At 44.5% G+C, this 144,179-nt stretch overlaps 1 protein-coding gene across 1 annotated transcript; it reads left to right on the plus strand.

Annotated features, from left to right (window-relative positions):
- Positions 1-27,261: 27,261 nt before the first annotated feature.
- On the plus strand, positions 27,262-91,785 carry LOC126209985 (elastin-like). Its single transcript, XM_049939095.1, has 4 exons — positions 27,262-27,549; positions 30,280-31,460; positions 87,748-87,802; positions 90,184-91,785. Exons 1-4 carry the CDS (start codon positions 27,262-27,264, stop codon positions 91,435-91,437), a joined length of 2,778 nt encoding a protein of 925 aa, XP_049795052.1. The 3' UTR covers positions 91,438-91,785.
- Positions 91,786-144,179: the final 52,394 nt, after the last annotated feature.

Below are 144,179 nucleotides of genomic sequence, written 5' to 3' on the forward strand. Positions count from 1 at the left end.
AGCATTTCCTGTAAAGAACGTCATCTTTGCTTTGTCTTACTTTGTTACGCTAATTATTGCTATTCTGACCTGATGAAGCGCCATCTGTCGGATATTTTTTGAACTTTTGTATTTTTTTTTTGTTCTAAAACCCCATATCATTCCAAGCATGTGTGTCAATTTGTACCTCTCTATCTACATTATTCCGTGATTTATTCAGTTTTCAAGTTTATACTGACTTTCTGGTCACCCGGTATAAGACTGAATCCAAAATGGGCAAAACTCGAAGATGACGGATTGGGATGGATTTAAGGACACATCGAAATGACATTAGAATTAATAAAAAAAAGTTGAAATACACGCTCGTAAGCTAGCGCTACAGTGGAAATTAACAGGGGTGGGTTTGCTTGGTACTACAGGTTTATGTAGCGTCATGGACTTAGCATGCTAACTAAAACCAAAATAGGAGAAAGTATTATCTTTCCATTGCTTTATTATTTAACACTGAAAGAAAATCAGTGTGTAAGTAAGCCAAATAGTGAATATGGACGAAATTCCTCTGATATGTATTTGCTGTGCTAAATTTGTAACTATAAAAACAAGTAGACATGAAAAAAAGCACTAACTGTTGTCCTTTCATGTTGTGCTGACGGTACTAAACGTAATCCAATGATTATTTTGAAGAGCAAAACAATGTCAAAACCGGCAGGTGTCGTTGTTGTTCACGTGCATGACACGAGTTGGACGGACGAGGCTGGTATGAAATTATGGGTTAACAGAGAGGAAAGGTGCTTTAAGAAAGAAGAGTTCTCTTCCTGTGCTAATCAGTTTAGCAATCATTTGAAAAAAATCTGTGAAAGAGAAACTGAGACAGAGAAATTCAGAGCTTTCTTTCATTCCGTGAGGACTTACTTCGCAACTGAAACCTCTTCATGTCTCAGTAAATAAACCATCGAAAGTGTATATCAGAGCGGAATGAAACAAATGGATGAAGCCCAATACGAATTCATACCGAAGGGAGCTTTAAAACGACCTACAATCAAACAAGTATGTCAGCGGATAAAATAGTCGCGATCTAGAGAGAGAAGACATTATTGTTAAATCTTTCAAGAAGTGCCGCATGAGTAACGATCTAAACGGCACTGAAGATCATGTGTATGAAGAGGACAAGATGACGACGACGACGAAGAAGAAGAAGAAGAAGAAGAGAGCCCAGATGACGAATGTCAGGGATTTTAAAGCTCTCGTCGGATTTATAAACTAAGAATTTTTTTCTCAGACTGGCTTCGATGTCTAATAATAAAAATGATAAAAATGTCATTTTTAAAAAATGCTTAAAAATTAAGGTGCGTCTTATAGTCGGTAGCGTCTTGTAATGCGAAAAATGCGGTAAGTAACGGTGTGTTATAGGGCAGGTGTAGCCAACGCTACCTTCCTTCTGCCATTCTCTCATTTCTCCAGTACGAGATAGCTCACTGAGCAGATTGCATATGTGTGACGTCACATACGGTTCACTGGATCGATGGACGTCAGTGTTGGGAAGTCAACCAACAGCGCTCCAAAACGACAGGTGTGCTCTTCTAGGGGAGTGATAAATGTTTTTCTTTTGTAACATTAATTCTCAGTGTATGATCAGTTGCCTTGCTTTTATTGTGAATGTATTCTGTATCAAGTCTCCATTAGGGTGATTTTATGTGCACCTTTCACTTGGTGAAGCCTTGGAGCCGATGTTGTAGTAATGCAAAGGTATTACAGTGTGTAAACGTAGAAAGATTTCGTTGTAACGCATGCTGGAGAAACCTCAGCACATATAAAACGAGAGTTTTACGAGACACGAAGGGACGCGCGTGAAGAGCTTTAGCCAGCTGTCGTTCGATAACTCCAGAGGCATTTGGAAGGTTGCAACAGATGTTTTTCGTCAATATATTTTGAGGGCCGTTGTGCGAAATGGCTCTGTCCCACAGAATATTAAGTTTATTCTGATTACGCGTTTCAGTAGACTACCATCATCACATCAGTAACTTATAGAAGCAATAAAACGTTATACGTCAAATGATGCCGAGTACAAGCGCATATTTGTTTATACTCTATACGATCATATACTAATTGACATTCTACTTTGTTGTGATTCTGTAAGTCATTGATCTGTTGATGGCATGCTGCCGAAACATGTAATCGGGAGAAAACATATAATTTTGGAAGTACATCATTTTCGCTGACCTTTATAAGGAATTTTTGTCATCCGTTGCCAAATAGCATTGTGTTACCATGCGTGAGATACTTCGAACTGGTAACTAATGCATTCTGTGCAGTAAGTAGGAGTACATAAAGCCGGTTGCGAGTAGCCGAGCGGTTCTAGGCGCTTCAGTCCGAAACCGCGCTGCTGCTACGGTCGCAGGTTCGAATCCTGCCTCGAGCATGGATATGTGTGATGTTCTTAGGTTAGTTAGGTTTAAGTAGCTCTAAGTTCTAGGGGACTGATGACCTCAGATGTTAAGTCCCATAGTGCTCAGAGCCATTTGAACCATTTTTGATTACATAAATGTAAATAACGTTTGTGGGGCTCTATAACTATTAAATTATTGATATGAAAATGCTTCAAAGTAGCTAAAACAACTCTAGCAACGTGGCGCTGAGTAGACAAATTCATTAGCCGTATATGCGCCCACATATTCTGTAAGGACACGACAGACTCCGTGTTTTCAAACTTGAAATCGAACTTAACTATTTTCCTGTATTTGTTTTTGAACATTTTTACGTAATCGAATTCTGTGTGAGAGCCGTTAGTGAAATGAAAAATGTGGAAAAGTAATAAGAGCGGCTGTGAGAGGATGGTACAAAATTCACTACCATATTTAAAGTCAGTGAGCGGACCGAAATGTAACTCCGGCGGAATGTGACAACATCATGTTGAAATATTAGTTTTGGCGATCCGAAACCTTTTCTACTGGAGCCTATCTTCACCTGCAATCCTAGAGCCCGATTTGAGGTTATCAGGCCAGAAAACCTTCGTGTTACTATTGCTGTTGTACTGTTTGCCTTTACTCAGATGAACTTTAGTAATGTGTGGCAGAAATTATTGCAGCAAATTTGAAAGATGTGCTAAAACTGAAATCCTAAAAGACTAAAAACTGGGTAATCAAAACGTCAAAACGAGACCTGCACAAGTTAATAATATCGTTATTGAACCACTCGATTATTTTTGTGTGTTTAGTGTTGTTGAAAACTGGGACTGGATGTGGGGAAAGTGAAGGAAACACAGGAATTAAAATACGGTGAAGTGCTTTGCGTAAGCTATGGTAATCCGGATACAACTTCTGTTGCAAAACCATTGAAAAATGGAAGGTTCGTGGCACTGCCACATAATATGTTACAATGCGGCACAGCGTTACAATTGAAATATTCATGTTTATTCTTTTTCACCAACGCATGTTTTTAAATTTATTTGTCATGTGGAGTACGATCAGTTTCACTACTAGGTTGGTTGGTTGGTTTGGGGAAGGAGACCAGACAGCGAGGTCATCGCTCTCATCGGATTAGGGAAGGAAGTCGGCCGTGCCCTTTGAAAGGAACCATCCCGGCATTTGCCTGGAGCGATTTAGGGAAATCACGGGAAACCTAAATCAGGATGGCCGGACGCGGGATTGAACCGTCGTCCTCCCGAATGCTCACTACTAGTTAGACATTGTAAATTAAATACGAGAAATGCGTTTGTTATACATAAAATATTGCCTGGAACAATTTAAGAGTATGGACACCTTGACAAAGTTAGAGACTCTGTTTTGTGTAGAGTCAGTTAAACTGTGTGGTTAAAACGAGATCTCTGAGGTCAGCAGCAGCAGACTGGTGCAGCTGCGAGTGAGTTAGAACGTAAGTGTGCCAGAGATTGTGGCGCAGCGAATGTGTACGCAGCAGTTCCTTGTGGTTGCAAGAGGCTCTGCAAGCTATAAAAAGCCTCAGTACATACGTTACTCACAAGATCGCTTAAAGGGGAATGAAAGGGAAAGTACGTGTACTGTTTACAAAAGGCCAGGCAGTGTTTTGAGTGATTTGGACAATATAACTTTTGTGTGAAATTGAATTATAATTTCACAGTCATCAATAACCGAAGTAATTATTACCTGGAGCAGCATTCATGCAGTATTGTGATATATTCAAAATGACACTGTACGAGTGCTAAATTTAATTACGAGGCGTGTTTTTTTAAATTAAAAAAAGACGTCCTAAGATATCTCAATAATTTTATTTTTACATGAAAGCCTGTACCTTAATCTACTTTTCTACATAATTTCCGTCAATATTGAGGAACTTGTCATAGCGTTGTACCAGTTTTTGAATACTCTCCTCATAGAAGTCTGCCGCCTGACTTGTTAACCACCGCATCACCACTGTTTTGACTTCGTCATCGTCTTGAAGACGCTGAACGTCCAGGTGTTTCTCCAAGTGCAGGAACAGATGGTAGTCACTGGGCGCAAGATAGGGGCTGTACGGAGGATGATATAGAGTTTCCCATCGAAAAGATGTGATGAGATCTTTGATCTGATGCGCCACATGCGGACGGGCATTGTCTTGCAGCAAAACGATACCCTTGCTCAACTTCCATGGACTGTTGCTTTGATTCTGGTGTGACGTAGGCCACCTATGTTCTAACGCCCGTAAGAAATCATCATCGTCGTTGTGGTACCGCTATAGGAAAGTCAATGCACTGCCTAAACATTTGCCGGCCGGAGTGACCGTGCGGTTCTAGGCGCTACAGTCTGGAGCCGAGCGACCGCTACGGTCGCAGGTTCGAATCCTGCCTCGGGCATGGATGTGCGTGATGTCCTTAGGTTAGTTAGGTTTAAGTAGTTCTACGTTCTAGGCGACTGATGACCTCAGAAGTTAAGTCTCATAGTGCTTAGAGCCATTTGAACCATTTTGAACCTAAACGTTTGGTTTTGTACACATCCGTCAACATTTTCGGTACCCAACTTGCGCACAATTTTCGGTAATTCAAGTGCTCGGTCACATTGCCATACAAAACTCTACGAGATTGGGAAAGTCATCCCGCAAGGAGGAAATCGTAAAGCGTCTGTTTTCTCTCACCTTATTGTCCACATCCTGCACCAAACTTTCATTAACGACCGACGGACGCCCACTCCGTTGTTCATCATACACATTTGTGCGGCCATCTTTAAATACTCTCACCCACTTCCTTACCATTTCATCACTCATAATGTTTTCTCCGTAAACTGCACTGATCTCACGATGTATATCGACTGCTTTTAGGCCTTTAGCACTAAGAATTCTTATAACAGCCCGTACTTCACAGCCGGCGGGATTCACGATTATCGGAGGCATCTTAAACACTTAGGACACAACGTAAACAAGGAAGAATCAGACTGTAATGACGTCAGTGCGTAGATTAAGGTACAGGCTTTCATGTAAAAACAAAATTATTGACATATCTTAGCACGTCTTTTTTTAATTTCAAAACGGTACTTACTTGAAAAACACGCCTCTTATATTGAGGACGGGAACCCTCCCAGAACGGAAAACAGAATTTTTCTTGTGTTTGACTGTTCATATTGTTGCTGATTGATTCACTAGTCGAAGACTGAGTAACAAGAATAGAGACTAATTTTTCAAACAAACTTTTAAGTTAACTGAAACCCACTGAGTCTGCAATTATACTTCTTATCCAACCTCATTAATTATTTTTCTATGATTCTGGTAATTTATTGTGTAGATGTCTTGGTTATCGTATTGCAGCTTTGTCACCAACATTCGCTCTTGATTTCAAGTAGGTAACTTGTAAATGAAGTAACAGAGAGAGCAAATTTTGGAGAAGATCGTCTATCAACATTGGCAACACTAAAGATTACAGTGAAGTGAGGCTACGTCATTATTATCGCATCGATAATATTGTACTCAACTTTCATTTTGTTTATCATTACTTTAAACAGTTCTAAAGTTGTGAATATGAGCATTGACTTAGCTAAATTATTTTAATTCCCCGAATACCAGGAGCTACTATCGCGCATCTAATGGCTGATACCATCAATACATGGATAGCTGACTGTTGCTCGCTTTTGGACTAGCGACGAATTATTTCGTTCTATGATAGGAATTACACTAAAATAAAAATTTCAATTACTGAAAAATCGGAAGTGTAATCGAAACGGTGTATCTATCTACAGTATCGTTCATCAGTTGTAGACTTCTGACAAATTACTTTGGAAGCAACGCATTTCCGACAAATTAGGTACGGATAATCACAGTCGATCGTGGCGTATGCCGCAGGACGTGGTAGAGGTACTGGTTGCCCAGCGTGCAATTTATCTATGCAGGGACTTTAAAAATTTGAGTTACTCGATTCGTCCCACGCTATGACCTTTGCACAACAAAAGAGGTGCAGTGTCAGAAGAGAGTACGGTGCCCGTTCAGAAAATTTCGAAACTTTGTCCACAAAATTTTTCCACGGTTATTTTTTATTTGTTGTGCATGGCCTCCTTCGAAATACCCTCCTCCATAATTGATACACCGCTCGCAACGCCGTTTCCACTTCTGGAAGCGCCGTCTGCGAATTTTATTTTATCTCGTTTCCCGTTGGAAATCTTCTACCTTTCAACGGGGTTTTCAACGTCGGAAATAACAAACGTCGCCGCAGGGCCCAGGTCTGAAGAGTATGGAGGATGAGGCAGCACAGTGGTTTCGTTCTTTGTGCAGTAGTCACGCACCAACAGGGATGAATGTGCTGGTGCGTTATCGTCATGGAAGAGCCATGAATTGTCTCGCCACATTTCAGGCCGTTTCATTCCCACATTTTCTCGCAGGCGTCGCAACTCGTCCCAATAGTACCATCGATTAACATAATCATCTTGTGATGTTGCATTTCTTCTTGTTATGTTCGTGCTTGCAACGAAATGGGAAGAGGAATTCCGCCTTATGCAAGACACCTTTTCTTCTGTTTTGTTTCACCCAGACATGTTTCCGCATGTTTTGTGCTGTCTTCAGTGGATTCTTTTTTATTTTTTAACTTACATGATACTACTGGACGTTTATTTTGATATCTATTCTGCTACACAATCTACAACTTTGCGTGGTTATGATATTGTGGTTTGAAAAATCGGAAAAATTGCAGTGTCAAGCGCCCATAGGTCGTGAAATCTGCCTATTCACTTCGCCAGCAACATATGAGAAAGCTGACGTTTCCTAGTGCCAAAAAAGCGGAAATGCTTACAGTTTGTAGTGAGTGTAGGAAGCACTACGTTCGTTCGTGTACCGTCAACGCCGAAACGTATCCCAATAGAAATCAACCTCTTTACAATATTACAGATAAAACGGCGTATTGTTCCTGCCTGCGCTGCAGTTTCCCCTAAAATGCTAGAACGTGTGCAGCACTCTTTGCATGGAATGCGAGCTGATGCTGGGTCTACTGGTTCTTGACGTGTCAGTCCCCACACAGCTACTGCTTTCATCTTTGTTCCTCTTTAAAAAAAATGGTTCAAATGGCTCTGAGCACTATGGGACTTAACTTCTGAGGTCATCAGTCCCCTAGAACTTAGAACTACTTAAACCTAACTAACCTAAGGACATCACACACACCCATGTCCGAGGCAGGATTCGAACCTGCGACCGTAGTGGTCGCGCGGTTGCAGACTGTAGCGCCTAGAACCGCTCGGCCACTCCGGCCGGCTGTTCCTCTTTAGTTTGTCCTAGGAATGTACCATTTATCAACAAGACACCTCTGGAGACTTATTAACATCTATGTAGGGCTGCACGTACGCACCTATGTGAAATTCACATTCGTTTGTGCTACAACATGGAACACACAACTGTCGGTGTTTACAATGTTCAAGTTAGAAGCCGGCCGCTGTGGCCGAGCGGATCTAGGCGCTACAGTCTGGAACCGCGCGACCGCTACGGTCGCAGGTTCGAATCCTGCCTCGGGCATGGATGTGTGTGATGTCCTTAGGTTAGTTAGGTTTAAGTATTTCTAAGTTCTAGGGCACTGATGACTTCAGAAGTTAAGTCCCATAGTGCTCAGAGCCATTTGAACCATTTGAATTCAAGTTCTAATACACTCCTGGAAATGGAAAAAAGAACACATTGACACCGGTGTGTCAGACCCACCATACTTGCTCCGGACACTGCGAGAGGGCTGTACAAGCAATGATCACATGCACGGCACAGCGGACACACCAGGAACCGCGGTGTTGGCCGTCGAATGGCACTAGCTGCGCAGCATTTGTGCACCGCCGCCGTCAGTGTCAGCCAGTTTGCCGTGGCATACGGAGCTCCATCGCAGTCTTTAACACTGGTAGCATGCCGCGACAGCGTGGACGTGAACCGTATGTGCAGTTGACAGACTTTGAGCGAGGGCGTATAGTGGGCATGCGGGAGGCCGGTTGGACGTACCGCCGAATTGCTCAACACGTGGGGCGTGAGGTCTCCACAGTACATCGATGTTGTCGCCAGTGGTCGGCGGAAGGTGCACGTGCCCGTCGACCTGGGACCGGACCGCAGCGACGCACGGATGCACGCCAAGACCGTAGGATCCTACGTAGTGCCGTAGGGGACCGCACCGCCACTTCCCAGCAAATTAGGGACACTGTTGCTCCTGGGGTATCGGCGAGGACCATTCGCAACCGTCTCCATGAAGCTGGGCTACGGTCCCGCACACCGTTAGGCCGTCTTCCGCTCACGCCCCAACATCGTGCAGCCCGCCTCCAGTGGTGTCGCGACAGGCGTGAATGGAGGGACGAATGGAGACGTGTCGTCTTCAGCGATGAGAGTCGCTTCTGCCTTGGTGCCAATGATGGTCGTATGCGTGTTTGGCGCCGTGCAGGTGAGCGCCACAATCAGGACTGCATACGACCGAGGCACACAGGGCCAACACCCGGCATCATGGTGTGGGGAGCGATCTCCTACACTGGCCATACACCACTGGTGATCGTCGAGGGGACACTGAATAGTGCACGGTACATCCAAACCGTCATCGAACCCATCGTTCTACCATTCCTAGACCGGCAAGGGAACTTGCTGTTCCAACAGGACAATGCACGTCCGCATGTATCCCGTGCCACCCAACGTGCTCTAGAAGGTGTAAGTCAACTACCCTGGCCAGCACGATCTCCGGATCTGTTGTCCCCCATTGAGCATGTTTGGGACTGGATGAAGCGTCGTCTCACGCGGTCTGCACGTCCAGCACGAACGCTGGTCCAACTGAGGCGCCAGGTGGAAATGGCATGGCAAGCCGTTCCACAGGACTACATCCAGCATCTCTACGATCGTCTCCATGGGAGAATAGCAGCCTGCATTGCTGCGAAAGGTGGATATACACTGTACTAGTGCCGACATTGTGCATGCTCCGTTGCCTGTGTCTATGTGCCTGTGATTCTGTCAGTGTGATCATGTGATGTATCTGTCCCCAGGAATGTGTCAATAAAGTTTCCTCTTCCTGGGACAATGAATTCACGGTGCTCTTATTTCAATTTCCAGGAGTGTATTTCGTAAAGTAGTTGCACTGGACTTCTCCGACAAACACCACTGAAGTTCTACTTTCGTATACTTTGACTATGGTACAGTCAGTAGGCGTTGTTCCATTGAATTATTTTTACCAATTTTAAATCCGGCGGTTGGAACTTCAGTAGTGGCTACTGTTTCAAAGTTTTACTGACCTTCAAAGTAGTTACCAGCATTGTGTGTAACCCGTTGCCAGCGATTTGGAAGTCGTAGGATACTCTTAGCAGTGCCAGTTGTGTTGACAGTTCGAGCGGCGCGGTCTATTGCCCGACGAATTTGTAGCAGTTCTGAAGCGAACGCCGTGAAGTGATTCCTTCAGTTTAGAAATCGAGTTGAACTCACGAGGGCTTAAATCAAGGGTGTGCAGTAAGAGATATAGCACTAAGCGGCCCCATGAGTCAAACAAATCAGTAACAGCTTGCACTGTACGTCCTTCCGCATTGTTCTGCAAAATGATGGTCAGGTCCGGCAGAAAGTGTCAGCACTTCTGTGTCTATGCTGTTCATTTTTGGAACACAACCTACAACCAGCTTAGAGACTGCTAAGAGTATCCTACGACTTCCTCATCGCTGGCAACGGGTTATACACAATGCTGGTGACTACTCTGAAGGTCAGTAAGACATTGAAACTCGTACACATTTAGTACGAGCGGTAAATAAAAGGCTGCCGCTATTAAAGTTCCAACCCTCGTAGGTACACATTTGGAACTCATAACACTCTGTGTATGGGCTGCGTAGGCTGGCCCCAGCCTTTGATTCCAATCTTTAAAAAAGCCGTATATCAATGGCACTTCCATTATTGAAATATGTGCGATACAAGTTTTAGGTGATTCAACCTGTACATCAAAAACGTGTCACTGCTACATGAAACCTTGTGACTTGCTTTGTTATAATTAACTGTACCTACTGAAATATAATCATGGTAGTGATTCCAACAGGTATGAATTAAGGGGCTAACGTGCAGAAATATTCGTAATAATAATGGCTGAATTTTTCAAAAATTATATTTTTACAATGAAATGACAATCCTTGGCTGCTTACAGGCGTTGACATACGTCATCGGGGACACATGAAAATGTGTACCCCGACCGGGACTCGAACCCGGAACCTCCTCCTTACAAGGCAGACGCCCTATCCGTCTTTTTTTTTTTTTTTTTTTTTTTTTTTTTTTTTTTTTTTTTAGGTCGGGCCTCCTTCCTCCCCTACAGCCCGTCCTTCCGCTCGCCATTTGTGCCTTCTTCGGCTAGCTTCTGTGCTATGTTTGTTCCATAACAGATAGTTGACCAACGAAGTAAATGTGTACAAGTGAAACAAAATCCCTTCTTTTGGAGTTGTGGAAAGAAAATAGGTCCGCTACATTCTTCAATCTTTGTGTGGAAGCGATTTTTATAGGAGAGCCAGACGTACTTCTGCCCGCTGGCGTCTCAGGGTTGCGTCAGCAACCTATTAGTGCCGCTACACGAGGGCAAAGGGTAAACGAAATAGCCACCTTGTTGGCGCAAAAGGAATGAGAAACTTAATAGAGAATTTCATAAAAATAAATAAATAAACATCGTTTAATCGTTCTTCAGCTCTGTCGGTAGGACAAAGTTCGGTTCAAGAAATTTGCGTAATTTTCCTTGTATTTCTTTTGTCGTTTGAGCTTTTGAAGTTCTGTCATCAGGTACATCCAAAAGTCTTCTGCACTCTTCGTCATAGCCGTTGAGATGTAATGGACTGTCAATCCTTTGAGCCAGTTGGCTGACCTTCTTTTAGTGTTAGGATATGGCACGTCATCTGGCAGAAGGACGTGTGTCGGTGTAATGGTGTTAGGTGACGTGCGGAGCACATGTGCTAGTTTTTGCCGGAAGAGATTCCACACGTCTTTCACATCGTCACAGACGAAACGATGTTCTTCGGTGTCGACGACATTGCAGCTGGGACAGTTTGGTGTGTGTGCCAGACGTATCGCGTGCAGTTTAGAGTTGGTGGGGATTTTTCTATTGACTGCGAGGTACCACGTCGATCGCACATTGGATGGTAGATGGGGGTCAGATATGTTTTCCCATATGTTTTTCCAGTTATAATGTCGAAACTTGTTTTCTATTCGATTGCGCAATTTTCCTTCCAGCAAGGTGTTGTATACCTCCTTAACCTGGTATATGTCCTTCTCCGGTATTCTATGGCGTACATAGCTGTATTCCACAAGAAAGTGTTTATAGTGGTACAGCTCGTGGGAGATGTGATGCACATCGATTGGTGGATCTCTGCTGACTGGGGTGATTTCACGTAAGAGATGAGCCACTAAGGTCCGCGGTGATCGTTGCCACTGTTTATAAGTTTTGCTAACATACAGCGCTTGCGCTTTAAGGTAGATGTCTGTGAGATGTAGCCCTCCATTGCGTGTCGGTAGCGTCAAGGTATCATACGAAACCTTAAATATCTGACCTCTGCTGACAAAATAACCAAGAGCTGCTTGCATTTGGTGTCCTATGGTTCGTGGCAGAGGAAGCACTTGAGCAACATAGTTTACTTTGGAGGTTATATAGGTATTGGCTAGTTGCACTTTTTGTATTGCATTTAAATTACGCAAGCTGTGTTGTTTTATGCTTGCTCGTAATGTGGCAAGTAATTTTCTGTAATTGAGAGCGGCTGTGCGGCGGATATTACTTGTATATTCTATTCCAAGGCATTTTAGTTTTTCCACAGTGTTGATACGTCCAGCGGCTCTGATCTCTATGCCCCTACCAAGATTCATAATACCAGATTTATTGCGGTTGAGTTTAGCTCCTGACGCCAGTTCGTAGGTCGCCACAACTTCAAGTACTGTATCCACCTCGCTGTCGTCAGTCACAAGTACCCCTACATCGTCCGCGTAGGCTTGACATATGATCTTCTGTCCGTGTATATGTAGTCCGCGGAGTTGCCGAGTCAGGGATACTAAGAGAGGTTCAAGCGCAATCGCGAAGAGCGTCATGGACATGGGGCAACCTTGTCTTACCGAACTCTGAATATTTATCGGGTGACTGAGTCGTCCGTTGACACTGATTCTGGACGTGCTATTCGTCAGTATGTTTTTTACGGAGGCTATAATTTTCTGTGGGAAGTGCATGGATGTCATACACCGGAACAGGTACGAATGATTAACTTTATCAAAAGCATTTTCAAAGTCAAGCGACATCAGGGCACAGCGAATGTTGCAGGCTTCCGATATCGCTATAATGTCTCTGTAGTCGCATAAGGTCTGAAATATCGTTCTATCCTTTCCCACACTTGTCTGGTAAGCTCCTGTCACTGTACGAATAACTGAATTGAACCTTTGCATCATGATACGGGCGAAGATTTTATAATCACTATTGAGAAGTGTTATGGGTCGAAGATTCTCTACGGTTTTGCCTCTTGGTGTTTTGGGGACTAAGACCACTGTACCTTCACAGAATTCCTTCGGAAGGTCAGTGTCGGCATTTAGTATTTCATTGCAGACGAGTGTCAATTTAGCAATTATCTTTTCGCGAAAAGTTTGATAAAATTCAGCGGGAAGCCCATCTGGTCCAGGTGATTTATTCTTTGGACTCCTCGAGATGGCATCTTCGACGTCTTCATCCGTTATTCTTGCTGCGAGCACATCAGCTTCTTCTGGAGTGAGGCGCTCTGTCATCCTAGCAGTGAGAGTTTGCTGCGCTGTTTCATCTGTCTGTGTATTGGCCAGCAACTCACTAAAGTGTCGATGGATCTCGTCTCGTATTGCAGCTTGATCTGTCAAGAGTCTCCCGTCTGAAGTTTTGAGTTCCGTCAGAATTTTCCGTTTTTGTCTTTTGTTCTCTTGGAGAATGTGGTACATCGATGTTGTTTCTTCTCGTGTACCGTTCTGCAAACGCGTTCGTATTTTACAGCCTTCGAGATGGTGTCTCTGCAGGGTGAGCAATTTTGCTTTTATTCTGTTGATTTGCCCATAGTTTGATGTGATTGTAACATCCCGAACGCACAAGTCTCTCAGACAGCTGAAGTAAAAGTCTAATGTCCGCTTCCGCCAGGCGACTTTTTCACGGGAGTAAGTTTTCATTGTCTTTGTTATTGCGGGCTTCGCGCAGTTTAGCCACCAAGTCAGCGCCGTACCATACAAGTGGAACTTCCTTTCACATTCTGCCCAAGTGGTGTGGAAGGCGGCGTGACATCCAGGATCCGAAAGATGAGCAACGTTTAGCTTCCACTGACCTCTCGCCCTGTAAGTTCCTTGTTTCTCTAAATTTATTGTACATATGTACGCGATATGATCAGAGAAAATAGTGGGCCATAGCTCGGACTGTAAAACGTGTCGCCTTAAATTGGACGTTGCGTAAATCCTGTCGATACGACTGGCAGAAAGGCTGGTGATATAGGTGAAACCGAGCTGATCACCATGTTTTAGTTCCCAAGTATCCAACAGATGGAATTCTCTGACGATGTTCTCCAGCTCCAGAGATTTGTTAAAATTTGGCGTCTGATCTTTGGGACTCAGCACGCAATTAAAGTCACCCGCAAATAGTATTTGTTCAAATCGCGCCGCGAAAAGGGGGGCAATGTCCTCCTTGAAAAATTCCGCCCTGCGGCGCTTGTTTCCGGTTCCTGACGGGGCATAGATGTTGATAAACCTGGTGTTGTTTATCGTGACAGCGAGACCTCTACTGTTCGGCAGTTTCGTCACGTCTGTAAGTAGGATCCCCTCTTTAGTCATAATCGCTGTGCCGAGGCTATTGTCATTGCCAGGATTGATGACGGCGTTGTAGCCAGTGATGTCGTCCAAACGGATAGCCGTTACTTCTTGCAGCATTAAGATGTCAACATCAGCGGCGTACAGAAAATCTTGGAGATTTCTCAGATTGAGGGTGCTGCTAATTTTATTTATATTCAAGGTCGCAATTCTGTACGCCTGCAAGGACGTCATGTCGACTATACCGTGTCAGGTGGGATACTGTTTGCCAGGTGAACTGGATGTTTGCTCCACTTAGAAGAAGTCGGCATCATCATCTGCTGCACGAGCGTCTTTGATGGTGGTTTGTTGCCGGGTGGACACATCTTGTCGACGGCCGGGTGCCGTCCGTCCTGAACGTTGTGGTATGTCAGCCATCTCTGCATCATGGTTTTGCTCTTCCATGTCATCCGCCCAATCTCGCGTGCACGTAACTTCCCGCGTGTCCGTTGTTGGTACAGGTGGAGGGTCCTTCGGACTAGCTGTACCGTCCGGAATGTGGATACCACGGTCGGGTTCAGTGTCCTCATTTCGGGTCTTCTTCTTTGTTGTTAGATCTTCCAGAGGAGTTGCCTGTGTCGCCTCCGCCAGTTCTTGGCCTATCTGTTTCGCCTTTTCACGCAGGATTGGCGCGATTTCTGCTGCTCCCTGTCGGGCTATTCGACGTTTCTTCCGTTTCTTCGGTGAAACAGTTGTAGGCTGCTGGTCATTTTCCTCCGACGTGGCAACCGTGTCCTCTTTGTGTTGCCCAACTTCTTCGAGTGGTTCGCACATGCCTTCTTCTGCCGTCTTAGCCTGGTCTTGTTCTGCACGCCTGTCAGTTTCCTCGTCTTGTGAGTGTGCTGGACCTGTAGCTTCCGTGTTGCTAGTATCCATGGCTACGTTACCATCGGGAACGTCGGCATAAGCAACTGCCGCCCTGTCGAAACACATGTCTGGGGCGACGTCACTGCGAATTGCGGCGGCGTACGTCACGGGTAGCGTGGCCATTTGCCTAGGCGGGTCTCGCTCCCCAGTCGGCAGTTGCATCACACGCCGTTGAACACACTGCGCGCGGACGTGCTGGGTCGAACCACAACCCGAGCAGGTTCTCGGCTGCCCATCGTAAATGATGATCGCTCGGTATCCACCAATCCAGAGATACGATGGGATATGTTTCAGCATGTCAATCTTAACTTGTCTGACGCCATTTAATACTGGATACTTGTGCAAGCTAGACCATTTTTCGGCGACATTGCTGATAATGGTGCCATAGTCTCTCAGTTTGTTGTTAATCTCCTCGGGCGTTATTTCAAAGGGGAGCTCAAAGATGCGAATCGTTCTTATTCCCATTCCGGCACGCGAAACCGTAACCTGCCCTATGTGTCCGTCTGAATGTTTGAATTTTGCCACCCCACCACATGTTTCTACAATTTGGTCGCACTTGTCAGAACTGGATAACTTAAGGAACACAGTCGGACTGGCAATCGACAGGTGAATTCCAATCAATTCATCCACTTTGATCTGAAAAGTTTCGTCGATAAATGCCTCAACTTCGTAAGATTTCGGCCGGGAGTAGTTCGGATCGAAAATCAACTTCAAAGTATCGCGTCGCGTTGTCTGCTCCATTATGTCATTCTAGAAATGTGATCGTGGACTAGAACTAACGCAGAAAGCGCGCACTCACCACACAGCGCCGCCGCTCGCAGCGACGATGTAAACACCGCAACAGCCGCTCCGCACGTCCGCACAGCACGGCCGCCGGCGGCGGAATGCATCCGTCTGAGCCACCAAGGACACATAGGACAGCGCGACTGCAGGGACTTATCTCTGACACGCCTCTCGCGACACCCACATTCTCAACGTATTGTCCCGCACTACATTTCTAGTGCCCCCACCCATTATACTCATTACTCGCGGCGCGTTACCGAGTCCCGTAAGAGTTCGGGCACTGTTTGTGCATTCGCACAGGAGAAGAAGATGGTCAAGTGGCCGGTGAGCCTTAACTATATATTTACTAAGATGGTATATGTTCTTTCGGACATGTCCGAAAGAACAGATACATCTTAGTGTATATATATATATATATATATATATATATATATATATATATATATATATATATATATATATATATATATACACTCCTGGAAATGGAAAAAAGATCACATTGACACCGGTGTGTCAGACCCACCATACTTGCTCCGGACACTGCGAGAGTGCTGTACAAGCAATGATCACACGCACGGCACAGCGGACACACCAGGAACCGCGGTGTTGGCCGTCGAATGGCACTAGCTGCGCAGCATTTGTGCACCGCCGCCGTCAGTGTCAGGTTTGCCGTGGCATACAGAGCTCCATCGCAGTCTTTAACACTGGTAGCATGCCGCGACAGCGTGGACGTGAACCGTATGTGCAGTTGACGGACTGAGCGAGGGCGTATAGTGGGCATGCGGGAGGCCGGGTGGACGTACCGCCGAATTGCTCAACACGTGGGGCGTGAGGTCTCCACAGTACATCGATGTTGTCGCCAGTGGTCGGCGGAAGGTGCACGTGCCCGTCGACCTGGGACCGGACCGCAGCGACGCACGGATGCACGCCAAGACCGTAGGATCCTACTCAGTGCCGTAGGGGACCACACCGCCACTTCCCAGCAGATTAGGGACACTGTTACTCCTGGGGTATCGGCGAGGACCATTCGCAACCGTCTCCATGAAGCTGGGCTACGGTCCCGCACACCGTTAGGCCGTCTTCCGCTCACGCCCCAACATCGTGCAGCCCGCCTCCAGTGGTGTCGCGACAGGCGTGAATGGAGGGACGAATGGAGACGTGTCGTCTTCAGCGATGAGAGTCGCTTCTGCCTTGGTGCCAATGATGGTCGTATGCGTGTTTGGCGCCGTGCAGGTGAGCGCCACAATCAGGACTGCATACGACCGAGGCACACAGGGCCAACACCCGGCATCATGGTGTGGGGAGCGATCTCCTACACTGGCCGTACACCACTGGTGATCGTCGAGGGGGCACTGAATAGTGCACGGTACATCCAAACCGTCATCGAACCCATCGTTCTACCATTCCTAGACCGGCAAGGGAACTTGCTGTTCCAACAGGACAATGCACGTCCGCATGTATCCCGTGCCACCCAACATGCTCTAGAAGGTGTAAGTCAACTACCCTGGCCAGCAAGATCTCCGGATCTGTCCCCCATTGAGCATGTTTGGGACTGGGTGAAGCGTCGTCTCACGCGGTCTGCACGTCCAGCACGAACGCTGGTCCAACTGAGGCGCCAGGTGGAAATGGCATGGCAAGCCGTTCCACAGGACTACATCCAGCATCTCTACGATCGTCTCCATGGGAGAATAGCAGCCTGCATTGCTGCGAAAGGTGGATATACACTGTACTAGTGCCGACATTGTGCATGCTCTGTTGCCTGTGTCTATGTGCCTGTGGTTCGGTCAGTGTGATCATGTGATGTATCTGACCCCAGGAATGTGTCAATAAAGTTTCCCCTTCCTGGGACAATGAATTCACGGTGTTCTTATTTCAATTTCCAGGAGTGTATATATATATATTGTTTCTTCAAAAATGTTCAAGTATGTATGAATTCTTATCGGACCAAACTGCTGAAGTCATCGGTCCCTAGACTTACACACTGCTTAAACTAACATATGCTAAACACAACAGACGCACACCCGTGCCCGAGGGAGGACTCGAACCTCCGGCGGGAGGGGCCGCGCATTCTGTGACATGGCGCGTCAAACCGCACGGTCACTCCGCGCGGCTTTGGATCTTTTATCAAAACTAGACATAATCGTCTCAATGGGAATTCCGCGATCGTTCATTAATAAAATATGGCGTTTCAGTCTTCGATCGCTATACTTTATTTTCAATTACCGGTTTCGGGCTAGTTGCCCATCTTCAGATCTGTTAGACAAAGTTAAAAATGTAATTAATAAAAGAGATACAGTCAGTGATAGAAACATCTTAGTTTACAAAAAGAAATTTTGGAACGTATTAAATGCCAACATACCATATATTGTAGTTACAGAGTAACTTGTCCGTACAGAACACTCGGTTCGCCATTAATATATACGGTGAAATAATAACAGATGCACAATTGTTATAGGTAGAGGGCACTTTTTACTGTTACCAATCAGGTTACTCATAAAAACTGCGATATAAGGTTTTAACAGATTGAAATTTACTTTACTTATGACAGCGAACCGAGTGTTCTGTACGGTCAAGTTACTCTGTAACTACAATATATGGTATGTTGGCATTTAATACGTTCCAAAATTTATTGCCTTTTCAAATATACCGGTCATTTTTGAAACACCCTGTAAGTGCTAGCAGACAAGCATAACTGCAGAATTCGATGAAGGACGTACGACGAACGCATTCGCCAGGACAGTGCAGCGAAATCTTGCGTTAATGTCGTACGGTAGGAGACGACCGTCGCGAGTGCCTTCGCTAACAGCACAAGACCGCCTGCACCGGCTCTCCTGGGCACGTGATCACATCGGTTGGACCCTAGGCGACTGGGAAACGGTGGCCTGGTCAGGTAAATCCCGATTTCAGTTGATAACAGCTGGTGGTAGCGTTCGAGTGTGGTCCCATGGACCCAACTTGTCAGTAAGGCACTGCGCAAGCCGTTGGTGGCTGTATATTGGTACGAGCTGTGTTGACCCGGAATGGACTGAGTCCCCTAGTCCAACTGAAGACATCGTTCACTGGAAATATGTTTGGCTCCCTGGAGATCATTTACAGCCATTCATGGACTTCATGTTCCCAAACAACGATCAAATTTTTATTCATGACAATGCCCCATCTCACCGCACCGCAGTTGGTCGCGATTGGTCTGAAGAATATTCTGGGCAATTTGATCGAATGATCTGGCCACCCAGATCGCCCGGCACGAATCCCATCGAATATTTGTGAGACATAATCGAGAAGTCAGCTCATGCATAATATCCTGCACTGGCAACACTTTCGCAGTTACTTATGGCTATAGAGGCAGCAACGTGTAATGGGGCAGTACATTGCCGGAGGTGTCATCTGCACTCTATAGGGCTGCAGGGGATTTCCATCGACTCGCTGAGTCCATGCCATTTCGAGCTGTTGCAAAAGTAAGTCCGACACGATATTAGGAGGTGTCCCACGACCTGTCACCCTACTGTAAATAACGTGGCTAAGTTAGCTGTAAAAATTCAAAATTTTTATGTTCATTGCTTTCAAAATGTTCAAATGTGTGTGAAATATTATGGGACTTAACTGCTAAGGTCGTCAGTCCCGAAGCTTACACCCTAGTGAACCTAAATTATCCTAAGAACAAACACACACACCCAAGCCCGAGGGAGGACTCGAACCTCCGCCGGGACCAGCCGCAGAGTCCATGACTGCAGCGCCTCATACCGCTCGGCTAATCCCGCTGTAATATCCACGAGATAAATTTTAAATACAGTGCGACGAGAGGAAATTATGCCTCTAACAGTTGTAAACATTATATATCCGACACATAAAAAAAAACAGTGAAATAAATGTTAATTATTTATATAATGATTTATGATGTAATTGGACATATCGATGTGTATCATACAATGACAATGATAATTGTAAATTCCTTTTATGATCTGCGTTTGTCTTCCTTTGTTTTTACCTTTTGTTGGTTGGCTTTTGTAGGTTGCGGACGCAAGACGCATATCAAACTGAGGTCTGTTAAGAAATTGTAATTATTTGTTAATTATTACTTGAGAATATATTTCATTATTATTATAAATATGAGTGAATAATTACTTGTAACTTTAATTCCTCTCTCAATAAGCATTATCTGTGTTAATTATTTCTTTCCGCTGCAAGGAGCGCAGCCATTGATGATAGCGATTTATATTGCGTTTTTATCTGTGTTTTCCTTAGGAAAAAAATCAAAGATTTGCTTGATGAAAATTAGTCTAAATAGTGCACAATATGAAACTAAAGTTTAATAAGCATTTCAAATACTTATCCTATCAGAAAGAAAATTTACTCTAACAATAGAAAGTCTCTAACAAATGTCTGCCGCCATCTTAACAATTATCTCAGCGGCAAATTCAAATTACGCATCTCTGCAGACATAAATGCCGAAGGTAATAAAATTGTGTAAAAATAAATGTCTACCGGTGGTCCCAAACTCATTTTAATGAAAATAATTCGAATCAGATTGGTTCATTAAAAACAGTGCTCATAGCACTATCAATGTAACAAACTTTTCTTGCTGATGTATGGAGCCGAAATTAATTACGCCCGAGTTGCGAAGAATATTTTTTCAGGTAACATACGTCAGTGTTGTGCGCGGCTGATATTCGGTGGTTTTAATGATCATTTTGCTGAAGATAACTGTTTCCATCATAATCAATAGTTGTATAGAATCTGTTCTATAAACTGTGATTTAGTGACACTTACACAGCTTGCAGACAACACTTTAACACAACGTTAACTTGGATTTCTTTAGCAACTTGACCAAATCTTTAGCCGGGAAAAAAATTATTTAGTAATTACTCAATGTAATGAAATAATATTATCATTTTCATTTACTAATTAGTTAAATACCAAACCACTGAATAACACAGCGAACGCCACACCGCGCGGCTATCTTCATTGGTTCCGGAGATAAGGCACATAAATTTGGATAATTTAGCATTGACTGCATAGGCCGTGCAAACTCCCCTTGAAGTCAGCTGCAAAACAAAGTAAAATAATAAAAACGTATTGAAGTTCCAGCGGCGTTACAGTAATATATGCTTAGGAGTCTATTGGTCTAAAATTTCCTGTACAATACTGAATTAGAAAACAAAAACATGAAGACTGTGAAACGTCCCCTTTGAACAATTTATACAAGACTGTGCTTAAACTGATGCACAATATTTTTTTAGCGCAACGCAATCTGACTTTCAAAAATCCCTACAAAAGAATGGCCCTGACTAACATTAACCTATACGTTTCACAAATCACTTACCTCACAAAAATCTTGGTTACTCGAACTACTGCAATACAGCGAGCACCACTACTGCCAGCTAAATAAAAGATTCTAACTACTGAAGGCACTAACTACTGATAGGCATAGATAGCAAATGAAAGATATTAATAGAGAACAAACAATGTATTTACCTTAATAATGTTGAAAACTCATAATATACATATCAGTTCATGACATCCAATTTTAAAAATTTCAAAACTCCGCCATCTCTCTCCCCACATCCACCACTGCTGGCGGCTCACCTCCAACTGCGCAACGCTACGCGCTGTTCACAGCCAGCTGCCTAACACTACAATGGCGAGTATTACAACAATGCAAAGCAGCCACAGACTGCACACAGCACAGCCAGTGATTTTCATACAGGGGTGGCGTTACCAATAAAAAAACCTAAACAGCCTACTTACAACTGCAATAATAAAATGTAACATCTGCAGCCGTCATTGCGATGTTATTTATTATATAGCTAACAGTTTCGGTGTCAGTACGCCATCTTCAGGGCTCATCTGATCCCAAGGGAGTGAACTTGATGTAGTGCAGTGGTTCCAAATCTTTCTGTTACACTAGTACCCCTAAGTAGCCCTCCACCCCCCCCCCCCCTGCAGCACTGCCTAACTATGATAGAATGATAGAATGAAAATATTGTTTTTTGGAAAGATTTGTTTTTCAAATAATAAAAGACAAACGATATTTACTTTGTGTGTGTGTGTTATGTATTTGTGTGCTATAATGAATGTTGAGACGATTCCTGGTGAAGAGGGAGGGCAGTCATGGAAGCTAACTACCCACAGTGAGTGTAGACACTTGTTGCTAAACATGTTTTCTCTGCACTACTCCTCCACCTAGCGGCATACACTTCACCCACACCACGCATCACCTTTTCAAACTCACGTAGTTAAAATTTGTGCACTATAGTTAACTGTATGTAAAACACTTCGCTGCTGGACTCTTTTACTTCTGAAAATGCAGACACTGAAAGATATAAGTCTGCTAACGTATTGTGTCTGACCATTCTGATAACACCAATGATGATGATAATTCTGTGTACAGCACCGTAGTGTTGTGCTGCCAGTTAATTCATATACCTGTTTCAAAGCGAGTAATGAAGCAATTTCTGGTCTGTTGCAGAAACTATCTACAAACTGCAAAAAATATTTTCATGAGATATTTGTGACGTATGTCTTACTTCTTACCTTCATAGATGTACAGTTGAAAGAACAAAGTACGTTTGCAGTCAGTAGTCCATGTGGGGTACCTGTGACCTCCACCACGTGGTGTCATGCGTTAATGCTAGAAATTGAGGAAAAAGTGATTACTGATAACTTATACACTGAAGCGCCGAGGACACTTGTATACGAGGGCAGTTCAATAAGTAATGCAACACATTTTTTTTCTCGGCCAATTTTGGTTGAAAAAACCGGAAATTTCTTGTGGAATATTTTCAAACATTCCCGCTTCGTCTCGTATAGTTTCATTGACTTCCGACAGGTGGCAGCGCTATACGGAGCTGTTAAAATGGCGTCTGTAACGGATGTGCGTTGCAAACAACGGGCAGTGATCGAGTTTCTTTTGGCGGAAAACCAGGGCATCTCAGATATTCATAGGCGCTTGCAGAATGTCTACGGTGATCTGGCAGTGGACAAAAGCACGGTGAGTCGTTGGGCAAAGCGTGTGTCATCATCGCTGCAAGGTCAAGCAAGACTGTCTGATCTCCCGCGTGCGGGCCGGCCGTGCACAGCTGTGACACCTGCAATGTCGGAGCGTGCGAACACACTCGTTCGAGATGATCGACGGATCACCATCAAACAACTCAGTGCTCAACTTGACATCTCTGTTGGTAGTGCTGTCACAATTGTTCACCAGTTGGGATATTCAAAGGTTTGTTCCCGCTGGGCCCCTCGTTGTCTAGCCGAACACCATAAAGAGCAAAGGAGAACCATCTGTGCGGAATTGCTTGCTCGTCGTGTGGCTGAGGGTGACAATTTCTTGTCAAAGATTGTTACAGGCGATGAAACATGGGTTCATCACTTCGAACCTGAAACAAAACGGCAATCAATGGAGTGGCGCCACACCCACTCCCCTACCAAGAAAAAGTTTAAAGCCATACCATCAGCCGGTAAAGTCACGGTTACAGTCTTCTGGGACGCTGAAGGGGTTATTCTGTTCGATGTCCTTCCCCATGGTCAAACGATCAACTCTGAAGTGTATTGTGCTACTCTTCAGAAATTGAAGAAACGACTTCAGCGTGTTCGTAGGCACAAAAATCTGAACGAACTTCTCCTTTTTCATGACAACGCAAGACCTCACACAAGTCTTCGCACCTGAGAGGAGCTCACAAAACTTCAGTGGACTGTTCTTCCTCATGCACCCTACAGCTCCGATCTCGCACCGTCGGATTTCCATATGTTTGGCCCAATGAAGGACGCAATCCGTGGGAGGCACTACGCGGATGATGAAGAAGTTATTGATGCAGTACGACGTTGGCTCCGACATCGACCAGTGGAATGGTACCGTGCAGGCATACAGGCCCTCATTTCAAGGTGGCGTAAGGCCGTAGCATTGAATGGAGATTACGTTGAAAAATAGTGTTGTGTAGCTAAAAGATTGGGGAATAACCTGGTGTATTTCAATGCTGAATAAAACAACCCCTGTTTCAGGAAAAAAATGTGTTGCATTACTTATTGAACTGCCCTCGTAGAAATGCATATTCAAATATGGAGATAAGTAAACAGGCAGATTACGGCGCTGCGGTCGGCAACGCCTACATAAGACAACAAGTGTCTGGCGCAGTTGTTAGATCGGTTACTGCTGCTACAAAGACAGGTTATCAAGAGTTAAGTGAGTTTGAGTCTCGTGTTCTAGTAGGCGCAAGAGCGATGGGACGCAGCATCTCCAAGGTAGGGATGAAGTGTGGATTTTCCCGTACGATCATTTTACGGGGTGAATATCAGGAACCCGTTAAGACATCAAATCCCCGACATCGCTGCGGCCGGAAAAATGTCCTACGAGAATGGGACCAACGATTACTGAAGAGAATCGTTCAATGTGACAGAAGTGCAGCCCTTACGCAAATTGCTGCAGATTTCAATGCTGGACCATGAACAAGTGTGAGAGTGCGAACCGTTCAACGGAACGTCATGAATATGGGATTTCGAAGCCGAAGGCCCACTCGCAAACCCTTGTTGACTGCACAACACAAAGCTTGTCCACCCACGGTAGCTGGGTGATCATGGAGACGCGATTTTTCGCCGCCACTCTAGCTGAGCGTGTTCGGTCAGGGGGTTCAGCTACCCTCTGTAATAAAAAAAAAACTGTGTGAACGGATCAACGAACAGCCTGAACGGATGTCATCGGACGTCCGCCACGAACAAATTCAACGAACAAGATAGAACAAAATGAGATTAAAAAATATAAAAAAGTGGTTAGCGCGATAGAATGTCAGTCGTAAGGGCCTGGGTTCCATTCCCAACTGGATCGGAGATTTTCTCCGCTCAGGGACTGGGTGTTGTGTTGTCATAATCATCATTATTTCAACCCATCGATGCGCAAGTCGCTGAAGTGGCGTCAGATTGAAAGATTTGCACCCGACGAATGGTGTACCAGACGGGAGGCCCTAGTCACACGACATTTTCATTTTAACGCAAAGCTTGACGCCTCGCCTGGGCCCGTCGACACCGACGTTGGACTGTCGATGACTGGAAACATGTTGCCTGGTCGGACCAGTCTCGTTCAAATTGTATCGAGCGGATGGACGTGTACGGGTATGGAGACAATCTCATAAATCCATGGACCCTGCAAGTCAGCAGGGGACTGTTCAAGCAGGTGGAGGCTCCGTAATGGTGTGGGGCGCGTCCAGATTGCGTGATATGGGACCCATGATACATCTAGACACGACTCTGACAGGTGACACGTACGTAAGCATCCTGCCTGATCACGTGTATCCATTTCCACTGCATTCCGACGGACTTGGGCAATTCCAGCAGGGCCATGCGACACCCCACGTGTCCATAATTGCTGCAGAGTGACTCCGGGAACACTCTTCTGAGTTTAAATACTTCCGCTGGCCACCAGACTCCCCAGACATGAACATTATAGAGAATATCTGGGATGCTTTTGGAACGTGCTATTCAGATCTCCACCCCGCCAGCTCCGCAGGCTTCGTGGTGTCACTTCCCTCTAGCACTACTTCAGACATTGTACTGTATGTTAACTGGGGACCTAGAAACGACGGAGAGGCTCCGTCCCCGCCGCAGCCGCAGTGGTCCGCAATCCCACGACGTCTACCGCAGTCCACTTCACTCCTCCACCGCCCCACACCGAACCCAGCGTTATTGTGCGGTTCGGCCCCCGGTGGACCCCCCAGGGAACGTCTCACACCAGACGAGTGTAACCCCTATGTTTGCGTGGTAGAGTAATGGTGGTATAAGCGTACATGGAGTACTTGTTTGCGCAGCAATCGCCGACACAGTGTAACTGAGGCGGAATGAGGGGAACCAGCCAGCATTCGCCGAGGCAGATGGAAAACCGCCTAAAAACCATCCACACACTGGCCGGTTCACCGGACCTCGTCATAAATGCGCCGGGCGGATTCGTGCCGGGGACCAGGCGCTCCTTCCCGCCCGGAAAGCCGTGCGTTAGACTGCACGGCCAACTGGGCGGGCACTTCAGACATTAGTCGAGTCCATGGCACGTCGTGTTGCGGCTTCTGTGTGCTCGCGGGGGACCTATACGATATTAAGCAGGTGTACCAGTGCCTTTCACTCTTCACTGTATAATCTGTATTAAAGTCTTCAGAAAATTGTGATAGTAGTATTGATGCTCAAAATGGTTCAAACGGCTCTGAGGACTATGCGACTTAACTTCTGAGGTCATCAGTCCCCTACACTTAGAACTACTTAAACCTAACTAACCTAAGGACACCACACACATCCATGCCCGAGGCAGGATTCGAACCTGCGACCGTAGCGGTCGCGCGGTTCCAGACTGAAGCGCCTAGAACCACTCGGCCACTGGGACCGGCAGTACTGATGCGTCAAGCGGGGTAGGACGTCAAACGGTCCGACTTGGAGCAGGAGAGGCATCACAGGACATTTTAATTTCCAGTGTCTATACTTTTACAAATAAAGTCACAAAACTTTGTCAGCATCACCAGGAAGGATTCAGAATTCACACTCATTTCAGTGGAAGTTCGAAAATATAACGAAATAATATTTTTTACATGTGAAATTTCATTTTTTCACTTCCTTATGGCCGCATTTGTTGCTATAGGTACACTTTTCCTCATAAGTTGGAGAGATTCTTCGATGAATTTTGCACAGCATACATGCCATACTTACTGGTGTATGAAAACCTAGAATTTATTTAATTTATGAAAAAACGAATGAGCTGTTATATTTTAAATTTCACGTTTAGAAAAAACACAAATTTTATAGTTAATTACCTCAATTTTTACCACAGATTTTAATAGATGTGGAAAATTCTAGAGTTTCATACACCTTTAAGTATGGTTTGTATGTTGTGCAAAATTCATCGAAGAATCTCTCTTACTTATGAAGAAAAGTGTACCTATAGAAACAAATGCTGCCATTAGTAAGTGAAAAAAATGATGAAATTTCGTGATGTTTCCGAACTTCCACTGCTATGAGTGTGTATTCTGAATCCTTCCTGGTCATGCTAACAGAGTTTTATGAATTTATTTGTAAAAGTATAGACAATGGAAATTAAAATGTCCTGTGGTGCCTCTCATGTTCCAAGTCGGCCCGTTTGACGTCCTACCCGCCTTAAAAGTAAATTACTTTCATGATTGAAGCACAATGACGCCCTCTTGGTTTTGTTACCCCTTAAAAAATCTCATTTTACCTCTCAGGAGGTAATTGCCCCAGGGTAAGAACCACTGATATACTGAAACACCAAAAGTGAGAGTTATGTAATAAATATCGGAAGGACGGCTGCAGGTGTTCCATTTTGTTACATAAGTGAACGACCGAACTCTCTCAAAGCTTCAGTTTGGGTGGACGTGCAAAAACGTGACTACTGAAGCTCGAGCGGTCTCCATACGTGCAGAATCATCTTCCGCTGCGATGAAAGGCGAACGGCCCGTGTCGCAATGGAAAGCGGAAGCTGGGCCTGCGCAGCTGGGCGACTGGTCAGCCGGCGACAAGTCGGCGGAGGTTCCACTTCGCTGGCCTAAAGGTCACCCACCACGCCTCGTCCGCGCGGCAAGTGTCCGCGCGTCGCGACCGCTGCGGCCGAGCGAGCGAGAAAGCTCGCCGGCATCGTCTGGAGGGCCCGGCCCAGTGCGCGCTCCGGTCTGCTCCAGTGAAAGTAGTTCGCCGCCTCCTTTAGTGGCCGCTGCAGCTCGCCAGGAGGTAAGGGGGGAAAAAAATGCAGTCCACGCGTGTGTGCGACCTCTTCCCCCGCCAGCGTCCGCCGGTTTCCGATTCCCCACCCCGCGAGAGTCGCGCCGCGCCTCGCTGACGGGTCACCTCGCGGGTGGGGGTTGGTTTTGGCCGGCAAACTCCTCCCTTTCTCCGCGACCATCCGCTGCCCGCGCCCAGTCCAGTGGGTATGTGTGTGTGTATATAAACTGGCGGCGCTCCGGTGGAGGCATCAGTTGAGATCCTCTCGCAGCATCCACAGCATCTAAGCAGGATGAGGATAACTGCGCTGGTAAGTTCTAGTAGCACCACAGGGCTCAGTTCTTGGGCCCATTCCGCAGTTTCACAAACTACATTCAAATGGAGAAAATTAGAATACTTTTCTGGTCAATATCACATCTTTGGTCTGTATGGACTCTCAGTGTACTGCATCCTCATCTAGGAAAAATCTTCTTAACTTTGTAGTGTCTCACGGATAGGCAGCTTCAGAACACTGGATGAGTGCAACAGGTCTGGTAGTTTCTTGCACTACCACAGGGTTCAATTCAGGGACCAAATTTGACGGCTTCCACAGTTTTACAAACCAGTTTCAAAAGTATAAAATAAGAATGCACCTGTCAAATCTTCTCTAAATGGTCTACAGAATCAATAATAGTTCTCATCCGTCAGGCAGTTCTTTTATTTTCTTAATTTTTGTAGTGCATCATCTGGTACACTCGTGCAGCAAGAAGCCTGTTGAAGAATACTGGAGAAATAATGTGGTTAATTCCTTTAGTGTGACTGAGATCATTAGTGTGCAGAATCTGCAGTGTTCTGTCTTTTTCAAACGTAATTCGGATTTATAGCAGCATAAATAATATATAAAATCGGGGGAAGATTACTACACTGGAGTATTGCCTTAGCACTACTCGGTATTGACTTTCGATCATTCATTCTGTAGACTCCTTTGGACTGGACAGGACTGAAGCAGAACTGATTGATTTCTATAGTACCTCAGGGACCAGTTCAGGGACCAAATTTTCAAACATGCATCTTTGGAGATCTGTTTCAAAATCGATTACATCAAAAGAGAGTCCTTTAAATCATATCCTCTGATCATCTTTCTGAACTTTATTCTCTGTACACTCGCTACATCAGGATGCCGAATTTTCTTTTTTCACTCGGTAATCAGTTGGGAAGCTTGTCTGAAAAAGCAGCTAAGATTACACTGTGTCTTAAATTCGATTATTATAACTCCTCTTGTAAATTTCTCTATCGCTGCAGCACAGAAACTTGATGAAAATTAAAATGTGCGAATTATTTTGAGAAGGCAAGTTTGTTACATCTCTGTCGTCTTTCGCTACTAACTAGCCAGTCTTGTATGTTTTCGCAATACCCCACTTTTCTTCCTCAGTTTTCTATAGTTTCTTGAAGTTTCATGCTTTAGTCCCTTCTAAGCCCACTCTTTTCTTGCTCTATTAATATTTTGCAGCATCAGTCATTAGGTATTCTTTTAAAGTAGCTGAACCAACTAAACCACTTTGTTCCAATTTTTTTAATATCACCTCAAGTTCTCATTCTGCCTCTCATTTATTCTTTTACTGTTCAAATCCTTCTTCTTATTACAAATTCGCCCTTCCAGTATTCCATTTTCATTGCTGTTACTTTATTTTCTTCCATGACTGTAATCTGTCACGTTTCTTATATTTTTCAACTATTGTTCTACATATTCATTAGTCCACAGTATTCTTGTTACTTGCTTTATGACTTGCGACAAATATTTTTCAATGTAATTTGTAAAATCCACTATTTTTTTGTTATTTATTTATTCATTGCAGCCTCTTCCTTGATAACAACAGTGACCTGTTACAGAAAGAAATCCATTTCTATAAATTATGAAGACGATTAATTTTTAGAGAGCTGATTATCTACACTTATCTCATGAAGTTTCTCCATTTTATGTTTGTCGACCCAATGGGAAAAAGTGGTTGTTTTAGCCTACAGTCGCATTTTTAAATTTTTGTTTGCACTATTCCCTACCGATTTGGACACACAAAAGCGTCCTCAGTCGTTTTGCTGGCACACGGTCAGCGTTCTCGCATCCCAAAAAATTCCTAAGCCAAACTGAACAAAAAGGGAATTTTGAGCTCTGCAAGATAGAGGAATGTTTGCCCTTATGGCCCTTGTACATTCTAATTACATGTTTGTTTGGCCCAAAAATATTTCATTCATTTTCTGACGCATTTAGGCCGCTCATCAGACAGAGAAGGAAATGAAACAGGCTGATGTGAAGTATATTGCCAATATTGCCAATACAAGTCGTGACATGATATTTTATTTACGATTTGTACAGACCACAGCGCGCAATGTCTTGTAACAAACTATGGCTCTGAGCTCAAATGGCTCTGAGGACTATGGGACTTAACGTCTGAGGTCAGCAGTCCCTTAAAACTACTTAAACCTAACTAACCTAAGAACATCATACACATCCATGCCAAGGCAGGATTCGAACCTGCGACCGTAGCGGTCGCGCGGTTACAGACTGAAGGGCTTAGAACCGCTTGGCCACTGCGACCGGCGACTATGTCACATCCTTTTACGATCAGCAATTGTTGAAATGCCAATAAAAATTTTTCACGCAGACAAACATCTTATTAAAATTCGAATGTGCAACTATGACACCTGTACCTCAGTCTGCGTTCTTGCAGTGTATTTTTAAAGGAGTGTTTGTCTGTTCGACAGGTATGCCTCGCGGCTGTGCTTCTGGCATCGGCCACAGCTGAGGATGCTGCAGGAAAGGGGGCAGAGGCCACCAAGAAGGACAAGCGTGGCATTCTCTACGGAGGGTACGGCCTGGGGGGTGGTCTAGGAGGCGCTAGCCTCGGGAGCTACGGAGGAAGCCTCGGAGGCGGCTACGGAGGCGGCTACGGAGGCGGCTACGGAGGCGGCTACGGAGGCGGCTATGGAGGCGGCTACGGAGGCGGCTACGGCGGCGGCTATGGATATGGTGGAGGCTACGGATACGGTGGAGGCATCGGCCTGGGCTCCAGCGGAATTGGTCTGGGCAGTGGCTTAGGCGGTGGCCTCGGAGGAGGTCTCGGCGGTGGTCTCGGCGGTGGTCTCGGAGGTGGTTTCGGAGGAGGTGCCGGCATCGGCCTCGGCGGAGGCGTCGGGGCTGTAGCCATCGCTCCGACCAGGACCGTCGTCCAGACGGTGACCGTCCCGGAACCTCAGCCCGTCCCTGTCCCGGTGGAGCGCCCCGTCCCGGTTCCTCAGCCCATCCCCGTCCCCGTCAGTCGCCCCGTGCCTGTCCCGGCGCCTTACCCAGTCCGTGTGCCCCACCCTGTGCCTGTTCCAGTCCCAAGACCTGTTCCAGTTCCAGTGAGTCGCCCTGTCCCCGTGCCCGTTTCCCGTCCAGTCCCCGTTCCAGTCCCACAGCCGTACCCCGTGCGAGTACCCCACCCCGTCCCGGTGGCCGTCCCCCAGCCTTACCCCGTAACTGTGCCTGAACCCCGCCCCGTAGCTGTGCCCGTCCCGGTCTCCAGCGGAATCTCCTCCGTCGGCATCGGCAGTGGAATCGGTGCCGGTGGTATCGGCAGAGGTGCCGCATTCATCAGCTCCGGCATCGGTTCCGGCATCGGTTCCGGCATCGGTTCCGGCATCGGTTCCGGCATCGGTTCCGGCATCTCTGGAGGCATCATCTCGTCCGGATCACTCGGCGGTGGATACGGAGGCTCCTACGGATACGGTGGTGGATACGGTGGTGGATACGGAGGTGGATACGGAGGTGGTTACGGAGGTGGCTACGGCTCTGGAGCCATCATCTCCTCCGGCATCAGCAGTGGAAGCCTCTACTCTGGCAGCCTCTCGGGCAGCTACGGTGGTGGATACGGTGGTGGCTACAGAGGCCACTCGAAGATCTGGTAAAATCCTCACCACCCACCTCGTACCGTGCCATTGATCGACAGTTCTGCACCACCTCCATCTGCGCTATTGCCTCATACACGGAGTTGTCACATCGTCGCCGCATTTTCGTAGATGGCCACAACTAGTCCCACTCCAGAAGCGAAGACAGCACCCTCCGAACAGATCTGCAGCTGTGGTTCGGCGGAATGGGCTTCAGATCTCAGTTGACAGATGGAAGCAGCTTTCCCCCCCACACAGTATGGCCGCTTGTCTTACCAGCTTCATTTTCACTCTTGTGGCAACAAAATACTGGGTTCATTTTCCTTCTGTTCCTTTAACTGAACATCTCATGCATTTCTTCAAAGTCATACATCTGCACTTCATCTGCACTTCATAATGCCTGAACATTTCTCTTCATGGATATTTTGTACTGTACTGTTTTTGTACCTCTTCTGCGTGTGATATACTTTGTAATTAATTTTAATACCTGAAATACAGGATTTTTAAGAAAAGATACCTACTGAATTAATTTGCAATTCCATACCCTATCCCATGCAAAGTTTTATGATGTGCCTTTGACAATTTGTTGATCTAGGTTGGAGGACAATATAAAACGCTGTTCACCAAAACTCTTCTTCTAAAATACTATGTATTTTTAATTTTAATTTGTACTTTTAATTTTCGTGATATCTTGAGTGCAATATCACACAGTTAATAATTTTTCGTCGTCTTGTATAGTCGTATAGACATCTCTAGCGGATGTTATCAGAAGAAATTACAAAAAATACATATTTTAATTTTTATTATAATTTTGGGAGCTAAGTCTCTAGCAGCACAAATAATGAAATAATGCATTTAACGACTCTTCCCTAAAATGCGCCTAGAGGGATATTAGCATTCCACTGTTCATTTAGTAGTCAGACGTCACAAAGTAGAAAAATAGGGACACAAAAATTAGAAAAAAATTATTGCTCGTATCCACAAACAATGATTTAAAACTTTCTTCCATTGGCGTCACATAGCTGGGAAATAGGATTACACAAAAACGTCATGAAGTTGAAAAATAGGGATACAAAAAATAGAAAAAATATAATTCTCGTATTCAGAAACAATGCTAAAAAATTCTTCCATTATTCTCCACTTACTTCTTAAAGAAATACATTTCTTATGTTTGAATATAGTGAATGCCTGTTTTACGTACCTTTACTACGATGAGTAATTTTTCATCAAAACGAATTAATCGTTCTTCTATTTGCTAATTTTTGAAAAACATGACGACGATACTCCTTCAATAATTTACAGATCTTTATTGTCAAATATCTTACGAACAACCTTCAGACAGACCATGGAGGTAAATTTCACAATAGGCATTTCAAAGAGATAATGAAACGATGTGGCATAAACCACACTCGTTATCCCCAACAGTTGAGCCGAAAGATAAAAAAGCGAACGTAGAAGTGATTTAATCTTCAAGGGACATAAAACTGGCAAGACCACAAATCATTCACTACTATAATCACACTATTCACCTTACGCTTAATCTCCGAGATAATGCACTTCTAACTACAGTATACAACCATATCGAGATGGTGGATCCACGAGAGAAGCAGTTCAGCCTAGGTGATTTGGTACGTACACTACTGGCCATTAAAATTGCTACACCATAAAGATGACGTGCTACAGACGCGAAATTTAACCGACAGGAAGACGATGCTGTGATATACAAATGATTAACTTTTCAGAGCATTCACACAAGGTTGGCGCCGGTTGCGACACCTACAACGTGCTGACATGCGGAAAGTTTCCAACCGATATCTCGTACACAAACAGCAGTTGACCGGCGTTGCCTGGTGAAACGTTGTTGTGCCGCCTCGTGTAAGGAGGAGAAATGCGTTCCACCACGTTTCCGACTTTGATAAAGATCGGATTGTAGCCTATCGCGATTGCGGTTTATCGTATCGCGACATTGCTGCTCGCGTTGGTCGAGACACAATGACTGTTGGCAGAATATGGATTCGATGGGTTCAGGAGGGTAATACGGAACGCCGTGCTGGATCCCAACGGCCTCGTATCACTACCAGTCGAGACGACAGGCATCTTATCCGCATGGCTGTAACAGATCGTGCAGCCACGTCTCGATCCCTGGGTCAACATATGGGGACGTTTGCAAGACAACAACCATCTGCACGAACAGTTCGACGACGTTTGCAGCAGCATGGACTATCATCTCGGAGACCATTGCTGCGGTTACCCCTGTCACTGCATCAGAGACAGGAGCGCATGCGATGGTGTAGTTAACGACGAACCTGAGTGCGCGAATGGCAAAACGTCAATTTTTCGGATGAATCCAGGTTCTGCTTACAGCATCATGATGGTCGCATCCGCGTTTGGCGGCATCGCGGTGAACGCACATTGGAAGCGTTTATTCGTCATCACCATACTGGCGTATCACCCGGCGTGATGGTATGGGGTGCCATTGGTTATCGTCTCTGTCATCTCTTGTTCTCATTGACGGCACTTTGAACAGTGGACGTTACATTTCAGATGTGTTACGACCCGTGGCTCTACCCTTCATTCGAACCCTGCGAAACCCTACATATCAGCAGAATAATGCACGACCGCATGTTACAGGTCCTGTAGGGCCTTTCTGGATACAGAAAATGTTGGACTGCTGCCCTGGCCTGCACATTCTCCAGATCGATCACCAATTGAAAACGTCTGGTCAATGGCGGCCGAGCAACTGGCTCGTCACAATACGCCAGTCACTACTTTCGATGAACTGTGGTATCGTGTTGAAGCTGCATGGGCACTGTACCTGTATGCGCCATTCAAGCTCTGTTTGACTGAATGCCCAGGAGTATCAAGGCCGTTATTACGGCCAGAGGTGGTTGTTCTGGGTACTGATTTCTCAGGATCTATGCACCCAAATTGCGTGAAAATGTAATCACATGTCAGTTCTAGTACAATATATTTGTCCAATGAATACCTGTTTATCATCTGCATTTTCTCTTGGTGTAGCAATTTCAGTGGCCAGTTGTGTATTTCGAAATACAAAACCGCTCTTGAGATGTTGTATCCAACAAACTGGTCAACAGAGATATTTACAATTTCCATGGTGCTGCACACAAACCTGAGAACACACATCTTGAAAGACAGGGATGGTGAAGAAAATGTAGGGAATTTTTACACAGAGGAATTACAGAAGAACTCGGCACCGAAAGTTCAAAAATGGTTCCACGCACTAAGGGACTTAACATCTGAGGTCATCAGTCATCTAGACTTAGAACTACTTAAATCTAACTAACCTGACATGACACACATCCTTGACCGAGGCAGGATTCGAACCTGCGAGCGTAGCAACAGCAAGTTTCCGGACTGAGTCGCCAAGAACCGCTCGGCCACAGCGGCCGGCAGCACCGAAAGTCCTAGTCGTAGAGAGGGTCGTAACATCTCGAGGGAATAAGGCATTAGCGAAATGGCTCAATCTAAGCACAACAACTAGGTGGACCGTCGCAATTTCCAGCACGACTGGACCGCAAAACGTAACGTGCTATGGAACGCATGAACGGAGGTTGAGCCGGTATTCTCGAGAATCTACCGTTCGTGACTACACTTGAATCTGTTAGTAAAATAGTACAGACGGGAAATCATTAGGGGAGCGAACTGAACAGGAAAAGAAGTCAGTCAGAAGGAATTTACAATGAAATTAACACCCTTAGCTGCTTACAGACGTTGACATACGTCAACGGGGACAGATGAAAATTTGTGCCCCGACCGGGACTCGAACCCGGGATCTCCTGCTTAAATGGCAGACGCTCTATTCATTTTTTTTTTATCTCATTTCGTTCGCTTTTGTTCGTTGCATGTGCTCGGGGCGGACGTCGTAAGACATCCGTTTAAGTTCGTTGATTGATCCATTAACTCAGTTTTCTTATTACAGAGGGGAGCTAACCCCGTGACCGAACACGCTGAGCTCCCGTGCTGGCCATCTGAGCCACCGAGGACACAGAGGATAGCGCGACTGCAGGGATTTACCTCTGGCACGCCTCCCGTGAAACCCACATTCTCAACGTATTGTCCCGCACTACATTCGAAGTGCCCCCACCCATTATACTCATTACTCGCGGCGCGTTGCCGATCCCATTAGAGTTCGGGCTCTGTTTGTGCATTCGCACAGAAGAAGAAGATGGTCAAGTGACCGGTGAGCCTTAACTATATATATATACTAAGATGGTATCTGTTCTTTCGGACATGTAAGAAAGAACAGATACCATCTTAGTATATATGCAGTCAGAAGGAAACCAAGGTTAGGGGAGAAATGTGCCATGGACAGCGAGGTTAGCAGGATCGGCTGCGTTCTTCGCAAAGGAAGAATCCCTGCACGGAAAAGTAAAACCTGTTTGTAAAATCACTCTGTTCGTCAAAACCGACCTTTGCAAAACTAATTTTGAATTCGAAGATGATCTGTGTCTACGACAGCTATTATTTATAAAAATATCGGGAATCAGATATACCGATATTTAAAATATCATAATCGATTCTCGATGTATGGAGAAAAAATATCGATGTATGGTTATATAGACGGAGAAAATATCAACGTACGTGCCCATAAAAATATCAGCTTGACATTGCGAATATACTGCCGGTTTCAGAACTGTATGTTAAACTATTGATTTATTATTACATATTCTGTATATCAACGAACTAGCCGCCTACCTATCCCCATTAGAGCAAGAATTGTAAGGAAAACGATTTAAAAAAAAATGGTTCAAACGGCTCTGAGCACTTTGGGACGTAACATCTGAGGTCATCAGTCCCTAGAACCTAACTAACCTAAGTACATCACACACATCCATGCCCGAAGCAGGATTCGAAATTGCGACCGTAGCGGTCGCGCGGCTCCAGACTGAAACGCCTGGAACCGCTTGGCCACACCGGCTGGCGAAAACGATTCACGTTGACGTTTGGCGATAACCACTTTGCTAACGATGGTAACTGCATGCAAGTGGCACAATAAAAGGTGTCCGATGGGTCCTTCGTCCGGTTCTGTGACATATCGGATTTGTCCGGAATACTTTACGTCGACTTCCCTGTTTTTTTTTTTAATTATTATTATTTCTGCCAACGCCAGCGATCTAGCAGTTGTGGTGTCAAATTTTTGTTGTGAAGTTAAACGTTACAGTTGCTGTTGGTAGCGCGAGTGTCCATTACGTCAGGATTTCCCCTCACACATCTCCGCCCATCACAAAGACCGATACTACAACTGCTTTTGAAGAATGCCGATGTGAAGAAAAGGGACACTAGTTTCGTTAAAAATTTCTTCAGATCGGAAGTCTTGTTATACCATTCACCTCTCCCTCCCCCCACTGCCTTCCAATGCACTCGGACTTTTTCTTTTATGCCACGTATACTATCTTCACACAGTAAAAGAGAAAGATTGGACGTGACGAAAGCTCCAAAATTAGTAAGACTCCTTCGCACAGTGAAAGTAAAATTATGTTCTACCGCAATTTCGAAAGAACAGCTTCAAATATGCACCGAAAATTGAGAAAAAATAAATAAATTAAAAATATCGGCACTCGGTACAGCCATTTTGATATCGATACATCGACGGAAGAATGTCATATATATATATATATATATATATATATATATATATATATATATATATATATATATATATATATATATATACAGGGTGATGAAAAAGTCAGTGTAATTTTGAAAACTGAATAAATCACGTAATAATGTAGATAGAGAGGTACAAATTGACACACATGCTTGGAATGACATGGGGTTTTATTAGAACAAAAAAAAAAAAAAAATACAAAAGTTCAAACAATATCTCACGGATGGCGCTTCATCTGATCAGAATATCAATAATTAGCATAACAAAGTAAGACAAAGCGAAGATGATGTTCTTTACAGGAAATGCTCAATATGTCCACCATCATTCCTCAACAATAGCTGTAGTCGAGGTATAACGTGAACAGCACTGAAAAGCATGTCCGGAGTTATGGTGAGGCATGGTGTCGGATGTTGTCTTTCAGCATTCCTAGAGATGTCGGTCGATCACGATACACTTGCCACTTCAGGTAACCCCAAAGCCAATAATCGCACGGACTGAGGTCTGGGGACCTGGGAGGCCAAGCATGACGAAAGTGGCGGTTGAGCACACGATCATCACCAAACGACGCGCGCAAGAGATCTTTCACGCGTCTAGCAATATGGGGTTGAGCGCCATCCTGCATAAACATCGTACGTTCCAGCAGGTGTTTATCAGCCAGTCTGGGGATGATGTGATTCTGTAACATACCAGCGTACCTCTCACCCATCACGGTAGCAGTTTTGCTGTCCAGCCGGTCGAAGTGGCCGTGCGGTTGCCGGCATGGTAGCTCAGCGTGTTCGGTCAGAGAGCCGGTTGGCCTCTGTAACAGAAAACTGAGTGGAAGGATCAACCACCGAACTGGAACAGGATGTCTTGCGACGTCCGCAACGACCAAACACAACGATCAATAAAAAAAAAAAAAAAAAAAAAAAAAAAAAAAAAAAAAAAAAAGGCGCTGCAGTCTGGAACCGCAAGACCGCTACGGTCGCAGGTTCGAATCCTGCCTCGGGCATGGATGTTTGTGATGTCATTAGGTTAGTTAGGTTTAACTAGTTCTAAGTTCTAGGGGACTAATGACCTCAGCAGTTGAGTCCCATAGTGCTCAGAGCCATTTTTTTTTTTTTTGCTGTCCAGCGTCATCTGTCGGACATTTTGTGAACTTGGTTTTTTTTTGTTCTAATAAAACCCCATGTCATTCCAAGCATGTGTGTCAATTTGTACCTCTCTATCTACATTATTCAGTGGTTTATTAAGTTTTAAAATTTATACTGACTTTTTGATCACCCGGTATATCGGGTTTTGTTGGAAAAAATATCGATATATTATCATCTGCCTACTGTGCACCACATCGAAAACGGTTTTCAAAATAAAATGGTAAAAGAATGACTCGGTGTTTGTCCGTTAAAAAAAATTACTTAATCGGTACTGAAAGCTGTGCCGCTGCACATTGCAAAGTTGCAAGATTTACACACGAGGTATTGCCTACGAAACTGTTCTCGACGCGTCGTACAAACACGAAACTTTCACTCTTTGCCTCTGAGCCTTTTGGTGCCGTACCTGCCAATTTCCGATGCGCCAGTTTAGCCACGCTCTGTTTACAGCGCCCCACAACACACCTCAACTAATGGCGTGTAATCTGTACGGTTTGAAAAGACGATCTCGTTGCACAAGTGCTCAGGTGGTAGCTTGCATAATTTGCTGACAATCCAAACAGCTGAAATGCGTATGTAAGAGATATTTGCAGAGAGTACTATGGCGAAATCGAGTACTCTCTGTCGACAAATCATACTGTGGCAGTCAATTAGTTGTCTGTTCACCCATAGACATACTATGAAAGAGCTCATATCGTTTTCAGTGAATGCACGGCGCGATGAAACGAAGCTCAATTATATAGAGGCAATGTCAATTGATGCAATAATGATATTCGCAACACTTTTCTGCCTGTCCTCAATTCCCAGATACACTACGTTAGCTTCCCACTCCGCACTAGGTAGTACACACGGTCATAAGTGACATGTCAGAAATAGCCGTACGACTTCCTACTGTAGGCTCTCGAAAGATGTTTGCCTGAAAAATGCAGCTTCTCCGTTACAGCAGATTTCTGATACAGGTTGACAGTAGGAAGAGAAGAGGAACTAATGACGTGACGACGCGGATGCGGAAACGGTGGGTGTCTTTCAAATGTCAACCTCACCTGTCGGAGATGTACCCCGCCAAGCTAACGAAGTTTTGAGGGGAGAATGAGCGGTGTAACTCTAACAAGGGAACCTCCCCATCGCACCCCCCTCAGATTTAGTCATAAGTTGTCACAGTGGATAGGCCTTGAAAAACTGAACACGGATCAATCGAGAAAATAGGAAGAAGTTGTGTAGAACTATGAAAAAAATAAGCAAAATATACAGACTGAGTAGTCCATGCGAAGATATGCAACATCAAAGACAGCGTTAGTCAAGTATCGCCGTGGTCCCGCGGTTAGCGTGAGCAACTACGGAGCGAGAGCTCCTTGGTTCAATTCTTCCCTCGAGTGAAAATTTTAATTTCTTTATTTTCGCGAATTTATGATCTGTCCGTTCGTTCATTGACGTCTCTGTTCACTGTAATAAGTTTAGTGTCTGTGTTTTGCGACCGCACCGCAAAACCGTGCGATTAGTAGACGAAAGGACGTGCCTCTCCAATGGGAACCGAAAACATTTGATCGCAAGGTCATAGATCAACCGATTCCTCCACAGAAAAACATGTCTGATATATTCTATACGACACTGGTGACGGCATGTGCGTCACATGACAGGAATTTGTTGTCGACCCACCTAACTTGTACACTTGGCGAATGGGTAAAAAGATTCTTCTACCTTTCCCGATTTAGGTTTTCTTGTGGATGTGATAATGACTCCAAAAAAACTGATGAAAACATAATAGTTTGTCACATAAACTGAAAATAAAAAATTAAAGTTTTCACTCAAGGGAAGACTTGAACCAAGGACCTCTCGTTTCGCAGCTGCTCACGCTAACCAGGGGACCACGACGCTGCGGTGCGGGTATTATCCTTGATGTTGCATATCTTCCGCATGGACTACTCAGTTTATATATTTTGCTCATTTTTTCATAGTTCCACACAACTTCTTCCTGTTTTCTCTATTAATGCATGTTCAGTTTCTCAAGGCCTATGCACTGTGCCAACTTATAACTAAATCTGAGGGGGGGTGCGATGGGGAGGTTCCCTTGTAAGATAGAGGGAAGAGGAATTTTTTTTTTTACTTTATTGTTATTTTAAAGCCTGTACAACAGGCAGGCTGTCAGCAGCACACTATGCTGCTCTTCAGCCATAGAATATACAAGCAGTAGAAACAGGAGAAAACATAAAAGTTACAAAAGGTGGGCAATAAAACAGGAGACACAGAGAGACACACACGGAGCCGTTCACACTCGTCGAGAATCCACACTGCTAACAGATGAGACGACGCACAAACACTGAAGATGACGATGGCACTGGTGAACGAGGGAGTGCGACGGTGAACACGGAACACTAAACATGACGGCACACACGAAACACTGATGGCGGTGATCTCCGGCGCGCGAATGTCCACTTAGCGTGTGCGAGTCCGGGGACCTGCCAAGAGGGGAACAGGGGTGAAGTGGGGGAGAGGGGAGAAAAAGGATGCCAATGGCGGAGGAGACGGGGGCAGGAGGAGAGGGACAGGGGAGGGGAGGCCCGGGGGAGGAGGGGAGAGAAAAGAAGGAGGGAGGGAAAAAGGGAGAGAAGGGAGGGAGGGTGCCCAGAGGAGCAGGCACACGAGGAGGGCGGGAGAATCAAAGTTGGTAGGAGGGGTAGATGGAGGGTAGGAGGGCATCATCAGGGAGGGGGAGCTGGCGGAAGCCACCTTGGGAGAGGGTAAGGAGGGTGGACAGATGGAGACCGGGCGGGACGTGGGAATACAGGCGCGGCAGCAGGCGGGGGTGGGAGAGGATCGGGGAGACGAGCGGGTGAGGAGGGTCGAGTTTACGGGAGGTGTACAGGATACGTATCCTTTCAAGGAAAAGGAGGAGGTGGGGGAAGGGGATGAGATCATACAGGATCCGCGTGGGGGAGGGGAGACGGATGCGATAGGCGAGGCGGAGAGCATGGCGTTCAAGGATTTGGAGGGATTTATAAAAGGGAGGGGGGGCGGAGATCCAAGCCGGATGGGCATAACAAAGGATAGGGCGGATGAGGGATTTATAGGTGTGGAGGATGGTGGAGGGGACCAGACCCCACGTACGGCCGGAGAGGAGCTTGAGGAGACTGAGTCGGGATCGTGCCTTGGCTTGGATTGTCCGGAGGTGGGGAGTCCAGGAGAGGCGACGGTCGAGGGTGACGCCAAGATACTTAAGGGTGGGAGTGAGGGCGATAGGACGGCCATAGATGGTGATGTAGAAATCAAGGAGGCGGAAGGAAGGGGTGGTGTTGCCTACAATGATCGCCTGGGTTTTGGAGGGATTGACCTAGAGCAACCACTGGTTGCACCAAGCGGTGAACCGGTCAAGATGGGATTGGAGAAGGTGTTGGGAGCGCTGCAGGGTGGGGGCAAGGGCAAGGAAGGCGGTGTCATCGGCAAACTGGAGAAGGTGGACGGGGGCTGGCGGCGGCGGCATGTCCGCCGTGTACAAGAGGTACAGAAGGGGGGAGAGGACGGAGCCTTGGGGCACACCGGCAGAGGGGAAAAAGGTGTAGGAATCTGCGTTATGGATGGTGACATAGGAAGGACGGCGGGAGAGAAAGGAGCCGATCAGACGGACGTAGTTAATGGAGGGAAGAGGAAATGCTGCACCAGTACTCATTTAAGAAGAGTTAGAGCTCTGAACGGTAAGAAACCGGCGAGCCCAACGTCAGTCTTACCCACCAGGCTTACCTGCTCTGGGTTGGTAATCCATTCAGAGACATTTCAAAATCAATTACCTGTTGAATAATCTTTCATCTACTTTGCATGTATTTGATTCTACAGATACGAGGTGGAATCCAAAATTTTCGGGACTAGTGCTGCCATCTGGAAGTAGGAGTAGTAGATCTTTGCACCGCTAGGTGGCGAGAGCTGCATATCTGAAGAGTAAGTGTGCGGGAGTGGTATTCAGCTGGGGGGGGGGGGGGTCATGCTGCGTGTACACGGTGATGTCCGTAACACTCTGAGCTTGGTGTGTGGCGGTTTTACGATGGATCTGCGAACAGAAGTGTGCGCGGACCTTCGTCAGAACGGGTCTAATGATCGAACCTTCTTGTCACGAGTTATCACTGGCGACGAGTGCTGGATTTACGGTTATGACCCAGAAACAAAGCAACAATCGTCTCAGTGGAAGAGCCCGGGCTCTCCAAGACCCAAAAATCCGAGACAGGTGAAGAGCAAAGTGAAGATCATGATCATCGTTTTGTTTGATAGCAAGGAATGATGCTGTATTATACTGAGAAGTTGCAGCATTAGAAAATTGTAGCGAAATGCAGGAAGATCTGCAGCGGATAGGCACTTGGTGCAGGGAGCGGCAACTGACCCTTTACATAGACAAATGTAATGTAATGCGAATACATAGAAAGAAAGATCCTTTATTGTATGATTGTATGATAGCGGAACAAACACTGGTAGCAGTTACTTCTGTAAAATATCTGGGAGTATGCGTGCGGAACGATTTGAAGTGGAATGATCATATAAAATTAATTGTTGGTAAGGCGGGTACCAGGTTGAGATTCATTGGCAGAGTCCTTAGAAAATTTAGTCCATCAACAAAGGAGGTGGCTTACAAAACACTCGTTCGACCTATGCTTGAGTATTGCTCATCGGTGTGGGATCCGTACCAGATCGGGTTGACGGAGGAGATAGAGAAGATCCAAAGAAGAGCGGCGCGTTTCGTCACAGGGTTATTTGGTAACCGTGATATCGTTACGGAGATGTTTAGCAAACTCAAGTGGCAGACTCTGCAAGAGAGGCGCTCTGCATCGCGGTGTAGCTTGCTCGCCAGGTTTCGAGAGGGTGCGTTTCTGGATGAGGTATCGAATATATTGCTTCCCCCTACTTATACCTCCCGAGGAGATCACGAATGTAAAATTAGAGAGATTCGAGCGCGCACGGAGGCTTTCAGACAGTCGTTCTTCCCGCGAACCATACGCGACTGGAACAGAAAAGGGAGGTAATGACAGTGGCACGTAAAGTGCCCTCCGTCACACACCGTTAGGTGGCTTGCGGAGTATAAATGTAGATGTACATGTAGAATTGTGCACAAAGTATTTATCCCACCCAACCAGACTGTGAATTCCGCGTAGTACGTTTTGCGACGGCTCCGTGAAAACTTGCGGCGACGACGGGAACTGGCTGTTGCATCACGACAACGCACCCTGTTACACGTCCTTGCTCACCAGGACATTTTTGGCACAAAAACAACATGACGGTTCCACCCCACCCACCGTACTCGCCAGATTTCGGACCTTCCGACTTCGCTCTATTCCCAAAACTGAAAGTGTAGTTGAAAGGCCGTCGGTTCGACACTCTATAGAGGATTCAACATGCATCGCTGGCGGTGGTAAACACCCTCAAGGAACAGGACTTCCAGAAAACCTTTGACCAGTGGCGGAAGCGCTGGGATCGGTGTGTACGTGCGGATGGAAACTACTTCGAGGGTGATGGTGACCATTAGTCCAAAGGTAAGGTTTTCAACAGATGGCAGCACCAGTCCCGAAAATTTTGGATAGCACCTCGTATGGTCTTACATTTGGTTTTTGGAGTAGATTTTATGATATTCGGGTTTTTGACTGTCACTCTAAATGTGGTGTCACCGCTAGACACCACACTTGCTAGGTGGTAACTTAAATCGGCCGCGGTCCTGTAGTACATGTCGGACCCGCGTGTCGCCACTGTGTATTCGCAAACGTAGCGCCACCACAGGGCAGGTCACAAGACACGGACTTGACCTCGCCCCAGTTGTACGGACGAGATAGCTTGCGACTAGACCTATCAAGTCATTCTCTCATTTGCCGAGAGACAGATTAAATAGCCTTCAGCTAGTCCATCGCTACTACCTAGCAAGGCGCCATGTGTATCATTGCTAATTGCTTACTACTATGCAAGAGATGTATTTCAACAAGAACAAGACTACATTAAAGTTAAGTATATTAAAATCTCTCTTCTTTTCTTTATAGTTTTTCATCCAGTCTCCTGTTTCAGAATTTACGCCCGTCTGCGTTAGTTTCGCGTGCACCTAGCCACTCATTGTGTCGAGACCTTAGGGAATCGACACAACAATATTTTGGCGACGAGGTGTGGTGCCGCGCCCACGTTGCAGTCTTTGTGTTCTATTTGCTCTAATTTGCTTGTGTCATGGCTTCGCCGCATTCTCCAGATGTACTGTCCGAATTTTTTCGCTTGCAGAATCAGCAGACGCAGGCGTTATTGGAAGCCCTTGGACAGCTCGTCCAGGGTCAACGTGCGCTGCAAACCGATGCGGCGGCAGCCGCTTCTTCGCTACCGCAGCCACACAACGCTGTCGCACCGCCATTTAGGCCCTTCGAGGCCACAACAGAAAGCTGGACTGAGTGGGCCGATCAGTTCAACTTCCACCTCACTGCTTATGGAATTCAAGGTAAAGAGCGGCAGCCGTTTTTGCTTTCTTGTGTCGGTGTGTCTACCTACCGTGTGATAGTGAAATTGTTTCCCCGACGCGACGTAGCAACTCTGTCCTACGAAGAAATTTTGTCGGCTTTAGATGCCTATTTCAAAGAAACAGTAAATGTAGTTGCCAAACGGTATACGTTTTTTCGTACAAAACGTACGGCCGGTCAGACTAACAGGGAGTGGGTAGCAACTTTGCAAGGCCTTACTAGAGACTGCGCGTTTGCCTGTGAATGTGGCCTCCCTTATTCAGATACTATGGTGCGTGATGCAATTGCACAGAACGTTTCTGATGTTCGCATAAGGGAACAGATTTTGAAGCTAGTTAATCCCTCCCTGCAACAAGTGATAGACATATTGGACAGGCAAGACACACTTGACTTTGCTCAGGCATCATTTGAAACTTCGCCAGCAGTGTGTCACGTTAATCGGCCCGCCCGGCCCGCTGCACGGGACGCTAAGCGGCCCTCGCGCCCGACTTCGCTGCGGCCGCCTAGCTTGCAACCACGTGCGCCGCGTAAGCAAGCAAATGCAGTGAAATCTTGCCCGCGGTGTGCAACTAGACATTCGCGTGAAACTTGCCCGTCACGCCAAGCTATTTGCTTTTACTGTCAAAAGAAAGGACATGTACAAAGTGTTTGCCAGAAAAAGTTAAGATCAGACAATCACACAAATTCCAGGCCCTTTGCTTCGCGCCGGAATCGAACCCAGGACAATCAGGCTCGTGGACCTTCGCCCATGGACATTAATGTAGTTCATTCCCACCCATCCAGTGACACTTTAGCTACCAGTGACTGTGTTCGTCCCACCCAAAGTGTGCGTCGACGTCGCCGGAACTCCCGTAAAGTTGCAAGTGCTTCTGGACCTGTATCAGTTCAAATTGCACGAGACAGTCGCTCTTGTCGTCAACAAGACAATAAACTTTTTGTGGACTTAGACTTTGCAGGAAAAGTGATACCATTCCAGCTCGATACCGGAGCTGCAGTTTCATTGCTCAATCACGACACGTACAAACAACTGGGCGCCCCGCCATTGCGTGCCGCAAATGTTACGTTAACTAGTTACTCAGGACAGCATATACCTGTGTTAGGACAGTGCAGCCTTATTGCAACATACAAGGGACAGACAAAACTTGTATCATTTTACGTTCTTCGTTCCTCTAGTGCAGTGAACTTGTTTGGATTAGATTTGTTTCAATTGTTTAATTTGTCTATAGTAAATCAGGTCCTCTCAGTGAATCAGACTGTGCCTTCCGCCAGCGTTTCTAGTCTTTGTGAAGAATTTGCAGACATTTTTGCACCGGGCCTTGGTTGCGCTAAGAACTATGAAGCGCATTTGGAACTGAAAGACAACGCGCAACCGAAATTTTTCAGACCGCGCAATGTTCCCCACGCATTGCGTGATGAGGTCGCAAGAACATTAGCCGAATTAGAATCTCAAGGTGTCATTGAACGTGTGCAGGCTTCTCTCTGGGCCTCACCCTTAGTAATTTTGCCAAAACCTTCCGGAAAATTGAGACTTTGTGTGGACTTCAAGGCAACTGTGAATCCGCAACTTGTGACTGCTACTTTTCCTTTGCCCCGCCCGGAAGATCTTTTGACAAACTGTGCCCGGGAAAATATTTTTCAAAATTGGACCTAGCAGATGCGTACTTGCAAATACCTGTGGACGAAGAATCCCAGCGCGTCTTAGTGGTCAACACGCATCTTGGCTTGTATCGCTTCAAAAGACTGCCATTCGGGTGTGCATCCGCCCCTGCTTTATTTCAGCAATATTTACAAACTATTTGTGCGTCGGTCCCTACGGCTGCGAACTATCTGGACGATATTGTAATCTCAGGAAAGACAGAAGCAGAACATTTGCAAAATCTCCGAACATTATTTCAGGTATTGCGACAAAATGGTCTTCGCTTGAGGAAGGACAAATGTGTGTTCTTTGCTCGGGACTTACCGTACCTGGGCCATGTCCTTAACGCCCAAGGTATACATCCGAGTCCAGAGCACCTTCGTGCCATTCAGGACTTGCCGTCACCGCAGAACTTCAAACAGCTACAGAGTGTGCTGGGTAAGGTAAATTATTATCACCGATTTGTGCGCAATGCTTCTTCCATTTCTGCTCCGCTTCATCGCTTACGCCGTAAAGGTGTTCCGTTCGTCTGGACGACGGAATGCGAACGCGCCTTTCGCCAGTTGAAATCGGCGTTGCTTTCCAATACTTGCCTTACGCCATTCGATCCCCGAAAACCCCTTTTGTTGATGGTAGATGCATCGGATTTCGGGATCGGTGCTGTGCTTGCGCACAAAGATGGCTCGCATGATCGCCCTATTGCCTTTGCGTCCAAATTGCTCTCATCTGCGCAAAGAAATTATTCACAAATAGAGAAGGAAGCTTTGGCTCTTGTGTTTGGTGTAACAAAGTTTCACGATTTCTTGTATGGTCGTCACTTTACAATCATCACCGACCACAAACCTTTGACATCGCTTTTTCATCCGCACAAGCCTGTACCTCCACGTACAGCGCAGAAATTCATTCGCTGGTCACTTTTTCTCTCGCAGTACCGCTACGATATCTTGTATCGGTCCACTGCTAAGCACGGCAACGCTGATGCGTTGTCCCGTTTGCCTGTTGCTGAGGATAATGCATTCGATTCTTCCGAACTTGCTTGCATGTTCATTGATTCGGAAGCCGATGACGTGGTCGCATCGTTTCCGATTGATTTTCGTCGTGTAGCTACAGCCACAGCTGCTGACCCTGTCCTTGCTTCTGTTTTGCGTTTTGTTGCTCCGCAATGGCCCTTGTCAAAGTCACGGATCGAGGATCCTTTGGTTCGCCGTTTTTTTGCTCACAAGGAGAGACTTTTTGTCCGACGTGGTGTTTTGTTGTTGCGTTCCGATAATGATCAATCCCGAGTCGTGGTCCCACGTTCGTTACAGTCCTCTGTCTTACGGCTTCTTCACCAAGGACATTGGGGTATAGTGCGTACGAAACAACTTGCTCGTCAGCACTGTACTTGGTTCGGAATCGATGCTGCGATTACGAATATGTGCTCCTCTTGCGTGGCGTGTGCCGAACAACAATCCGCACCGCCGCGGAAATTCTTTGCATGGCCGAAAGCCACTTCCCCTTGGCAACGCTTGCACATAGATTTTGCTGGTCCATTCTGGAATGCTCGATGGTTGGTTGTGGTCGATGCTTTCAGTAATTTTCCTTTTGTTGTCCGGATGTCTTCCACGACGTCTTCTGCCACCATCCAAGCCTTGTCTGCTATCTTTTGCATTGAAGGTCTTCCGCAGACTATTGTTTCCGACAATGGCCCACAATTCATGTCCGCAGAATTTCAGTCGTTCTGCAAGGCCACTGGTATTCAACATCTGACATCCGCGCCGTTTTCGCCTCAGTCAAACGGTGCCGCGGAACGATTGGTCCGGACTTTCACGTCGCAGATGTTGCAGTTGAAAGAGTCGCATTCTCGGGAGGACGCTTTGTTGCTCTTTTTGTCTTCATATCGCTCTCAGCCTCGCGATGGTCGCTCGCCGGCTGAGTTGCTCCATGGTCGTCCTCATCGAACTCTGATGTCTTTGCTGCATCCGCCACATCAGGTTCCTGTGCAGCGGCAGACTCCTGCTTTTGCTCCTGGCGACGTTGTCTATTATCGCAACTATCGCGGTTCACGGCGTTGGCTCGCAGGGCGCATTCTTCGCTGCCTCGGCCGCGCGATGTATTTGGTTTTGGGGGCCTCTGGTGAGGTGCGTCGGCATCTCAATCAGCTGCGCCTCTGTCGTCGCCTGGGTTCTGCCGCTCCCCGTCTGCTTTCAGCGACGGAGCCGTCGGGTCAGCGCCCTGGGGACCCATCTACTGGCTCGCCTCATCCCCAGGTGTTACCGACGATGCCTTCCATTTTGCCACATGGCGTCGCGCCGCCGCAGCCGCCGCCGGCGCCGCCCGCAGCGGACGCTTCGCTGCAACCGCATGGCGCCTCCCTGGGTCACGCGCCGCCGCTCGCTTCCCGTGACCAGCCGTCCTCCGCCATGGACCTCTTGCCCGCTCCGGACCAGATGTCGTCTTCGCCCGTCGGGTGCTCCGACCACATGGAGGTCGACCCTTCTGTCTCATTACGTGCGCATACACCTCATGTTGACGTGCACCCTGGACTAGGTTTGCAGGCGTTTCCTAGCTCCCCTCGGACCGAATGGCCGGGTGCGGGTGGCACAGCCTCGCCTGTTGTTAGGCTCCCCACCTCATCGCATACGTCAACATGGGGTCCTCCCCACGGCGGGCGGCAGCCTTATCTCACGACCGTTCGCCGATTTGCGGGGGAGGAATGTGGTGTCACCGCTAGACACCACACTTGCTAGGTGGTAACTTAAATCGGCCGCGGTCCTGTAGTACATGTCGGACCCGCGTGTCGCCACTGTGTATTCGCAAACGTAGCGCCACCACAGGGCAGGTCACAAGACACGGACTTGACCTCGCCCCAGTTGTACGGACGAGATAGCTTGCGACTAGACCTATCAAGTCATTCTCTCATTTGCCGAGAGACAGATTAAATAGCCTTCAGCTAGTCCATCGCTACTACCTAGCAAGGCGCCATGTGTATCATTGCTAATTGCTTACTACTATGCAAGAGATGTATTTCAACAAGAACAAGACTACATTAAAGTTAAGTATATTAAAATCTCTCTTCTTTTCTTTATAGTTTTTCATCCAGTCTCCTGTTTCAGAATTTACGCCCGTCTGCGTTAGTTTCGCGTGCACCTAGCCACTCATTGTGTCGAGACCTTAGGGAATCGACACAACACTAAACATATATTTCTGCAGGATGTGGCACTGTTTGCCAACAGAATTGCATCGTAAGCATAACAAACGATTTTTATTTCTTCGTCCCCCGCACTATGATCTCTACAGGCCTCGTCTGTGACTGTTTTGAAAAGTAGCGGGCTCAGTGAGACACCTTGTCCAATGCCACTACTAACTGGTGTAGAGGCAGTTAAGTTGGAACCGGTGTTCTACCGGATGTGGTTGTTGGAATAAATGTGTTCAATTTTTTTTATTAAGTTGGGAGGAATGCATTGATTATAGAGCAGGTTTATCACATCTGTTAACTCAGTCCTATCGAAAGATTTCTGTAAGACTGTAAAACAGGGATAAGCTGGTCTGCTGTATTCGATGGACTTCTCTACGACATGTCTAAGAATGAATACTTAATCTGCGCAGCCGGCCGAAGTGGCCGTGCGGTTAAAGGCGCTGCAGTCTGGAACCGCAAGACCGCTACGGTCGCAGGTTCGAATCCTGCCTCGGGCATGGATGTTTGTGATGTCCTTAGGTTAGTTAGGTTTAACTAGTTCTAAGTTCTAGGGGACTAATGACCTCAGCAGTTGAGTCCCATAGTGCTCAGAGCCATTTGAACCATTTTTTAATCTGCGCATCACGTACCAGATCTACGACGGCGTGCTGCGAAGCAATGCCTGCCATTTTTTTATGTGAAAACTCTTAACTCTTTTTAAATAAAACAAACGTTAATAATATTCTATATTTTTATTCTTCATGTCTACATATTTGCAGCCCTCTTCCCCTAGAGGGCTGGGAATTGTAGCATACAATACGGTGGCGTCTAACGTAACTATGCCGGTGCGTGAGAAACAGTGTGCTGTAACTGAGTTTTGAATTCGAAGAGGCCATCAACACACGGAGCATCCTCTTCTTCACCGTAACAATGCCAGACCATACACCAGCACTGCGACTTCCGCAACAATCCGATGCCTTGAGTTCACTGTCACCAATCACGCTCCGTACAGTCCTGACTCGGGGCCATACGATTTTCGTCTGTATCCAGAAGTTGAAGAACACCTTCGGCGATATCACTTCGATAGTGATGAAGTGATGCAGTGAAGCTGTGGCTCTGTAAGCGTAGTGAAACATTCAACAGTGACTGTATCGACAAACTGGTCTCTCGAAGGAAGAAATGTGTTCGTGATCAGGGTAACTGATGAAAAATAAATATGAAGATATGAATAATAAGGATGTAGAATGTTATTTGTTTTATTTCAAAATCTTTAAGAGTTTTCACGAAAGGTTCCTCCCCACGGGAAACAAACCGTTGGCCGGAAAAATTACATTCATGACACTGATGCGGGTGTGCCAACTGTAAAAATTGTTATTTCGCCTATACAGGTCATTCCAAAGGATTTAAGTATGCTACGAGGTGCACTCAAGTACTAAGGCCTCCGATTTTTTTCTCCGGACTGGAAAGAGATAGAAACATGAGCATTGCTTTAAAATGAAGCCCTGTTCATTGTCAATACGTCCCACACCGTATGCAGATGGAATTTTACCGCCAGCGGCGAGAGTGAGAACTGTTTTAAATCCTTAAAATGGCGACGTTTTCCTTACTTGAACAGCGTGCAATCATTCGTTTTCTGAATTTGCGTGGTGTGAAACCAATTGAAATTCATCGACAGTTGAAGGAGACATGTGGTGATGGAGTTATGGATGTGTCACAAGTGTGTTCTTGGGTGCGACAGTTTAATGAAGGCAGAACATCGTGTGGCAACAAACCGAAACAACCTCGGGCTCGCACAAGCCGGTCTGACGACACGGTCGAGAAAGAGGAGAGAATTGTTTCGGGGGATCGCTGAATGACTGTTGAACAGATCGCCTCCAGAGTTGGCATTTCTGTGGGTTCTGTGCACACAATCCCGCATGACGACCTGAAAATGCGAAAAGTGTCATCCAGGTGGGTGCCACGAATCCTGACGGATGACCACATGGCTGCCCGTGTGACATGTTGCCAAGCAATGTTGACGCGCAACGACAGCATGAATGGGACTTTCTTTTCGTCCGTTGTGACAGTGGATGAGACGTGGATGCCATTTTTCAGTCCAGAAACAAAGCGCCAGTCAAAAAAATGGTTCAAATGGCTCTGAGCACTATGGGACTCAACATCTGTAGTCATAAGTCCCCTAGAACTTAGAACTACTTAAACCTAACTAACCTAAGGACATCACACACATCCATGCCCGAGGCAGGATTCGAACCTGCGACCGTAGCGGTCACGCGGTTCCAGACTGAAGCGCCTTTAACCGCACGGCCACACCGGCCGGCACAAAGCGCCAGTCAGCTCAATGGAAGCACACAGATTCACCGCCACCAAAAAAATTTCGGGTAACCGCCAGTGCTGAAAAAATGATGGTGTCCATGTTCTGGGACAGCGAGGGCGTAATCCTTACCCATTGCGTTCCAACGGGCACTACGGTAACAGGTGCATCCTACGAAAATGTTTTGAAGAACAAATTCCTTCCTGCCCTGCAGCATAAACGTCCGGGAAGGGCTGCGCGTGTGCTGTTTCACCAAGACAACGCACCCGCACATCGAGCTAACGCTACGCAACAGTTTCTTTGTGATAACAACTTTGAAGTGATTCCTCATGCTCCCCACTCACCTGACCTGGCTCCTAGTGACTTTTGGCTTTTTCCAACAATGAAAGACACTCTCCGTGGTCGCACATTCACCAGCCGTGCTGCTATTGCCTCAGCGATTTTCCAGTGGTCAAAACAGACTCCTAAAGAAGCCTTCGCCGCTGCCATGGAATCATGGCGTCAGCGTTGTGAAAAATGTGTACGTCTGCAGCGCGATTACGTCGAGAAGTAACGCCAGTTTCATCGATTTCGGGTGAGTAGTTAATTAGAAAAAAAATCGGAGGCCTTAGAACTTGAATGCACCTCGTACATCTCATGTTAGTAAACTGTCGAAGTGTCTGTAGCAAGATCCCAGAGACACTCTCCGAAATAAACAGTAGCAATGCCAATATTGTATTAGGTACCGAAAGCTCATTGAAACCAGAATTAAATACCAATAAAATTTTGAACTCTGCTGCTGCTCCACAGGTAACTGCATTGAACGCGGCCACGATGCCTTACAGGAGAATTCGTCGCCGGTCTAAACAGACAGTTTATAAAACCATCGAGAACATCGAGTTCGCCACATCTGGAGACAAGAGGAACCGCATACCAGTCAAGAGTGTTGCTGCTACTGCACTTGTCGACGGACCTTGTGTTTTCTGTGGTTGTAGACTTAATTTTAGTATTGACATTAATGATACTTTTGATCATGGTAATGGTTGGCTCACTGTAGCCATTGTACGTGGAGGTACAGGAGTACCTAGTGTACCTGCACTTGAAAGTTTTGTTGATAGAGACATTATTGCCTATCGTACCTACCATATGGCAGAACTTGCAAATAAAGACTTTGATAAATCAGCTTATATGTCTTCTTCTGCATTGTCTTTGTATACTCGTAATAAGAGAAAAATATCTGTAAATGAAATGACTCTGTATTCATCTGGGTTAAAGGTAAAGGAGTATATGAGTATGTAAAGTTTGTTAGTGACTGTACGTTGTATTTTCACAAATAAATCCGAAAAATGATGCTATGGTAGTTGGTGTGTTCACTGCAGTTAAAAGCTGTTTAAAAGCAGTTGAGATCGATACTGGGTCGGACTGTGAAATAGTCTGGATAAAGCTGTCAATCAGACAAGGAGTGACAATTGTATTAGGATGTTTTTATAGACCACCAGCATCCGCAAGGAACGTCGCAGAACGTTTCAGGGAAAGTCTTGAGTGAATAGGATATAAATATCCAAATTATCCGTTACTTATAGGTGGAGACTTCAATCTGGCATCTATTGACTGGATAAATCACACGTTTCGTGTGAAGTTACTCTAAGAGCGCTCTCAACATACAACCTTGAGCAGTTGGATAGTAAACCAACTTGAGATGTGAACATACACTCCTGGAAATTGAAATAAGAACACCGTGAATTCATTGTCCCAGGAAGGGGAAACTTTATTGACACATTCCTGGGGTCAGATACATCACATGATCACACTGACAGAACCACAGGCACATAGACACAGGCAACAGAGCATGCACAATGTCGGCACTAGTACAGTGTATATCCACCTTTCGCAGCAATGCAGGCTGCTATTCTCCCATGGAGACGATCGTAGAGATGCTGGATGTAGTCCTGTGGAACGGCTTGCCATGCCATTTCCACCTGGCGCCTCAGTTGGACCAGCGTTCGTGCTGGACGTGCAGACCGCGTGAGACGACGCTTCATCCAGTCCCAAACATGCTCAATGGGGGACAGATCCGGAGATCTTGCTAGCCAGGGTAGTTGACTTACACCTTCTAGAGCACGTTGGGTGGCACGGGATACATGCGGAAGTGCATTGTCCTGTTGGAACAGCAAGTTCCCTTGCCGGTCTAGGAATGGTAGAACGATGGGTTCGATGACGGTTTGGATGTACCGTGCACTATTCAGTGTCCCCTCGACGATCACCAGTGGTGTACGGCCAGTGTAGGAGATCGCTCCCCACACCATGATGCCGCGTGTTGGCCCTGTGTGCCTCGGTCGTATGCAGTCCTGATTGTGGCGCTCACCTGCACGGCGCCAAACACGCATACGACCATCATTGGCACCAAGGCAGAAGCGACTCTCATCGCTGAAGACGACACGTCTCCATTCGTCCCTCCACGCCTGTCGCGACACCACTGGAGGCGGGCTGCACGATGTTGGGGCGTGAGCGGAAGACGGCCTAACGGTGTGCGGGACCGTAGCCCAGCTTCATGGAGACTGTTGCGAATGGTCCTCGCCGATACCCCAGGAGCAACAGTGTCCCTAATTTGCTGGGAAGTGGCGGTGCGGTCCCCTACGGCACTGCGTAGGATCCTACGGTCTTGGCGTGCATCCGTGCGTCGCTGCGGTCCGGTCCCAGGTCGACGGGCACGTGCACCTTCCGCCGACCACTGGCGACAACATCGATGTACTGTGGAGACCTCACGCCCCACGTGTTGAGCAATTCGGCGGTACGTCCACCCGGCCTCCCGCATGCCCACTATACGCCCTCGCTCAAAGTCCGTCAACTGCACATACGGTTCACGTACACGCTGTCGCGGCATGCTACCAGTGTTAAAGACTGCGATGGAGCTCCGTATGCCACGGCAAACTGGCTGACACTGACGGCGGCGGTGCACAAATGCTGCGCAGCTAGCGCCATTCGACGGCCAACACCGCGGTTCCTGGTGTGTCGCTGAAGACGACACGTCTCCATTCGTCCCTCCATTCACGCCTGTCGCGACACCACTGGAGGCGGGCTGCACGATGTTGGGGCGTGAGCGGAAGACGGCCTAACGGTGTGCGGGACCGTAGCCCAGCTTCATGGAGACTGTTGCGAATGGTCCTCGCCGATACCCCAGGAGCAACAGTGTCCCTAATTTGCTGGGAAGTGGCGGTGCGGTCCCCTACGGCACTGCGTAGGATCCTACGGTCTTGGCGTGCATCCGTGCGTCGCTGCGGTCCGGTCCCAGGTCGACGGGCACGTGCACCTTCCGCCGACCACTGGCGACAACATCGATGTACTGTGGAGACCTCACGCCCCACGTGTTGAGCAATTCGGCGGTACGTCCACCCGGCCTCCCGCATGCCCACTATACGCCCTCGCTCAAAGTCCGTCAACTGCACATACGGTTCACGTCCACACTGTCGCGGCATGCTACCAGTGTTAAAGACTGCGATGGAGCTCCGTATGCCACGGCAAACTGGCTGACACTGACGGCGGCGGTGCACAAATGCTGCGCAGCTAGCGCCATTCGACGGCCAACACCGCGGTTCCTGGTGTGTCCGCTGTGCCGTGCGTGTGATCATTGCTTGTACAGCCCTCTCGCAGTGTCCGGAGCAAGTATGGTGGGTCTGACACACCGGTGTCAATGTGTTCTTTTTTCCATTTCCTGGAGTGTACATCGAAGGACGAAGTACATCGAAGGCGCGGCTGTCATGGCCAGATATATGGGAAGTGTTTAGTGCGTTGAAAAGGGAATTCCGTGGAAAGTACTCATGAATAGGAATGAATGAAACCGTCGTAATCTCGAGTCCTGATACCCTTACCTGCTGTAACTTAAGTCCTCGTCTGTGTATTGTACAATCTTCTTTGGATTTCTGTTGGGAATATTGATTCCTGCCAAACGACAGACAATCTATGGAATTGTCGTGAAGAAGACGTGGCTGGCGACTAAAGTAAGTGTACTAGTTTCCTTTGTAATTAGTGTTAATAAACGTTTAGTTTTTGTCGTCGCTCTAGTCACCACAATAAGCTATCCATGTTTTCCGCCACGGAGTTGCGTGGTCCATATACACTCAAGAGCCAAAGAATCTAGTACACCTGCATAACGTGTTGTAGGGCCCAGGCAGGACGACGTGGCATGGACTCGACTAATGTCTGCAGTAGTGCTGCAGGGGACTGACACCATGAATATTGCAGGGCTGTTGATAACTCCGTAAGAGTACAAGGGAGATGACATCTCTTCTGAACAGCACGTTGCAAGGCTTCACAGATATGCTCAATAGGGTTCACGTCTTGGGAGTTTGGTGGGTAGCGGAAGTGTGTGAACTCAGAAAAGTGTTCCTGGAGCCGCTCTGTAGCAATTTTGGATGTGTGAGGTGTCGCATTGCCCTGCTGGAATCGACCAAGTCCGTCGGAATGCACAATGGACATAAATGGATGCACGTGGTCAGCCATGATGCTTACGTATATGTCACCTGCCAGAGCCGTATCTAGACGTATCAGGGGTCTCATATCACTCCAGCTACACACGCCCCACATCATTTCAGAGTCTCCGCCAGCTCGAACAGTCCCTGCTGACATCCAGGATCCACGGATTCTTGAGGTTGTGTCCATATCCGTACACGTCCATCCGCTCGATACAACCTGAAACGAGACTCGTCCGATCGCGTCCCATGTTTCCAGTCATCAACAGTACAATGTCGGTGTTGACGCACCCAGGCAAGCAGTAAAGGTTTGTGTCGTGCAGTCATCAAGGGTATACGAGTGGGTCTTCCGCTCCGAAAGGCCGTAATGTTGATGTTTCGTTGAATGTTTCGCACGCTGACCCTTGTTGAAGGCCCAGCATTGTAACTTACATCAGTTTGCGGAATGGTTGACTTCTGTCACGTTGAACGATTCTCTTCAGTCGTCGTTGGTCCCGATCTTGCAGGATCTTTTTTCGACCGCAGCGATGTCAGAGATTTGATGTTCTACCGTACCCTGATTCCTGATATTCACCGTACCCTGGTGAAAGTCATACTGAAAAATCCCCACTTCGTCACTACCTCAGAGATGCTGTGTCCCATCGCTCGTGCGCCGACTATAACACCACGTTCAGAGTCACTCCAATCTTGATAACCTGCCATTGCAGCAGCAGTAACCGGTCAAACAACTGCGCCAGACACTTGTTGTCTTATACAGGTGTTGCCGTATTCTGCCTGTTTACATATCTCTGTATTTGAATACGCATGCCAGTTCCAGTTTTTTGGTGTTTGAGTGTATATTGTTCGGATCCTGCGCGTTCCATAGGCTACGTTTCTTGGAAATTACCATTACCTTATTAGAATATTATGTGGGCCAGTAATGACGTGTTAGTTACTCCATGTTAACCTTCCATTTGTCACAGCGGTTTAGTTTCATTATTATTGCCAATTCTCAGTATGTGATCATGAAAGTGGAATAATTTTGCCGCGGGTACTGAAATTGCTTTATAGTTCGGTGTCAGTAGACCGATATCTTTGCGGTCAGATTTTCAATAAATTAATATGTTGTTATTGTCTTCAGCCAAGAGACTGGTTTGATGCAGCTCTCCATGCTACTCTATCCTGTGTAAGCTCCATCTCCCAGTACCTACTGCAACCTACATCCTTCTGAATCTGTTTACTGTATTCCTCTCTTGGTCTCCCTCTATCATTTTTACCCTCCACGCTGCCGTCCAATGCTAAATTTGTGATCCCTTGATGCCTCAGAATATGTCCTACCAAGCGATCCCTTCTTCTAGTCAAGTTGTGCCACAAACTTCTCTTCTCCCCAATCCTATTCAATAATTCCTCATTAGTTATGTGATCTACCCATCTAATCTTCAGCATTCTTCTGTAGCACCACATTTCGAAAGCTTCTATTCTCTTCTTGTCCAAATTATTTATCGTCCATGTTTCACTTCCATACATGGCTACACTCCATACAAATAGTTTCAGAAACGACTTCCTGACACTTAAATCTATACTCGATGTTAACAAATTTCTCTTCCTCAGAAATGCTTTCCTAGCCATTGCCAGTCTACATTTTATATACTCTCTACTTCGACCATCATCAGTTATTTTGCTCCCCAAATAGCAAAACCCCTTTACTACTTTAAGTGTCTCATTTCCTAATCTAATTCCCTCAGCATCACCTGACTTAATTCGACTACATTCCATTATCCTCGTTTTGCTTTTGTTGATGTTGATCATATATCCTCCTTTCAAGACCCTGTCCATTCCGTTCAACCGCTCTTCCAAGTCCTTTGCTGTCTCTGACAGAATTACAATGTCATCGGCGAACCTCAAAGTTTTTATTTCTTTTCCACGGATTTTAATACCTACTCCGAATTTTTCTTTTGTTTCCGTCACTGCTTGCTCAATATACAGATTGAATAACATCGCTGAGAGGCTACAACCCTGTCTTACTCCTTTCCCAACCACTGCTTCCCTTTGATGTCCCTCGACTCTTATAACTGCCATCTGGTTTCTGTACAAATTATAAATAGCCTTTCGCTCCCTGTATTTTACCCCTGCCACCTTCAGAATTTGAAAGAGAGTATTCCACTGTCAAAAGCTTTCTCTAAGTCTACAAATCCTAGAAACGTAGGTTTGTCTTTCCTTAATCTAGCTTCTAAGATAAGTCGTAGGGTCAGTATTGCCTCACGTGTTACAATATTTCTACGGAATCCAAACTGATCGTCCCCGAGGTCGGCTTGTACTAGTTTTTCCATTCGTCTGTAAAGAATTCGCGTTAGTATTTTGCAGCCGTGACTTATTAAACGGATAATTCGGTAATTTTCACATCTGTCAACACCTGCTTTATTTGAAATTGGAATTATTATATTCTTCTTGAAGTCTGAGGGAATTTCGGCCGGTGTGGCAGAGAGGTTCTAGGTGCTACAGTTTGCAACTGCGCGCCCGCTACGTCGCAGGTCCGAATCCTGCCTCGGACATGGATGTGTGTGACGTCCTTAGGTTAGTTAGGTTTAATTAGTTCTAAGTACAAGGCGACTGATGACCTCAGAAGTTAAGTCACATAGTGCTCAGAGCCATTTGAGGGTATTTCACCAGTCTCATACATCTTGCTCACCAGATAGTAGAGTTTTCTCAGGACTGGCTCTCCCAAGGCCATCAGTAGTTCTAATGGAATGTTGTCTACTCCTGGGGCTTTGTTTCGACTCAGGTCTTCCAGTGCTCTGTCAAACTCTTCACGCAGTATCATATCCCCATTTCATCCTCATCTACATCCTCTTCCATTTCCAAAATATTGTCCTCAAGTACATCGCCCTTGTATAGACCCTGTATGTACTCCTTCCACCTTTCTGCTTTCCCTTCTTTGCTTAGAACTGGGTTTCCATCTGAGCTCTTGATATTCATGCAAGTGGTTCTCTTTTCTCCAAAGGTCTCTTCAATTTTCCTGTAGGCAGTATCTATCTTACCCCTAGTGAGATAAGCTTCTACATCCTTACAGTTGTCCTCTAGCCATTGCCGCTTAGCCATTTTGCAGTCTCTGTCGATCTCATTTTTGAGACGTTTGTATTCCATTTTGCCTGCTTCATTTACTGCATTTTTATATTTTCTCCTTTCATCAATTAAATTCAATATTTCTTCTGTTACCCAAGGATTTCTATTAGCCCTCGTCTTTTTACCTACTAGATCCTCTGCTGCCTTCATTAGTTCATCCCTCAAAGCTACCCATTCTTCTTCTACTGTATTTCTTTCCCCCATTCTTGTCAATTGTTCCCTTACGCTCTCCCTGAAACCCACCCTTTTTGCAATTTCTTCAGTTTTAATCTACAGTTCATAACCAATAGATTGTGGTCAGAGTCCACATCTGCCCCTGGAAATGTCTTACAATTTAAAACCTGGTTCCTAAATCTCTGTCTTACCATTATATAATCTATCTGAAACCTTTCAGTATCTCCAGGCTTCTTCCATGTATACAATCTTCTTTATGATACTTGAACCAAGTGTTAGCTATGATTGTGTTCTGTGCAAAATTCTACCAGGCGGCTTCCTCTTTCGTTTCTTACCCCCAATCCTTCTCTCCCTTTTGCTACTGACGAATTCCAGTCACCCATGACTATTAAATTTTCGTCTCCCTTCACTATCTGAAAAATTTATTTTATTTCGTCATACATTTCTTCAATTTCATCGTCATTTGCTGAGCTAGTTGGCATATTAACTAGTACTACTGTGGTAGGCGTGGGCTTCGTATCTATCTTGGCCACACTAATGCGTTCTCTATGCTGTTTGTAGTAGCTTACCCGCATTCCTATTTTCCTATTCATTATTATACCTACTCCTGCATTACCCTATTTGATTTTGCATTTATAACCCTGTGTTCACCTGACCAAAAGTCTTGTTCCTGCTGCCACCGAACTTCACTAATTCCCACTATATCTAACTTTAACCTATCCATTTCCCTTTTTAAATTTTCTAACCTACCTGCCGGATTAAGTGATCTGACATTCCACGCTCCGATCCGTAGAACTCCTGTTTTCTTTCTCCAAAGGTCTCTTTAATTTTCCTGTAGTCGCCGCCCGGAGATCCGAATGGGGGACTATTTTACCTCCGGAATATTTTACCCAAGAGGACGCCATCATCATTTAACCATACAGTAAAGCTGCATGCCTTGGGGAAAAATTACGGCTGTAGTTTCCCCTTGCTTTCAGCCGTTCGCAGTACAAGCACAGCAAGGCCGTTTTGGTTAATGTTACAAGGCCAGATCAGTCAATCATCCAGACTGTTGCCCCTGCAACTACTGAAAAGGCTGCTGCCCCTCTTCAGGAACCACACGTTTGCCTGGCCTCTCAACAGATACCCCTCCGTTGTGGTTGCACCTATGGTACGGCTATCTGTATCGCTGAGGTACGCAAGCCTCCCCACCAACGGCAAGGTCCATGGTTCATGGGGGGTGGGGGAATTAATATGTATTATAGTAAATCCTGGGCTATGAGAACACTTGCGAGACAGCGGGTAGATTTTGTTTCACCGTACTACTTTGTCAGTACAGCGTTTTAATCCTTTCATTACCACTGGGGCATATTTGTCCCACGCTAGGTTATCAGAGAGCCATCGGATATTTCCTGCGTGTTGATGCTGTGTATGAATGTCCCACTGGTAAAGAGGAACCTTCTAACGGTTTGTATAGTTCTTATAACTACAGCTCGCACGTGTAGCTTGTGATGTCTTCGAGCTTTATTGTTAACCCCTTTCCTGCACTCAGTTTCGTCTTGTCACACCGAACTAGTTCGCACCTGCAGGTAGGCAACTCAAATGAAGACATCCAAAAGCGGGTTGTTGTCGGTCCTTCCAGAACAATCCGTGTGAATGAAATGACACGTCACAAAAGTTGCCCGTATTGAGGACCTATACTGTGAGTTAAAAGGTTGAACATACGCTCTATTCACTGATAATTGTCTATTGTAGTCTTCACGCAATCGGCTTCTGAAACCTCAGACGTACTTATGAATAACCCAGTATATCGCTCCCCTTCCCCACGGTGGAAGACAAAACAGCTAGAAATATTTCCATATTCCGACTATGACATTAATTTAAAAAATCATAATTAATGGTGTTCTCTCCGGAAGAAAATTGGTAGTGAAAGGGTTGAACACATCTCTGAAACTTTCAGTAAGAGGTAATGATCCATTTTTAACATCCAGTTATTAGCTGTAAACGATCATTTAAGGGTATTGTCCACCACGTGCCAGAGAAGTATGTGCCTACCAAAAATATAGGGAAGGGAAAGGATCCAAAATATAGGGAAGGGAAAGGATCCACCTTGGTACAACAAACATATTAGGAAGTTGCTGAGAAAGCAGAACATTTGGCACAGTGATTTTAAACGTAGTCACTGCCCCTCTGACAAACAGAAATTATGCGAAATGAAAGCAGCTGTCAAATGGTCAATGAGAGATTCTTTTAACGAATTTGAAAGCAATATTTTATCTGCAGATTCTAAAAATAACCCCAAAATATTTTGGTCGTACGTAAAAATCGATGAACGCTACAAATAATTCAGTACCTTCTCTTGCTGACAGTACGTGTAATGTAACGGATGATGGTAAACAGAAGGCCAAAATTCTAAACCTTTCAAAACTCCTTTACGGTACAGGACTGCAGCACCATTCCCCCTTTCATTTATCGATCAAACGCAAGGATGGCTGACATAGTGTTTAGTGTATCTGGGATTGTAAAACAGTTAAGATCCTTAGACGCCAGGAAGGCATCTGGCCCAGACGGTATCCCCGTAAGATTATATGTTCACTATGCTACAAATGTAGCACCAATCTTATCCATCATATATCAGAGATTATTGGAACAGCGGAAACTTCCACGGGACTGGAAAAAGGCCCAGGTCATAGCAATAGGGGAGAAAATCGGATGCACATAATTACCGGCCAATTTCACTGATATCGATTTGTTAGAGAATCATGGAACATACACTCCTGGAAATGGAAAAAAGAACACATTGACACCGGTGTGTCAGACCCACCATACTTGCTCCGGACACTGCGAGAGGGCTGTACAAGCAATGATCACACGCACGGCACAGCGGACACACCAGGAACCGCGGTGTTGGCCGTCGAATGGCGCTAGCTGCGCAGCATTTGTGCACCGCCGCCGTCAGTGTCAGCCAGTTTGCCGTGGCATACGGAGCTCCATCGCAGTCTTTAACACCGGTAGCATGCCGCGACAGCGTGGACGTGAACCGTATGTGCAGTTGACGGACTTTGAGCGAGGGCGTATAGTGGGCATGCGGGAGGCCGGGTGGACGTACCGCCGAATTGCTCAACACGTGGGGCGTGAGGTCTCCACAGTACATCGATGTTGTCGCCAGTGGTCGGCGGAAGGTGCACGTGCCCGTCGACCTGGGACCGGAGCGCAGCGACGCACGGATGCACGCCAAGACCGTAGGATCCTACGCAGTGCCGTAGGGGACCGCACCGCCACTTCCCAGCAAATTAGGGACACTGTTGCTCCTGGGGTATCGGCGAGGACCATTCGCAACCGTCTCCATGAAGCTGGGCTACGGTCCCGCACACCGTTAGGCCGTCTTCCGCTCACGCCCCAACATCGTGCAGCCCGCCTCCAGTGGTGTCGCGACAGGCGTGAATGGAGGGACAAATGGAGACGTGTCGTCTTCAGTGATGAGAGTCGCTTCTGCCTTGGTGCCAATGATGGTCGTATGCGTGTTTGGCGCCGTGCAGGTGAGCGCCACAATCAGGACTGCATACGACCGAGGCACACAGGGCCAACACGCGGCATCATGGTGTGGGGAGCGATCTCCTACACTGGCCGTACACCACTGGTGATCGTCGAGGGGACACTGAATAGTGCACGGTACATCCAAACCGTCATCGAACCCATCGTTCTACCATTCCTAGACCGGCAAGGGAACTTGCTGTTCCAACAGGACAATGCACGTCCGCATGTATCCCGTGCCACCCAACGTGCTCTAGAAGGTGTAAGTCAACTACCCTGGCTAGCAAGATCTCCGGATCTGTCCCCCATTGAGCATGTTTGGGACTGGATGAAGCGTCGTCTCACGCGGTCTGCACGTCCAGCACGAACGCTGGTCCAACTGAGGCGCCAGGTGGAAATGGCATGGCAAGCCGTTCCACAGGACTACATCCAGCATCTCTACGATCGTCTCCATGGGAGAATAGCAGCCTGAATTGCTGCGAAAGGTGGATATACACTGTACTAGTGCCAACATTGTGCATGCTCTGTTGCCTGTGTCTATGTGCCTGTGGTTCTATCAGTGTGATCATGTGATGTATCTGACCCCAGGAATGTGTCAATAAAGTTTCCCCTTCCTGGGACAATGAATTCACGGTGTTCTTATTTCAATTTCCAGGAGTGTATTTTGTGTTCAGATATAATGACCTTTCTAGAATCTGAGACGCTCATCTGCAGAAACCAGCACTGTTTTAGGAAACAGCGGTCATGCGAGACACAGCTGGCCCTCTTTGAGCATGATATACGACAGGGTCTAGATAACGGCTCCCAGGTTGATGCCATATTCCTCGACTTTCGAAAGGCGTTCGACTCCCGCACTGTCGTTTGTTCCAAAAAGTGCGCGCTAACGGTCTATCCGATGACGTATGCGGTTGGATAGAAAGTTTTCTAACCGACAGAGTGCAGTACGTGATCCTGAACTCGGTGACTTCAACAGAAACAAGCGTAACTTCAGGTGTGCCCCACGGCAGCGTAATAGCTCCTCTGTTTCTTCCGATTTACATAAACGATCTGGTTGATGGTATTGACAGCAACATTAGACTGTTTGCCGATGATGGAAAGCAGTATCACACGAAACTTGTGAACAAATCAATGAGGATTTGCAGAAATTAAATGCTTGGTGTAATGACTGGCAGTTACGAGGGCATTTCAATAAGTAATGCAGCACATTTTTTTTCTGAAACAGGGGTTCTTTTATTCAGCATTGAAATACACCAGGTTATTCCCCAATCTTTTAGCTACACAACACTATTTTTCAACGTAATCTCCATTCAATGCTACGGCCTTACGCCACCTTGAAATGAGGGCCTGTATGCCTGCACGGTACCATTCCACTGGTCGATGTCGGAGCCAACGTCGTACTGCATCAATAACTTCTTCATCATCCGCGTAGTACCTCCCACGGATTGCGTCCTTCATTGGGCCAAACATATGGAAATCCGACGGTGCGAGATCGTGGCTGTAGGGTGCATGAGGAAGAACAGTCCACTGAAGTTTTGTGAGCTCCTCTCGGGTGCGAAGACTTGTGTGAGGTCTTGCGTTGTCATGAAGAAGGAGAAGTTCGTTCAGACTTTTGTGCCTACGAACACGCTGAAGTCGTTTCTTCAATTTCTGAAGAGTAGCACAATACACTTCAGAGTTGATCGTTTGACCATGGGGAAGGACATCGAACAGAATAACCCCTTCAGCGTCCCAGAAGACTGTAACCATGACTTTACCGGCTGAGGGTATGGCTTTAAACTTTTTCTCGGTAGGGGAGTGGGTGTGGCGCCACTCCATTGATTGCCGTTTTGTTTCAGGTTCGAAGTGATGAACCCATGTTTCATCGCCTGTAACAATCTTTGACAAGAAATTGTCACCCTCAGCCACATGACGAGCAAGAAATTCCGCACAGATGGTTCTCCTTTGCTCTTTATGGTGTTCGGTTAGACAACGAGGGACCCAGCGGGAACAAACCTTTGAATATCCCAACTGGTGAACAATTGTGACAGCACTACCAACAGAGATGTCAAGTTGAGCACTGAGTTGTTTGATGGTGATCCGTCGATCATCTCGAACGAGTGTGTTCGCACGCTCCGCCATTGCAGGAGTCACAGCTGTGCGCGGCCTGCCCGCACGCGGGAGATCAGACAGTCTTGCTTGACCTTGCGGCGTTGATGACACACGCTTTGCCCAACGACTCACCGTGCTTTTGTCCACTGCCAGATCACCGTAGACATTCTGCAAGCGCCTATGAATATCTGAGATGCCCTGGTTTTCCGCCAAAAGAAACTCGATCACTGCCCGTTGTTTGCAACGCACATCCGTTACAGACGCCATTTTAACAGCTCCGTACAGCGCTGCCACCTGTCGGAAGTCAATGAAACTATACGAGACGAAGTGGGAATGTTTGAAAACATTCCACAAGAAATTTCCGGTTTTTTCAACCAAAATTGGCCGAGAAAAAAAATGTGTTGCATTACTTATTGAACTGCCCTCGTATATCTCGATGTTAGTAAGTACCTACTGCGAACAACAAGGCGAAAATCCCCATTAATGTACGAATACAAAATAAATGCCCAGTCTTTGGAAGCGGTAACATCCGTGAAGTATCTGGGTGTGACTATTCGCAATGATCTCAAATGGAATGATCAAATTACACAAGCCACGGGCAAGGCGAACTCCAGATTGCTGTTTATTGGTAGAATCCTGAAGCGATGCAGTCCTTCAACTAGGGAAATCGCTTACAATACGTTAGTTCGTCCAGTCTTAGAGTACTGTTCGTCTGTATGGGGCCCTTACCAGTTGGGTCTGATTCAAGAGATTGATGGTTGGTTGGTTGTTTCGGGGAAGGAGACCAGACAGCGAGGTCATCGGTCTCATCGGATTAGGGAAGGACGGGGAAGGAAGTCGGCCGTGCCCTTTGAAAGGAACCATCCCGGCATTTGCCTGGAGCGATTTAGGGAAATCACGGAAAACCTAAATCAGGATGATCGGACGCGGGATTGAACCGTCGTCCTCCCGAATGCGAGTCCAGTGTCTAACCACTGCGCCACCTCGCTCGGTCAAGAGATTGAGAAGGTCCAAAGAAGAGCAGCAAGATTCGTGACTGGTACATTTAGCCATCGCGAGAGCTTTACAAATCTCATAGAAAGTTTGAAGTGGGACACACTTGCAGATAGACGACGCGCTAAACGGAAGGGGCTGCTCACTAAATTCCGAAATCCGTTCTTCGCATACGTAGGATGTAGAGCATATATTATTACCACCAACTTTCAAAGCGTGCAATGATCACCATTCACAGATAAGGGAAATTACAGCTCGCACTGAGGCGTTGAGACAGTGGTTTTTCCCTCCCGCGATCCTTGAGTGGAACAGTGGGGGGGGGGGGGATATGACTTTGGCGCGAATTGTGCCCTCCGCCACACACCGCTTGATGGCTAGCGGAGTATATATGTAGATGAATTCGGAGTCATTACTTTTCTGAACGCCCTCGTACAACCATAACGCTCTTCTTCAAGTGTTTTAATGATTTTTTTTAAATTTTGTATCTTGATATTTTTGTTATAAGTTTAATAGCTGAAAATAGATTTATCCCTCTGTTACTGGACAGGTCTTTCTAATCTCACTTCTTGAGAATAGTAATAGTAGTTCTCTGTTTATGTGGAATTTTATTACGAGTTATAATATTGTTAACTAAGTTGCTTATTTGTTCAGTTAGTGGATATCTCCACACCTCAGTACTTCGTTGGTAATCATATCTTTCCCTTGAGACTGTCTATTTTTTTTAGCAGACTTACTGCTTCTTCTACCGCTGCATGTGAAACAGACACATCAACCTTCACTTGTATGCCGAACTCTGATTTCTTTCCTTTTTCTGGTAGTTTATAAGGTAATCAGGTTGTAAAGAAAACACTTGTTATTACTTTTGAATCTTCTGCTGCTTCTTAGCACCGTCCCGCTAGAACAGGTCGCACTTCGGGCCAATGAACGCCATTTGTTACGACTAAGCTTCTTGTGGATTTAGGCTTCTTGGTCTTAGGTCTGCATTTGTGGTATGTGGGCAGCGCTGTTTACGTCTTCGACGTTGTCTGTAGCCTTCGACAGTGAAATGATAGGCCGAGCCGATGACTGAAGTAGATGGTGCCCAAATGATGGATCCACACCACCGAAATCTGCATTTTTGCATCTTTGCGTTGACTGGAACCACTCCAGTCGAAAGATTGGACAATAAAAATGATGTCATGGGGGCTCACGCCATGAGTTTGCACCCGCCAACGTCGTCAAAAACCGTTCTCCGCCGCAGACCGAATACACACCGCTGTATTTCTGTCAGAGAATGAGTTACACGTTATACTCCCTTCTCCGCAGTTTACAGAACTATGACAGCGATTATTTTGCCTTACAATACTTTGCCGCTCACCATGAACAACAGGACGATACATACAGGATGTAATGGGTGTGCGAGCAGATATTGCTACTGGTGACCGAGGACGGTGTACTGAACAATACTGCATCAGAATTTACGCCATTTGCAGACTAATAATTATAGCTATTACAAGTCATACGTTTTTTTGTTGCTTAGTTCCCCCACGTACGAGGGGCAAGAACAAGCTGTCACTGTTTATTTTCCCCTGGGCAGCAGGTTGGGTGTTGAAGAGTGGACGCGCGAGCGCAGAGCGGTTAGTTTATACTGACGGATGCACTCCACTTAATGGTGCAGTCACGACCATGCAGGAAACATCAAGCCGTAAAGTTTGTGACGTGTTTGCAGAAAGACTATTGGACGCAGGTACCATATATATAAATGTCTGCAATTATACCCGTTACATCCCGTATCTATATCACAATGAATCATTTGCAAATCTGGAAATCAATTATAGAACGGAGCAGTAAGTGTGAAGCTGAAAAATAACCACACTGTGTACTGCTTGACGGGAAAATAGTTATGTTATTAACGGCATTGCACCTGATACGATTATAGGTTTCAGCATACACAGGGTGTTACAAAAAGGTACGGCCAGACTTTCAGGAAACGTTCCTCACACACAAAGAAACAAAATATGTTATGTGGACATGTGTCCGGAAACGCTTACTTTCCATGTTAGAGCTCATTTTATTACTTCTCTTCAAATCACATTAATCATGGAATGGAAACACACACCTACAGAACGTACCAGCGTGACTTCAAACACTTTTGTTACAGGAAATGTTCAAAATGTCCTCCGTTAGCGAGGATACATGCATCCACGCTCCGTCGCATGGAATCCCTGATGCGCTGATGCAGCCCTCGAGAATGGCGTATCACAGCCGTCCACAATACGTGCACGAAGAGTCTCTACATTTGGTACCGGGGTTGCGTAGACAAGAGCTTTCAAATGCCCCCATAAATGAAAGTCAAGAGGGTTGAGGTCAGGAGAGCGTGGAGGCCATGGAATTGGTCCGCCTCTACCAATCCATCGGTCACCGAATCTGTTGTTGAGAAGCGTACGAACACTTCGACTGAAATGTGCAGGAGCTCCATCGTGCATGAACCACATGTTGTGTCGTACTTGTAAAGGCACATGTTATAGCAGCACAGGTACAGTATCCCGTATGAAATCATGATAACGTGCTCCATTGAGCGTAGGTGGACGAAACTAAAATTAGCTCTAACATGGAAATTAAGCGTTTCCGGACATATGTCCACGTAACATCTTTTCTTTATTTGTGTATGAGGAATGTTTCGTGAAAGTTTGGCCGTACCTTTTTGTAGCACCCTGTATACCAAATGCGAATATGACAAAAGTTGCAAGTATATGTATCACAAGAAAGAATATGGTAACATGCTGAAAACTGTATTCTAAAAAACGACACTAGGATGAAAAAAATTTTTTTTTAATGATAATGAAAGAAGAAATGATGATGCACTGCAAGCCTCATTAGATGGCGTAGACTATTTTTTTTCACTAAGGAGTATGAATCACCACTCTCCCTCATATTTATGACAAGGCCGTATTTGACAGTTTCACTAAACGAGGTGTTGCGAACACGTAGGACCCTAGCGAGATGGCACACAGCTACAACACTAGTGATGAAGACCAGGCTTCAACGAAAAGCTATAGGCCCATTTGCTTATTGAAAAGCCATAGATCGATTTGCTTATTAAAGGTCTCGACCAAAGCTCTGGAGCATCTGCTTTATGACTGGTTACAGGCGCACAGGGAGCTCTTGGGTCTTGGTTCAAATGGCTCTCAGCACTATGGGACTTAACATCTCAGGTCATCAGTCCCATAGAACTTAGAATTACTTAAACCTAACTAACCTAAGGACATCACACACATCCATGCCCGAGGCAGGATTCGAACCTGCGACCGTAGCGGTAGCGCGGTTCCAGACTGAAGTGCCTAGAACCGCTCGGCCACCAGCGACCGACCTCTTGGGTCTAAACCGATGTAGGTATGGATTCCGGGAAGTCTATGGCTGACGCTATTGGCAGAGCTCTTCAGACTGTAGACGGTACAATAATGAAGTATGCAAATGCGCTCTCGACTGACCTCGCAGACCCATACGATAATCTTTGGTGACCTGCGCTGTTCGCACATCTTAGAGATCTCTGGATCCCGAAATGTTTCTATAAGAGCTTAGTTGATGACCGAACTGTACATAGCGGCCAGTGGCTTGCGGGACTGAGCAAGGCAATCAAAAAGACTACCGACGGTTGCCGTGAAGGCTATATAAGTGGTCCATTTTTCTGGGAGCTTAGAATTGAACCCCTGTCACATCTGTTAGGTGGAGCACGTACTGTTAAAAGTGTTGCTGAATACGCTGTTGACACAGTAGTAACTATGTAAGGAGACTCCAAGCTGGACGTAAAGCGAAGGAGAATGTCGTGATGGTCAGATGCAGCATTGGTGCTAGAGTAACAAACTGGCTATAGCTGTTCATGAAACTACAAACGCTCTACCGAACTGAAGTCTTTCTCCTGCTGAGACGGTTCCACCAGGCTTCACGGGATCCCTGTAAAACGCAGCACTGTTTTTAGGCGTTTAGGCAGTCTTCTGGACGAGAAAGCGAACTTCCTGGAAGATGTTGTAATGGTACTTGAATTAAGCAACCATTACGGCACCTCACCTGAACCTCTCGATACCAGCTATATTCTACTGTGTTCCTGCAAAGTACTTGACATATTTCTGAGACAACATTCAGATTTGATTTCATTTGTGATACATCGATATGTTTATATTGCAATGATATTATTCTTATGTGTATTCTTTCTTTTGTCACTATGATCTTTGACGTACTTGTAACTATGATTTTTGGGCGCGTAAGCGATTATTAATTAGTTGTTAAGTTGTTAGAGAGTCGGACGTTGAAAAGGTCAAGTCTTGGACGTCATGTTGGAAAGATGCATTTTGTAGTTGGCTTATAAAATGTGAGGAAGATGTTTTCAAAAATGGTTCAAATGGCTCTGAGCACTATGGGACTGAACTTCTGAGGTCATCAGTCACCTAGAACTTAGAACTACTTAAACCTAACTAACCTAAGAACATCACACACATCCATGCCCGAGGCAGGATTCGAACCTGCGACCGTAGCGGTCATGCGGTTCCAGACTGACGCGCCTAGAACCGCACGGCCACACCGGCCGGCGTGTTTTCAAGTATGTTTTGTATTGTGAAGTGATGTTTGTGTGTCACGTGATATTGCAATTAAAAGGAAGTGTGACTTAAATTCGGAGTGCTGATTATTTTTTTACATCACCATTGTCCAGTAGAAGTGTAATCTTCAAGAATGGTTTGTGAAGCGCATCTACAAAACTTTTGAATATAGCAGAATAAAACCTAGGCCTCCTTGTATCCGAGCTTGGAATCATAACCACCTAGATTTTTAACGATTGAGCCATGATTTTTACGACGAGACCAGCGTGGGAAACACAAAAAGATGAGTGCCTAGTTTTTTCATTATTACATGAAAAGACTATTAACTGTGCTCTAATGACACCTGCCACATAATATGACTGATGTTGCCCGAAAATGCAGTATTTAGGAGCGTGAGCAACACCACAATCGTTATTAAAATTTTGACCTTTGTTATGGTAGGGTTGTCAGAATGTAAAATCTGTTACTGAGAAAGTGGCTAAAATTATGCACAAGATCGCCCGTGTTGGCACTGCTGACTACAAATTACCGTTGCATGTGGTGCAGTGACATCAGGAAGTTACAAAACAGTACTACGACGAATTCTGAGGATCACCGCTGCCTTTCGCACCACACTTGTCGAGGGTTTACTGGTGATTCTCGGGATATGTCCCATGGCTGCAGTCGTACTTTACAGGACAGTGTTGTATTGGTTTGGGACGTGAACAAAATGATCTCTTGTTCAAGGCCCAAACTGCGCTTCTTATAGACTGGCTCATATACCTATCTTTCCAGTAAATATTTTTCCAGCGGCAGTAATCAACAGCGAAAAAATCTCCTCTTCCATTCGAATGAAATTACGAAACGGATACCGGCCGCTGTGGCGGAGCGGTTCTAGGCCCTCCAGTCCGGAACCGCGCTGCTGCTGCGGTCGCAGGTTCGAATCCTGCCTCGGGAATGTGTGTGATGTCCTTAGGTTACTTACGTTAAAGTAGTTCTAAGTCTGGGGAACTGATGACCTCAGATGTTAAGTCCCATAGTGCTTAGAACCATTTGTACCATTTTGTAGGAAACGAATCTCGATCTTGAAATCTATGTCATGAAGTATGTTATATTAGTGTGTTGGTAGTAAATGTAACATCGACAATATCGATATTATACACGGGTAAACTGACAGTAGTTGCTTTACCTTAACTATACTAAATTTAAAACTGAATATGGGATCAAAATACAAGTGAGTTAACAAAAAACGTCTACTACTGTGTATCTCAGACAGTTCAAACATGGTTCAAATGGCCCTGAGCACCATGGGACTTAACTTCTGAGGTCATCAGTCCCCTAGAACTAGTTAAACCGAACTAACCTAAGGACATCACACACATCCATGCCCGAGGCAGGATTCGAACCTGCGACCGTAGCGGTCGCGCGGTTCCAGACAGTAGCGCCTAGTACCGCTCGGCCACTCTGGCCGGCTCTCAGACAGTTGTGCGGCTTTTTGTAGTGTTACCAACGGCCTTGCCCCAGTGGTAATACCGGTCTCCGCCAGTTCACCCAAGTTAAGCGCTGTCGGGCTTGGGTAGAACTTGGATGGGTCACCGAGTCTTCGGTGTTGGCAAGCAGGGTGCAGCCAGCCCTCGTGAGGCTAATTGAGGAGCCACGGCTGAGAAGTAACGGCTCCACTCACGAAAGGCCAGGAGAGCGGTGTGCTGACCACATACCGCTTCGTATCTGCATCCTGTGACGCCTAACGGGTGAGGATGACACGGCGGTCGGTCGGTACCTTTGGGCCTTCCGAGGCCGGTTCGAACAGAGTTTGCTAGTTGCGTACTGTTCCTCTACCGGTAATTCGCTGTTCAAGCCATCAAGCAGTGCAGAATCTTCTTCGCGGTTGTTTCTGCTCTTCTTCAACAGTCGCTAACAGAGTTAACGCAGCTACTCTACGCGCGTCCATCTCAATAATGAAACTGTGAGATCTGCGAACTAAATACAGTCGACAACGGGGGCTGAAGAGCGCTGAGAGCTCAAACCACGTTAGCCAGCACGTCCCGTGTGTCGACGGCGCCCTCTTTCGTATGTCCCGTCCGCGTCCACGTCAACGTTAGCTGTATCGTCCCGTGCGAGGAGGACGGCTCAAGAACTGAATGCAAATGAGACGTGTCTGATTTTCGCCTATCAGTTTGCAGCTCCTTCTCAACCACAGGAGGCCATCATCGCAGACCGCACCTGGCGATGCCTTACCCAATCCTGTCCCGATCTCAGTAAGTGGTGCGTATCTAAAGACCGCGCCGCCGGCAAAACGCGTCTCTCTCTCTCTTCTTGTAACTGAGCATGCCAGCTTATTATCTGCCGCAACTGGATCAACGGGTTGCCAGCCGCCAGCTGTTAAGCTTTGAGGAAGCCGCTGAACACGTAACACTCTGACATCTGGGTAATAAACGACGACCAATAGAAAAGGGAATGGCACAGTGACTGGACTGATACGTCGTGAATGCCGCTGGGTTTTTCCGTCCGAGTAGCGCTAAAGCTATTTCCTAACAAGGGAACCTTCCCATCGCACCCCCCTCATATTTAGTTATAAGTTGGCACAGTGGATAGGCCTTGAGAAACTGAACACAGATCAGTTGAGAAAACAGGAAGAAGTTGTGTGGAACTGTGAAAAAATAAGCAAAATATACAAACTGAGCAGTTCATGGGAAGATATGCAATATCAAGGACACTGGGAACGCAGGAGCGCCGTGGTCTCGTGGTAACGTGAGCAGCTGCGGAACGGAAGGTCCTTGGTTCAAATCTTCCATCGAGTGAAAAGTTTAACTTTTTATTTTCAGTTTATGTGACAAACTCTTATGTTTTCATCACTTTTTTGGGAGTGATTATCACATCCACAAGAAAACCTAAATCGGGCAAGGTAAAAGAATCTTTTTACCCATTCGCCAAGTGTACAAGTTAGGTGGGTCGACAACATATTCCTGTCATGTGACGCACATGCCGTCACCAGTGTCGTATATAATATATCAGACGCGTTCTCCTGTGGAGGATTCGGTTGACCTATGACCTTGCGGTCAAATGTTTTCGGTTCCCATTGGAGAGGCACGTCCTTTCGTCTACTAATCGCACGGTTTTGCGGTGCGGTCGCAAAACACAGACACTAAACTTATTACAGTGAACAGAGACGTCAATGAACGAACGGACAGATAATAACTATGCAAAAATAAACAAAGTAAAATTTTCACTCGAGGGAAGACTTGAACCAAGGACCTCTCGTTCTGCAGCTGCTCACGCTACCACGGGACCACGCCGCTCCTGAGCTCCCGTTCTCCATGATGTTGCCTACGTGTTCCATGGACTACTCAGTTTGTATATTTTGCTTATTTTTTCACAGTTCCACACAACTTCTTCCTGTTTTCTCAATTGATCTGTGTTCAGTTTATCAAGGTCTATCCACTGTGCCAACTTATAACTAAATCTGAGGGGGGTGCGATGGGGAGGTTCCCTTGTAAGAAATAAAACAGTGAACCACTGAGTATAAGAAATTTTTTGATTTTAAGACACTGACAACGCCGTATGTAGCTTCATTTTAACTGTTATGCTAATTTATTTCGATATCTTATACGCTGGCACATTGTCAAAACTCGCATCAAGGTCGCATTTTTTTTCTATTTTTACTTATGAGGTTCGCATCTGAAAGAGTTGTCCGCCCCCGGTAGCTCAGTGCTCAGCGCGACACAATGTTAATCCTAACGGCCCAGGTTCGATTACAAGCTGGGTCGGAGATTTTCTCCGCTCAGGGACTGGGTATTGTGTTGTTCTAATCATCATCATTTCATCCCCATCGACGCGCAAGTCGCCGAAGTGGCGTCAAATCGAAAGACTTGCACCAGGCGAACGGTCTGCCCGACGGGAGCCCTAGTCACACGACATTTACATTTAGGGTTCGAGAAAGGAATTTTCGGGAATGCAAACGTCGAGAGAAACATCGCTTGGCAATGAGTGTGGGACTGTGGGGAAAGCGGAAGAAAGACTATGGCAGCGTCTGAGAGATGGTTTCAGAGAAGGATTTTGAAAATTAAATAGCGTCTTAACATAAGGAGTGAGAGAGTTCTATGCAGAATCGGTGAAGGGAGGAGTACGTAGGAAACAAGAAGATGGGGCAGGACGATAGGGCGTGCGTTTAGACATCAGGGAATAGCTTTAAGAGTAGCTATAGACCCACATGCCTGACCTGTGTTGCGTGAAGTACCAGGAGAAATTTTGTGACAACTAATAAAGAAATGGTTCAAATGGCTGTGGGCACTATGGCACTTAACTTCTGAGTTCATCAGTCCCCTAGAACTTAGAACTACTTACACCTAACTAACCTAATGACATCACACACATCCACGCCCGAGGCAGGACTCGAACCTGCGACCGTAGCGGTCGCGCGGTTCCAGACTGTAGCGCCTAGAACCGCTCGTCCATCCCGGCCGGCGACAACTAACACACAAAAATAATATTTCGGTACAATTCTCGACTTAACAGTACAACAGGCAGCATTTATGGTTAATTATTTAATGGTATAAAATTTTACTATACAATTCATGATTTTACTACAGAATTTATGATTTAGTGAACTGATTAGATTAACAACACGAAAAAACTGAATTCATGAAGGTATTCAGTACAAGTTATTGAAATCACTATAAACTATAATTTAAAAAATGGTCAAATGGCAAAAGGACCGGCGCAGTGAGAGTTCCGTACAAACTCAATTATGTATATATGAGGGGCGTTGAACAAGTGACGCAACACAACGTTTTCCACGAAAGCATGTTGGTTTTATTCGGAATTCCAAACCACCATATTTTTACCCACTCTACTGACTACAAAACCCTATTTTTCAACATAATCTCTCCGTTCAGTGCGACTGTCTTAAGCTACCTTACTGAGAGGGTCTTTATGCCCGCATGATACAACTCTACTAATCGATGTCGGAGTCAAAATCTTGCTGCATCAGTAAGCTTCCATTAAAATTGTCACGATCAGCCTCGTAGCACGGAGGCAGTTTTGCACAGAGGTATATCACTGCTCCATATGATCTTCAGTTAGGCTGCAAGGAAGCCAGGGGACACAAAACTGTGAGGTGTTTGTGATCAGTCGATCACCTCGAATGAGAGTGTCCGGACGTTCCAACATTGCAGGAGTACAGCTGTGTGCGGTCGGCCTTGAGTGTAGGGGATCGGGCAGCTTTGCACGACGTTACTGCGAAGGTCAGGAAATGAATGAAGAAGCTCTCCGACAAGCGGCGAGGAAAGAAATCTATGGAAAACTTTGACGAGAAGAAGGAATAGGGTGGCAGGATTTGTGTAAAGAGAGGGAGCTATAGAGGGCGAAAACTGTAGAGAAAAGCAGAGACTGGAATACATCCAGCAAATAATTGAGGGCGTAGGTTTCAGGTGCCACTCTGCGATGAAGAGGTTGGCATAGGAGAGGAATTCTTGGCGAGCCGCATCAAACCAGTCATAAGATTGATGACCAAAAAATAAATAAATAAATAAATTCGGTGATTACAGACTGGCCATGCTTTCGCTCTCCGTCTTCTTACCGTAGGCATTCTGCAAGCGCTTATGAATATGTGCGATTCTCTGGTTGGAATCATAGAGTAAATATCTCTGGAGTGAGCACTGTGTTCTGCGCATGTTGTCAACATTAAACCAGGACTGGTACGTATTTTCGGGACTTCGCTGTGCGTGTGTGCTTTCTGCAGCATTTGAAGTTTATATTATCAAGAGTGTTTGTTGTGTTTCACCGTTTGTTGATAGTGTAATAGCGATGGTGAATTACTGTTGTTGCTACGGATGCAAAGAAAAACATGTGAATGGAGGGATAGTAACTTTTCATGGGTACATACCATGTAGCTCTAATTATAGTTATCATATTAGTAAGAGACACTGTATATGTTTAAAAATTTCGAGACGCATTATAATTAAGACTTCATTCTGTAGACCTATTTTTCTACGATTTTATGACTATATAATAGATATTACTGCTCGTACAAAAGCTTACAAACAATCGCTTCCTCTCGTAAATTTGCTAGTGGAACAGGAAAGGGAATGGTTAGTTGTTTCAGCAAATACTATCGTCCATGCATTTATCAGTGACTTGTCGATTACATATATAGATTACTCAGTCTACTCTTTATTTAATGAACTGGGAGAAAGTACGTAAAATGCGTGAAATAAATACTTAAAAGCGTCACCAGTAAGAAAAATTGTGCTTCAGGTCGCAAAAACTAGAAAATAAATACGCAAAAATAGCAGAAAAAAGGGCGAATTAGCAGGGATATAATCGATAATGTGTGGCAAATTCGGTGTTCTTCGGACACTTGCAAAACTACTAGCGTACTGCCAAGTCGTTTTGCAAGACTATCACAGCAAAAATGTACGTCAGGCTCTGTAATACTATAACGTGCCGTATCATACCGAAAACTACCAAAAATCGAGTGCATCTGAACTGTGACACCTATCGCAAAGAAGCAGAATGCAATATCACTCGCCCTTAAAAGTTACGTTGCTGGTTTATTCCCGGTGTCAAATGGATACTGTTAAAATGTCTGCAAAACATATATAAATAATCCGCGACACGTACGAAAGGAATCCGTCCGTACTAGGGATGTAGTGACATTTTAAATATAGAGGGACAATACGGACAAACACACGTCCCGAGATCACGTGACCAGGCCGGCAATGTATGTTGACAACTCACAAAATGTGTTCAGCGCATGTGAATGCTCACTCCAGAGATATTTACTCCATGGTTGGAATGCAACCCCCTTACAGACACCATTTTGGAAGGTACGTACATCGCCGCCACCTATCGAAACTTCATGAAACTACAGGTGCTGAAGCGGGAATATTCCACAGTGTCCCACAACAACGTCTTGCGTTTGTCAACCGAAACTGGTCGAGAAAAAAAAATTGCGATACTTAATTGTAGTTAACTGTTGCTGCTTGAGTTTACATATATCATTTTGTCCTTTGTAGATGGTGGAGCTGTATACGCTAGAAAATGGAGTGCTAAGCGGAGAGATACGAACATTTCTGACGCATTCTTTTGTTTGAGTTGAAAAGAGAACTGTCAACAGCGGAAGCAGCCAGAAACATTTGCGCTGTGTGTGGCAATAATGCCCAAGGTTGGCAGACTGTTGTGAAGGAGATTATATTATTTTTGGTAATATTTGAAATTGTTCTTCTGAAATTGTAGTAGAACGTAAATTTACTTTCACTGTATGAAGGAGTCTTATTAATTTTTGAGTTTTCTTCACGTCCAGTCTTTGTTTCTCACTGTGTGAAACAAGTATACGTGGCACGAAAAAAAAAAAAATTGAAAAACGCAACTAATGTGCTATTTCTTGCCGGCGGTGGTGGCCGAGCGGTTCTAGGCCCTACAGTCTGGAACCACGCGACCGCTACGGTCGTAGGTTCGAATCCTGCCTCGGGCATGGCTGTATGTGATGTCCTTAGGTTAGTTAGGTTAAAGTTGTTCTAAGTTCTAGGGGACTGATGACCTCAGACGTTAAGTCCCATAGTGCTCAGAGCCATTTGAACCATTTTTGCTATTTCCTCACATCAGCGTTCTTCAAAAACAGTTGCTGAAAATGATGAATTGATGGACAAAAATCTAAATAACAATATTGATCTTTGCGATGGGAGTAGAGACGTATGAGTGAAACGCTCATTTAATCGGCGCTTGGCACTACAAGGAGAAACTGCAACGTTTAACTTGGCCACGGGATTTTGACGCTGAAACTGCTACGTCGCTGGCGTTGGCAGAAATGAGAAAACAGTGAAGTTGTCATAAAGTGTTCCCGACAAATCCGATATGTGACGGAACCGAACGAGGCACACCTTTTATTGCGTCACTTACATGCAGTTACCATTGTCAGCCAAGCGTGAACGTGCGTCATTTTCCTTTTAGTTCTTGCTCTGATGGGGATAGACAGGCGCCTACCTTTTTGACGTACAGAATACGTAATAATCACTCAGTACGTAAATATATAGCTCTATAAGCGACATTATATTTACAATGTGCAGCCGATAATTTTATAGCCCAGTTCGTCGATACTATTAGCTAGATGTAATGATATATCGATACCTATCTCCGTTGTATCGAGAGCCAATAATTACATTTATATTTGAAAATATCGATATATCGCAATTCCAATAGTTTTAAGAGTATCAACAGGCCGGCCGCAGTGGCCGAGCGGTTCTAGGCGCTTCAGTCCAGAACCGCGCGACTGCTACGGTCGCAGGTTCGAATACTGCCTCGGGCATGGATGTGTGTGACGTCCTTAGGTTAGTTAGGTTTAAGTAGTTCTAAGTTTCAAGATTTTAAGATTTTATACATGGCTGAAACAGCAACTGTTGAAACTGTTCACGGTAAATGGTAACAGCCAAACAGTTGCAGGATAAAGATTTATTAAAATTCTTGACCACGGTTTCGGTATATCTAAATATACCTTCATCAGAAGTAAAATACACTAAAATCACATCCTGCACTGGAGATGAAGGTATATTTAGATATATTAAAAAACTAGAAACCCGCCTCGATTGCGAAAAAAGCACCTAGTGTTAACCTAGGTTTCGGCGTAGATAACTACACCTTCTTCAGAACAATAAAACCCACAAGTGCCTAAGAAGACCTTTGTCAATGATTAAAAGACCGCCAGAGCTATACATTTATAAACGAAAAAAAGGAAAACACAAACAGTTCATGTGTATGAAGTCTAAACCGTTACTTAAATTAATGGTGTAACCTCCACCTCACACCGGCCTTTGTTCGATGGGCCATGACGCGCCATCAACTGCCAGTTTATCATTGACAAAGGTCTTCTTAGGCACTTGTGGGTTTTATTGTTCTGAAGAAGGTGTAGTTATCTACGCCGAAACCTAGGTTAACACTAGGTGCTTTTTTTAGCAATCGAGGCGGGTTTCTAGTTTTTTAATATATTAACCAACGATTGCTGACAAGCTGCGATGTTGAAGGTTCTTATTTTTAGATATACTGAAACCGTGGTCAGGAATTTTAATAAATCTTCATCCTGCAACTGTTTGGCTGTTATCGTTTACCGTGAAGTAGTTCTAAGTTCTAGGGGACTGATGACAGATGTTAAGTCCCATAGTGCTCAGACCCATTTGAACCACTTTAGTATCAACATTCCTAACTCTCTCTCTCTCTCCTCTCTCTCTCTCTCTCTCTCTCACACACACACACACACACACACACACATTTTATAAATATGTATGGCTTATGAGCATCTGTTCCACGACCCCTATTCAAAACGGGAATGACCTGCCTTCTTTTTCAATCATTCGCTCTTCGTTGCTCAAGCGACCTACGATAAACTACTGTTGGAAGCGAAACATCTTTCTCATAGTCCCTGTAGAATCTTGCAGGTATCTCACATACTCCATGTGCGTTTCCAGTACTAAGCGATTGTAGTTGCTTTCCTATCACGCGATCATTTATCTCAACATATTGTGAACGTTGGGTGTAGGTTTGTTTCGTGGCGTAAATAGATTGGCACACGAGGGGAAATTCCGGCAGGCCGCATCGAACTATTCACACAGTTAATGGCTCAATAGAAAAATAGAAGAAAAAAAGGAGATGTCGTCGTTTGCCAAGGTACAGCGAACAAAGCAACGTCTGGATGCTTTTCCCTACTCTTTCATTGTACCGTTTGTGCTGCGTGTCTAACGACTTCGTTGTCGGCAGCTCTGCTTTCTTTCATTTTTTTGCGTGTTACCGTTCCTCTTAGTGTATTTATTACCCACAGCAAGCAACCGGAACGTTTTATACAATGGCGCCTATTACACCTGCGACTGCAGCACTAATGCTAGTCATATGTTGAAATGAACAGCTATACTGGCTCTGCTGTTATACTTTTGTCCCTCGGATCTTGCATCAGCTGAAGGGGAACTGCTTAATGGATAACGAGTACCATTGGCAGTAATATGCCAGTATTGCCACAAATGCGAAATGTGTGGTCATACGGAGAAAGCTTTAGCAGGAAGAAAAGTAAAGGATCGATGACACTGATGGTCGAGAGATCTTGAGGGGACGGCACAGCCGCCTGATCAGGAAAGTGTTTCCATCCTCGCGGTGTTTGGGAGTTGTATTCTGTGGTATCATCCAAAGACTGCGGTACCACACCACAGTTGGCAGCTCAGGTCGATACCATAAATATCTCTGGAGTGATCATTCACATGCGCAGAACAGATTTTGTGTTGTCAACATACAATGCCGGCCTGGTCACGTGTTCTCGGGACGTCGTATGTTTGTCCGTATAGCGCCCTGTATATTTCGAATTTCACTACATCCCTAGTACAGACGGATTCTTTTCGTACGTGTCGTGGATTATTTATATTTGCGCAGACATTTTAACAGTATCCATTTGATACCGGGAATAAACCAGCAACGTAACTTTTAAGGGCGAGTGATATTGCATTCTGCTTCTTTCCGATAGGTGTCACAGTTCAGATGCACTCGATTTTTGGTAGTTTTCGGTATGATACGGCACTTTATAGTATTACAGAGCCTGACGTACATTTTTGCAGTCTTGCAAAACGACTTGACAGTACGCTAGTACTTTTGCAAGTGTCCGAAAAACACCGAATTTGCCGCACGTTAGCGATTATATCCCTACTAATTCGCCCTTTTTTCTGCTATGTCTGCGTATTTATTTTCTCGTTTTTGCGACCGAAAGCACAATTTTTATTACTGCTGTCACTTTGAAGTGTTTATTTAACGCATTTTACGTACTTGCTCCCAGCTTATTAAATAAATAGGAGAATGAGTAAGAAGGGGGAAAAAAGGCGATCGGAGAATAAATGTACTGTAAAGCAAATACAGTTGGTCATGTAACAGTCAACCCATATAACACCATTAAGGGAAGTGGAAAGTGACACAAATGAAAGAGTTTGGGAACATGTTTAATTCTATTTTACGCTTCTTAATCAAATGGTGAAGAAAAAATTGAAGGCAATATACACCAAAGAAGATGAATGTGTACTTTTATTAGCTACACTGTTGCGTTTTTTATTTGAATTGTGCAGAAAATGTATTTAAGCTGAATGCAGAAATTGGTAGTAGGTGCTGTGGAAAATAAAAAATACACTCCTGGAAATTGAAATAAGAACACCGTGAATTCATTGTCCCAGGAAGGGGAAACTTTATTGACACATTCCTGGGGTCAGATACATCACATGATCACACTGACAGAACCACAGGCACATAGACACAGGCAACAGAGCATGCACAATGTCGGCACTAGTACAGTGTATATCCACCTTTCGCAGCAATGCAGGCTGCTATTCTCCCATGGAGACGATCGTAGAGATGCTGGATGTAGTCCTGTGGAACGGCTTGCCATGCCATTTCCACCTGGCGCCTCAGTTGGACCAGCGTTCGTGCTGGACGTGCAGACCGCGTGAGACGACGCTTCATCCAGTCCCAAACATGCTCAATGGGGGACAGATCCGGAGATCTTGCTGGCCAGGGTAGTTGACTTACACCTTCTAGAGCACGTTGGGTGGCACGGGATACATGCGGACGTGCATTGTCCTGTTGGAACAGCACGTTCCCTTGCCGGTCTAGGAATGGTAGAACGATGGGTTCGATGTCGGTTTGGATGTACCGTGCACTATTCAGTGTCCCCTCGACGATCACCAGTGGTGTACGGCCAGTGTAGGAGATCGCTCCCCACACCATGATGCCGGGTGTTGGCCCTGTGTGCCTCGGTCGTATGCAGTCCTGATTGTGGCGCTCACCTGCACGGCGCCAAACACGCATACGACCATCATTGGCACCAAGGCAGAAGCGACTCTCATCGCTGAAGACGACACGTCTCCATTCGTCCCTCCATTCACGCCTGTCGCGACACCACTGCAGGCGGGCTGCACGATGTTGGGGCGTGAGCGGAAGACGGCCTAACGGTGTGCGGGACCGTAGCCCAGCTTCATGGAGACGGTTGCGAATGGTCCTCGCCGATACCCCAGGAGCAACAGTGTCCCTAATTTGCTGGGAAGTGGCGGTGCGGTCCCCTGCGGCACAGCGTAGGATCCTACGGTCTTGGCGTGCATCCGTGCGTCGCTGCGGTCCGGTCCCAGGTCGACGGGCACGTGCACCTTCCGCCGACCACTGGAGACAACATCGATGTACTGTGGAGACCTCACGCCCCACGTGTTGAGCAATTCGGCGGTACGTCCACCCGGCCTCCCGCATGCCCACTATACGCCCTCGCTCAAAGTCCGTCAACTGCACATACGGTTCACGTCCACGCTGTCGCGACATGCTACCAGTGTTAAAGACTGCGATGGAGCTCCGTATGCCACGGCAAACTGGCTGACACTGACGGCGGCGGTGCACAAATGCTGCGCAGCTAGCGCCATTCGACGGCCAACACCGCGGTTCCTGGTGTGTCCGCTGTGCCGTGCGTGTGATCATTGCTTGTACAGCCCTCTCGCAGTGTCCGGAGCAAGTATGGTGGGTCTGACACACCGGTGTCAATGTGTTCTTTTTTCCATCTCCAGGAGTGTAGTTGGTATAGCATCCACCTTCAGCCACACATGTCCAAATTTTTCTCTGTCTGAACATTCCTCTTCAAAGTGTTTTGAACATACTTCGGAATATTTTGTGGGGACTAAATTATTCCTCCTTTTTTTCTGGAGCCACATCTTTCAAAAATGGTTCAAATGGCTCTGAGCACTATGGGACTTAACATCTGTGGTCATCAGTCCCCTAGAACTTAGAACTATTTAAACCTAACTAACCTAAGGACATCACACACATCCATGCCCGAGGCAGGATTCGAACCTGCGATCGTAGCGGTCGCGCGGTTCCAGACTGTAGCGCCTAGAAGCGCTCGGCCACACCGGCCGGCGGAGCCACATCCTTACTCGTTGTTCATCCTTCGGAAACTAAAATATAAATCACACATAATCATTCTCCATGTCCTAGACACACTTAACATGGTCTCCTACTGTAACTTTACAGTAAACAAAAATGTTATGACACACATATTATACGAAGACAATTACAGACTCCCACTCTATTGGAATTATTCGTCTCCCGTCTTTCAAATACATATACATAATCGACAAGTGACTGATAAATGCATGGAGGATAGTATTTGCTGAAACAACTAACCATTCCCTTTCCTGTTCCACTAGCAAATTTACGAGAGGAAGCGATTGTTTGTAATCTTTTTTACGGGCCGTAATATCTATTATATAGTCATAAAATCGTAGAAAAATAGGTCTATAGAATCAAGCCTTAATTATAATGCGTCTCGAAATTTTTAAACATAGTACCAATGAAAAGTTACTATCCCTCCTTTCACATATTTTTCTTTGCATCCGTAGCAACAACAGTAAATCACCTTAGCTATTACGCTATCAACAATCGGTGGAAACACAACAAAAGCTCCTGATATTATAAACTTCAAACTCTGCGGAAAGCACACACGCACAGCGAAGTCCCGAAAACACGTGACAATCCTGGTTTGATGTTGACAACATGCGCAGAACGCAATGCTCACTCCAGAGATAGTTACTCTATGGTCGATACCACAGATGTTAGTGATGTCTCGCTGCAATCTGCAACGCCGAATGGGAGAAGTTGAAGAAGACACGCCCTCTCCCCACTGCAGCACTATCCCACAGAGGTCAATACAGAGCTGAGCTTGGAAGCACTCTGCCTAGCTCGTAACCTGAGCTGAACCGTTCAACATGATCGAGTAGGATTAAAGAATTATTTAAGGCGGAAATGTACTTTTGTTAATAGTGAATACTAACCTTCCAAAGAAGTTTTTTAATTAGTGCTTGAAGTGATGTTTTAACAGTCAGTGACAGTTCTAAAGTATCAACCACTCCTGTGCCAAAGAACGGTATCAGGTTATGTAAATCTTTCTATCATTCATGTAATAAAGTGAAGTACGCTCAACAGCCAAAGAAACTGGTACAGGCATGCATATTCAAGCACAGAAATTTGTGAACAGGCAGAATACGGCACTGCTGTCGGCAACATCTGTATAAGACAACAGGTGTCTGGCGCAGTTGTTTGATTGGTTACTGCTGCTGCAATGGCAGGTTATCAAGATTTAAACGAGTGTGAACGTGGTGTTACAGTCGGTGCACGAGTGATGAGACACAGCATCTCCGAGGTTGCGGTGAAGTGGGGACTTTTCGTACCATCATTTCACGAGTAGAACATCAAATCTCCGACATCGCTGCGGCCGGAAAAGGGTCCTGTAAGAAAGTGGCCAACGACGACAGAAGAGTATCGTTCAACGTGACAGAAGTGCAACCCTTCCGCAAACCGCTGCAGATTTCAATGCTGGGCCATCAACATGTGGCAAGCGTGCGAACCATTCAACGAAACATCATCGTAAGTGATTTCGGAGCCGAAGGTCCACTCGTGTTGTTGACTGCACGAGACAAAGCTTTACGCCTCGCCTGGGCCCGTCAACACTGACATTGTATTGTTGATGACTGGAAACATGTTGCCTCGTCGCACCAGTCTCGTTTCAAATTGTATCGAGCGGATCGACGTGTACAGCTATGGAGACGACCTCATGAATCCATAGACCCTGCACATCAGGGTGGAGGCTCCGTTGTGGTGTAGGACGAGTGCAGTTGGAGTGTATGGTCCCTGATACGTCTAGACACTACTCTAACAGGTGACATGTACGTACGCTTTTTGTCTGATCACCTACATCGATTCATGTCTATTGTGCATTCCGACGGACTTGGGCAATTCCAGCAGGACAATGCGACACCCCACACGTTTAGAATTGCTACAGACTGTCTCCAGGAACACTCTTCTGAGTTTAAACACTTCCATTGGCCACCAATCTCCCCAGACATGAACATTATTGAGCATATCTGGGATACCTTGCAGCGTGCTGTTGAGAGGAGACCTCCACCCGCTCATACTATTACGGTTTTATGAACAGCCCTGCACGATTCATGGTCTCAGTTCCCTCCAGCACTGCTTCCACTGTCCATGTCACGTCGTGTTGTGGCACTTCTGCGTGCTCACAGGTGCCCTACACGATATTAGGCAGGTGGTTCTTCAGTGTACATAATTAAATTTGTACAGAACCCTCAGTGCGCGAATCCTACTCGCATGTGGCCATTCTTTTAAAATGTATAATTAGTGTTAATATAAGTGACATCCGCCTAATAAAACTGTATTTAGTTATGTAAACTGTCAAGTGTGGGTGGGTGGGGGGGGGGGGTGGTGCCCCAGGGATCACTGTTGGGGCCGCTCCTGTTCCTTATTTATATAAATGATATGCCCTCTAGTATTATGGGTAACTCTAAAATATCTCTGTGTGCTGATGACACTAGCTTGGTAGTAAAGGATGTTGGGTGCAACATTGACTCGGTTTCAAGTAGTGTAGTACATGACCACAGTTCATGGCTTGTTGAAAATAAACTAACGTTAAATCACAGTAAGACTCAGTTTTTACAGTTTCTAACACACAATTCAACAAAACCTGACGTTTTAATTTCACAGAACGGGCATAAGTGAGCTGTTCAAATTTCTAGGTGTTCAGATTGATAGTAAGCTGTCATGGAAAGTCCACGTTCAGGATCTTGTTCAAAGCCTTAATACTGCCATTTTCACTATTCGAACGGTATCGAAAGTGAGTGATACTTCGATGGGTAAAATAGTCTACTTTGCTTATTTTCATTCACTTATGTCGTATGGTATTATGTTTTGAGGTAACTCTTCCCATTCTAGAAGTATATGTTTGGTTCAGAAACGGGCGGTTCGGGCAATAAGTGGTGTGGGTTCACGAACCTCTTGTCGACCTCTGTTCACGAGTCTGGGTATTTTGACACTGCCCTCTCAATATGTATATTCCTTATTGTCGTTTCTTCTTGCCAATATTAGTTTATTTCCTAGAACAAGCAGATTTCACTCGGTTACTACTCGGCAGAAATTAAACCTTCATTTGGATCGGACTTCCTTAACTGTTGTGCGAAAAGATGTGCAGTATACTGCTGCATCCATTTTCAATAAGCTGCCACTCGAATTCAAAAATCTTAGCAGTAATCCACTCGCTTTCAAATCGAAACTGAAGAGTTTCCTCATGGGTCACTCCTTCTATTCTGTCGAGGAGTTCCTTGAAAAATTAAGCTGATTCTTATTGTATTACTGAGAGCGTTTACTTAAACTTATGGACTGACTTTTTTTCAGGTTCATGAACATTTATTTTTATCTGTTATTACTTTTACGTTGTAATTTCATATACTGACACGTTCCATGACCTTGGAGATTTGCTCCTCAATTTGGTCCTTAAGAACTTGACGTGTAAATAAATAAATAAATAAACATCTTCAGTTTCTTTCTAGTGCTTACTTATACGCCACCAAGACGCAGTGTCCATTGTAATGGACACTCGAGAAAATCTTTTTTATTTTTTTAGTTGTAAAATTTTTGTGAATTCACTCGCTTCTGTTTAGCATGGACATAAAATCTGTTTCGAAAAACATTCATGACAGCTGCCGCTAGTAAGTGTTAAGCAAGCACTTGCAACTAAGGGCATAGCTGTATCTAGCACTGTTCCTTAGAATTTTATTTTATTTTTTTTTTTTTTTTTTTTTTTTTTTTTTTTTTTTTTGCAGTAAGGAACAGGTTTTATGTTTACCTTCTACATCATTTCTACTTTGCTCTTTTCTCCGTACATAAGTGGAACGACCTTAAATATTCTAGACGACGAAGACTGCTAAATAAATTGACTCTGAGCACCGAATTTTTTTTTCTGTCCTTCGATTTCTACTTGACGTTTTCCCTGCAGAGACGCCCCTAGGACCCCAGCCGGTGCCTGCGTCGCCCGGGTGACCTTCTTGCCGAGTGCCGGGCAGCCCGGCGCATCCAGTTTGGCGCGCATCTCGTGCAGTTCCGGTAGCGGCCGTAGGGGGACCGGGCGGGGCTGTTCTGGCCCGAGTGGGCTGCGGCTGGCCAACTCTTCCCTTTCTCCAGGGACGCGACCCGACAGCTGGTCTGGCGGCAGCACGCGTTCTTGGGTATATATAGCGGGGGTCGCGTCTGAGACGGCATCAGTCGCCTCCTCTCGCAGCATCCACAGCACGCAAGCAGCATGAGGACGACTGCGCTGGTAAGTTTGTGAAGTCCCTCACGGTTCAGTACACGGACCAATGAAACTCAAAAGTGTCAGCTGTAGGAGTGAAACTGAGCAACGCCACGACGTTCGCGCTGTCTCTTAGTACTGTAGGGATGGAAGAAACCCGACCAGTTTAAACTGATGACCTGTTTTAGTTGTGAATAGCCGTTATTTTTCGATATAACAAGTGTTTTCCATTTTTTAAAGCAACCAAGTAAATAACCGAAATAGCAATTAGCCATAGCAACAGCGCTAAATTTTTTTTTTCACTGAAACTTTTATTTTTTAAAAAATGAAACGGACAATTTTATTCCTAAAATATACCATGCTTTGAAATGTTGTATTATTGTAGAAAATGGAAAAACCGATCAGTGCTATGTTCATAACAATCCCAACAGAAATGAGTAACAAACACACTGCAAAAGGACTGGCACTGCATTGTTGAGACAATAATGTACCTGATACCATGTGGAAAGGCCTACTGGATGGTACGCATGTACGTGCAGTGTGGTAGACGTGCCCCATCTGGTTTACTTGGTAATTTCTCGCTGTTGTCGTCGGACATTAGTTGTATAACAGAACGCCTCCCTCCCTAGCCTGGAAGAATTTTACGAAGTCAGGTATCAATGAAGCACAAAGCTCCATTTGCTTTAAAAGATTAAGAGCGGAAGAAGTAAAAAAAAAAAAATAAATTGCGACATCATATAGGGAGAAAACAACAGTTCACTCATAGTTTATTAAAAAAATCCTGGGAAATTACTAATAATCCACTAATAACAGGAAGAGTTGATGAAGAAGCCTATGCCGATAAAGATGAAATTTACGAGTAAGAGGTTGCTTTATAAGGGGTGTAAAGGGCAAATTAACCCGCCTCCCACTCTCTCGCACGCTAATTTAAAAAAATTGTGTAGCTACTGATGTGGAGATAATGGTTTCCATTCCCGGTGGGCATCTCGTATCTGTATGCAATAAAGGATGTCTGGAACAAGCATTGAGTACAGTATCTACATAATCACCTTCTTTTCGTGTCAGATGACCGATACAGAGATAATTCCATCTTTATGAATCTCATTGTCTTTTCACTAATCAGTGCAATCGGGCGTTCACTCATGTCGTAATATTTGGCCCAACACTCTCTATGCCCATTTCCTAATTCTTTGAAAGTAATTTCTTCTCGTGGAAACGTACAGGACTTCTTCATTCGTAGCTAGATCAACTCATTGGTTCTTAAACAATCTCCTGTAATATGAAGTTTCAAAGCTTCTAATCACCTCATTTTTAACTTCCTCCGCCATACATGTTTTGTGCTCAACAAAGCTGGTTGTAATTGCGTCTTCTCATAGTTATTGAAACCATCTTACCTCGTAATGGGACTTGATCTATGAAACTCTTCTCAGCCAATAATGCCTCGAATAAATCGGAAATGAGTTCTCAGATATGATACAACAAAATTAAATGCATGATGCAGTTAGAATCTTCGTAATGCGTTTATTAACAATAAAGTAAGGAGTAACTTGGAAAGCTAATAACTCACAGAACAGTGGGGTAATGTAAATGGGTTTCTCTTTGCTTCAATTTGAAGACATCAAAAATATTCTTCGAATAAGACACTTTATTCGCTGCTTTTCAAAAATTTAACATAATTGACCTGTACAAATGTCCATGTATATGTGATCGTACAAATACTACTTGTAAAACGTAGACTAAGTCACAATTAAACAGAAAATCAAGATGCATGTCCTAAGTAAATTATCTGTCCATCTGAGTATAAACCACGCTGCTGAACACAATACGAGGTTACATGTTCACACCTATTTCCAAACGAACTGTGTACCATGCGCACCTGTGTGTTCAGATTTGCAATGACACTGTGTTTTGTAACACAACTTATATTCAGTTAAATTAGTGCCACATTTGGAATACGTCATAGTATTTTCTCTTATTTTTGACTTCATGTACGATCTTCCAAAAGTTCATGTAAGGAAAATGTGTACATGTGCACTTTGAAGTGAATCTTCCATTAAGCCGGCCGGAGTGGCCGAGCGGTTTCTAGGCGCTACAGTCTGGAACCACGCGACCGCTACGGTCGCAGGTTCGAATCCTGCCTCGGGCATGGATGTGTGTGATGTCTTTAGGTTCGTTAGGTTTAAGTAGTTCTCAGTTCTAGGGGACTGATGACCTCAGAAATTCAGTCCCATAGTGCTCAGAGCCATTTGAACCATTTTATTCTTCCATTAAAATTGGCCAATAGTGGCTTATAACGTATATTATTCAGATAATATATAGCCTCTGCGGAACTGTGGCTTCGTTTAAGGATGTCAATGACAGGTTTCATTCGACATCTTGCTTGACATTTGTTTCCTTTTTGGTTGCAGGTGTACCTCACGGCCGTGCTTCTGGCATCGGCCATAGCTGAGGATGCTGCAAAGAAGGACACCGCGAAGAAGGACAAGCGTGGTATTCTTTACGGAGGACTCGGTGTGGGCGGTATCGGAGGAGGCGGCATCGGCGGAGGCTACGGCTACGGTGGAGCCCTCGGTGGCGGTTACGGAGGCAGCTACGGCTACGGTGGCGGAATCAGTAGCGGCTACGGAGGAATCAGCGGTGGCTACGGAGGAATCAGCGGTGGCTACGGAGGAATCAGCGGTGGCTACGGAGGAATCAGCGGCGGCTACGGAGGAATCAGCAGTGGATACGGATACGGTGGTGGTATCGGCCTCGGCTCAGGCAGTATCGGATTGAGCTCTGGCGGGATTGGCCTCGGTGGGGGTGCTGGTGGAATCGGCGGAGGGTCCGTTGGTCTCGCATCAGGTGGGGCAGGCATCGGCTCCTTTGGAGGTGGCCTCGGTGGTGCCGGAATCGGCATAGGCTCAGGTGTGGGGGCTGTAGCAGTCGCTCCGACCCAGACGGTCGTCCAGACCGTTGCAGTTCCAGAACCTCAGCCCGTGCCTGTTCCAGTAGATCGCCCAGTCCCTGTTCCCCAGCCCGTTCCAGTTCCAGTCAGCCGTCCTGTACCCGTCCCCCAGCCGTACCCTGTCCACGTGCCCCACCCAGTCCCCGTTCCAGTCAGCCGACCAGTCCCCGTTCCAGTGAGCCGTCCCGTTCCAGTGCCCATCTCGCGTCCCGTCCCTGTCCCTGTGCCCCAGCCGTACCCCGTGCGAGTGCCGCACCCAGTTCCAGTCGGTGTCCCTCAGCCGTACCCTGTGACTGTCCCTGAACCACGACCTGTACCAGTCCCTGTTCCTGTATCGACTGGAGTCTCCTCGGTTGGCCTCGGAAGTGGACTTGCTTCTGGGGGATCCTTCGCCGGTGGTTCTGGAATAGGATCTGCTGGCCTCGTCGGTGGAGCTGTATCATCTGGCATCTCCGGTGGAATCATCTCGTCCGGTAGTTCCCTGGGTGGTGGATACGGCGGTGGATACGGAGGCTCTTACGGCTACGGTGGTGGATACGGCGGTGGATACGGGGGCTCTTACGGCTACGGCGGTGGATACGGTGGTGGCTATGGATCTGGAGGGGTAATCTCCTCTGGCATCGGTAGCAGCATCAGCGGTGGAAGCCTCTCAAGCGGCCTCTCCGGTGGCTACGGATATGGTGGTGGCTACAGCAGCCATGCTAAGGTCTGGTAAGGTGCCGGCCAAGCAGCACTCTCACAGTTGTGGGTCATCCAGGTTGCTCCACTTCATCCTCCCCATCACCATCGAACCACCTGTAGTATCAAAGCTACTTAGTAGTCTCCATTGGCCCGATCCCATCCTTCACAAACAGTGAGAGAGAGAATTGACAGTCGGTCGTGGGAAAGGGCTTCAGATCTCAGAAACAGATGGAAGCAGCTTTCTTTTACTAAAATCGTGCTGTGATACCAATTACGGATAACGAATGTCAATTCTTGTGGCTGTTTCCTTAGCCCCATTATTACATGTACTCATAATGTGTGATCATGTCATCTCCACGCTACTCTCATATGTATACGTTTTCTTAGCACAATCAAATTCTTCTGTATTTTAGACATTTTCCACTTTTTTTGTATTAAAAATCAATCAGTGTGTTGTTCTATGACTGAATAAATATATATTTTTTTATTGAATCTTTGTATATATTTCCTTTCATTGCTCTGACGCCTTTATCCACATACTGTGCTTTTCAAACTTGTTACTGAAAAAATAATGTGTTGTCCAACACAATCATACTAACTGTTTCTGAAAGAATAATATACTGTCCGACACAATGACACTAACTACTTTTAAAACAGTAAGTAACCACACAAGGTGAAGCCGCAAACAGAAGTTTTGTCAAGTAGGAGCAGAGGACCACAGCAGATAGCAATATTACATCTTCACCTTTTTTAGTCCTGTCTTCCTCAGTTGCGCGTAATGTTATGGTTAATTGATAATTTTTACTTATGGACCGTCTGACAGCAACTGAGTAAAACACAATTTTAGTGCCATACGCGTTTCGCCCTTATTTTCTGCAAGGCATCATCAGTGGCCTGGAATAGGTATATATGTTAGCTATTTAATTTACATTTTTGTCACTGTACCTATAGGTTATAAACAGTTCTGGTGGTTGGTATTTCCTATTATTGCTGTTGTGTTTTATTCGGTTCCTGTCAGACGGTCCATAAATAACAATTATCAATATACAGCAATATTACAGTTTTCAACACTACCGTCAGCTGTAATTTCAAGATCAACGTCTTGGGAACCGATTTCGACGATATACTTCGTCTTCATCAAGCCTTCTAGACCTATAGTGGCCGAGTTTTCCTGGAAGACTTCATCAAAAAGACCCACGTGAAAATAGCATCATCTCGAGTTGTAAGCAACCACATCACGGTACACCGTGAACAGGAGTCACTTATGTTTGCGGTCCCAACCGAGTGTTCCGATTGTAAAGTGTAAGGAAATCACATTTCATTCGTAAATAGGCTCGTTCAAGCGATACTTTTTTTTACATACGTGAATTTTTGTTGCGCTGGTTACTTTTACTGTAGGGGTTTTATATCTGAGATTTCACTTTAGATTTCCTGTCAGTATAGCTCGAAGAGCTCTCTGGTTGAACGCTGTGACACGTAAGTGTTGCTGTTCGTCAAGGCAAAGCAAAATATGTTATCAAAATTTTCGGGACGAGGACGCAGACGGAACACCTGTTTCGTTGTTCAGTGTTAAAGACGATGTTGAATTTTCACAGCAGATGCTTCACTTCTTGCTTATTCGCAAAGTGTCAGAAAAATAAAGTGAAATTAACAAGGCTAAATGCGTCGTATTACTGGATCAAATACGTCTTTAAGACCAGAAAAAAGTCGGAAATGAATGCCTAACATTGTGTTATTCACGAAAGCACTGTAATATTTACTATATAAAATAACTGTTGCGTTGTTGACACGACATACAGGGTGAGTCAGGAGGAAAGGTACATGCTTTAAGGGGTCAAAGTATTAGTGATTCTGAACAAAAACCTTAATATGGATGTATGCCCTATTCCGCATGGTTTCCGAGATAGAGCATATTTAATATTACTTTTGTACGTTTTTCTTGAATAACCCGAAAACTTCACCCTGCAGTGAAACCATATTAAATTTGCTAGAAAAAGGTCCTATTCACTTTTTTTTCTCTAGAACTAATGGTTTGTGCGAAGAGAGCGCGAGATTGTTGAAAAACTCGCTCCACGCGCATGCGCTGTAGCTTACGTAGCTTTTGTAGGCCAGTTTGAGGTAGTTTCCCGACTAAATAGACCACAAAGGTCCCGTACCAAACTGTTCGTCTTAACTTGCTACCTCAATATGCTAAATGAATAGGATGCTTTTTGTGGGAAATTTAATGTAGTCTAATTTTGTACTGCAACACGTTCTCGCTGGAGGGTGAGGTTTTCGAGTTATTCAAGAAAAACGTACAAAAGTGATATTAAACGTGCTCTATGTCGGAAACCATTCGGAATAGGGCATAGGTCCAAATGAAGTTTTTTGTTTAGCATCACTAATACTCCGACCTTTCCTCCTGACTCACCCTGAGTATAACGAACAAGCAGCAATCGTAAACAGCAGTCTGATGACGTTTAGGTGCTACTAACATGGTGGCTGGCTTCGAAGCAGTAGTGCCACCTCCCCTAATTACGCTTCCACGTGCAATTCGCTTCGAATCTAAAGGTCTTAAACTCCGACGTTAATTTTCGATAAACACACAACTATAAAAATTCATTCTAACTTTGAAAAATCCACGTAAGTTAGCAAAAAAAGTGCCTTGAAATCGTTAAATACTCATATTATGTACCTTGATTCAAATAAATTTCATCCACGCCCGGGTTCCCGGGTTCGATTCCCGGCGGGGTCAGGGATTTTCTCTGCTCGTGATGGCTGGGTGTTGTGTGCTGTCGTTAGGTTACTTAGGTTTAGGTAGTTCTAAGTTCTAGGGGACTGATGACCATAGATGTTAAGTCCCATAGTGCTCAGAGCCAAATAAATTTCACTTCTTAACACTTATTGGCGTGGTAATTTTTTTTTTCCTTTATTGAGTTTCGATTCCCCCCGAAGATGAAGATAATAAATAAGAAAAACAGGCGATAAAATCGGAGACTTAAATGGTAACAAGGCGGAAAATCGTGGGACTTTAAACATAGAACAAAGGGTTGATAATGCTAATAACATACATATGAAGCAGAGAGGTAAAATAATAGACAGACAATTAAAAAACACGGCGACAGTCTGGTTTCTGTTCGCAAGAGATATAAAATTCACACCCAGCGACAGCATGATTTCTGTTTGCAACATTTTGGAAAGACGAACAACACTTAACATTCACTTGAACACTGCACTAAAAAGTTGTCAAAAATATGGCATACCACAGCCGAGAGCAGACGGGGGGAACCTGGACAGATGATGGGAAAGAAAATAGGGAAGGGCGGGGGGGGGGGGGGACGAAAACGAAGGGATAGGGGATGTCGTGGTACGACAAACAGAAGTTATATGGTTTATATTGACTGATTAAACGTCTGAATGCAGTCGCCTTGTAACGACACAGTTACGTATGTCAAGACAGTAACATCACTTAGAGTCACTTGCATAACATTAGAAGCACAAGATAAATATTATTTGTGAGTTTATTATTTTCAATTCGAAATCCGGTCTGAAATATTCCGAAGTTTGAGACCTTGTTCTGTGTAACCGTAACCAGGACGCCATCTGTTAGTTGCGTAAGAAACTGTCTCCACAAATATTGGCGTTTCTGTTTGGGCACTTTAGTCTTCGCAGATAACGTTACTTGTGAAATCAGGTATTTCAAAAGTTAAGCTATACTTTAAAGTAAAATGTGTATTAACAAGAAACAAAGTATTTGCAGCACTTATTCTGCTCCTACGAGAGCTGCACTACTTAGGTAGAGTCTCTCTTTTGATATTCTTCACAGGTTTGCAGTCGGATCGTGTCGTCGTCCAGACACAATATTTCGGCGGACCAGCTGGCCGCCATCTTCAGGTGAGTTAATGCTAGTGCACTGCCTCGCCGGAACTGAATTCCAGCCACAACGACGGAAACCTTTATACACCACGGACCGAGTCTTTCTTTGTCATAACAACTTTCGGATTAGTAGACTGTGGCGGTCCGTTCGTTGTTGCACTGACGTATGCTGTGTGTGTAACTGTGAGCGGTACATGATGATCGACGGAATACGTATAGAGAAATATGTAGAATGTGAGTTTGTATGGAGACACTACAGGAAGAGATGTGCCACTATGTAATAATTAACCTAACTTTGCAGTAAAATGAACGTGGAATGATATGAAATTATTTATCTGCCTTTGAAGACCGATGTCACAGTAGTAATCCAGCTAAATGATAATTACTTGCGAAATGCGGTTCCTCACTAACAGCTTACGTTCACTTTCTGAGACTATTGAATTAACACCAGTGTAAACGATTGATTTTGTCAACTATTTTCACAACCCTTCATTACGAATTATTTTAGAAATCAAACAAAAAGTTTTATTACGAGCGTGCTGTTACAGCCATTGCAATAAACCATTCAGTTTAGTAACTGCTGCGTTTTATCTGTATGAGTAGTTAGATAATATCCAAGAATTGTTACCTATCCAACGCGCAAAATCCGGACGGTATACATCGAACGACGAAGTACATCGAAGGCGCGGCTGTCTTGGCCAGAGATATGGGAAGTTGAAAAGGGAATTCCGTGGAAAGTACTCATGAATAGGAATGAACGAAACCGTTGTAGTCTCGAGTCCTGATACCCTTACCTGCTGTAACTTAAGTCCTCCTCTGTGTATTGTAGAATCTTGTTTGGATTTCTGTTGGGAATATTGATTCGTGCCAAACGACAATCTATGGAAGTGTCGTGAAGAAAACGTGGCTGGCGACTAAAGTAAGTGTACTAGTTTCTTTTGTAATTAGTGTTAATAAACGTTTAGCTTTTGTCGTCGCTCTAGTCACCACAATATGCTATCCATGTTTTCCGCCACGGAGTTGCGTGGTCCGTATACACTCAAGAGCCAAAGAACCTAGTACACCTGCCAAAGATGTAGGGCCCAGGCAAGCAGAAGTGCCGCAACACGACGTGGCATGGACTCGCCTAATGTCTGCAGTAGTGCTGGAGGGAACTGACACCATGAATCCTGCAGGGCTGTTGATAAATCCGTAAGAGTACGAGGAGATCTCTAAGGTTCACGTCTGGGGAGTTTGGTGGCCAGCGGAAGTGAGAAAAGTGTTCCTGTAGCCACTCTGTAGCAATTTTGGATGTGTGAGGTGTCGCGTTGCCCTGCTGGAATCGACCAAGTCCGTCGGAATGCACAATGGACATAAATGGATGCACGTGGTCAGCCATGATGCTTATGAAGATGTCACCTGGCAGAGCCGTTGAAACGTCCCCTTTCAACAATTATACACGACTGTGCTTAGACTGACACACAATATTTTTAGCGCAACGCAATCTGACTTTCAAAATTCCCTACAAAAGAATGGCCCCGACTAACATTAAACTATACCTTTGACAAATCACTTACCTCACAAAAATCTTGATTACTCGAACTACTGCAATACAGAGAGCGCCACTACTGGCAGCTAAATAAAAGATTCAAACTACTGAAGGTACTAACTACTGATAGGCATAGTTAGCAAATGAAAGATTTTAATAGAGAACAAACAATGTACTTACCTCAATAGTCATAATATATATAGCAGTTCATGACAAATTTCAAAACTCCGCCATCTCACTCCCCAAATCCACCACTGCTGGCGGCTCACCTGCAACTGCGCAACGCTACGCGCTGTTCACAGCCAGCTGCCTAACACTACAATGGCGAGTATTACAACAATGCAAAGCAGCCACAGACTGCACACAGCACAGCCAGTGATTTTTATACAGAGGTGGCGTTACCAATAAAAAAACCTAAACAGCCTACTTACATAGCCCCCATGCTCCCCACAAAAAATTTTACAAATTGTTTTGGGCACTGGGCAATACATATTTGTTAAAATTTTTCATAATCGTAATTACAATAACAAAGAAATCAAATGCACACACTTATTGATACAATGTTGGTCAAAAGCTAAAATTTTCTCACAGTCCATAAAGATAGTTCTGATCATTCATCATAATAGTAATTACAGTTTTTTTTCACAAAGTCTCATTAGTAAAAGAAATTGCACACAGAAGTAGTGGATTTCCATGCAGTCTTGAAGAAGTAGTATTGTCTTTCCAACGGAAAGACAGTGCTGACTCTCGACATGCTGACAGGTAATAGGCCACAACAGAGCAAACCCACAGCAGAGTCAGTCGAAGTTTTGAAGCGTATTGGTAGGTAGGTCATCACAGAGTAGACCCACTGTAGTCCTGGTAGAGAGTATGGTATTGGAGGGCCACCAGATTTGCAGACCCACTGCAGTCCTTGTAGAAATAATGGTATTGGTGGGTCATGAAAGGTGCAGACCCACTGCAGTCCTTGTAGAAATAATGGTACTGGTGCGTCATCAAAGGTGCAGACCCACTGTAGTCCTTGTAGAGATGGCCAGCAGCCATCTGTTGTGACTGTGCCGGTGCATAATCACCAATGAAGAGTCTTGCAGATAATATAGCAAGTCCATAACCACCACTTGTGCACTCACAAAGTTTTTGGAATTGTCCTTAGAACCAGCAATGCTGTTATCCAGTCCCTTGCTGAATTATTAACACATGTGCAAACACTAACAGTCCCTACTTCTCACATATTGTCCATATACTATGACCAACAGAAACGTGTGCAGTGAAGTGGAACTTACAAGTTACTTAATTTGATGAACTGCTCTCAATTACAATTTTATAACATAAGAATACAATAATAATGGTACAAAATACATCATTAAAAACATAATAATACAGATAACATTTGTAGTACAGGCTTTACAACAGAATAGAAATAAACATATACATCAATGTTACAGGAATTATGAGATAAGTAAATATATAAATTAATGAGAATAGTTTTCGAAACATTAATTTCACACATGAGCATTAAAACAGAACAGAATAAATAATGTCTAAGCATATTTACAAGGTAAATAACATATTATTAATGCAAATTATATTTGAGGATAACAGTATTCCTCATCATAGTTCATGTAGCTGAGTATTAGAAAAATTCTACAACATAAGTCTTATCAGATAAACATATAAATACAGGAAAAAGACAAATACACAAGGGAACACAAACACATAGGGGGATAACACAATGGAAAGGACAGGGTTCGTTTTCCGTGTAGCATTTGGTACTGCAGTATTTTGCAAACAAAACCTTTTTTGTTCTTGGAGATCTCCCTTCGTTCATCATTATTCCAAAAAAGTCCTATCTATACCTCTTTTCTGTATTCTAACCATATTTCTTTCAAAATAATTATTTCTCAGTGTACAATACTCATTTTGGCCCAAATCATTTTCATATAACTTCTTAATGCATTTCATCCAATTCGTCGTAGTTAGTTTCTTATATAGTCTACCCCCTCTTAAGCTAACTTAAATCTACTGAGCTCAGATATATATACCAAGGGACGAGGCAATGCAGCAGCACATAAAACAATTAATACAAACAGCAATAAAAAAAATGGAAAATGTCAAAGCAAGCTGCAGTAAATCTAAATTACCAAGCGAAGCAATATTACAACTAATATGAGCCAATGTGCAGCAACAAGAAAAATAAATCAGTAGCATAACTAGATTAACAGAGTAATGCAAAGTGAAATTTAATAACACTATGCCTGGCAAACAGCAGCAGTAACTACTATAACTTATACCTAAACATGAGAAAGCTCAAGCAGAAAAAATAGTACACTAAAGACAACAATGCAGATAAGGGAAATGTCTATTCACATCTTAATGTCTATGTAATTAAAGTGGTGCACCATAAAAACTAATTCTACAAAAAATTACCAAGTACTTGAAAAGAAAATTATATATGCAGTTATTGTTATCATTCCCTTCTTATTGTTCTTTCCATTCCAAGAGCTCCTTTTTCGAAGAATGTGGATCATAAAATAATTATTTAATAGATCTGTTGACAGAAAGTGTTCACATTAGCAAATGCATCTAAGTTTATTTTATAAAACTAATGCTGCAACACAGCTGGAAACCAGATATCAAATGAAATAAGCAACAATGTACAAAGTAAAGCATAAGAACATCATTCAGTAGTCATGAGGCATTTCATAAGTTAATAGAAAAATCTCTCAACTAGAGAGACAGTAGTCATAATCAGGTGTATAGACATAAAAATATTTCTCGTCATTTCATTAGGCATTTCAGTAAATATCATAAATTAAGAACTCCACAGTGTAATCATATGTTTTCAAGTTCGACCATGTCGTTTTTGCGATACTTTCTACAAAGGAATGTCAATAGCGAGGATAATGGCCTCCCTTTTTTTTCTCCACCTGTACCTCTGAAAGGCACACGCTAAGGGCTTTTTTTTTTTTTTTCTCAGGCGACTGTCGCCCAGCTGGGTGCCCACGACGCATTACGTGCAGGTGGTCACTTAACTTTCTTACCGAAATATTTACGACACCAGTTTCCGCTACAGTGACAGTCTCATATAAAAATATTTTACAGGTCAAGAATTCGGGTTACAAATCTGTAGAAACAAAATCCTATGAATATAACAGTGTTCAAAACGTTTTCGTTGGCATTGTGATACATTCATGCATTTACACACATTTCATAACTCTTAAAGTACGATTCTTGGTTTCCAACAACCTTTTTCACAAATCAGCGTCCCTAACCACTACTAATTATTTCTTACCTTATTACACCTATATGTATTCGTAGACATTCTTCAATATTTCATTATAATAAATACGTAGCATAATCAAATTCCTCATATAGCATCATCTCATTGATCATAAACATACCTCAACAGCATAATACACATCGTCGTCATAATAATAACATCATAACACCTCAGTCAAATCTCAAAAACGTCGTAGCTTTTTGCAATAATGTCAAAACCTAAAAAAAATTCTCTGCTCATTTCAAGTGTCATCTACCTCAAACGTACTTTAAAATCATGCTCCCTTACCAAATACATCATTCAAAGCTCTCATAGTATCACAATGGTTCCGAAAAAATATGAGCATTTCACAAAGTACAGACAAAATACAATTTCATAAGTGTGAAGTTATCCAACTGTGTAATTACGTAAACATCTGTCACTGACGTAGTAAAAAGAATGTTTATTTCTCTGTCAAATAATCAGATAGCTGTGTAATTTATGTGTTGGAGAAATATGGTACCGAAGTGTAAAGTTGTAAAAGCAAATACCATATTAGCTAGGGCTCCTTGTGTTTGCCACACACATGGTACACAAAGTAAGCGTGTACCCCCCTGAGGATTAATGTAATTATACCCTCAGGTGTTACAGATTACAGCAATGGAATGAAATGTATCACAGAAAACCCGTGTATCATTGCACTTCAAATATCTTAAAAAAAATAAATGTTTTAAGTGCGAAATTAATCACTCAAATGCGTGTACTGTAGCGCTAAACTGTGCGTCATGTTGTAAGATAATCTCTGTGGAAGTCTCGTAGTTATCGTCCTCTGAAAGCTAAGTTCTGCAGAAGTCAATGTACTTACCTCATGATAAACAAAAGTGAAATGCTTTGTGTATAGATATCGTAGTTATTATGCTTCTTGTTGTGTTGAAGAAAGTACTGTACTGTAACGTATTGTTGTGCTACGGAAAAGGCTGACTCATTGTAGCTATACCACAAAAGTTACTACTAAAACATGTTTTACTTTCCAGAATAAAACAGAAAACTGTGCAGATATAAAACAGAAACACTGCAAAAGCAACATTGTAAATTGTCACTCATTAGTAGTGTCGTGATAAAAATCGTGTAGCTGTCACATAAACTAACCACTGTGTCATCTGGTATCTCACAGAAAGTACTTTAAATCCAGAATGCATTTTCAAGTAAACCAAAATGTTGCATTAAAATCTCATTAGCAGTACCAGTATGTGTCCTAAGTATGTAAGCCTGATAGTCGTTACGTAATCGTGCAACTAACAAGCAAGAATGTACAAATACAACACTGTGTAGTCTGTTCACTATAACAATGCATTCGTAATTTCTATTTAAAAATGTTCCCTAGGTTCTAGGCTGGATATTTAACTTCAAACATTGTTGCACGTTAACAGTTTCTTAAGTCTGACAAAGCATACTAGAAATGTGAAATGAAAAGTTTTATGGCAAAGACAAAGTTAAAAAGCAGATTATCTTTCAATAAACGGTTTTACATGTGAAATGTGGTGTAAACCTTTACTCTTCATAGTACTCAGACTTTCAACTGAAAAGCAATTGTCATGTTTTATACATCGGTAAAGAATGCTAAAATTTTTCTCAAGGCTAGCATCTTATGTTATTTTTCTCGGAGCCAGCGGGCGCACGCGGCTGCCTGCTGTGCGAGTCACTGTCTGTCTCTTTGTTGGCGCGCGCCGTTATTGGGATTAGGAGACCTAACTTCTACAAATTCACTCTGACGAGAAGGCCCTGCCCTGTTTGAATCCCACCAGTTCTGATGCAATTCAGGTCTGTCGTTACGAATATATCGTCTGTCGTCATGTCGGTAGATTCCGTAGTTTCTTCCTTATCCGTCACGTGGTGGAGAATTTCTCCCTGAATTGTAACTGTGCGCCGAACTGTTGCGTCTGAAGTTATTCTGCCTCACTTGATAATAATTGTTTTGGTTCCCATATTGTCTGTTTCAACTGATTGTCTCTGTGGTAGTCATTACTACGGAAATGCGATTTTTCTCTGTAACTATTATTACTCCGCCAGTGGTTGTCATATGGGTGGTGTCTGTTTTGGTCACGATTTGCGTTGTAAGAATAGCCTTGTCGTGTCCAGTTATTATTTCTTTCATGGCGGAATTGTGACGGATGTGACCTGTAATGATTGTTTTCCTGTTTTCGCATCCCGCGATTGTCAGCGTCAATTTCTAGTTCTTGTAAGAGTCCCCGAAATGCTTCAGTGTCGTCTTTGCAACGTCCTGCCAAAATAATATGTCGTAAATTTTCAGGCAGTTTGATTAAGCAAATGCGGATGAGTTCTGAGGGGCTGTATAGGTTTGAAAGATACTGATTCTTATGCAACATGTCTTCAAAATATTTCATAAGACTGGAAAATTCAGATTGTTCGAAACGTTTCATCATTATGATGCTATGTTTTACTCGGTCTTGTGTGGCTTGAGACCAATATGCTGAGAGGAAGGCATGGTAAAACTCTCCTTCACTGTGGCAATCGTGAATGACCGACCGCATTCTTACAGCTGGTTCATTCTCTAAGTAGCCACACATAAATTCTAATCTGTGCTCTAATGACCAGTTGGAAGGAAAACAATGAGAGAATTGATGAAGCCACGCTTGTGGATGAATGTCGTTGCCGGAATTCTTAAACGTTTTGAATTTACGTGTAGTAATGAACAGCTTATAGTCAAAATCATCATGTCGGCGAGTCGCATGTCGGTCATTATTACGTCGTTTCGGCGGTTCCATCTCAAAATTCGGTGTGCCTTGCCAATTTCTTTCATAATGTCCGAAGTGTCCTGTGTTATTATTTTGTGGTTGTTCCGTATTTCTGAGTCCCTCTTCCCGTATTGGAGCGCGAGTGGCCTCTGAAATACGTAATTCTTGTATTACCTGAGTCAGCTGATCTTGTACTTCCCGGATTTCTCTTTGGTGTTGCGTATTAATTTGATTCTGATTTTGTTTGAATTTCCTAATTTGTTCGCACTCTTCTGTGTCATTAAAGACTACCGGTTTTGTGTCGTTCAGATTATCATCTACCTTCGTAGATAAGTTAGTGAACTGATCCGAAAGTTCGGCTACTTTCTCCGATAGTGAACACATTTCCTCAGTGTGTTTTTCTGAACCAAGTTTCAGAGTGTCCATTTGTGTTGAAATCGAATCTAGTGTGTCCTTTAAGTTTTCTTGAGTTTTTGCAAGTTGCGTAACCGAATCGGTAGATGCAACTGAGTCAATTTTAGCCGACAAGGTCTCATGATTTTCATGAACAATGGTTTGCAGTTCTTTTATGGCTGCTTCGTGATTCTGTAATGCATTTTCATGCCGCGAAAAAATTGGTTGGAAATGCTCACAAATTTGTGTTTTTACGTCATTACAGACTTTTTGACATTTCGATTCAATGGTATGTAACTCATTAGTTAAATCTTCACGTGTTTGTTCAAGTGTGGTGTCTAACTTCCGAAGATTTTGTTCCATTGTGTCTAACTTTTGAAGCTTTTGCTGTGTTTGTCTCTGATTTTGTTCCATTGTGTCTAACTTTTGAAGCTTTTGCTGTGTTTGTCTCTGATTCTGTTCCATTGTGTCTAACTTTTGAAGATTTTGTCCCATTTGTTTCTGATTTTGTTCAAGCGTTGTGTCTAACTTTTGTAGCCTTTGTCCCATTTGTTGCATTAATTGTAATAACAATGCACTGGTGTCTGAAACATGTTCCTCAGTGCTATTCGGCAGTGCATTTGCACCGGCAACATTTACATTTTGACGAGCAGAAAATGTGTCTTGACTTATTTGAGAGAACGGTGAGGACCCAAAATCTGAATCTGCAGTATTTGCAAGATTGTGTCCTGTCATTTCGTATTCCTGAGGCGAGCTGTTGTCGACCGATCGATCGATAATGCTTCCCTGTTCACTACTTGTTTCAGTGTGTACACCATTATTTTCCACCCGCTCCATTTCCCTATGCACAATTACCAAATTACTACTTTGAATATTAGTTAATTCATTACACGGTGGCACTAACACACTGCTTTCGTCTTCGCTGTCATTTCTCAGTTTACTTTGGAGCCTAGTGTTACGTTTTTCACACACCATTATTGTCACAATATTTCACACGACAACACAGAAAAACACAATTTGAAGAGCAAAAATAGGGGAACACATTAACATAGCACTGAAAATAATATCTAGTTAATTGCAAGCGCAGCTGTGAAATACTTGCTGCAAATCTACATGCATGCCACAACTGTTTTACTGTACAACAATGAAAAACTACAACTACAAAGGAAATTCTCTCTATAATTACGCGCTAGTAATAAACAAACGCTACACTAATTACACAAACTACAAGAAAAAATCAGAAGATTCCAGTGAGGTATCCTGGCAGGGTCGCCATATGAAACGTCCCCTTTTGAACAATTATACGAGACTGTGCTTTAACTGACACACAATATTTTTTAGCGCAACACAGTCTGACTTTCAATAATCCCTACAAAAGAATGGCCCTGTCTAATATTAACCTATACGTTTCACAAATCACTTACCTCACAAAAATCTTGGTTACTCGAACTACTGCAATATAGAGAGCGCCACTACTGGCAGCTACATAAAAGATTCAAACTACAGAAGGCACTAACTACTGATAGGCATAGTTAGCAAATGAAAGATTTTAATAGAGAACAAACAATGTATTTACCTTAATAGTCATAATATATATAGCAGTTCATGACAAATTACAAAACTCCGCCATCTCTCTCCCCACATCCACCACTGCTGGCGGCTCACCTCCAACTGCGCAACGCTACGCGCTGTTCACATCCAGCTGCCGCTGCCCAACACTACAATGGCAGACAACGATGCAAACTAGCTACAGACTGCACACAGCACAGCCAGTGATTTTCATACAGAGCGGTACGTAACGTTGCCAATAAGAAAATATAAACAGCCTACTTACACCGTATCTAGACGTATCAGGGGTCTCATATCACTCCAGCTACACACGCCCCACATCATTTCAGAGTATCCGCCAGCTCGAACAGTCCCTGCTGACATCCAGGATCCATGGATTCATGAGGTTGTCTCCATATCCGTACACGTCCATCCGCTCGATACAACCTGAAACGAGACTCGTCCGATCACGTCCCATGTTTCCAGTCATCAACAGTACAATGTCGGTGTTGACGGACCCAGGCAAGCAGTAAAGCTTTGTGTCGTGTAGTCATGAATGGTATAAGAGTGGGTCTTCTGCTCCGAAAGGCCGTAATGATGATGTTTCGTTGAATGTTTCGCACGCTGACCCTTGTTGAAGGCCCAGCATTGAAACTTACATCAGTTTGCGGAATGGTTCTACTTCTGTCACGTTGAACGATTCTCTTCAGTCGTCGTTGGTCCCGATCTTGCAGGATCTTTTTTCGACCGCAGCGATGTCAGAGATTTGATGTTCTACCGTACCCTGATTCCTGATATTCACCGTACCCTGGTGAAAGTCATACTGAAAAATCCCCACTTCGTCACTACCTCAGAGATGCTGTGTCCCATCGCTCGTGCGCCGACTATAACACCACGTTCAGAGTCACTCCAATCTTGATAACCTGCCATTGCAGCAGCAGTAACCGGTCAAACAACTGCGCCAGACACTTGTCTTATACAGGTGTTGCCGTATTCTGCCTGTTTACATATCTCTGTATTTGAATACGCATGCCAGTTCCAGTTTTTTTGGTGTTTGAGTGTATATTGTTCGGATCCTGCGCGTTCCATAGGCTACGTTTCTTGGAAATTACCATTACCTCATTAGAATATTATGTGGGCCAGTAATGACGTGTTAGTTACTCCATGTTAACCTTCCATTTGTCACAGCGGTTTAGTTTCATTATTATTGCCAATTCTCAGTATGTGATCATGAAAGTGGAATAATTTTGCCGCGGGTACTAAAATTGCTTTATAGTTCGGTGTCAGTAGACCGATATCTTTGCGGTCAGATTTTCAATAAATTAATATGTTGTTGTTGTCTTCAGCCAAGAGACTGGTCTGATGCAGCTCTCCATGCTACTCTATCCTGTGTAAGCTCCATCTCCCAGTACCTACTGCAACCTACATCCTTCTGAATCTGTTTACTGTATTCCTCTCTTGGTCTCGCTCTATCATTTTTACCCTCCACGCTGCCCTCCAATGCTAAATTTGTGATCCCTTGATGCCTCAGAATATGTCCTACCAAGCGATCCCTTCTTCTAGTCAAGTTGTGCCACAAACTTCTCTTCTCCCCAATCCTATTCAATAATTCCTCATTAGTTATGTGATCTACCCATCTAATCTTCAGCATTCTTCTGTAGCACCACATTTCGAAAGCTTCTATTCTCTTCTTGTCCAAACTATTTATCGTCCATGATTCACTTCCATACATGGCTACACTCCATACAAATATTTTCAGAAACGACTTCCTGACACTTAAATCTATACTCGATGTTAACAAATTTCTCTTCCTCAGAAATGCTTTCCTTGCCATTGCCAGTCTACATTTTATATCTTCTCTACTTCGACCATCATCAGTTATTTTGCTCCCCAAATAGCAAAACCCCTTTACTACTTTAAGTGTCTCATTTCCTAATCTAATTCCCTCAGCATCACCCGACTTCATTCGACTACATCCCATTATACTCGTTTTGCTTTTGTTGATGTTGATCATATATCCTCCTTTCAAGACCCTGTCCATTCCGTTCAACTGCTCTTCCAAGTCCTTTGCTGTCTCTGACAGAATTACAATGTCATCGGCGAACCTCAAAGTTTTTATTTCTTTTCCACGGATTTTAATACCTACTCCGAATTTTTCTTTTGTTTCCTTCACTGCTTGCTCAATACACAGATTCAATAACATCGGGGAGAGGCTACAACCCTGTCTCACTCCCTTCCCAACCACTGCTTCCCTTTGATGTCCCTCGACTCTTATAACTGCCATCTGGTTTCTGTACAAATTATAAATAGCCTTTCGCTCCCTGTATTTTACCCCTGCCACCTTCAGAATTTGAAAGAGAGTATTCCAGTCAACACTGTCAAAAGCTTTCTCTAAGTCTACAAATCCTAGAAACGTAGGTTTGTCTTTCCTTAATCTAGCTTCTAAGATAAGTCGTAGGGTCAGTATTGCATCATGTGTTACAATATTTCTACGGAATCCAAACTCATCGTCCCCGAGGTCGGCTTCTACTAGTTTTTCCATTCGTCTGTAAAGAATTCGCGTTAGTATTTTGCAGCCGTGACTTATTAAACTGATAATTCGGTAATTTTCATATCTGTCAACACCTGCTTTATTTGAAATTGGAATTATTATATTCTTCTTGAAGTCTGAGGGTATTTCGGCCGGTGTGGCCGAGAGGTTCTAGGTGCTACAGTTTGCAACCGCGCGCCCGCTACGGTCGCAGGTTCGAATCCTGCCTCGGGCATGGATGTGTGTGATGTCCTTAGGTTAGTTAGGTTTAATTAGTTCTAAGTACTAGGCGACTCATGACCTCAGAAGTTAAGTCGCATAGTGCTCAGAGCCATTTTGAGGGTATTTCACCGGTCTCATATATCTTCCTCACCAGATGGTAGAGTTTCCTCAGGACTGGCTCTCCCAAGGCTGTCAGTAGTTCTAATGGGATGTTGTCTACTCCCGGGGCCTTGTTTCGACTCAGGTCTTTCAGTGCTCTGTCAAACTCTTCACGCAGTATCATATCCCCATTTCATCCTCATCTACATCCTTTTCCATTTCCAAAATATTGTCCTCAAGTACATCGCCCTTGTATAGACCCTGTATATACTCCTTCCATCTTTCTGCTTTCCCTTCTTTGCTTAGAACTGGGTTTACATCTGAGCTCTTGATATTCATGCAAGTGGTTCTCTTTTCTCCAAAGGTCCCTTCAATTTTCCTGTAGGCAGTATCTATCTTACCCCTAGTGAGATAAGCCTCTACATCCTTACAGTTGTCCTCTAGCCATCCCCGCTTAGCCATTTTGCACTTTCTGTCGATCTCATTTTTGAGACGTTTGTATTCCATTTTGCCTGCTTCATTTACTGCATTTTTATATTTTCTCCTTTCATCAATTAAATTCAATATTTCTTCTGTTACCCAAGGATTTCTGTTAGCCCTCGTCTTTTTAGCTACTAGATCCTCTGCTGCCTTCATTACTCCATCCCTCAAAGCTACCCATTCTGCTTGTACTGTATTTCTTTCCCCCATTCTTGTCAATTGTTCCCTTACGCTCTCCCTGAAACTCTCTACAACCTCTGGTTCTTTCAGTTTCTCCAGGTCCCATCTCCTTAAATTCCCACCTTTTTGCAGTTTCTTCAGTTTTAATCTACAGTTCATAACCAATAGATTGTGGTCAGAGTCCACATCTGCCCCTGGAAATGTGTTACAATTTAAAACCTGGTTCCTAAATCTCTGTCTTACCATTATATAATCTATCTGAAACCTTTCAGTATATCCAGGCTTCTTCCATGTATACAATCTTCTTTTACTTGAACCAAGTGTTAGCTATGATTGTGTTCTGTGCAAAATTCTACCAGGCGGCTTCCTCTTTCGTTTCTTACCCCCAATCCTTCTCTCCCTTTTCCTACTGACGAATTCCAGTCACCCATGACTATTAAACTTTCGTCTCCCTTCACTATCTGAAAAATTTATTTTATTTCATCATACATTTCTTCAATTTCATCGTCATCTGCTGAGCTAGTTGGCATATAAACTTGTACTACTGTGGTAAGCGTGGGCTTCGTATCTATCTTGGCCACAATAATGCGTTCTCTATGCTGTTTGTAGTAGCTTACCCGCATTCCTATTTTCCTATTCATTATTATACCTACTCCTGCATTACCCCTATTTGATTTTGCATTTATAACCCTGTATTCACCTGACCAGAAGTCTTGTTCTTCCTGCCACCGAACTTCACTAATTCCCACTATATCTAACTTTAACCTATCCATTTCCCTTTTTAAATTTTCTAACCTACCTGCCGGATTAAGTGTTTTCTTTCTCCAAAGGTCTCTTTAATTTTCCTGTAGTCGCCGCCCGGAGATCCGAATGGGGGACTATTTTACCTCCGGAATATTTTACCCAAGAGGACGCCATCATCATTTAACCATACAGTAAAGCTGCATGTCCTCGGGAAAAATTACGGCTGTAGTATCCCTTTGCTTTCAGCCGTTCGCAGTACCAGCACAGCAAGGCCGTTTTGGTTAATGTTACAAGGCCAGATCAGTCAATCATCCAGACTGTTGCCCCTGCAACTACTGAAAAGGCTGCTGCCCCTCTTCAGGAACCACACGTTTGTCTGGCCTCTCAACAGATACCCCTCCGTTGTGGTTGCACCTACGGTACGGCTATCTGTATCGCTGAGGTACGCAAGCCTCCCCACCAACGGCAAGGTCCATGGTTCATGGGGGGGGGGGGGGGGGGGGGGGTATTAATATGTATTATAGTAAATCCTGGGCTATGAGAACACTTGCGAGACAGCGGGTAGGTTTTGTTTCACCGTACTACTTTGTCAGTACAGCGTTTTAATCCTTTCATTACCACTGGGGCATATTTGTCCCACGCTAGGTTATCAGAGAGCCATCGGATATTTCCTGCGTGTTGATGCTGTGTATGAATGTACCACTGGTAAAGAGGAACCTTCGAACGGTTTGTACAGTTCTTATAATTACAGCTCGCACGTGTAGCTTGTGATGTCTTCGAGCTTTATTGTTAACCCCTTCCTACACTCAGTTTCGTCTTGTCACACCGAACTAGTTCGCACCTGCAGGTAGGCAACTCAAATGAAGACATCCAAAAGCGGGTTGTTGTCGGTCCTTCCGGAACAATCCGTGTGAATGAAATGACACGTCACAAAAGTTCCCCGTATTGAGGACCTATACTGTGAGTTAAAAGGTTGAACATACGCTCTATTCACTGATAATTGTCTATTGTAGTTTTCACGCAATCGGCTTCTGAAACCTCAGACGTACTTATGAATAACCCAGTATATCGCTCCCCTTCCCCACGGTGGAAGACAAAACAGCGAGAAATATTTCCATATTCCGACTATGACATTAATTTAAAAAATCATAATTAATGGTGTTCTCTCCGGAAGAAAATTGGTAGTGAAAGGGTTGAACACATCTCTGAAACTTTCAGTAAGAGGTAATGATCCATTTTTAAGATCCAGTCATTAGCTGTAAACGATCACATATTCCACGGTAGATACTGTAACTCAGGAAGTCGGGATAAGGGGTACACTTAGCATGGAAGGGCAAGGCCCCTACTATGTCACTGCTTAACACAACAACTAGCAGATCAATTATTAACAATTTATTCAAAAGAAGCTTTTATAAAACATATTAGAGACAATCAACACGTGGCCGTTCTTTAGACAATATCAAAATGTGCAGTTACAACAAATTACTGGGGATTTCAATACCTAAACAAATTACAATCTGAAGGTGATTTTAAAAGGTGGTACATATAATTTTCCCTTTATTTTTTAAGGCAATAATCAGTGATATGAAAGTGATTTACAAATCACACCAGTTAGTTACGAACCCAAATAACACAAGGAGCACAAAAAGTTAATTAATACGATTGATATATACACTACAGGCCATTAAAATTGCTACACCAAGAAGAAATGTAGATGATAAACTGGTATTCATTGGACAAATATATTATACTAGAACTGACATGTGTTATATTTTCACGCAATTAGGGTGCATACATCCTGAGAAATCAGTACCCAGAACAACCACCTCTGGCCGTAATAACGGTCTTGATACGCCTGGGAATTGAGTCAAACAGAGCTTGGATGGCGTGTACAGGTACAGCTGCCCATGCAGCTGCAACACGATACCACAGTTCATCAAGAGTAGTGACTGGTGTATTGTGACGAGGCAGTTGCTCGCCCACCACTGATCAGACGTTTTCAATTGGTGAGAGATCTGGAGAAGTGAGTAGAACATTTCCTGTATCCAGAATGGTCCGTACAGGACCTGCAACATGCGGTCGTGTACTGTCCTGCAGAAATGTAGAGTTTCGCAGGGATCGAATGAAGGGTAGAGCCACGGGTCGTAACACATCTGAAATGTAACGTCCACTGTTCAAAGTGTCGTCAATGCGAACAAGAGGTGACCGAGACGTGTAACCAATGGCACCCCATACCATCACGCCGAGTGATACGCCAGTATGGCGATGACGAATACACGCTTCCAATTTTCTGGGGATGCATTTAAAAAGAAAATCTCGTTTAATGGGCGCAATCTGACAAAAACAAAAAAATGGCTCTGAGCACTATGGGACTTCTAAGGTCATCAGTCCCCTAGAACTTAGAACTACTTAAACCTAAGGACATCACACACATCCATGCCCGAGGCAGGATTAGAACCTGACAAAAACAGTTCTGTTCCTTTAACTCACGAGCTATAAAGAAAATACGTGGTTTTAAGAATTCAGTGTGGCGTTGAATTACAAGGCTACTTTCCGGAACGTTTTGAGGACACTCCCAATATAACATTTGTTTTTAAATTCTTTCCAAGACCGTTTGCTGTTTCATTTGAAAGAGCACCTGTGCATGTGCAGATGCAACTGACTGATCTGCAAGGTAATTTCCAAGACAATTTCTTTACGTTCAAACTGTCCAGTATGTCTACACTGCTTTCCTCAGGAAGAGTTTCCACGTCTCAATAAAGGGTTTGCAAAAGTGGTACAACATTTCGATCGACACATGTGTGTGAGAGACCGTTGTTTGATCATGAAACTAAATAATCTACGATAACGTGCCAACTTGAGTTTGAGAATCTGATTCTGTCTGTTTGCCGACAGTTCGCACCAGATAAAAATAATATTTTATACTCAGCATGCCAAAAATAATTAAATAATACTGAATATTTGTTTCGATTGGGATCTATGTTGTTGAGAAATGTGAAACACAAAACGAAGCGGTATGCAGTGTGACTGGAACCGCACGACCGCTACGGTTGCAGATTCGAACCCTGTCTCGGGCATGAATGTGCGTGATATCTTTAGGTTACTTAGGTTTAAGTAGTTCTAAGATCTAGGGGACTGATGACCTCATAAGTCCCATAGTGCTCAGAGCCATTTGAACCATTTGTGACTGTACTTACATTAAAATGCGGCATCTTTCCAGTTTCCCCACTTCCCCCTCCTCACGCTCAGACAGCATGCCATGGCAATGGTGGAAGTGTGCAGCGAGGTTGAGCGCTATGGCTCTCGTGCCAGTACGAATTTTTGGAGGCCCCTGATTTATAGTATTTTCTGAGAAGAACATTCTGCGGACTAGCCCAGTATTTTCTGGAGAAAACCGCTTAAAACCAACACTTAACCAGGCCGGCATACCAGGTGGTTAATATGCTGGGTGGATTCCATCTTTTTCGTGCTCACCTCCTTGAATCGTAAGCTAGTGTGGTGTGAGTTACACTATGTGAGTCGCTCAATGGGGAATTTGTACCGCACTAAATATTAATTTCTTAATAATCAGTTCTAATTACAAAAAAGATGAGTTTACTATCATTTATTGGCTGAGTAATTTTGACCATAAGTGCTTTAGGACACCTAATGGAATGCTGCAATAAGGTTCTTCACTTTTCAGTAAGCTTGCAGAGGAAGAACACACAACTGTTGTCTGAGAGGACGTGTATTCGGGAGTACATGCGTTCAAATACCCATCTGGCAATACCGAGCTAGTTGGCACAGTGTTTAGCGCAATGGACTCGCACAGACATGCGTCCGACTACCCTGATTTAGGTTTTCCATTATTTCCCCAAATCTCTCTAGGCAAATGCCGGGACGGTTCCCTTGAAAGGGCACGATCGACTTCCTTTTCTAGTCCGTTGGGACCAAAGACGTCGCTGTTTGGTCCGCTCCCCAAAATCGACCAACCAACCTTCTGGCCATCGAAATATAGGTCTTCCGGTGTTTCCCCACATCGACTTACGCAAATGACTGAATGGCTTCTTTCAAACAGCAGCTGCTGATTTCATTCCCTAACCTTTCCCTTTCAGGGCTTGGGTGCGCCGTATCTAATCACCTTGTAGTCGACGGGCCGTTGACCATAATATTCCTTCTTTCCTTATTCGGATACCTCGTGTAGTGGTCATCCTGACAACACTATCAAAAATGTAAGTAATGAACTGTGCAGAACAGATTACGAACTTTAATGAGATGATGAATAGAGTACGTGCGGTCAGTGCAGTAAAACACTACCAAGAGGTTTCCTCAAGGATTTGAATAATGAAAATGTGATCGCAATCCAGCCATTGGAAACTGACACATCGGGGCAATCACCGTGTCGTCCACTTTCCATTCGCTGTCAAACTGTCTGGACAACTCTTATTAGCAGCTTTTACTTCTGTCATTTAAGGTGGCAAGATTCCCGTCTTCTACCGCCGATTCAACTCGTCACTAGTCGTCCACTTAAGGCTCCGCATATTTATAGCCTTCCGTGTTGCTCGGTTGGCTGATCTCCATCTGAACAAGGGGAGCGCATTAGCAACACGTTCTGTGTCACACAGGAAGCCATGCATCACCGAGGTATTAATCTCTTCCTAAACTGGCTGCGTCGCTTTCGCGGATAGTTTTTGAGTATGAAAAGGAACTCAAGCACACAAGACGGCTCTTCACGTCGCTGTTGTACTATAGATAAAGTTCACAAACCAGCCTAGCAGTTAAATGTGCGAGCGTTTCTTTCCAGACTCCATGAGGCTATCTGAAATGAAGTTACTTCACCCCGCAATGAGTCACTCCATTCATTGTTCACAAATCGCTCCTTAAAAAGCAAAACATTAACACAGGAGACACGTGATAAAAAAAACTAACTAATTAAAGTGAAAAGCTCTAAACATTAACGAGAAACTCTTGTGCAGATTAATGTTTATGTGTTAAGAGCTGCATTATGCAATACACAGTTGTAATGGTATATTTTATTAGGGACGTTCGATTTCTGTCTAGGATCAGTTCAACATCGGGTCAGATAAGTATTTGCGTAATTGGATGACGGTTGTATCACAAAAAACGTCAATGAAGTTAAATTCACACAACGTTACGTATATACCACTAATGTCAAAGATGGAACAATGTACATCTTACAACTGTTATTCAAATTACGGAAATGCATAGCAGAGATAGTTTCTGGAACTGCTGACGGCCTCTTCTTAGATCGAAATCGCCTCTAACAAAACATACCACGAGAGCTGTCTATTACGTAATGCAGTTCTTAAGATTCATTAAAACTTGTAAGTAGGCTGTTCAGGTCTTTTATGTTGGTAACGCCACAAAGTGCTCTATATGAAAATCACTGACTGCTGTGTGCAGTCTGTAGCTGGTTGGCATTGTTGTAATATTTGCTATTGTAATGTTGGGCAGTTGGATGTGAACAGCGCGTAGCGTTGCGCAGCTGGAGGTGAGCCGCCAGCAGTGGTGGATGAGGGGAGAGAGATGGCAGACTTCTGAGAGCGGACGATCTGGATATGAGTCCATCAGAAAGAGTAAATTTGTAAGACTGGATCTCATGAACTGATATATACACTCCTGGAAATTGAAATAAGAACACCGTTAATTCATTGTCCCAGGAAGGGGAAACTTTATTGACACATTCCTGGGGTCAGATACATCACATGATCACACTGACGGAACCACAGGCACATAGACACAGGCAACAGAGCATGCACAATGTCGGCACTAGTACAGTGTATATCCACCTTTCGCAGCAATGCAGGCTGCTATTCTCCCATGGAGACGATCGTAGAGATGCTGGATGTAGTCCTGTGGAACGGCTTGCCATGCCATTTCCACCTGGCGCCTCAGCTGGACCAGCGTTCGTGCTGGACGTGCAGACCGCGTGAGACGACGCTTCATCCAGTCCCAAACATGCTCAATGGGGGACAGATCCGGAGATCTTGCTGGCCAGGGTAGTTGACTTACACCTTCTAGAGCACGTTGGGTGGCACGGGATACATGCGGACGTGCATTGTCCTGTTGGAACAGCAAGTTCCCTTGCCGGTCTAGGAATGGTAGAACGATGGGTTCGATGACGGTTTGGATGTACCGTGCACTATTCAGTGTCCACTCGACGATCACCAGTGGTGTACGGCCAGTGTAGGAGATCGCTCCCCACACCATGATGCCGGGTGTTCGCCCTGTGTGCCTCGGTCGTATGCAGTCCTGATTGTGGCGCTCACCTGCACGGCGCCAAACACGCATACGACCATCATTGGCACCAAGGCAGAAGCGACTCTCATCGCTGAAGACGATACGTCTCCATTCGTCCCTCCATTCACGCCTGTCGCGACACCACTGGAGGCGGGCTGCACGATGTTGGGGCGTGAGCGGAAGACGGCCTAACGGTGTGCGGGACCGTAGCCCAGCTTCATGGAGACGGTTGCGAATGGTCCTCGCCAATACCCCAGGAGCAACAGTGTCCCTAATTTGCTGGGAAGTGGCGGTGCGGTCCCCTACGGCACTGCGTAGGATCCTACGGTCTTGGCGTGCATCCGTGCGTCGCTGCGGTCCGGTCCCAGGTCGACGGGCTCGTGCACCTTCCGCCGACCACTGGCGACAACATCGATGTACTGTGGAGAACTCACGCCCCACGTGTTGAGCAATTCGGCGGTACGTCCACCCGGCCTCCCGCATGCCCACTATACGCCCTCGCTCAAAGTCCGTCAACTGCACATACGGTTCACGTCCACGCTGTCGCGGCATGCTACCAGTGTTAAAGACTGCGATGGAGCTCCGTATGCCACGGCAAACTGGCTGACACTGACGGCGGCGGTGCACAAATGCTGCGCAGCTAGCGCCATTCGACGGCCAACACCGCGGTTCCTGGTGTGTCCGCTGTGCCGTGCGTGTGATCATTGCTTGTACAGCCCTCTCGCAGTGTCCGGAGCAAGTATGGTGGGTCTGACACACCGGTGTCAATGTGTTCTTTTTTCCATTTCCAGGAGTGTATTATGACTTTTGAATACTATTATGGTAAATACATTGTTTGTTCTCTATCAAAATCTTTCATTTGCTAACAATGCCTATCAGTAGCTAGTACCTTCAGTAGTTAGAATCTTTTATTTATCTGGCAGTATTGGCACTTGCTGTATTGCAGTAGTGCGAGTAACGAAGCTTTTTGTGAGGTAAGTGATTCACGAAAGGTATAAGTTATTGTTAGTCAGGGCCATTCTTTTGTAGGGATTATTGAAAGTTAGATTGCGTTGCGCTAAAAATATTGTGTGTCAGTTTAGTGTTGATCAGAATAAGTAAAGAGAGAAATGTCTGAGTACGTTCAGTTTTGCTCTGCTGTTTAAAAATCAAATAACGTAAGGGGTTTACAAGCACAGTAATTCATTAATTTTTCTAAGGGGACGTTACAAACTGTACAAACCAGCTTCATAAAATATTTCTAATCGTAATGTGTCGTAAGGACATTAATCGAATAAGGTCTGGAAACCCTGAGTTCACGCACATAAAATCTTCCAGTTCTGTTAAAAGCCTATTGAAAACTGAGTATAGTACATTTGATAATGCACTTGTTGTTCAACTAAGAATCGTTTCTCCGTTTAGTGTTCAATGAATGAATGCGGGGATCACTTTTGTATGACAGTATGTAGAAACGACAAGTGTGTAGACCACAAGTATTTGTTTTATTCATTGGCCGGTTTCAATCGTAGCGATCACTTTGAAAATGATCTAAGAAGGAATGTGCATATTTTTAATGACATTATGGTAACCTATCAACCGTGTCCTGTCACGGACTGCGCGGCCTCTCCCGCCGGAGGTTCGAGTCCTCCCTCGGGCATGGGTGTGTGTGTTGTTCTTAACATAAGTTTGTTTAAGTTAGTTTAAGTAGTGTGTAAGTCTAGGGACCGACGACCTAAGCAGTTTGGTCCCGTAGGAACTCGCACACATTTGAACATTTGTCTGAGGAGGAACCGACAAATATTTCTGTGTGTTGGAAGTTAATATAAGAGGCAAATAAAATTTATAGCCATGGTTGTCATCGTCACATAGCATAAAAACGTGATGAAACTTCTAACAATCCTACCACAACAAAGGTCAAAAATTAATTATGATTGTAGTGTTGCTCACGCTGTTATGTTGCATTTTCGGGCAACAACGAAGTTATATTATGTGGCAGGTGTCATTAGAGCACAGTTAATAAAGTCATTTCATGAAATAACGGATAAACTAGGCACTCATCTTTTCGTGTTTCCCACGCTGGTCTCGTTGTGAACTCATGGCTCAATCGTCGAAAATCTAGGTAGTGATGATTCCAAGCGCGGATGCAAAGAGGCCTAGGTGTTATTCTGCGATATTCAAAGGTTTTAGAGATGTGTTTCATAAACCATTCTTGAAGATTAAACTTTTGCAAGTTAGGACAATGGTGATGTAAAAAAGTAATCAGCACACCGAATTTAAGTTACACTACTTTTTTATTACTTTTGTTGCAAAATCACTTCACAATATAAAACATACTTGAAAATATCTTCCTCACTGTTAAAGTTCACATTTCATAGACTGACTACAATTTGCGTCTTTTCAACATGATGACCAAGACTTGACTCCCTAATAACCGCTTACGCTCCCAAAAATCAGAGTTACAAGTACGTCAAAGATCATAGTGACGAAAGAAAGAATACACATAAGAATAATATCATTGCAATATAAACGTATCGATGTATCAAAGTGCCTCTACATTAATGAAATCAAATCTGAATGCTGTCACAGAAATGTGTTAACTATTTTACAGAAACACAGTAGAATACTGCTGGTATCGAGCGGTTGAGGTGAGGTGCCGTAATGGTTACGTGATTCAAGTACCATTACAAACTGTAATGAACAGTCATGGCCGGTGGTGCTCAGAGGTGTAGCATAGACAGCTGAGTGCTCTTGGCCGCTAGGTGACGCTGACCCTAAGCACTGTCCACTACGGCGTGTTTCAATGCCACGGGTATTACGCAACAAACGAAATAGGATAACTTAAAATGCAATTAAAAAAGAGCTAGAGCTTAAACGCGGGTCAATAGCAGTGTTAGTAAAATAGGCGTCTGCGTTGTGTACAGTACATAATAAGGTTAATCGATTTTACAGTAGCTGTATGTAGTGTGCTCTGATGGCTCTGATTACGGACTGTGAGTGTTCACCATAATTTTATCGTGTCTTGGTACCATCTGCGCAACGGCCTTGTCGTAATGGATACACCGGTTCCCGTGAGATCACCGAAGTTAAGCGCTGTCGGGCGTGGTCAGCACTTGGATGGGTGACCATACAGGCCGCCATGCGCTGTTGCCATTTTTCGGGGTGCACTCAGCCTCGTGATGCCAATTGAGCAGCTGCTCGACCGAATAGTAGCGGCTGCGGTCAAGAATACCATCATAACGACCGGGAGAGCGGTGTGCTGAACCCACGCCCCTCCTATCCGCATCCTCCAGTGAGGATGACACGGCGGTCGGATGGTCCCGGTAGGCCACTCGTGGCCTGAAGATGGAGTGCTTTTGTACCATGTGAAGGTGGTAATCATGGCTTTATATTTTACTTGCGAACCCGGAAATGCTTCCTAATTGCTTAACATGTATTGGAATTGGATATACGCCTCAATCCACTTCTCCGCCTCTCTCTGTCATTCTACTCTACCGTCGTCTCTTTGCCAATCTTCTCCTCTCTTTCTTTCACAGCCATCACATCATCCCCCTCATTCTGCCCATCTCCTTCCCCCCCCCCACCCCTCACTCTCTGTCCACCTCCCCCTTCCCTAACTCTGTGTTAATTTCCTCCCCCATCTGTCTACTTCCTCTTTCCGCCTCACTTCGACATCGAGCCTGGTTTAACGCTATTGCCATGTACATTAAAAACACTTAAAAAGAATGGGCACTCGCAATGTCGGTGTAATGAGTATTAGGGGCTTCTCCTGCTGTTGCATCTGTGGAAACAGTAGCTTCGCTGACAGTATGTCGTATAATTCTAATCTGCAAACGCATACGATTACAAAGTTTCTAACGATTCATATTCCGTTGTTGTTGTTGGTGTGGTCTTCAGTTCTGAGACTGGTTTGATGCAGCTCTCCATGCTACTCTATCCTGTGCAAGCTTCTTCATCTCCCAGTACTTACTGCAACGTACATCCTTCTGAATCTGATTACTGTATTCATGTCTTAGTCTCCCTCTACGATTTTTACCCTCCACGCTGCCCTCCAATGCTAAATTTGTGATCCCCTGATGCCTCAGAACGTGTCCTACCAACCGGTCCCTTCTTCTTGTCAAGTTGTGCCACAAACTCCTCTTCTCCCCAAATCTATTCAACACCTCCTCATTGGTTATGTGATCTACCCATCTAATCTTCAGCATTCTTCTGTGGCACCACGTTTCGAAAGCTTCTATTCTCTTTGTTGTGACTTGGCAAGACAGCCAAGCCACTATGAGATAGCCGAAAGGCACGCGTTTAATCTCACGCGGGCTGGCGTGAGGTCTGGAACAGTTAAAGGAGTTGAGTCTAGTAAAAAAAGTACGTAGCTTCTGGAATACTTAACTTTAATCCAAAATTATTGAACATCGGTCTGACGGTACATGCATCACAAGATAAATAGCAAATGATAATGGCGCCTTGCTAGGTCGTAGCAAATGACGTAGCTGAAGGCTATGCTAACTATCGTCTCGGCAAATGAGAGCGTATTTTGTCAGTGAACCATCGCTAGCAAAGTCGGCTGTACAACTGGGGCGAGTGCTAGGAAGTGTCTCTAGACCTGCCGTGTGGCGGCGCTCGGTCTGCAATCACTGATAGTGGCGACACGCGGGTCCGACGTATACTAACGGACCGCGGCCGATTTAAACGCTACCACCTAGCAAGTGTGGTGTCTGGCGGTGACAACACACTCATATTGTCCAAACTATTTATCGTCCATGTTTCATTTCCATACATGGCTACAGTCCATACAAATGCTTTAAGGAACGACTTCCTGACACTTAAATCTATACTCGATGTTAACATACTTCTCTTCTTCAGAAATGCTTTCCTTGCCATTGCCAGTCTACATTTTATATCCTCTCTACTTCGACCATCATCAGTTATTTTGCTCCCCAAATAGCAAAACTCCTTTACTACTTTAAGTGTCTCATTTCCTAATCTAATTCCCTCAACATCACCCCACTTAATTCGACTACATTCCATTATCCTCGTTTTGCTTTTGTTGATGTTCATCTTATATCCTCCTTTCAAGACACTGTCCATTCCGTTCAACTGCTCTTCCAAGTCCTTTGCTGTCTCTGACAGAATTACAATGTCATCGGCGAACCTCAAAGTTTTTATTTCTTCTCCATGGATTTTAAGACCCACTCCGAATTTTCCTTTTGTTTCCTCATATTCCGTAGCAGTCGGTTAATCCTAAACCGATACGCCATAACACAACACTCCAATTTTTGTATTATTACCGACTGCAAAGAAGCAAACAGCACACATTTGGATACACAATATTTATTGAAATTTGAATGTGTGAAGAGAAAGTATATGTATGGTAGAAACAATGTTTCCGATGGTCTAACTGCCCTCCTACCGTAGTTGTCCGGACTGCGAGAAAGGAAACAGACCAACCTGTTTTCACTTCAGAATAATACAGAATTTTCTTTCTAGCAGTTACAAGGTGAACATTAGTAAAAATGACAAATTACAGAGACGGATTCCTGGCTGGAAAAGCAGGAAAAAAGGTGAACATATGTCCGGAAATGTGCGGTGTGCGTGTAACGACAACACATCGTCTCGGCACATACTACACAGCTGCATCACATCCGCGTCACAGCAGATGTTCAAAGTGGGATTGCACGTGATTGGGATAGGGATAGTAGCCGTTGTCATGCCGGATACAACGTAACGTAGTACCGAGCGACTGGAAAAAAGCGCAGGTGACGCCTGTATATAAGAAGGGTAGAAGGACGGATCCTCAAAATTACAGACCAATATCCTTAACATCGGTTTGTTACAGGATTCTCGAATATATTCTCAGTTCGAATATAGTTAATTTCCTTGAGACAGAGAAGTTGCCGTCCATGCATCAGCACGGCTTTAGAAAGCATCGCTCATGCGAAACGCAACTCGTCCTTTTTTCACATGATATCTTGCGAACCATGGATGAAGGGTATCAGACGGATGCCATATTCCTTGAGTTCCGGAAAGCGTTTGACTCGGTGCCCCACTGCAGACTCCTAACTAAGGTACGAGCATATGGGATTGGTTCCCAAGTGTGTGAGTGGCTCGAAGACTTCTTTGGTAATAGAACACGGTACGCTGTCCTCGATGGTGAGTGTTCATCGGAGGTGAGGGTATCATCTGGAGTGCCCCAGGGAAGTGTGGTAGGTCCGCTGTTGTTTTCTATCTACATAAATGATCTTTTGGATAGGGTGGATAGCAATGTGCGTCTGTTTGCTCATTGATGCTGTGGTGTACTGGAAGGTGTCGTTGTTGAGTGACTGCAGGAGGATACAAGATGACTTGGACAGGATTTGTGATTGGTGTAAAGAATGGCAGCTAACTCTAAATATAGATAAATGTAAATTAATGCAGATGAATAGGAAAAAGGATCCTGTAATGTTTGAATACTCTGTTAGTAGTGTAGCGCTTGATACAGCATGTAATGGCAGTTGTGGGGAAGGCGGATGGACGTCTTCGGTTCATTGGTAGAATTCTGGGAAGATGTGGTTCGTCTGTAAAGGAGACCGCTTATAAAACACTAATGCGACCTATTCTTGAGTACTGCTCGAGCGTTTGGGATCCCTATCAGCTCGGATTGAGGGAGCACATAGAAGCAATTCAGAGGCGGGCTGCTAGATTTGTGAATGGTAGGATTGATCATCACGCGAGTGTTAGGGAAATGCTTCAGGAACTCGGGTGGGAGTCTCTAGAGGAAAGGAGGCGTTCTTTTCGTGAATCGCTACTGAGGAAAGTTAGAGAAGCAGCATTTGAGGCTGACTGCAGTACAATTTTACTGCCTCCAACTTACATTTCGCGGAAAAACCACAAAGAACGTAAGAGAGATTGGGGCTTGTACAGAGGCATATAGGCAGTTATTTTTTTTCCCTCGTTCCATTTGGGAGTGGAACAGGGAGAGAAGATGCTAGTTGTGGTACGAGGTACCCTCCGCCACGCACCGTATGATGGATTGCGGAGTTTGTATGTAGACGTAGATGTAGATACACACAATCGCTCGTTGGCTTACACCAAGTTGGTCTCTTGCCAAAAGCTTGCTCTAGCGTTCGTCTCAGTATCCCGTAGAACCCGGTCCTCCAAATCTGGTGTACGCCACACTGCATGTTAGTCTGTTTGAAAGCATCAATGATCACACAAACGCCCAAAAAGGTTGGGAAATGTTGTGTGATGTTGGTGGTGCCTGAGGGGCCACTTGTTTTGGTATAGCCGTGCTGTCTCGACCGTGTCCATCCCCTTGGCCATACACAAACATCATTTCGTCTTGTTCTCAACATGAGTATCGGACCATTCTGCTGTTTGCAGTACGCTGCGTCAATCACATAGTCTGCAACAATGAACACACGGCACGTGGTCAGAGGTACTGTCATTCGTCAGCTCCATCTACCGTTGCATTTCTGGACACAGGTTCATAGGATCTTTTTTCCTCCATTTCCACTCAAGAATCCGTCCCTGCAGGTTTATGGTTTTTGCCAATGTTCACCTATTGTAGATACAGTCTGCTCCATCCGAACGTTTAGTAGAATATCGGTGAAGATATTTTGGGCAACAACGACTTGTCTTGATTGTAGTTGTATAGATTTTCCTTTTTCGTTAACTTCATGGTCTCAGGTATGTTTATTAGTTACTCCTTAACGTGAATATTGCTACTACTTTTAATGCTGATAACGTATCGGAGTACTACCATTTATAAATATGCTAATTCTTTTTGGATCAATCCGAAGTTGATCATTACGACTGAAACCGGTCACTGGGTAAAACGAATACGATCATAGACTGTTGTGGTTCCTACTTTTAACAAGTGGTTGTGAATATGTCAACCAGTAATCTATCGGGTATCTGTATTTACAGGGGCGGTCAACAGAGAATACTGTGAATGTTGAACTACAGCCGGCATGAATTTTTGCGAAACGATATCACAGATTGTTCGATTAACCGTTCGTTTGGCTAAACGTCACATCCGAAATGTCACAGCATAGGAGGTAACTAGCTGAAAGTACGCAAAAGGATCCATCTTCCTCGTTTCATTGACAGCGGAAGCGAAAATTATTCTATCGTGAAAATGGCAACATTCACTTTGTTCAGAGGATTAAAAAAAATGCAAGGTTTTTTTTTTTCTTTTTTGGTCGGGTCAAAAGGAGCGCGTAACGTCACAGTTACGCCTATCCATCTGCTTCTGTCTTCCACTGTCTGACTCTCAACTGCAGCAAGTTTTGTCTCACTCCATCTATACGTCTCTTATCTCTTCGTACGTCTCCTCATTGTTCTGCTGCCTGATGGGGTCCAGTGCATTCCAATTTTGGGCCATCTCGTCTCTTCCATTTTCACACCACGTCAAGTCCATTGCGCTATTTTGGTTTCAGCTACACCTACACTCCGCAAGCTGCCATACGGTGTGGGGCGGAGGGAACTTTGTGGACCACTGACATTTTATTCGTTTCCTGTTTCAGTCGAGAATGTTTCGGCAGGAGAAGTGGTCCTTTCGTGAGATGTACGTAGCAGGAAGCAATGTATTGGCTCATTAACAGTAAACTGCACCGTGATGCCGAACGCCTCTCTTGCAGTGCTGGCTGGGCGCCTCCGTGGTGGTTTAACGATTACTGAATAGAACTGTAGCGATACGTGCTGCTCATCTTTGGATCTACTCTATTTCCACTATCAATCCTGACAGGTATGGATCATACTCACGGGTGATGTTAAAGTATTCGCCGCATTAGTGTTTCGAAAGCTCCATATTTTGTTGATGGACTATGTTTGTTGGCTGCTGTGGTAGTAAAAACCGACACAAACAAGGAAGTTGCGATGGCCGATAGCAGGAGTCCAAAACGATCTTACATTAAATTTTAAGGTTGTATTGTGTTGTATGTTAACCGGGCACCTACAAATGACAGAGAGGCTCCTGCCACACCACAGCCGCAGTGGTCCAGAATCCCACGACGACTACCACAGTCCACTTCACCCCCCCCACCACCACCCCACACTGAACCCAGGGTTATTGTGTGGTTTGGCCCCCGGTGGACCTCTCGCCCCCCCCCCCCCCCCCCCCCGGGAACGTCTTACACCAGACAAGTGTAACCCATACATTTGCATGGTAGAGTGATGGTAGGTAGTATACGCGCATACGTGGAGAACTTGTTTGCACAGCATTCGCCGACATAGCGTAGCTGAGGCGAAATAAGAAGAAACGGCCCGCATTCACCGAAGCAGATGGAAAACCGCCTGAAAACCATCCACAACCTTGACACAAGTCCACCAGGCGGATTCGTGCCGGGGACCAGGCGCTCCTTCCCACTCCGGAAAGCCATGCTTTAGACCGCTCGGCAAACCGGGTGTGCCAAATTTTAAGATTAATATCAATTTATTTCCACAAGGAAGAGAACCATTACTTAACTTCGTTGTATGTGCTGCTGCACCTTCTCCTGCGTGCAATTACAGAGTATTACTACTCGCAGAAAGCAGGCTAAGTATCGTCTTTCTGTTACTCAGTCCTGATGCTCTCGAAGTCTGCGACCAAACTGGGCCCGACCAGCGATGGGCAGCGGGTTAAGTCAGCGTTGATGGCGGCGCTGAACTCTGTCTTTCTGGAGGTGTGGCACTGCCCGCCCTTTCAATTGGCGCGCGGGTCACCGCCTTCTCGATGCCGTTTCGCAGCGCGGCTCTGGTCGGTGTGCAGTCGATGCTATTCGACTTCACAGACTACATGAGCTGAGGATACTTCCAATGGAAAATGGAAATGAGCGTTTGGCGTCATTGGCCGGGAGATCCCTTGTGGGGCAGGTCCAGCCGCCTCGGTGCAGGTCTTATTACATTCGACGCCACATCGGGTGCCCTGCACGCCGGATGGGGATGAAATGATTATGAAGACAGCACAACACCCAGTCGCCGACCCAGCCGGGAATCGAACCCGAGCCCGTACGACGACAATCCGTCACGCTGACCACTCTGCTATCGGGGCGGACGATACTTCCAATGAATCTCAGTTATGTGTCTGTCTTGCAAGTGATACTATTAGATATTTCATGGAAGCAGCTGCTTCCAGTGATTGTTGCGCAATACGTTGCACTAGTTTATGCTGAGGGTCATCCCTGCACCAAACGTCGTGCATTTCGTTAGAATTTTCTAGTGTCGCGAATTCACTGTGTACAAAAACCTCATCCACGAAAAGCCTCAAGGATCTTTCGACGTTATTTACTGGGTCATTTATATGTATTGTGAAAAGTAATTGTTAAATCCCCCCTAGTCGCCAAAGATGGGATGTCCTGGAAACCTGCTTTCTCGGATCACTTGACAACATTGCGAACAAATCGTATTAATGAATTTTATTACCAAAAGTAAATGACAATACTTGAGATTGCATACATGTGTCGCAAGCATAGGGCGACATCCGAAATCAACAAGCTTCTTCGGTATAGCAATTGTAATACAAGCGAAGTAATGAGCTTTGACGCTCCTACGCACGTCGCTGGTGTTGAGGCTGTTGTTCGACCGGCTGCGACCTGTCTGGGCATAGAGGCCGCAGCTGTAGCATTGTCGTCTTGGAGAGGGTTCCCTCAGTGTGCAATTGGCTGACGTCTTCTTCTCATCCCTCTCTGCTCTATCGTTCCCGACTCGCCTGCCGACGCTTAACACCATGGTGCTATAACACTCCCCTGGGACATGCCCGGAGCTACTTTTATGGCTGAAGACTTCTCCCAGTTCAGAATGACATGATGTGTTCACCTTGCTAGGAACTCTTTAGTCCAGTCAAACAGTTGGTCTGATGTTTCGTATGGACTTATTTTGTTCATCAGGCGGCAGGGCAGATCTACATCAAACGTTTTTCGGAAGTCAAAGGAGACGGCATCTACCTGGGTGCCTATAGGTATTGCTTTCTGGACAAACAAACAAACAAAGCCAGCTGGGTTTCAAATGTTGTTTTTGGAACCCGTATTCTTACATACAAGAGAGATGTTAAGTCTCCAGAAATGTCATAAAATGCGAGCATAAAACATGTTCCAAAATTCTAAAAAAGATCGCTGTCAGCGACCTACGTTACTCTGCTGATTGAAGAGAGACCAGTTCTTTCGCATCCTCTGTATATAAATCGAATTTGTATCCCATCAGGTCCAATAACCTTTCCTCTGTTGAGTGATCTCATTTGCTTTTCTGTCCCATGGTCGCTTATTTCCGTGTATGTCATTTTGTCGTTCGTGCAAAGATTTAAAGTAGGAACTACAGTGCGATCTTCCCCTGAGAAACAGCTATGGAAAAAAAAGATTAGTATTTCCACCTTTTGCGTTCTACAGTCCGTTTGAGTGTCATTATGGCCGACGAGTGCCTGGACAGGTGGCTTCTACTCGTTCACTGATTTAATGTGAGCACAAACCTGCCTAGGATTTTCAGTCGAGTTGTTAGACAGAATTTTACTTTCGAAGAAGTTGAATGCTTTACGCATGGCCTACCTACTGTACATGTTTGTCTGTGCCGCTTTGGCTACGTTTAAATTTGCAGTGAAGCTCATTTTGATTTCCTGGCAGCTTCCTAACACGGTTGTCGAACCATGGCGTGGCTTTTCGATCTCTCGCTACAAAGCTCTGCATATAGTCTAAAACATCTTTTACAATGCTCTTGGACGTTGTCCATTGATGCACAGCATTGTCAGTGCTGGAGGTGAAATTTTCATTTTGGTCTAAAATCTGTTGCTAAATGAAATTTCTTTCGACATTCATTTGTATTCCCATTTACAGCTGTATTCACTGATTTTGTAACGTCCTTAAGGTTACCGATTCTCTGCTCTACGCTGACAGGAAAAGTTCGGGACTGTTTGTCACGGGTAAGTCTAAGATGCTACTTTCGCGATGGGTCCTCTGATTGACTGCTAAGGTAATTTTCGGGTTAGGCGCTTAGAAAAATTGCGAACGATTCCGTTCCTTGTCAATACTTGAAATTCTGGTCACCGATAAACACCAATTACAGGATCCTGACTTCATCCTTAAGGGGCTCCGGAACGCCCTATACTTGCAATGTTAAAATAACGCTTATAAATTACATCTTTCCTCACAAAGTATTTGAGGTAGGAAGTTGAACTTTTTACAGATTATTTATTGGAATATGGGCTACAACTTAACACAGGGATTTTACAAAATTTTAGTTCAGTTATTAAAGGTGATTTTTTTCAATTGTAATGAAAATTCACAACATTTTTTTGCAATTTTTTATTTATATATTCAAAAATACACAGTTTTTTGGAAAAAGGCTGTGTTAAATTATGCAGAAGGTACTGTGTAACATTTACTGAAAGTTTGAAACAAATATGTTTGGAAGATCCTTAGAAAACTTGTAATTAGTATGAGAAAATAAAAGTTTTGGGAATCGAGCGACAAAGATTGGATTAACTTTTTAGTGCATTCCAGGTCCATAGGATGGATTATCTTCATCCTCTGCAAACTCCTCCTCCAGCTTCCTCTTGTTCCTCCTCCTGTTTACTCTTGCTTGTATTTCTAGACTCTTTACAGCCCTGTCTGCAGCCCGAAGGCGTTCCTTGTCTAAAGCAAGCATCGCTCGTACCATGTTAGAACCTATCTTCATTCCCATATTTCTAAATACCTTTGGCTTTCCAACATTTCTCCTTTTCTTAAAAGCCTTCAGAGGATTTCTAATAACTTTACTTTTACTCATTATTATACTTCAACAAAACAGAGACTCAAGAAACAGAATTAATTACGAATATTTTCGAGATAACGACAGAGTAAATAAACATGAAACAATCGACAATCACACCAGCGATATATATTGAACCATCACAGGTTAGCCACAACACATACTTTATCTCACATCACTAAAATGTACCTGATGAACACGGACGTTAATAATAACACCATTTGACAGCAGTTTAACAGCGCCACAGTGGGTCACGCCCATGTAGAACACATTTTTAAAAAATTTAAAAATAGTTGTAGTCTTCGGAATTGAATAAATTATATATTTATTAAAAGGTAATAGTCTGCAGATTCAGAAAACGCAAAAAAGTAAAAATTGAATTTTTCATGATTTTGAGCCTTTCCGGAGCCCCTTAATGATCTAATACGGTTCTGCTGTTCACCCTTGCTAAAGTAGCAGCAGCCTGTTAACATTTTTTTCCGCTCAACATAAGATATGCTTATTGTAAATAGTGTAATGGTTCTCCATTCCCCACTATACATTGAATTATTCCTCCTATCTGTCCTTCGTCAGTTCATTTCCACCAGTTACTTCGTTCATGTAAAACAGGAGCCTGTCAACATTTTTTTCCGCTCACCATAAGATACGCTTATTGTAAATAGTGTAATGCAAGGGATCACAGCGGTGCACCCGTCGTTTCACCACATCCCCCACATTTCCGATCGGCGACAATTCTGGTGATACGGCGGGCAAAAGGCTGTCGTCCTGTGACACAAAAGGCGTGTGTTCGTGCTGCAACATGTGGTCAAGCATTGTCTTGCTGAAAAATTGCGTCTTGGGTGTTGTGCAGAAAGGGTACGTCTATGGGTCGTAGGATGTCATTCACGTAGAACACACCGGTCTCAGTGTCCCGGACGTGCACCAGCTGTGATTTCTGCTTGTACCCAATAACACCACACACACCGTAAGGCCTTGAGCTGGCCCTGTATGTGTTGTGCGAATGCAGTTACTGTGATCCCGATCCCTCTGTCTGCGGCGAACTAAAATGAGGTCATTGTTTTTAAACAAATTTTCGTCGGAAAACTATCTGATGCTATTCCTGAATTCAGTGACGTCGTTCCATACACCATTGCCGTCCAGCACGTTTCTGCATATTCGTCGAAGGTAGGCGGAGAAGTGGACGACGCGCACGTAGCCCATGCCGTAATAAATGGCGACGAACGGTCACCCCTTGGGGCGTAGCGCCGTGTAACGATCCTGCCTTGGAGGCGGTTAAGTGGGAGATGTGTCTCAGAGCTGAATAGTGACAGATGGTGACGCGAGACTGGAGGCGCACGTAGTTTATGTGTCAGCCGATAGAGGACAATATTGGATAGGGGGACTGTGATTTTAGTTTCGATTGTGCCCACTAGAGTGCACTAAAGTAATTGAATGTTTTTCATAAACTGTTCTAGTATTTTCATAAAGTGTTATTATGTCTTTTTGTGTATGTAAAACGTTATAAATGTGATTTAGCAGTATGAATGATGCGTGAGTGTGGTTTAAGGTTAATATGAAGATAATTGTTTAACGAGTTATGTAGTATGATTTAGTGTGGGAACATTTCGAAGAAGTATGGATATGGGCAAAGGGGATTTTTGAAGAATAGATTTGTAAAGTAAGTTTATGGTTAAGGGAAAGATAATTCAGGTACAGTTAACAATAGTAAATAATATTATGCATAAGGAAAACTACAGCATATTAGATAATTACGTCGGTAAAAAGTGCAGTCGTTAGGTTTACTATTTTGCGATTGGTTATTGATGAAAAGCGCGGATTGACGCGGGAGAATGTTGTTTTGCTATTGGCTGTTGAGTAAACTGACCAATAGTAAAGCAGTATTCTTCGCGCGCCCTTCTCTGCTGGTAGAGAAGAGAGAGTGTTCTAGAGAAGAGTCGGTGCCTAGCCATGAAACAGTTCGGACGTGTGTAGTAGTAGTTCCGATGGAAACGATAAGTTGCCGGATCTAGCAGTGTTTGATACATCGGAAGTGTGGTAAAGTGACGACATAATTATTCCGATGGGCGAGTAGAAATTTCGGAAATTTTAAGTGAATTTTGTGACGAAAAAAGACATATATTCGGCGTGGCGTATTGAGCAGGTCGGTGGCTAAAAACTGTGACTGAATTTAGTACCGACAGACTTGATATTTGGCGAGCATTATCGATCTAAAACAATGAGTATTTTTGTAGCTGTTACGTTTTCGGGAAATGCAACACCATAAACTTGCTAACGTGAGTGAAAGGGATTGTGAGTGACTGTGTTAAGACTAGCACGGGCTTGGCAGTGATACTTGTTCACCTAAGTTTCAGAATATATTTATTGAGGACAAAATTTCCAGCCTTTCATATCATATGAAAACTTTCTCCCGAAATGTAGATTAGTGACTTTAATTGCAGCCTGGTTCACGTCGAAGTACAGTAGGTTTCACTCGGCTTTCCTACTGATGACCTGCTGAGACATTGTTCACAGGTAGTTGCAGGTACGTCGTAGAGGGACGGAAAGAACCGCGCCACCGCACCCTCATAGTATACGATGTGTTGCACTGTTGCGGCAGAGCAGAGGGGGATGCACATCTGTCTTTTAATGTCATTCGGATGAGGTGTCGATCTTTTCGCGGGAGGGGTGTGGGAGGGGGGGTGATCTGGTTGATGCGGCCTGACCCATCTCCTCGTGTTCCATGGCCTTCCGTGAACCATTCTGCACGCACACGACGGGCAACCTCCCAGACGGATGCATCACATTCTCTCATCCCAATAATGGGCCCTCTTTCAAACTCACTGATTTGGTTGTAATGGTTCAAATGGCTCTGAGCACTATGGGACTTAACTTCTGAGGTTATCAGTCCCCTCGAACTTAGAACTACTTAAACCTAACCAACCAAGGGACATCACACACATCCATGCGCGAGGCAGGATTCGAACCTGCGACCGTAGTGGTCGCACTGTTCCAGACTGAAGCGCCTAGAACCGCTCGGCCACAGCGGCCGGCCTCGCTGGTTTGCCGGTACGGTTCGCACATACGTCTGCGAGGCGTCCTGCTCGTCTTCCCAAGTCACACTGCTCCAGTACCTTCATTTTATAGCGACAACGAGAGGCGCCGGCACATTTTACCGGTAGGTGGTATTGTTCACCATATCGATATTAACCTTGAACCCGAGGACCAACATGGTTCAAGTGCTGCTCATTTCTGCAGAACACACTAATGTACATTTCCTGTGGATGTAAGCGTTTATCTCTTGTTCTACAAGGTCATCTGTTTTTTTCTTCTGAACATGTGTGTATTTTATTTCACATGGCTAGATTCGGGGTTGACCACCATCAACGGTATCTGTATTAAACAGAAGACACGTATTTCTTATAATAAATTACTGACAGTGTACATTGCAGCGATACGAAGTATTGTTATTGGCAGATGCTAGAGAACGTCGCATATTAAGCAAGTCGAATGACGATGAATTCAAGAGTCATATATTCATAAAACACCACAGCACACACTGCAAGTAACTTATTAGAACTAATGTGTGTTTCATGTAATACAGATAGCGCTGATGAGCGCCAACGCCAGAAACTACTGTAGTCCGGCAGAACCAAATACTATCAAAAGGCAGTTTTTTTTTCGAAAAATTGACCAATAATGTGACATATTTACAATTTCTACAAGCTGCAGAGCACCAAACGTGCAAACCTGTTCCAATAATCGTCATCACCTTCCAGGCGAGACCAGCCATCTTTTCCATTCACATTTCATGAATAGTTACATCATTCTATATGCTGTTCTTGCTTTAGGTACCCATATGGTTAATTAGTCTCAGATACTCCTAACGTGACGTATTACCTGATGTATCACTAGTTTCATTTAGTTTTTTCCCGTATGTTCTTTTGATGTAATGCGAGAGGCTACACCTTTTGACAGCTCACTTTCTAAATCGTCATCGTAAGTTCAACAAAGCTGAACAAGATCCTGTTAGAAACTTAGACATTAATAGACCGAATGTGCTGTGTCGCCATGCAGGGAAGTCGTCCTGCTCTGTGGTTCCCGTTTTCAGGAAGCACAGCGACCCGTTACAGACACCCACTCGGCAGTCAACTCTCACCACATCAGCATTCCACCAACCTCGGGCCTCGATAATTATACCGAGGCAGCGTATGTAGCGAAATGAAGCACGGGAAAATCTGAGCAGCAACTACTCGGAAGCTTTTCTAGCTGACAGCGATAAAACCAGTAGAGGACTACCCACTGTTTATGAATTTAATTGATGGTAAAGTAGCCCTGCTGGTTCAAGTATATTTCTTCTTTGAAGATCAAGTTTTATTAAGGAATGATCCATATTTTCATCGTTATGATTAGTCACTTGACATCTACAGCTGTATGGGGAGTTCGCCTTGTATTATGGTATTCTAAATACACAGCTATATCTACATCTCCATTTACAGTTGACACCTATACGTCAAAACTCAGTGTATGGTGGAGGTTACTTTGTGCATTCTTTTTATTTTCTCCTCGTTACTGTTCCAGTCGCGAACTGTACACGGGAAAACCGTGGTCAGTCTCCGCCTGTACTCGAATCTCTAGTTTTACCTCCATGTTCTTCTCGCGAGGATACGCAAGAGCAGGCAATATACTGGCCGTATGAATACCGTAATATAACAACTGAATCTTCCAAGTAAGTTGTTAACAGTTTTATTTTCTACAACAGGCCCATTTAGGTGGTACTGCTATTATCAAATACATCTGCGAACATCACAGTTGGTAAACTTCATTTACTTTTGCGGTTTTTGTACATGGAGTTATGCTATGACTTCATGTAATGCAAGACAGGTGTTTTACAGCAAGTCCTATAAGGTACTTTAAATTATGTATATCTTATGTAATCCATTATATGAATTGTAGTATACATGCCTTGAAAAAAATCCAGTTGATAAAATGCACACAGTTAGTAAAATACATACAGTAGATAAAATGCCACGCATGTTACCGAGCGACGTGGAGCAGTGGTTAGCACAATGGACTTGCATTCGGGAGGACAACGGTTTGAAGCCACGCCCGGCCATCCTGATTTATGTTTTCCGTGATTTCCCTAAATCGCTTCGGGCAAATTCCGGGATGGTTCCTTTGCAAGGGCACGGCCGACTTCCCTCCACGTCCTTCCCTAATCCGATGGGACCCATGATCTCACTGTATGGTTCTCTCTCACAGCCAACCAACTAACCGCCATCCATGTTAATCGATAACGTGACTCTCCCAAGCTTGCTGCATAGAACTACGCTACTGGCGGAGTGTTAACATAGAGGCGGCAGACCCGCTACGAAGTTACCCAAATAGTTCAAATTGCTCTGAGCACTATGGGACTTAACATCTGAGGTCATCAGTCCTCTAGACTTAGAACTACTTACAGCTAACTAACCTAAGGATAGGACACATATCCATGCCCGAGGCAGGATTCGAACCTCCGACCGTAGCAGCAGTGCGGTTCCGGACTGAAGCGCCTAGAACCGATCGGCCACAATGGCCAGCGAAGTTACCTACCTCGCCGTTGTGTGGCGTGTGTAGTAGATCCTAAACGGTCACATGCTGTTGATTCAATGAATAGCGGTGCATCAGAAACAATACCAATCGCCGTTACAGAGGTTTATTTCTAGGCAACTAGTTTCGAAGTTACATTACGTTATCTTCAGGCCAAAAGTGCTCCAATCCAGTAACGTTCGTGTTAAAAACATAGCAGTGCCTTTAACTGGTCTCGTAATAGCTATTACGGGCATACGTGCTCATTGTACAACAGTCAGCAACTAAACGTTTCTTGGGGTATGGCAAGCTATTCTTCACGGAGTGCTGCACTGAGGAGAGGTATCGATGTTGGTCGGTGAGGCCTGGCACGATGTCGGCGTTCCAAAACATCCCATTCAGGTCACGACTCTGTGCAGGCTGCTCCATTACACGGATGTTATTGTCGCTACAGGCTGTGCTTTATGAGCAGATGTTCGATCGTGTTAAAAGATAAAGTCACCATCCCAGAATTACTACTCAAGAGTGCGAAGCAAGAAGGTGCTTAAAACATCAGTGTAGGCCTGTGCTGTGATAGTGCCACGCAAAACAAGAAGGGGTGCAAGCCCCATCCATGAAAAACACGACCATACCATAACACCACCGCCTCCGAATTTTACTGTTGACACTACACACGCTGGCACATGACGTTCACGGTCATTCGCCATACCCACACCCCGCCATCTGATCGCCATATTGGATACCGCGATTCGTCACTCCACACAATGTTTTTCCTCTGTTCAATAGTCTGATGTTTACGCTCCTTACACCAAGAGAAACGTCGTTTGGCATTTACCGGCGTGATGTGTGGCTTATGAGCAGCCGCTCGACCATGAAATCCAAGTTTTCTCACCTCCCGCCTAACTGTTATAGTACTTGCAGTGGCTCCTGATGCAGTTTGCAATTTCTGTGTGATAGTCTGGATAGATATCTGCCTATTACACATTATGTCCCTTTTCAACTGTCGTTCAACAGACGAGGTCGTCCTGTACGCTTTTGTGCTGTACGTGTCCCTTCACGTTTCCACTTCACTATCACATTGGAAACAGTGGACCTAGGGATGTTAAGGAGTGTGGAAATCTCTCTTACAGACGTATGACACAAGTGACAGCCAGTCACCTGACCACATTGGAAGTCCTTGAGTTCCGCGGAGCGCCCCATTCTGCTCTCTCACAATGACTACTGAGGTCACTGATATGGAGCACCTGGCGGTAGGTGGCAGCACTATGCACCTAATATGAAAAAACGTATGTTTTTGGGGGTGTCCAGATACTTTTGATCACATAGTGTACGTCATTCTATCTTTTACGTAATAATAATTTCTGTAAAGCCTAACAGATGGCTCTATTACACTTAGTCTGGTTGACTATTGTGTATTTTCAAAAAGACATTAAGCTCTCTTTATATTTTGTTTTTAAAATTAACTTTCTTTTAAGTATTTCTGTTATAATGTTTCAATGGGCACATGTTACTGTCCGCGCTTGGTAGGCGGCGCAACTTGTTTTCCTGGCAACAATGTAAGCCACTGGGCCGATCAGTCTGATATTGTTCTCAGCCGGGCACAAGTGGCAAAAGCTAGAACGTTATTTTTGCTTCTGACAGGAGCTTAGCTGCTCCAGATTCTGACTGTAGCTTTTTAGCAATGTAATTTTATGCAAGTAACCTTTATAGGTCATGAAAATTGTCATTTTGTTTAATGTGTTTTCGGTCATATCTCATTTCCTATGTATTATTTTATAGGATTTAGCAACATTTGTTCCGATGAAAACATACATGTACAGATTTAGTTGTTAATGAGCGCTCTTGTCACCCACCGCGATACAAATGGGCATATTTTACTTCGATGGTATACAGGATACTAAGATTGCCACCAAGCCAACAGGAAGTAGAAAAGGAGTTAAGTATTTAAAACAAGTGGCCGTAGCGAACGGATATACTTGTAAGGAGATGATGAATATTTATTATAAGGTAAAGAAGAGGCAAATGAAACAAATATAAGCATTTAAGAGGAACACCAAGAAAAAATACGTGGGTCGCACTTACAGTGGAAGAATTACAGATACGATTGAAAGGTGGTTTCGTAAATCCGACGTTAAAATAGGGTTCCGAACAAATAACACGCTAAAATTGAAGCTCCGGCACAAAATATGTTATAGTAGGAATAAATTTCAGGAGTCATGTGTATATAAGATGAAATGCTGCTGTAAAAAATACACAGGGCAGACAGGTAGGAACTTTGAAACCAGATTCAGGGAGCACACCTACCCTCAAAACAAAACAGCGTTCGGGGCGCAAATGGCTGCCTTAACCCTGCTGTTCTGTTCGGGTCTATATGACCCGAAACGAATATGAACGTTATTTTACATTATGTAAATACCAATATATATTTATGAAACTTTGTGACTTTGTCTGAAAATGGATGAGCAGCATGTGTTTTAAAAGGTTTTAAAAAAGTTTAAGAAGTTTGGGCTTCAACTGTAATAGTTGCATATGTAATGTTCGGGTCATAATGACCCGACACAAATATGTTTAGTGTAACTCGTATTTATTTCTAAAATCTGGAAATGGCGAAAATTATTTTTGTTGTGTTGTGTGGGAATAGTGACTGCATCATTCCAACTTACTCTCAACAATCACCTAAAGCTCCATGCGTTCACAACAATGGGCTTGTTTGTTGCTTTCCCCAGGAAATAATAATTGGCAGTTCTCAATAATTGGAATGCTTTGTTTCTGCCCAGTTTGACTTGTGACACCATGGCGATGAGACCATTGAATGATCGTGAGTTGGAAGAAATAGTAAATGCCTCACCAGATGAAGGATCACTTTCTGAGTTTGAAGATCACATCAGCAATGCATCTGAAAGCGAGTGTTCCGATGACAGTTACGACAGTCCACAGCCCATACAAAATAGTGTAGAGACTTTTCTTTCTAAAAATGGGAATATAGAATGGCAGTTGCATCCACCAGCACAACATGGTCGCCTACCAGCTTCGAACATCATCAAGAGTACCCCAGGAGTTACCAGGTATGCAGTCAGCAGAATATCTGATGTAAAATGTTCATTTGAAGCAGTATTTCACACAGCGCTTCAAAATGAAATAATAGAGATGACAAATATTGAAGGGCAGCGAGTTTATGGTGAACAGTGGACAGATATTGATGGTTCTGTTTTCCATGCATACTTAGGACTCTTACTCCTAGCGGGTGTATATCGATCTCATGGGGAGTCTACAAAAAGTTTGTGGGATAAAGATACTGGGCGAAACATATTTCGAGCAACCATGTCTCATGAAACATTCTGTAAGATATCACGTGTCCTGCGATTTGACAAGAAATCTACTAGAGAGGAAAGACGACGTACTGACAAACTTGCCGCAATTCGTAGTATTTGGGAGAAGTGGGTAGAGGTCCTTCCTAAACTGTATAATCCAGGAGAAAATGTTACTGTTGACGAGCAGTTAGTAGCATTTAGAGGTCGCTGTCCATTCAAGCAGTATATCCCAAGTAAACCGGCAAAATATGGGATCAAAATATGGACCATGTGTGACAGCAAAACTTCATACGTACTGAAAGCCCAAATTTATACAGGAAAGGTGAGTGGAGCGGCACCAGAAAGAAATCAGGGAATGAGGGTGGTATCTGATCTCACTTCTGAGTTACGTGGTCAGAATATCACGTGTGACAACTTTTTTACGTCGTACAATTTGGGGCAGCTGCTTCTGAAAAGGAAATTGACTATGTTGGGAACTATACGGAAAAATAAGCCGGAGCTTCCACACAAAATGACCAACAAGGAGGTACACAGCTCTTCATTTTACTTCACAAATGACACTACTGTGGTTAATTATATTCCTAAGAGACACAAGAATGTTGTACTTATGAGCACTCTCCACCATGATGCGGAAATCAGTGACAGGGCTGATAAGAAGCCAAAAATGATTTTGGACTATAATTCAACCAAAGGTGCTGTAGACACGCTTGATCAGTTATTAGGTACATATACATGCAAACGAAAAAGTAATAGGTGGCCAATGATAGTTTTCTACAATATTCTTGATGTTTCTGCTTATAATGCATACGTTTTGTGGATTTCGGTTGACCCTAATTGGAATGCAAGCAAATTGACTAGAAGGAGAATATTCTTGGAGGAACTTGGAAAGTCACTGATAAAAGAACATATTGCATCAAGAACGCATTTCCCAAGAACAGAAGATTCTTTGAGAATGGTCACAAGCATCCAAAACCCGAATGATGTGGGTGGTGTGTCAGAATCGGTAACAACAAGAAAATCTACAAAACGTGCACGCTGTAAGTTCTGTCCATCAAGTAATGACAATAAAACAAACATGGTGTGTGGAAAATGTAGTAAACATATTTGCAAGAAACATGTAACCTACTTGTGTCCACAGTGCAAGCAGTAAGAAAAGAACTGTAGTATTTTATAAGATGATTGTATTGAAAATTCTGTTGTTTCAAATTTATGTGAATACTTGTGCCTAAACTACAATCAGTAAGAAGAGAGGATTCTAAAGTTGTAGTGCTTTCTATGTTGGAATGTAATAAAAAAACTGTAGTGTGTTCTGTACTGTAGTGTGCTCTAAGATGAATATCTGTAATGACAACTGTCTGTTGTTAGAAAATGTCAATACTTACGTCTAAACTGTCAACAATAAGAATAGAAGTATGGAAAAACTGTAGTGCTTTCTAAGTTGAATGCCTGTAATGGAAACTGTCTGTTGTTTCAAATTTATGTGCATATTTAAATGAAAAATATCCCTCAATAAAGTTGTATGCATTGTTATTATTATTATTATTACCATTATTATTATTATTATTATTATTATTATTATTACTAACAAGGTACTGGAATAGAACAACAATGTCGATAGCTAAAACTGTACCAAAATTTATGTTTCTAAAGCATTTTGATATGTCGGGTCATATTGACCCGAACAGTATATATGTCAAGTAAAAGTGAACAGAACAGCAGGGTTAAAGCACTCAGTCACGAACATTGAACAAAATCTAGACATCCTAGATAGAGCTCATAAGGGACGGTTTCTTAATATTTTGTAAGAAGTTGAAATATGCACCCGCAAAAAGAAAGACCCGGATATAATCCTCAACGAGCAAAGCGAGTTCAATCATAACTCCTATTTTAGTATTTATGACGACTTATTGTGATGATCACTGTTGCGTATAGAAGTCCAAGCTGAAGGATGGGAGATGGTGCGCGGTGAAACAGCTGGAAGATGCGTGCATCCCCTGACGTCATTGACGGGGCCCTTCTGAATGACCCTCTTACCCACGGCGATGGCCACAGACGATTGAACGGCTCGCGGCACTACATTGAAATAGCGGGAATCACGGAAGTAATGTAACAAATGTAACAGACGCCACCTCTACATCTCCATCTACATACATACTCCGCAATCCACAGTACGGTGCGTGGCGGAGGGTACCTCGTACCACAACTAGCATCTTCTCTCCCTGTTCCACTCCCAAACAGAACGAGGGAAAAATTACTGCCTATATGCCTCTGTACGAGCCCTAATCTCTCTTATCTTATCTTTGTGGTCTCTGCGCGAAATATAAGCTGGCGGCAGTAAAATTGTACTGCAGTCAGCCTCAAATGCTGGTTCTCTCAATTTCCCCAGTAGCGACTCACGAAAAGAACGCCACCTTTCCTCCAGAGACTCCCACCCGAGTCCCTGAAGCATTTCCGTAACACTCGCGTGATGATCAAACCTACCAGTAACAAATCTAGCAGCCCGCCTCTGAATTGCTTCTATGTCCTCCCTCAATCCGACCTGATAGGGATCCCAAACGCTCGAGCAGTACTCAAGAATAGGTCGTATTAGTGTCTTATAAGCGGTCTCCTTTACAGATGAACCACATCTTCCCAAAAATTCTACCAATGAACCGAAGACGACTATCCAGCTTCCCCACAACTGCCATTACATGCTTGTCCCACTTCATATCGCTCTGCAATGTTGCGCCCAAATATTTAATCGACGTGACTGTGTCAAACGCTACACTACTAATGGAGTATTCAAACATTACGGGATTGTTTTTCCTATTCATCTGCATTAATTTACATTTATCTACATTTAGAGTTAGCTGCCACAAATCCTGTCCAAGTCATCGTGTATCCTCCTACAGTCACTCAACGACGACACCTTCCCGTACACCACAGCATCATCAGCAAACAGCCGCACATTGCTATCCACCCTATCCAAAAGATCATTTATGTAGATAGAAAACAACAGCGGACCTACCAGATGATACCCTCACCTCCGATGAACACTCACCATCGAGGACAACGTACTGGGTTCTGTTACCTAAGAAGTCTTCGAGCCACTCACATACTTGGGAACCAATCCCATATGCTCGTACCTTAGTTAGGAGTCTGCAGTGGGGCACCGAGTCAAACGCTTTCCCGAAGTCAAGGAATATGGCATCCGTCTGATACCCTTCATCCACGGTTCGCAAGATGTTGTTGTGGTCTTCAGTCCTGCGACTGGTTTGATGCAGCTCTCCATGCCACTCTATCCTGTGCAAGCTTCTTCATCTCCCAGTACCTACTGCAACCTAAATCCTTCTGAATCTGTTTAGTGTATTCATATCTTGGTCTCCCTCTACGATTTTTACCCTCCACGCTGCCCTCCAATGCTAAATTTGTGATCCCTTGATGCCTCAAAACATGTCCTACCAACCGATCCCTTCTTCTAGTCAAGTTGTGCCACAAACTTCTCTTCTCCCCAATCCTATTCAATACCTCCTCATTAGTTATGTGATCTACCCACCTTATCTTCAGCATTCTTCTGTAGCACCACATTTCGAAAGCTTCTATTCCCTTCTTGTCCAAACTAGTTATCGTCCATGTTTCACTTCCATACATGGCTACACTCCATACAAATACTTTCAGAAACGACTTCCTGACACTTAAATCTATACTCGACGTTAACAAATTTCTCTTCTTCAGAAACGATTTCCTTGCCATTGCCAGTCTACATTTTATATCCTCTCTACTTCGACCATCATCAGTTATTTTACTCCCTAAATAGTAAAACTCCTTTACTACTTTAAGTGTCTGCTTTTCCTAATCTAATTCCCTCGGCATCACCCGATTTAATTTGACTACATTCCATTATCCTCGTTTTGATTTTGTTGATGTTCATCTTATATCCTCCTTTCAAGACACTGTCCATTCCGTTCAACTGCTCTTCCAAGTCCTTTGCTGTCTCTGACAGAATTACAATGTCATCGGCGAACCTCAAAGTTTTTACTTCTTCTCCATGGATTTTAATACCTACTCCGAATTTTTCTTTTGTTTCCTTTACTGCTTGCTCAATATACAGATTGAATAACATCAGGGAAAGGCTACAACCCTGTCTCACTCCTTTCCCAACCACTGCTTCCCTTTCATGCCCCTCGACTCTTATAACTGCCATCTGGTTTCTGTACAAATTGTAAATAGCCTTTCGCTCCCTGTATTTTACCCCTGCCACCTTCAGAATTTGAAAGAGAGTATTCCAGTTAACATTGTCAAAAGCTTTCTCTAAGTCTACAAATGCTAGAAATCATTCTTCTAAGATAAGTCGTATGGTTAGTATTGCCTCACGTGTTCCAACCTTTCTACGGAATCCAAACTGATCTTCCCCGAGGTCCGCTTCTACCAGTTTTTCCATTCGTCTGTAAAGAATTCGCGTTAGTATTTTGCAGCTGTGACTTATTAAACTGATAGTTCGGTAATTTTCACATCTGTCAACACCTGCTTTCTTTGGGATTGGAATTATTATATTCTTCTTGAAGTCTGAGGGTATTTCGCCTGTCTCATACATCTTGCTCACCAGATGGTAGAGTTTTGTCATGACTCGCTCTCCCAAGGCCATCAGTAGATCTAATGGAATGTTGTCTACTCCCGGGGCCTTGTTTCGACTCAGGTCTTTCAGTGCTCTGTCAAACTCTTCACGCAGTATCTTATCTCCCATTTCGTCTTCATCTACATCCTCTTCCATTTCCATAATATTGTCCTCAAGCACATCGCCCTTGTATAAACCCTCTATATACTCTTTCCACCTTTCTGCCTTCCCTTCTTTGCTTAGAACTGGGTTGCCATCTGAGTTCTTGATATTCATACAAGTCGTTCTCTTCTCTCCAAAGGTCTCTTTAATTTTCCTGTAGGCAGTATCTATCTTACCCCTAGTGAGACAAGCCTCTACATCCTTACATTTGTCCTCTAGCCACCCCTGCTTAGCCATTTTGCACTTCCTGTCGATCTCATTTTTGAGACGTTTGTATTCCTTTTTGCCTGCTTCATTTACTGCATTTTTATATTTTCTCCTTTCATCAATTAAATTCAATATTTCTTCTGTTACCCAAGGATTTCTATTAGCCCTCGCCTTTTTACCTACTTGATCGTCTGCTGCCTTCACTACTTCATCCCTAGGAGCTACCCATTCTTCTTCTACTGTATTTCTTCCGCCCATTCCTGTCAATTGTTCCCTTATGCTCTCCCTGAAACTCTGTACAACCTCTGGTTTAATCAGTTTGTCCAGGTCCCATCTCCTTAAATTCCCACCTTTTTGCAGTTTCTTCAGTTTCAATCTACAGTTCATAACCAATAGATTGTGGTCAGAGTCCACTTCTGCCCCTGGAAATGTCTTACAATTTAAAACCTGGTTCCTAAATCTCTGTCTTACCATTATATAATCTATCTGATACCTCTTAGTATCTCCAGGATTCTTCCAGGTATACAACCTTCTCTTATGATTCTTGAACCAAGTGTTAGCTATGATTAAGTCATGCTCCGTGCAAAATTCTACAAGGCGGCTTCCTCTTTCATTTCTTCCCCCCAATCCATATTCACCTACTACGTTTCCTTCTCTCCCTTTTCCTACTGACGAATTCCAGTCACCCATGACTATTAAATTTTCGCCTCCCTTCACTACCTGAATAATTTCTTTTATCTCGTCATACATTTCATCTATTTCTTTATCATCTGCAGAGCTAGTTGGCATATAAACTTGTACTACTGTAGTAGGCATGGGCTTTGTGTCTATCTTGGCCTCAATAATGCGTTCACTATGCTGTTTGTAGTAGCTAACGCGCACTCCTATTTTCTTATTCATTATTAAACTTACTCCTGCATTACCCCTATTTGATTTTGTATTTTTAACCCTGTAATCACCTGACCAAAAGTCTTGTTCCTCCTGCCACCGAACTTCACTAATTCCCACTATATCTAACTTTAACCTATCAATTTCCCTTTTTAAATTTTCTAACCTACCTGCCCGATTAAGGGATCTGACATTCCACGCTCCGATCCGTAGAACACCAGTTTTCTTTCTCCTGATAACGACGTCCTCTTGAGTAGTCCCCGCCCGGAGATCCGAATGGGGGACTATTTTACCTCCGGAATATTTTACCCAAGAGGACGCCATTATCATTTAATCATACAGTAAAGCTGCATGCCCTCAGGAAAAATTACGGCCGGAGTTTCCCCTTGCTTTCAGCCGTTCGCAGTACCAGCACAGCAAGGCCGTTTTGGTTAATGTTACAAGGCCAGATCAGTCAATCATCCAGACTGTTGCCCCTGCAACTACTGAAAAGGCTGCTGCCCCTCTTCAGGAACCACATGTTTGTCTGGCCTCTCAACAGATACCCCTCCGTTGTGGTTGCACCTACGGTACGGCCATCTGTATCGCTGAGGCACGCAAGCCTCCCCACCAACGGCAAGGTCCATGGTTCAAACAGAAATGCGATTGCGCCCACACACACAGACACACACACACTCACACACACACACACACACACACACACACACACACACACAATAAGTAACTGCGAGAACGTTTTTTTTTTTGTCATCAGTCTACTGACTGGTTTGATGCGGCCCGCCACGAATTCCTTTCCTGTGCTAACCTCTTCATCTCAGAGTAGCACTTGCAACCTCCGTCCTCAATTATTTGCTTGACGTATTCCAATCTCTGTATTCCTCTACAGTTTTTGCCCTCTACAGCTCCCTCTAGTACCATGGAAGTCATTCCCTCATGTCTTAGCAGATGTCCTATCATCCTGTCCCTTCTCCTTATCGGTGTTTTCCACATATTCCTTTCCTCTCCGATTCTGCGCAGAACCTCCTCATTTCTTACCTTATCAGTCCAACTAATTTTCAACATTCGTCTATAGCACCACATCTCAAATGCTTCGATTCTCTTCTGTTACGGTTTTCCCACAGTCCATGTTTCACTACCAGACAATGCTGTACTCCAGATATACATCCTCGGAAATTTCTTCCTCAAATTAAGGCCGGTATTCGATATTAGTAGACTTCTCTTGGCCAGAAATTCCTTTTTTGCTATAGCGAGTCTGCTTTTGATGTCCTCCTTGCTCCGTCCGTCATTGGTTATTTTACTGCCTAGGTAGCAGAATTCCTTAACTTCATTGACTTCATGACCATCAATCCTGATGTTAAGTTTCTCGCTGTTCTCATTTCTACTACTTCTCATTACCTTTTACTCTCAGACCATACTGTGTTCTCATTAGACTGTTCATTCCGTTCAGCAGATCATTTAATTCTTCTTCACTTTCACTCAGGATAGTAATGAACGTGGCTGAAAATAAACGATAATTGAAATTTAAAACGTTCCACTAAATGGTGTCCAGAACAGTTCCCAGTTGAGGGTC

The sequence above is a fragment of the Schistocerca nitens genome, chromosome 10 (genome assembly GCF_023898315.1).
Source record: "Schistocerca nitens isolate TAMUIC-IGC-003100 chromosome 10, iqSchNite1.1, whole genome shotgun sequence".
NCBI classification, from domain to species: Eukaryota; Metazoa; Arthropoda; class Insecta; order Orthoptera; family Acrididae; genus Schistocerca; species Schistocerca nitens.

Coding starts and splice junctions, on each gene's coding strand:
- LOC126209985 (XM_049939095.1), top strand. CDS start 27,262: ATGAAAGGCGAACGGCCCGTGTCGCAATGGAAAGCGGAAGCTGGGCCT. Junction 27,550..30,279: donor CCGCTGCAGCTCGCCAGGAG/GTAAGGGGGGAA, acceptor TCTGTTCGACAG/GTATGCCTCGCGGCTGTGCT. Junction 87,803..90,183: donor GCATGAGGACGACTGCGCTG/GTAAGTTTGTGA, acceptor TTTTGGTTGCAG/GTGTACCTCACGGCCGTGCT.